This window comes from Condylostylus longicornis, unplaced genomic scaffold, assembly GCF_029603195.1.
Source record: "Condylostylus longicornis isolate FDR11 unplaced genomic scaffold, ASM2960319v2 ptg000047l, whole genome shotgun sequence".
Classification (NCBI taxonomy): domain Eukaryota; kingdom Metazoa; phylum Arthropoda; class Insecta; order Diptera; family Dolichopodidae; genus Condylostylus; species Condylostylus longicornis.
Genome location: NW_026578016.1, coordinates 246,096 through 367,991, shown reverse-complemented (window position 1 = coordinate 367,991; position 121,896 = coordinate 246,096). Strand labels below are relative to the sequence as shown.

Genomic DNA, 121,896 nt, shown 5'->3' with positions numbered 1-121,896 from the left:
ATATACAAATATAAATCAAATTTGTGATAAATTATACTTGGTTTGACTTATCTTATATTCATCCTTCAAATATATATGCATTTACATAAGTATATTGTATATAATTATAACTATATAAGTATTTATTTTTAATTTTTTATATGATAAAATTGTGCAATGACCTATTTAATTTAAAGGTACTTGTTGGTTTATTTATTCTGCTTTTAATTTTAATGTTATGCTTACTCTTTTTTTTTTGTTTTTTGTAAATTCTATAATGCATGATATGCCATACACGCATATATCTCGTATATATACTTAATAGAGAAAACCGAACAAATTTGAAAAGATTATAAAAAAAAATATCCTGTTTTCAATGAGAATATATCCTGAACATTATTTATGTACGCTCAAGTATATAATATATACTTGTATATACGTTATATACTTGCTCATGCATTATTTGTATATGCTCATATGTACATGTTAATATATGTACATATCATATATAAATATACATAGGCTAGTATTAGAGATAAGTACACTTAAAAAACGAGACAGGATGAAAATTTTAGTGTTGACAAATTCTTTCTAACAACTCTAATTCTACAAAATTAAAAAAATACAAAAAAAAATGTAGAAGAAAGGAATAAAGGAAAAAAACAAGTTGTATAGGAAAAATCTTTTTAAAATACGAACATGCATTTAGGCCAATTTTTACGTACATAAATACAATATAATTATATACGTATATATATATGCATATATGAAATATACTTATAATAACAAATGTATATTTTACATTTAATGTATGCATACATTATTTTATACTAAAATTTTTTTTTTAAATTCTACGACCGATGAATTACGAGTAATATATACTTATATAGTTTAACACAGATTTTGACTCTATTTATTAAAGCTCATATAATGAGTATATATATATGCATAAGTATTGTTAATCATATCATACAATATTATATTTGAATACATATATACCTATATGTACATACATAATTTATACTTAAGTATGTTCAATCATATAAAATGCATAAAAAATTCTGTTTTATATTAAAATTTATCAACCTACATTCTATTATTTTAGGATTCTCTATATATAATATGTAGTATACATTAAATATTTAAAGTATGTATATACGTATACGTTAATGCAGCACACATGTTATATTAAAAAATGTAATAGATAAGATATAGATAGAAATATTTTGTTCTCATTAAATGCATAAATACATACATATATAAGTAGGGTATATATATATATATATATAACCTATATATATATATATATATATATACTATATATATATATATATATATATATAGTATATATATATATACTATATATATATATAGGGTATATATATATATATATATATATACCCTATGATATGCAATTTTATGTTTCATTATCCTATTCATATTCTATCCGAAATTGGAATAATTTTTGTATTACCGAAAGGCAAAAGCAAGCAAAAAAAAAATTTCATTCTTTTTGATATTTTTTTCAAAAATTTTTTTGTATGTGCAACAGCCATTTAATATTATATATATGTATTTAGATATATAATATTGAACTTCTTTTAATATTTATTATAAATTTTTAATGTTATTTTTGATAAAAAAATTCTTATTTTTTTTGGCAACAATGAAATCTCTAAAAAATTATAACGAAAAAAAAAAATAAATCTACATAGACTTTTTATAATTTTCATTTTAATGAAAAAAAAATATCAAAGACAATGAGAATTTATTATTATTTTTTCTGTTTCTGTTTTTTACAAGTTTTACTTTAAAAATGAGACTACGTACCTAGTTACATTCCTTGTACTATGGTAAAGTCTTTATATATGAAAGAATTTCCAAAAAAAAAAAGCGTAAGTACTGAAATTTTGAGTAGAATTTTTTTTTGTCTCGAAAATTAATCTAAAAAAATTTCTTTCATATAGCTGATTATATTAGCTGATATACAAATTACAAGCTGAATTAATAACGAAAAAATGGAACAATTTTAAATTGAAAATTTTTAAAAAAATGAGTGAAACCAATGAGTTTTGTTAAGTAGCACATTTTCCTTGAATATGAGAAAATAAATACTTTCCTTATTATTAATATACAAACATTTTATGAATTATAATAAATAACATTATAATGTTATAATAAATAAAATTATTGCATACTTTCGGGGCGCACACTGAAATGTAAGAGAAACGTTAACAGTTTAGCACAATTATAAAGTTAAAGAGATATAATTATGTGCGTTAAAATTTTATATACATATACTCATGCTCTCATATGTTTTATGACAAGACTTTTGCTGGCAAAATAAAATCTTTATTATTCGAAAATCTTACAGTTTATGATTTATTAATTTACAGAAAAATAAGGAGATTGAAATTGAAATTTTGTTGAATGCATTTTGAGAGGAGATAAGTTGTTGTAAAAAAATTTGTTTCCTTATTAATTCCTAAAAACCATTAAAGTCTTAAAATCTTAAATTTCTTACAACTACTCATTACTGTTAATATAAAGCAATCAGCTGTTAAGATACTGATTGAATATAACATATATATTTAAAAGTTAATGTAAGTTAATATAATTCCGGGAAGAATTTCTTTACCACAAGTTAATGTGTTAGGAAATCGACAGCCGATTCAAATACATACTTAATTTCCGATTTTTTTTTATTAGATGCACAATATTGAAAAATTTGACATATGTACATAATAATATAGATTCTATATCTTTCTGTAGGATAATTTTGCAAATAACTAAATACTTAATTAATTAGATATTGGTACTTAGTACTTAAATACTTTGTTGTTTCTTGGTTGTTTACAAATTTATTTGAATATTATTTAAAAAAAATATCATGTTTTACGTCTTCTTACACAATGCAATGGTAATCGAAGGCTATTCGTATTTAAATAAGAAAAAAAGGGAAAATCAATATAGTTACTTATAAATGTTTACCAATAACTGGGTAAGCATTTATAAATCTTCAATGCGTAAGAAATTGTGTTAACTCTAAAATAAATAGGTAATTTGCGTTACGTAACGTCAAAATTTTTTATAACATAATTACGAGTAAGTATATACTGTGTAAACAGAAATCAAGCAAATTGAGGAACTTAATTGTAATTTGTATTAAAGCAAAATTTAAATATTAGTTAGTCACTCGCTTTCTGAACATTCAATTTTCTAAATGTACTAAATAGCGGAATAAGCAAAGCTATACATTTTAGGTATTTGATACTAAAAATAAAAATCTTAAAATAAGTATTTTTTGACATATTCAAGTGCTAGTATATTTTTTGTATGCAACTTTCCTATAATACTAAAGTATATTCCATTTATATTTTTCTATATATACATATATATATATATATATATACTTGTATATTTCCGCCTTTAAGAGTCAACTTAATGTTATGTGTATACATATATTCATATTATAGGTATATGAACAAATGTATGTACTTATTGTACTATGTAATTCTTTGAGACATATCCTGAACACAAACATTTATGCCAGTTTTCTTTACATATTAAGTATATATATATATATACAAATGCATGCTTAGTTAAGTGTTCAATATTTTAGTGAAGTTTTGTGAAAAACAAAAAAACAAATTTTTTACTTATGTTCCTTACACTTATGTGCTCTACATATTTAGAGTTTACTTTAACATTTTCACTTTACAAGGCTTTAAGAGGCTTAAGGTAAATTGAAGGGAATTTTGGTTTTTAAAATGCTTTTAAAAATTTCTTACTTCTTATTTATAGTTTAGGTGCCTTTCTAAAAGTTCTTACTTATAGTTTAGGTGACAAAGTGAGTAAGTATATCTAATAAAAAAACTAACATAAAATTGAATTTATGTAAGAGTAAGTATATATACTTATAAGTACATAAGGTGTGTGCTTCAGTACAGTGAATTTCAATATTATTTATACAAGAAAGTAGATTGTGTTTCGAGGTGGGTAAAAAAAAAGAGTTCGTGCGTGGAGTGATCCCGGACGTATAGGGGTAATTCTGTAAGGTTAAAGAAAAAATCATATTGAACAAAATTGTTTGACAACAGTTTCGAAGCTACATAACGTTAATATCAATATTTTGTGTCAGATTTATCGTGTTTGAGTAATAGCTACTTAAACACGAAATTTTAGATTATAAAACTAAAATTTTTTTTACTCTCCCCGATGCAGTAGGAATGAATCTTCTTGCTGAAATGCAGTAGGAAAGGATGCAGCAAGAGGAAGATTCGCCATACATAATTTTAATGTTACTCATATCGTTTGCCAAGTAAAGTGATAAAATATGCAAACAAATATTTAGATAAGCATCTGTAAAAAAAAACTGTTCTAGGTAAGTAAGTACTAACAAAAAATACAAAAAACTTGAATTTTGAAATAAGAATATACGTATATTAAAAAAACATACATAAATACTTAATCCATAAATTATTATCACTTTACTAGAGAAACGATAAAAAAAATTAAACTGCTTGTAAATAATATTGAAATTCACTGTACTTATAAAAAATGTATACAATTTAATATTTTAACTGATTACACAAGCATCTACATGATAAAATCTATTACTATTACTGTACTATTACAAGTATTAAAATTTTTATAAAATATTATAATTAATTATAAAATTTCAAGTACTTCTACTTAAAATACACATTTAGTATAATATTTACAATAAATACAATGTTTGTAAACCAAGTATACCTACATTCATTCAAGCATTCTTCGAAACAACAAATTATCTTTATTTAACACGACAAATTATCGATTTTTCAAAGGCAAAATACTTTTAATACGGCTAAGTGTTATACATATGAAATATAACAGAATTCATATTTTTAATAATAAAAACAAATAACTTAAATTAAATTAATAATAAAATTTAGTCAGAATATTATAATTCTTTCCTCAAATTAATAATTTAGTATTTTAACTTAATACAAGTACTTAAATTTAACTATATTCAATCAACAATCTCACAAAAAATAAGTAGGCATTTTCATGCTAAAGTACCTTGTACATTGTATAAGATAAGGTAAAATTGTTTACCTATACGCAAGTGTGTATGTTATAATAATAACGTATGTATGTACGTGAGTAAAAATTTCTTTTTTTCTTTTTGTAAATTTTAGCGGTTAGAAATATAATAATGTGTATGTAAATAAGTGAGTAAAAAAAATTATTAAAATCTGCACACCGAAAAAAAACAAGAGAAACACAAGAAATGGAAAAAAAAATAATTTCTGCAAAACCTGATAAAATTCACCTTACTCATTTTAATTTTATTTTTTTTTTCTTATTTTTGTTTTAAAATAAAAATAATATGAAGTTGCTGCAAAATACACTAGTGAATAGTAAAAATAGTTTAAAAAAAAAATTAGTAGAATTGCAAAATTTTAATTCATTAAACAAAAAATTTAAATAGTAAAAGTAAACATAAGGTTTAAAATTTTGTGTACATTCGGAATTATGTACACAATGTTCACATACATACAGAACACACAAAAATGTTCTGTAAGTATCACCTTATACTTATAGGGAAATTACGATTAACTAGATAAAATTTTTTAAAATCAAATTATTTATAAATATTCTATTTACTTAAGTAATTATTTGTTATATTTTAGAATAAACAAATACAATTACTAAGATTTCTTATATGTACTTACTATAAGTACCCATTTATTGAAAATGTGAATGAAATTCGGAAAACTCATTGTAAATAGACCATTTAATAATACCTATAATAATTGTAATTTTATTCGTTCATTTCTTACATACAATCATATACTCGTATTTAGATTCTTATGTATGAAACCTATAGTTCTTAGTTACTATGAAAATAAATGACATTAAACATATATGTACAAGTAAAATAATATTAAGAAGCGGTAGGTACCTATTTGTTTAATATTCAAAATATTTATTTAAAATTTAATTACTTAAATTAAAAATTACAAATTGGGTAGGTATGTACTTAAGTACCTATCTATATTTTTGCTTTAACGATTTTTAATAAAATTTGTATAAGTAAGCACGTTGTCTAATAGGAACCTTGTATTTCATGATACTATTAAAGCTAATTTTAATTAAAACTCATTATTCTGTTAACCCTTTTTTAAATTTTAATCAATTAGTCATAAGTACTTACTTAGTACATGTGCGGTACTAGATATTTACTATATTTTTATAAGTACTTGTACGAATATATTAATTTAATCAAATATTTAATAATATTGAGTAAATTTGTAAATATTACTAATTATATATGTATATAAAATTTCATTCTACACAATATTATATAAACTATACTTATACTGTATATATGTACATAATATATTCGATTTGTTTATTAAAAAGCAAAAAAAAAACCTGCTGTATTTTGTATAGGTATGAATTCATTTATTAAGTAAAATTAACTTGTATAATTGATATTAAATTATTTTTTAATAAACAATTTATTATTTGCTAAAATTTTTATTATTAAAATTCTAAATTTTAACCTCATTGTGGTTAATTTTTAAACAAAACATAATATAAGTATAATAAGTACCTATACTCTTTTATCGAAGTCAACAAATACATTTAAAGTATTTTTGTTTATATGAAATGTAGGTATATAAAATGTATATAATTTTATTATTATACACAATATTCTGTTATAATATAGAATTATGTGGGTACATATTATGATTTACTTATGTATAAATTATATTTTCCAGCTCATATTGAATATTTGTATAGTAAAGAAAAAAAAAAAAAAAAGCACAAATACAAAGGTAAAAAAAATGAAATACAAAAGCAGCAGACTGCCAGGTTGCTATCAAAAAAAAAAAAATTATTTTTTTTTTTGCTTTTTCTTTTTTGGTTATTCTTAATCAATTTTTATAATACTCGTATTCATTCTTTTTTTTGTTCTTTCTTATCTTAATTATTGTACTCAATTTCTAAAAACCTTACTTTATTAAGGTGCATATTTTGTACAAATAAAACAACTTACCTTAATTAAAGCTGTTAAGAATTGATTACGTATAAAATCCAACTTCAAAGATTTCCAATAAAAATTATTTGAGTGTTATCCCAGAATAGAAGGAAAAAAAAAACAAAACAGAATATTCGAAAAAGTAATTTTTGTGTCTCGAATGTTATGAAAACCTTTTTTTATTTTTTTTTTACAGTAAATTTTTTTTTTATTATTAATTTTTTGCTTTATTGCACATTGGTTTTTTTTTTGTGAAAATTTCTTTAGAATCACTTAGCGAAAAATTAAACAAAAATTTTTTTTTTAAATATTTTGGAATAAAACAGAATTTTATTTTTTATTTTTGCTTGTGCAGCAACTTTTCAACTTCTTCTATTTACCTTCTTTTAAAACAACACAAGTAAAAAACTTTATTTTTTTTTCTGGCAACAAAAAACTTTTCTGAAAAATCTATACAAAATTTTTGTTTGTTTTGTTTTTTTAATATTTAAGAATCAAATTCAATTTATTTTTTCAATAAATTTTGATTAATAATTATTTTCTATTTATTTTTCACCTTTAAAAATATTAAAAAAATCTTTATATTTTTTAATAAAATAATTTTACAAGATTTTTTTTTTTTTACTGTTCCCGGTGTTCACTTTTTACGCTTTGTAATAACATACGTGTTATAATGACGGCTTATAAAATTCAACTGCGCTGAAGAGCCGGAGAGAAGATTTTATGAGAAATTTCAAGTTTAGTTGAAAAAAAAAATATTAAGATTTTTTTCTTTTCTGATTTGGGTATTTTCTTTTTGTTGTTTTTACAAAAAAAAAACACAAACACACACATAAATAAAAGTATTGCCATATTAATTAATAAAAATATTTAATTTTCTCTTCATTTTTGTTTGTTAAATATAATTCTCCCGATTAAAAACGTAATCGCAATTATTATTTTTTATGAAAAATAATAAAGAAAACGAAAAAACACGTTGCCTAGTAATATTAGGCCCTTAAATTTATAGTAATAACAATTCAATTACAATAATCAGGAGTTGTTTTTTTTGAAAATGGTATAAGTCCATTTTTTTAAAAAGACTAAGTTAATGGTGATTTTAATGAGCTATAGACAACTTATCTCCACAGTTACAATCACTATTTCAATAGAGTTCTGCTTGAACATAAAACAAACAAAATATTTTATTGTAATCAATATTTTTAAATTGATTCAAATGCAAAACCTTAAATATGTCAATATATGAAAAAATGGACTTATGCCACTTTAAAAAAAAAAACAGCTCAGTTAAAAGTTTGCAAACAATTTACGAAAATATTTTTATTTTATTTAAAAATTGTTTTTTTTTAACAATAAATTTGTGGAGAATAACATTTAATGTGGCAATGCTTTGTTATGACATCCAAAAAAAAAAAATTTTTTTTTGACATTAAATAAATTACCCGAAAGGAAATTATTTCTTATTCACAATTTATTTTTGTTTAAATATGTTTAGAATTCTCAAATTGACAGATGATAATTTTAAATTCGCCTCTTCAATATTTTGCCATATTAATCTCTCATTTTTAATTTATTTATTATTTACATTATTATTATTCAACTTATAAATTATGACAATTTACCTTACTATTGTGAATTTTCTGCAAAATTTTTATTAAATTTTACAGGTCTTTATTTTTTTTACTATATTGTTGAAATATTGTAGAATTTTGTATAGAATGAAGTAATTTGTAATAAAGCAAAGTAAATAGTTAAAATTTGGTGGATTTTTTTTTAATTTTATCAATCTATAACGAAATTACATTATAAATGTAAATAAAAGTAAACAATTATTTATTAGACGTTATTATTATTCTTGTTTTTTTTTTTTTTAACTACAATATTTTAAAAAATGCAAATAATCTCAATTTTTAATTATCTTTATTTTCTTCAATTTCATCCTTGTATTCATTGATTCTATCAGTTGGATTTTGTGTAACTATAAATAAAATTTTTTTATCTGGTGTCATTATGGTTTCATGATATTTAGTTCGGACTCTAACACAAAGTACTTCATCATTTGGATCAATTTGTTGTAAAATATAAAGTGCTTTTTCATATAATGAAAGATAAATACCACTTTCAACATAACCAGTATCAAGATCCATTGTTGTTTTAATGATAATTCCAGCAAAATTCAAAACAATAACATTTTTAATATCTGGTTTTTGTAAAATAGCATCATATGCATTATTAACATACGTTATAGTTCTTTTGTCTTCCTAAAAAATATCAAAAAATAGAAATTTATTTAGAAAATTTTTTTTTTTTACATATGAAGAAGGCAAATTTAAAATTATAATAATTTTTTATACTAAAGGTATACTGCTTCTGATTGATTTTCGTTTAACCATATTTTTCTCTATAGTCTATATAACGTAGTAGATTATGAATAAAATTATAATTGTGATACAAATCTTAATATTTCCAAATTACACAATATATTTTTGATTTTATATGAAATGTTTTTAATTGTTTGGTTTTTTTTTCTTATGACAGAAAGTCAGTCTATTTTCAATGCACTCTATTTGATTTAAAATATTTTTATTTCAAACTTATGGAAAAAATTTCAAAAAATTCACAATTCAAATAAATCGAAAATTCATTTTTGTTAATTATAGTTTAAAAAAAATTTCCATAACCAGAATCAAAACTCTTTCCTAAAATGTTGAGAAATGTTTCGTCGGTTTTCTAGTTCTTGATTTCGAAAACTGTTATATTCCTAACTGCTTCATCCGGCAGTTCAATAGCACTTAATAATCATTCTTTTTATTAAATTTTTTCTAAATTTTTTTTAAAAATTTGAAAATTTTTTTTTTTATTAATAATAACAGCTTATATAACGGTATAATGGTTTAAGAAATATTTTTCTGTTCAAAGATAATTTTAGTAAATTTTTGTTATTATACAAATGTTAAAATTCAATGCTTTAAATTCCAGAATAATTTTGAGTTCTATACGAATGTCTCACAGTAAAAGTTAAAATAATTTTTTTTTTGTTTTTCTATAAATACCACAAAACTTTTTATGAAAACTTTTTAATTATAAGTAGGTACATAAGTATATGTATATATATATACAGTTAATTATAACTGTTATAATTATTAGTTTCAGATATCAATCATTATAAAATTTGCACGTTTCCCATTCCATTTATATTTAGGTATTATGAGCGTAAGTTCGTGTATTAAAATTACAAAAACTTCAAAAGTAATTAACAATTTTGCATATAAATCTTATAGTTTGTATGTATGTATATAAAATGACTTATATAGGTATATATCTATGAGCGATTATAAAAATAATTTTTGAGAATTACAATTAAAAAACTTAAGGATATAAAGGATTTTCAGAATATAACTGTATATAAGGAGAAAATTATGACAAAAGAAGGAAAACTGCAATTAAATGCAAAAACTGTGGAAAATTAAAGAATTTTTTTTATAATTATCAAATAATATTAAACAGAATTTTTTAAATGATTTATAGAATTTTTTCGGAAATTCCATAATAAATAATTTTTTCTGTAAAAGAATGAACTGTTAATTCAATAATTCAGCAATATATGAAATAGAATGAACTGTTAATTAATCACATTAGGGTTTCAGAATCAATAAGGCGAATATTTAAGGATACCAAACTCAAAATCATTTTACTAAAAATTTTATTTACTTGCAAAAATATGCAAATATTAATTGTAATAATTATTTTTAATTAACATGTGTTAATTAAATTTAATATTAATAATTAAAAATCTAGATCAAATTTGTAATATTATAAAAATATTGTTTACCATATGAAATCTTCGAAAACGAGTGTAAAATTTTTTATCAAAATGAGGTAGTTTCTCTTAATTATGAAAAATAGAAAAGATGTACACTTTTTTTTCCACTTTCAGCTAACTGGAATGCTTTAAACAAACTGAAAAATTCAATTTACGCACAATGCGGTTTCATCATGTATAGGCAGTTTTTCTGATTATAATAATAATGTAATAATTACATAGTAACGCATTTAATGATTTTAATATATAGAACATGGATACTGTTATCAAATAATATGATATAAGTACATACCACGTATATGTATAAACGCAGCTGGAAATGTTACATATACATAGCAGTGTAGGTAATTTATTATATTTCAAGTATTTCTTTTATTGTAACTTTTACTCAAAAAATTAATTAATACATAATATGCATGTACATATTATGTATTAATAAATATAGCTGAATGTTTTAGTGCATGATATAGACATTATAAAGTTTTGAAGTTTAATTGACTGTAATTTACATAGGTGCTTGCCCCATATACACTATATAAGCACTGTACAAACTACACCAGAGTTATTTTATCGCATCGGCAAATATAACAGTAATGTTCAAATTTTAAATTTTAACCACGGATAAGAAAAATTTCAATTTAAACCTGTCGCGGCCGATTCCTCTGATTTTCGTTTCTGATTTCTATTAAAACACCATAAAATTGACTCATTAAATTCATTCCTACTTCATAGTGTGTAAAGAGCTACGGCTGATTACGGTTGTGTTGATGTCAAAGCCAGTTATTCTTCTTATGAATTTTATTTCGTGATTTCAACCAAATTTTTTCGTATTATGCCTTGTATATTTCGTATTATGACGTAAGCTTCGTGCTTCAAATCAAATTTGCAGTTATTGTATAAAATATTCAGTTTATTTCAATAAATTTCTAAAATTCAAATAGTACAATGTTCGAAAAATTATTAAATAGAATTTAATTGAATATTCAAAACTGACAATTTTTTACCTATTAGAATTAAGTGCTATTGTGAATATTAATTTGTCATGAAAACAAAAGAAATTGAAACAATTCAATTGAATATTAAATGTATTCAATTTTATTCAATTAGTTTCAATTTTTAATTTTGACATTAACATTTTGTTGCCAAATTTTGACAGTAAATAAGTAGGAAAAAAATGTGAAAGTACGACGAATTAACTTAGTGAACGTTTCTATTGTGAGTTGAGTAACGAGGTGAAAACTAACAAGTCAACTAAATTAAAAAAAAGTATCATAGTATTAAATTTTTTTTTGGTATTTTATTTTTGCTAATCTTAAATATTAAAATTTAAATATGGTAAGATATTTAATTGAGAACAATTAGAATAATTATTATAACTCTATATTTTTAGTCTCAAGAAGTTGAAGAAACTTTAAAAAGAATTCAATCTCACAAAGGTGTGGTAGGAACAATTGTTGTAAATAATGAAGGTAACAAAAAATATTTTCATGATTAAATCATTAATTTCGAATATGTAAATCGAGTAAATATGAACTAGTGTACTATATTTTAAATAGTTATTTGAATATATTCCAAATTTCCTAAATTCAAAATTATTATTACCTAGTACATGTTACCTAAAAATTTCCTTATTGTATTGTTTTTGATTTAATGTTTGTAGCTCAAGTTGTTTAATCGATTCAACAAAAAAATTCTATTGGCCATTTTACAATGGCCATAATCATTTAAAAATTTAGCAAATGCCACCTACTTATTTTAGTTTTTTTAAATGAATAATTTTTTCGCACAACCAGGTCATTAATTTTAGTATACAGGTTTTAATGACCTAATTGTTGTTGAACTTTTTATTACCAACCGAGAAATTCTTTTTAATTATTATGTTTTCAATTAAAGAACAATAATAAAACCAAAATTTTATTTCGTTAAATGTATGCTTTTATTTAATTTTGAATTATAAACTTTTTTATTAAATTGTTTGAACGCTTTTATAAAAAATACTTATGTTTTAATTAATATTCATTGCGTGATATAAAAAAACAAAAATCAACATTTTAATTTGATTATTATAAAAAATATTTATGTTTAGTAAAATTCTGTGATTTTTTATTGACCGTTCTTAAACAACAAGTTTGTATTTACGTATAGATGTTACATTACCAATTGTTAAAGTTGTAATAAGTTCATCTTCCTTGAATTCGCGAACAATTGTTGTTGGTTTACTACCTTTTTGCTCTTGAATGAATTTATTTGGGCCATCAAATGTACAAACACTTTTAACATTACGTCCATCAATAGTTTCTTCATCGAATTCTTCTCCAGGTTTAAATTTCATAACACTTCTACGGAATGTTGAATCGGTTATAAAAGAATATGATCCATCGGCTTCTTCAACTAATTCAACGGTAGCTGATGTATTATTTCCAATTGTACGTAATAACCAACCAATTCCAAGCTCTTTCATATAATCATCAAAGTTTTCGGATGTTTCCAATCTATATTTTTTGCCTTGCCATAAAGCCATTTTTTAGTTATTTTTTGATAGTTTTGTTAATGAAATAGTTATTAACTTGTTAACTGAATTGTCACTATAATTTGACTGATGAAAATTCTAAAATGAATGCACCTTTTTATATGAATTTAGAAATGTATAAATGCAACATAATTATTATTTTATCAGAGTTTGTGGTCTCTGCCGAATTTTAAAATAAAATTTCTTATCTAAAGAAAATATGAAATTATGGAATTTTTTTTTTTTTCAAAATTAACGTGACTTAAAAAAATGCATTTGTTTTTTGTTGCTCTTTCATTGGAAATTATTTTTGAGGTTTTAATAAAATTTTCTATTCATGATAACATTCTAATAATTAAATTAATTGCAACATTTACAATGCATAATTTAGTTAAAAATCATGAATTTTTTGGGTTTAATTGTTCATAAATAAAATATAACGAATTGGGTATTTGTGCGCAAAACAATCTAAATCATAAAATAATGTTTTTTTAGGAGCTTTGGATTTGTGGTTTTTATTGAGACATTTATTTTTAATTTATCAAGCCAAAATTTGAATCAGGTCATTCATTCCAGTCTGCCAAAAAAATTTTAATTAATAAGATAACATTTTCAAAATAAAGAACAAAGTGTCTGCGGTTTAGACGCAACAAGTCCAATGCTTTGTCTTATGTCTCACGAAATTATAAAACACAAAACACAAACTTTTTTAATAGTTATAGTGAAAATTCAGAATATCTTGTAATTTCTAATTGGTCATGAATAATGCTTGAAATATTAATATTCTTTAAAAATATTATGCTTTATAACTTATTAACAATTTATTAATTTATATTGGTATAATTTTTCTTTTAGGCATTCCAGTTAAAAGTACATTAGATAATACAACAACTGTCCAGTATGCTGGTCTTATGAGCCAACTATCAGATAAAGCAAGGAGTGTTGTCAGAGATTTGGATCCATCAAATGATTTAACATTTTTACGTGTTAGATCTAAAAAACATGAAATTATGGTTGCACCAGATAAAGATTTTATATTAATTGTAATTCAAAATCCAACAGATTAGAAAAATTTCATTGTGCACTTAAATTTCAGGAAAAATTTTTCTTAAAACAAAGAAAAGTATATAAAATATAAAATAATAAATTATTTATGAACAGATTATTAGTAAAGTATTGCTTTAAATTGCACGTTTTCACAAAACGTAAACAGGAATGAAATTTTTAAAATTTTATTTACATATTATAAATATAAAACTGTACACAAAAATATTTGCAATAAACGACTAAGTGTTGATATAAACATAATTAATGAAAGGTTTCTAAATCTTTTTTATTCCATTTGATTTGAAAATTTTTTTTTCCTAAATGATTGCACTTTATTTAATCAATTCATATTGCACATATTTAATTTGATTATTTTTATATTATTTCTGCATTTTATAAGTTTTATCAACATTTTGCATCATGACAAGATAAAGTTGCAATTTTGTCTTCTAATACTTCTTTTTCAATTTGTAAACCATTTTCATCAACACAATAGCATTCTCTTTTTTCATCATTGACTTTCCGACATTGCAACTTAATATAGAAAAAAAAATGGTAATATTTCACATGAAATTAGTGAATACCTCATTCTAATATACCTCTTTAAAGTTTCCGTTTGGACAACACTCAGGAATTTCTTTTTTGTTTCTTTTTAATAGATCTTGAGTACGAGCACATTCTATGGAAAAGTAATAATGATGAGGTTTTGATTTTCCTAATTCTTAATATTAAACTTACTACAATTCATAGATTCTGCTTCTTTAGAATTTTTTGGAACCGAATAATTTTCTATAATTCTATTAAATTTATCTACACAAAATTTTGATGTTGAATTTTCATTAAATGAATTAAACCATCCATCTGGTTGGCATTCTTTTACAATCATATCAAATGGTTTAATATTTTTAGATAAAGATGAATGTATTTTATTTAAAAAATCCATTATTATTTCTTCGCAGTCATGATGATATTTCCAATCTGTGTGCCAATTTCGATTATCTTAAATTTAGTTGTTACGTTATGTAGTGTTCAAAGTATGTAAGAAGATTAAAATCATAAATACTTACAACATGGTAAATTTTGATAAGAGATTTCAGTTAAATTATAAATTCTATCATTAATTATTGATCCACTTTCTCTTTCAATACAAGTACAATTTTCGTTTAAACATTGTAAAGGATCATAACTACCGTCACCAAGGCATCTAGCTTTTAAAACAGGATATTTAAATTTAATCATATCGTTAAATTTTTTATTGGCACGTGAACATTCACAATTCATTGAAAATTTTGTTGATTCTGTATAAATTGCTTCTCCAAATATTCTAGTTCCATCTTCATCGACACAAAAACATCTTAAAAGTAGTTTTAATTTTTAAAAAAAATATTTTTCTGATTGTTTTGAATCGGAAAACAGATCTAAATACGTACGTTTGATTAACATTACATTTAATTGGTCCATATTTTCCATCGCCATTGCAAACTGGTTTTTCAACATATTTCAATGGTTTACCTTCTTTGATTGTTTCATTATAACGTTTCCATTCATTGAAACAATCTGTGTTCACTTTTAAAAAAAAGAGCTTAGTTAAATTTAATGTACATATATTTTGTATAAAGTAATCTTTTAAAATACTTAATTTGCAACGATTATCTTCGGACTGACATGACAGCCCTGGACCACACATCATCATTGGCGGTGGGGTTTCTGGAGAACCAATGGTACAAAATTCATTCTCAGCTTAAAAGAAATTATTTTTAAGAATACTTGGAATTTTTTTTATAAAAATTTTCGTTCACAAATTGCAAATTTTAGAAATTTCAAGGCAAAGAAATAATTTAATCAGTTTGTTTTTTAATGATTTACTTAATATTAACTATTTAGATACTAGTTAATATTTTATTCAATTCTAAAGTAGTAATAAGGTTCAATAAAGTTATTAATTGTAAAGTTTTTACCTAAATATTTCATACAAATTTTACAGCATCCACAAGGCCCTTCACCAGCAAAATATTCTCCTTTTAAATCATCGCATGCATCCGACATAATATTGCATGAATGCGTATCTACATATTTCTTTAGATGTTTAAAATTATAATAAATTTAGTTTTAAAATATCGAGTATCATTAATTTTGTTTTGAAAGATATAATCAAAATTCATACTTCACAAAAGTTTGGACTGCATTTAAGATTATGAGTAGAAGATTGCGAAAAAATCGTGACAAAAATGTATAATGAAAATAAAAAATATAATTGTTTCATATTTTTTTTTTAAACAATTAGATCAACATTTAATTAAGAATACAACAACACTAAACACTCAATTATTTCCTTTGCAATTTATAAATTCTAACTTACATTTATTATCTTATCAGATTCGATATAAAATTTTATCGATTTCTTGATAAAATCTTGAATTTTCTTTATCATTTACTGCATGTTTACATATTTATTTTTTAAAATTGCAGTTTATTTTCAATTATTTCTTGTGACGAATGTATATAAATGGTATTGCGGAATTACCGTTTTCAAAATTAGTTCAGAAACCAATTGGCAACGAATTTTATGTTTCGCTAAATAAAATTCAAAGTTATTATAGTTCAAGGACAATCGTAGACATTAATTTACATAAGTATTACACTCAAATCGCATTATCTGTACAATTAAATCGTAACTGCGGTGAGCCTGAGTATACGGTAGTGATATCGAGTGTTAATTTTGAGTTAACTAAATTAATTATACATCATTATCAAATTCAAAAAATGAGACTCCAATGACAATGGTGAACCCCTACAATCATATTTATTGGGTCATAGATTTAAAGTAATTTTAAACAAGAAAACCAAAATTATATAAGTTTCATATTTTTTGTATATAATATTACTTTTTGTATATAAAATACTTTATTATTAACTACTTAAAAGAACAGCTTTGCCAAACTGCAAACACTTTTTAATTTGTTTACTATTTGACAATTAATTGCATTCTATTTCACATTGGTATCATGAAATTCACAATAGATATATAAAGTGTTTTATTCAAATTAAATTTGGAATAGCTTTAAGGCTTCCCAATTGATCGGCTTAGTGGATTTGTTATATATATCAACTAGACTATGCAATGTAATACTTTTCCTTTTTTTTTGTGAAAATTGTTACTGTTTAAAGGTAATAAATAAAATGATGAAATGTACTTGATATATTACATTCTTGAACTAGCTGCTATGAGAAGTGACTTCAAGCATTTTTCAGTATAAAATTAAATTAAAAATTCAAAAATTTGTATAAATTTTTTCTCAGTTAATTGAAACCATATCTTACACTTTCTTAATGTTAAAGAGACCATGAATAATTTTCTTGCTTTGTCAGGATAATTAAATTGAGCCTTATATCTTATTATAAATCCAACAGCTAAAAATTATAAAAAATGAAAATTTTTACAATAAAAAATTGAATTTTTATTAGCTTTCAATATTTTTTTTTCCATATATATATATATATTTTTTTTTGTTTTTTTTTGTTTTTTTTTTTTATACATTATATGCGTTTATTTTTCTTTGTATGTTTTTAATTTCTTTTCTTTTCTTTTTCAATATAGTTATTAATTAATGTTCTTTTGTTTTTATATCATTTATAATTAGTAACACAATATTTTATTGGGTAAGGGCTGAGGGAGGGAGGGAGGGGGGAGAGGAAATATTTTCAATTTTCAGTTTTCTTTTTTAATAATTTCAATTTTATGTTTTCAATATTTTATATTTTTTATATATTTTTTTCTTTTATAATTCTTTTTGAAAATTTCATATTTATTTTTTATTGTATTTTTTTTTGTTTTCTTTTTTTCAATACTTAATTTTATTTTCTTTTTTTTTTTGTATAATATGATTATTTAATTTTATTTGAATTTTTAGAATATTATATTTATTTATTTTATTTTTATTTTTTAATTTCTTTCCCTTATTTTAAATATAACTTTGTTTTTTTTTTTTTTTTGTTTTTTTCTTTAGTTTTCTTTTATGTATATGTATAATATTATTAATATTTATGTTTTATAATTTGTATTAATGTTTGATTAAAGTGTTTTTCTTTTCTTCTTTTTTTAAATATTTATATATGAATATTATAATTGTGTGATTAATTTAATTTTATATTAATTTGTTTTTATATTTATTTAATAATAATATTTTTTTTTTTTCTGTGGTAGAGTTTGACAAAACAAATAATTTATTTTCTTACTTGAAATCATTTTGATTTTTTTATTTAATTTTTAATTTTCATAAATTATTGAAACAGAAATTAAGATTTTGAAAAATTTAAGTTTGTTTTATCTTCTCTAAGGAAGATTTTCTATTATAATAAAGGTTTTCTTAAACCAAATTAAGAAAATCTTCCTTCAAGAAACTTTTCAATTTTTTGGAAAGTAAATTAAATTTAAAATATTTTTTTTTTAATTTACTTTAATCTTTTGTATTTTGAATGCAAATTACATAAAAAAACAATTTTTTGAAAATATTAAAGTTGAAAATTTATTAAAATTCTATGAATTTTTTCAAATTTTTTCTATTAAATTAATTCCAATTGAATGAATTCATTGTTTTTGTATTTGTGTTTTTTTTTTTGTCAAACTCTGATTTGATTTTTAAATTTTCTTTTTAATTTTATTTGCTTTATTCTCTCTTAATAAAGAAGAAAAATTACTTATAATTATTTATTAATTATTTTTTTTTTTTCATTCAATTTCTTTTTTTTGATTATTTAACTTTTTTTTTCTGCTTTAATTATTTTATGAATACCTTTTAAGGTAATTTTTTTTTTTTAATTTTAATTACATATTTTTTTTTTTGTGATTTTCTTTTATATATTTTAATTTTTAGTTTATTAATAATTTTAAATTTTTAGTTTAATTTTTAAATTCATTTTTTTTTTATAATGTTTTTTTTTCTCTTTTTCAAAATTCGAATATTTAATCAACTAGTATTTTATAATAATTATAAACACTAAAATAAAATTATAAGTTTTTTTTATCGATAATTTTCTTTTTTTTTTTTTTTAGATTTTATGATAAAAATAATAACAGAATTTAAAAAAAAAAAAAGCAATAATTAATGCATTACTTAAAATATTGGTAAATTCAAAATAATAAAAATTTATTTTTAAATTTATTACGGCTTATTACAAAATATAAAATTTATAAATTATAAAAATTTTTTTTATAATGTTTCATAAATTTCAAAAATATTTAGATATCAAAGGAATAATATATTGTAATTTTTGATTTTTCAAATATATGCATTACTAGATAATTTAAATTTAATTTTCAAATTCAATGAAATTTATTATTTTTTTTTTTATATTGAATACTAATTTAATAGGAATAAAAATAGGACATAAATAATTGACATAATTAATGGTCATAACTATTTTTATTAATTACAAAGAATAAATATTAATGTTTTATGAAAAATGAAATTTATCAGCTCATTTATTTAATTAAATTATATTTTTATTTGTAAATTCTAATATAATAAGAGTGTTTCCTTTGATATTACAATATTTAACTTATATATAAGCATAATGTGTTTTTTATAATAAAATTATAAAATTGAAATAAATTTTTTTGTTTTTTTTTGTTTTATTGAATTGGTTTTGGTTTTTATTTTGTTTTGCATTTTGAATGCTATTTATTAAATTATTATATAATCTAACAATTACTTAATTTTAAATTTTTTTTTTCAATTAATTTATTTGTTTTATATCATATTTTATATTTTATTTTTGTTTTGTTAATAATTCTAATATACTTTAATAATTTTATATAATATATAATATGAATATATATATATCTATATATATATATATATATATATAAATATATATATATATATATGTATTTCATTTTTCCCTCATTTTTAAAGTTAATTTTAATTTTATTATTGTATAATCAATTTAGTTTTTGTTTAATGTAAGAATTAATGGTATTTTTGTTTTTTCTTTTTTTTATATATTTTAGATTAAATTTTATGAATTTTTGGATTGTTATTCTTTAATTTTTTTTTTTATTAATGTGGATTTGTATAATTTTTTTTTTTTTGTTTTTCATGTATTATATTTTCCTCTCATCACAAAAACAAAATTTATTTTGTGTTATAGTATAGCTATAATATGTTTGTTATTTAAATAATATTTTAAAGGGTTTTAAGGGTTTCATTATTTTTGTATCAAATAAAAAAATACTAACAATTTTTTATTTAAATTTTCTTTTTTTCTTTTTTATTTATAGAATCAATAATGTGTTTGAATTTTCATTATTATTATTTTGTATTTTTTTTCTTTTATTTTCTTTTAAATTTGATTTAATAAATATATTAAAAAATATATTCTTCTTTTTTTTTATTTATTTATTTCTTCAATTTCTTTAAATTTTATCTAAATATTTTTCATTAAAGTGGTTGTTTTTTGGAATATTTAAATAATTTTTTTTCTTATTAAATGTGTGTTTTATTTTTTTTTTGTTTTATGTTTAAATTTTGTAATATAACAAAATTTTTTATTAAATTTAGATTATAACATAAATTTTCAATGAAAATATTTTTGAACATAAGAAATAAAGAAATTTCAATTTAAGAATAATATTAAAAACTAAATGTGTCGAGTTTCGGAATGCATTTTGGTTTTTCTTTTATATTATTGAAATATTTTTTCAATTTTCCTCTAATTTAATTAGTTAATATCACAAAAAAAATTTGAATATATAAAAATTTAATTAAAAAAAAATATATATTAAATTCAAGTATATATAAAATATGTTTTAAGTTCAATTCATAAGGAAGATCTTTTAATATTTATTTTATTTATTTATATTGATCTTTTTATATTTATTTTCGAGTTACATGGATTGGAATTGTAGAAACTATAATTCCAATCCATTTTATATTTAAGATTAAAATAATAATAATATTGTAAACTGAACTGTTTTCTTTTGAATTTTTATGAAATATTTAATATAAATATCATACGATTCGAATTATAAGTTTTTTTTTTTCAAATTTTTCGTTATTAATAAAAATTATTAAAAATATTTAAGAAATAAGAGAACTCAACACTCTTAATTTACATTATGATTTCAGAATTCATAGAACACACATTTTAATGGTTAAAATTTAAAATAAATGTAAAAACTATTTTAAGTAATGGTTACGGAAAATAAACATTTTCAGAATCGGCTTCAGCTAAAACACATCAGCATTCAACATTTCATTGTGTCAACTTTGTATCAAAACACAATTCTGTTGACATTCGGTAAATTTATCCAAAAATCTTGAGTAATTTTGGTTTTTGTTTTGTTTTTTTTTTTTTTGTATGTTTTTAAAGAAACTGTACAGGCATGAAAGGTATTTTTCCAACATGAAGTGATGCATTTGCCGGTCTAAAATAAATTAAATTTTTTAAATATTTTTAATATTAGAGATTTGTAGAATTAACTAAAATTTGGTAAAAAAAAAAATAAGAATAATTCAACTGAACTTACCTTACAAATAATAAATTGGTTGCTGTTGCTGGACCAGTTTGAATTCGATTGTTATTTGCATGTGCTGCAGCTGCTTGAACTTTTGCATTATTTGCTTGCATATTATCTGCTGTTGTTATTGATGTTGAACCAATTGTTGAAGATGATATTGATGATATCGATGATTTATTATTAATATTTATTCCACCATTTATATTTGATGAAAGTGTTCCATTTCCATTGTTACCAACAACATTATTTCCACTGTTATTATTACATCCATTAATATTACCACCAATACCACCACCACCTCCAACTCCTCCATTATTACCATTGCCCATCATACCATTTCCTCCACCAACTACACCTGAAACATTCCCCAATCCATTTCCCATACCATTAACTCCACCATTACCAATATTACCTCCTCCGTTAATACCTCCAACATTTCCATTTCCATTTCCACCTCCAACACCAATACCAACACCAGATATTCCCTTATTCCCATTTATAATACCATTATTTCCTCCAATCCCAATACCCCCATTATTACATAAACCACCATTATTATTAGCAATACCGATATTTCCATTTGCATTTGTATTTATCGAATTGCTGTGTCCAGCTGGCAGTAAATTTCACCTATTAACATGTACACGGTTATGATTTGAGTTTGCTGTTGCACCAGCTAAACCAGATAATTGTCCTGGTCCACCCATATTTGTATTTCCTCCGCCTTGATTCACTAAAATAAAATAAAGAAATCAAAAAAACAAAGAAAAACCAAATAAGAATATAAGAATATGGTTTAGTATTTTCGTTAAAAACTTAATTTAAAAAACCTTAAATTAAAAAAAAAAAACAAACTTTTATAATTATACAGTTTGATGAATTTTTCGTAATGTGATGTGATCAGATTTTAAGAGAATAATATTAATATTGTATTTGTGTAATTATTTAAGAAAAAATAATTTTTAAAAGCACAAAATATCAGAATGGCAGTAATGTTGTGTAAATAATGCAACAGTTAAGTAGTAAGTACTGCCAAGCTATATATGGTTTTGTATTACAGTTTTATCGAATTTTGATAAAACGGCTGTATAGATAGTTGCATGTACAAAAATATGTAAAGTGTGAGAGTTTCTGAGTAATTCCAAAAGAAATTCTAATGCAAATTGTTAAAAATTTTTTAAAATGTATTCGAAAATTTTAAAGTACAAGTCTCTACGCAAATGCAATTCTAACATAAAATTTTACTTATTTAAAAATAAAGTTTTCTCTCTAAAGTAAGAACCTAATGAACCTTAAATTAACGCTAATGTCAATTTGTTTTATTTAGTGTCCTGCTGAATAAAGCAATTTCATATCAGATCTGCATTTGGTATTCAAACATTATACGATTATATGGTATCGGAAATTTTTTAGTTTGCAACTAGAAAATAATTACTAACTTGTTATTTAAAACAAAAATTGGAGTCATGACGTTCTAACAAATCATACACATTTTATAAATTTTTATCTCTTCTTATGTTTATGTTTTGAAATATAACAAATAATTTGATCAATAATAAATAAAAAGAAACTCACAAGATGAAAAGGGAATTTTTTTTTTTTTGAAAATAATTTTTGAAAAATTTCCAAAATTTCAAAAATTTGTCATTAATTATGTAATAAAAAAAAAATTGCAATGTGTGCATATGACACTTTAACACAACAATATCAATGCATCAAAAAATCATTTTAAATTAAATTTTCTTGAAAATTATTGGAAAGAGTCCATATGGAATTAAATTAATGGTGTATACTGAGTCAAAAATAAATCAACTTCATTTCTTATTTATCGCAATTTATTTATAAAGGTAATATTTTTTTTTTTTATTTTTTTTAGAAGACAAAATATTATATATTTTTTAAAATATATGTAGAATATAAAATGAAATAAATTTAATTAATCATTAGAATTATTATATATGTATGTATGTATGCACGAAATAATAAATTATAAAATGTTAATGGCAATATAAAATGAATTAACCTTGATGTTGAAAGAGAAATATTAAAAAATAAGCAAAAATTGTAAATAAATTATTTTTACAGAAGCAACAGTTTGACGAGATCATTTTTATATTTTAATGTATTCAACACCAAGTCAATCAATTTTGTAATATTATGTATGTATGTTATGACATAAAAACGAATTTTCACATTTGAACGTATTAATTTTTCTTTTTTTCTAATTAATATCTGTTTCACAAAAGAATTTTTATTATAAATGCAAGAAAAAAAAAAATTAGAGTATATCTAATTAATTTGTATTTAAAATTAAGTTTATATTTTCATGAACTAAATTGATTTAAATGATGCGTGGACGTAACATTTATAAATTTAATGTTGTAAAAATTTGGAATTTAGAATTTTAAAATTAATTATTAAAAATTGCATTTTATTTTTATTATTCTAAATGTAGAACATAAAAGTGACATCTATGTGTTGATAGTGGAATATTAATTTATTGTTATTCTTTATTATTATCTGGGGGTTTTCGTTTATTCAGATCTAGAATAGTTCTAGTTCGAAAATTCAGGCTACATACACTGAAAATATAGATCGTTCAGAAATTACTGTTTAACGCTGCGTCTTAGAAATTTTATTTCTAATGGAGAACTTTCAGCGCAGCATGCATAAACGAAAACCCCCTCTTACTCGAATTCTATGAATTTCTAGTATTTAAATTGTGATTAACTGATTTGATTGGTAATATAAGAAAATTTTCATAAACACAAAAATACAAATGGCAGTACTGCGAAAATATGACATAATTAAATAATAACTATTCTATAAAAGCAAGGGCCCGTACGATTTAATGGTGTTATTCATAACAATTTCACTATATTTCTGATAAAGATAATTTAGCAAAATTAATAAACAAAACTAGATTAGGAACATTTGTTTTATAAATGTAAATAAAGTGCAGTTTTTACTATATGCATTTATGGCGAGGTCTTAAGAGCTTTTAATTAAATTTAAAATTAGATTTATAGATTTTGTAACAACAGGGTTGAATTGGATTTTAACCCATTATTAGCTGGATATATTGTGACTCCCGATTGACTACAGACAAGTACAGTGTTTAAAGTACCCCACGACACTTATTTTTTCAATAAATTTCATAACCTTGTGAAGGTGAACATTCTTTGTAGCCTTTCTGTTGGAAAACAAAATACTCTAGATGTACAAATATATAATTTTAAATACAACTTTATAAATTTAATTTCAAATTTAGAAATTATTTTAGAAAAATTATAAAACATTGCAAAAACTACAGTAAATTCAATTTGTATTATTAAGAGAAAAACATTGAAAAAATTTGTGTGAATCGATAATTAATTCAATTAAATTTTTTTAAATAAAAATTTTATATTGCAAATTGAAACTATATACATACATAATATTATAAATTGAAATTAAAATTCTAAATTTTTTTATGTAACAAATCCCAGCACGTCCCAATACATTAAAGATTTACAAATATTTTTGTTATTCTCTGAAATTGGATTCAATTCTTTTCATATTTTTTACTACTACAATTTACTGAATTATAAAAAGGAAATTTCAAAATATTTTGAATTATTTAGAATTTTTATTTTTACTTTTCCAGGTTTGTTTATATTATTCACCATTTATTGCTATATTTATTAATTACAAATGACCTTGATCAAAAAGATATTTCAAACTCATAAAAACAAAAAAAAAATATCGTAAAATGGATCAAGTTAATGCCAAAGTTTTCTATGTCAAGTATAGAAAACCATAAATTGAAATGCGCGTCGTCTTACTCTAAATTTTTCTAAATAATTTATGGGAATTTGTAGTAAGAGCTATAATAAAAAAGAATTTTTTTACGATAATATTTTAGCCTATAAAAATTTTAATGTTATTTTAAACAAAATAATAAAAATTTTAAAATAAATATTATTAAAATTATAATGAAATTTTAAAAATTTCAACAAATAATTTAATTGGGATATTATTTTCAAAATATTAGATTATGTAAATTTCGAAAGTTATTAAAAAATATTTTAGATCAAGGCCAAAATCTAAAAAAAAAATAGAAAGAAATTTGAAATTGTTAAACAATAACCATTTATTTTTCAACTTCGAGAATTTCACTTCTAATATGAGAATTTCACATCTAATCATATGGGCTATTTTTTGGAAAAAGGCAAATATCTAGTTTTTTGTCCAATTTGATAGCAATTTTGAAAATAATAAAACTAATTTTAAAAAATCCATTACTGTTTTTCGATTTTATTGATCCAAGCTAAAACAATGAACTTCAAAACAATTTTGAAGCACAAACTTATTTGTTCATGTCAAGCAAATATCTTTTTTTTTATTTTTCTAAAAAATTTTGATCATGTCGTATGAAATCCACGCTTGGACCCAAATCAAAAAGTAAAAATTCTCTTTCGTTATGTTGGGCATGAACAAAAATTAAAATTTTTAATTTCATATTTTAGACTTTTACAATTCTTTTGTAAGATCAAATTGTTACAAGATCAAATTCAGTTTTGAAACGAAGCGTCGATTTCACAAAATTGCAAAATTGCAAATTAATTTTACAAAAATTATTACAATAAACCAATTATGGGACAAGGTTATGTCTTTTAATAACAATAATTAATATTCCAAAATTTTATGGAGAATATTCTATTATATGAAATTTCTTAAAAAATTGAAGCTATTCTGTTCCAATCGAAATTCTCAATTAAATGAAAAATTTTAATAATAAATTTTAATTATTTCTCGCCGTATTTTCAAAGCAATAGCTTCATAAATTGTGAAATATCAAAATATATATTAAAAATAAAAAATTATTTAAAAAATAATAAAATAAATAAAATATAGGGACAATGGATAAAACCTTTTTTTTTTTTTGAAAATTCTACAATAATTTTCTTATCTAACTACAAAAACAAAGTTATCATATTTTTCATAAATTCCACCTGCTGAGTAAATTTCAAAAGAAACAAAAAAATTTCGCCCCAAAATAAAATTGAAAAACAAAAATTGTTGCGTTCTAATTGCCGTACAATAAAAAAAAAAATAGGATGATGTTCTAAATTTTTAATTTTATTTATTTTTTTTTTTTTTTGAAAATTTTTATTTTCATTTTTTCTGCCGTGAAAATTTCTTGACGCAATCCAACAAATTATTATGTTAATAAGTTAGTGTTATTTTGTACTCTCCTGATTGTATAATATTCAAAAAAAAAAAAAAAGAAACCAACAAAAAAGAATTCTTTTTTAACAAGTTGTTCCATTCATTCTAATTTTGAAATTAAATTGTATTTTAAATTTTAAAGAGAAAATTTTTCATTTACTTTTTTTTTTGTTAGTTTTCTAATTTTTCTTATTTAAATTTTCAATTTTTTAAATTTATTGTCTTTCATTCAAATTGCGTATACAATATGATTGTATATACTCGTATATATATATATTTGTATATATATATAGGTATATTTATTAAGCATTTAAGAAAATTATTTGAGGTCTTGCACTATCTAATTTATATTGTGTTATGCTGGGCGCTGTTGTTACGTTATTAAAGAGCGAGTTTTTATGAAAAACGGCAAAATACAAAGAATGAAAAAAAAAAATTTTTTTTTTTATTTTTAGAATTATTTTTTTTTTAAATTAAATTTTCAAATTTATAAAAATTTTCATATGTAGCTCTATTTCAGTTTATATTTTTAAGTAGCTACATATATACTAGCTTTATTTTTTCGAAAATTTCTCAAAAATTTTTCATTTAAATCAAGTCAAATTTTTATGTTTATACAAAATACATATGTACAATTTATTATGAATGTTATGTTGTATTTATAGAAAAGTTAAATTTTGAATTGACACTTAAATAATGATGAGAAATATATATATATATATATTTTTTTGGGTCAAATATTTCAACAAAAATTATTGCATGACACCAAAACTACTAAAAGATTTTTTCTATTCTATTCCAAATTTTCTTTTCTCTTTGCTTTTATATTCATTTCTTTAAAAGAGAAAAGAATTCATATATATAATTTAATTAAAATTTTATTTTTGGTTTTAAATGAATACAAGGTCAAGTTGGGAACGCGATTATTTGCGGTTTAATATGCCATCAAGTAAATTTTATATTTTAAATATTAAATGAAAGAAAATTTTAAAAATAAAATACAAATTTTAATTATTTTTCTTATTTTCTCTTAGTTGCAAAAAAAATTTTTTTTTTTTTTTAAATTAAATAAATTATAAATTCGGGCAATAATGTTTTTATTTTGCTTTCAATTTAATTTAATTAGTTTTTAATATAAATTGTGCGTGGTAGTAAGATTATTGTTAAAAGATTTTGGTCCATAAATTTTTACTCGTTTGCTTGTATTTTTTATATTTAATTTCTTTTTAAATTTAATTGTTTTGTTATAAATAATTTAACATAAATATTGTATAAATGTGCAATAGTTTAAGGAAATTAATAAAATTTGTATATATATATATATGTATATATGTTTTTTGGTCATTTATTAATAAATATTTTTGTTAAAGACAAGAAATTTTGGTGTTAATATTGTTGAAAAACTCTGTTGAGTGAAAACAAATTGTGGATTTTTTTTTTTTTTATTTAGTTATGTAAGAAATTGCATGTTTTGTTCTAAATTTTAATAAAAATTTTTATTTTTTTGTGTTGTATTAAAATATTATATTGCAATATATGTAAATGAGAGCGAGAAAGAATGAGTTATAGAAATAGTTAACAAATTTTAAACAAAGAAAGAAATAATTTTGTAAAAAATTTATAATTGAAAAGTAAATTTTAAAAATTAATTTACTATTTTACTATTATTATTTCCTATTTTTAAATCTAAATAAAAGAAATTATTAATAAAAATTACTACTTAATATGAGTATAACATTAAAATATATGAAATTTCTAAAAAAATTAATATAACAAATATGACCAAAATATTAAAAATTAAAATAAATTTATATTTTTTTAAAAAATGCAAAATATCGGGAATTTTTATTCTAAAATTTAAAGTTTTCCTTTTTCATTTAATGCCCAATTTCAAATTGAAAATGAAATGAGCATTTAAAATAGAAAGTTAAGTGTTATATATAATTAATATAAATAAAAAATAAAATAATGTAAAATTTTAATTATTTAATAATTATTGTTAATTTTATTTTTTTTTAATTTCAATGGCATAAATTTTTTGATGTCATTTGCGAATATTTAAAAAAAAATAAAAAAAAAAATAAATAAAATTAAGACATTAGTTAAAAAGTAGTTTATGTAATAAATACATATAGAATAATTAAAATTTCTAAAGAATTTAGTTTAATATTCATGTGTGTATACAATTAAATAAAAATAAAATAAATATATATATATATATATATATATATAAAAGAATTTATGAGTAATGATTTTTTTAAAATTAGGCTAAATTCTATTTATTATGAGTTGTTAGCCCCTTTTTTTTTTATTTAAATACACACATTAAATTATACTCACAATTAAATAATACTCATATAAAAAATTTATCTGATCACATCACATTTGAATATTTTAAAAAAATAAAAATTCAATTTTAGACGCACAATGCAAATATTTATTTATATATATATGTATAATTATATATTTTACAGGTATATATAATATATATATATAAATATATATATATATATATATATATATGTATACTACTAAGCAATAAATACTTTATTTAATTTAAATATTTTAATTATAGAGCTATCAGAAAAAAAAACTTTTTTTAGTAGGTTAATGAAATAATATTTTTGGTTTATTTTTTATTTATTTTATATATAAAAGCATACAAAATAATTGTTAAAAATTTAGAAGAAAAAAAAAAAGAATATTTGAGTTAAAATATAAAAAAAAAAACAAAATTTTTTAATTAATTTCCTCTTTTTTTCTTCTTTTATTTTAATTTAATTTAATTATTAAAAATTATTATTCAAATTTTATTTTTTAATTATTATTTATTATGTAAATATATAGGTTACATTTTTATTAGATAAAATAGTAAAATTTATTAAATTTATTAAAATTTAATTAAATGAGGAAATAATGGTAACAAAAAAAAAAAAAAAACACAAATTAGAAAAAATTAAAAAAATGTTTTTTTTTAATTTTAAAAATCAATTTTAGAATATATTAAAAATATTATTTTATTTTTTAATTTTTTTTTTGTTTTGCTTTAAATTATTAAAAAAAAATATTTTTTTTTTTTGGATTATAAAATATTTTGGTTATTTTATTTTAAGTGTATGTAAAAAGTTATGTGTATTTATTTGTTTAATAGTTTTATTTTTTTTTTATTATTATATTATAAAAAATAATAGTTATATATATAAATTATTTACCTGGTTTTATAAATATCAAAATTTAATCGCTTTTACCGGAATAGAGTTCATAAAAATAAAATATTTAGAGTGTTTTTTTTTTTTTTTTTGCATTTTTAATTTTTTTTCTTTTTAATTCTTTGTTTTTTTTTTTTTTCTATTTTTACTTTTTCAAGGCACTCCCGTTGAATCGCAAATCTAAAATTAAATAATTGTTATTACCACACTTATTAGACTTTATAGTTTTTTATTTGACATCGAAAAAACAAAAACCACCTCCCTTCCATCTATAATCATCTCAATGTGTTTAGATAACGCTAACATTTTGGGGGGGGGGGGCAAAACACAAAAAAAAAAAGAGAAAATCAACAAATTCTAATAAAATTATTATAAATGTTAATTATTTTTTTTTTTAATAGTTTCTTAATAAAACCGTATTTGATAAGAGAAGTATACATATTTAATTAGACAATTTATGATTTTGTAAGAATTTACGAGTACATTCAATGTAAGATATTAATATTTTTTGTTCTTCAAGAAATTTAGAGGTAAAGTATTAAAATTTTCTGTTCTTTTTTAAGAATTTTCAAAATCTGTTGTCTAAAATTACCGCAAAATTACTAAGAGTTTACTGGTAAATGGAAAAGAAATAAATAGAAAAAGCAGATTTCATGTCCAATCGGAAGTTTTTGTCTTCTATCATTTTCAATACAAAGTACATACATACAATCAATGTTTAATAAACATTAACTATATATTTATTGCAAATAAAATTGTCAAAAAATATATTTTTTATTTTATAATAATTTAATAAATTTGATGACGCTATTACAATTTCTATTCAATATATTGAGATTATAAGGGCTTAACTATGTAATTTAATTTTGGTATTAGCAGTAACAGAAAGGTTTTACCCTTACAAATTGACTGATGCTACTCTATCATTTTTTCCGAATTCCGAATTGTTTCACAAAAATTAAATTAGATATTAAGGCCCCATTAAATAGAATCATGTATTAAGGCCCCAATAAATAGAATTACATAGTAAGGGCCCAAAAAATAAATAATTTTTTACAGTAAAATTTTCAAATTGTGGTAATTTTTGCAGTTAAATTAATTTGAAAATTATTAAAAAAAAAACAATTTGTATACTTAAAATCAATTTTAATTTTTTCTTAGTAAAATTAATAGGGGTGTGAGCCTTTATCATAATTGAATATCTTCTCTATTGATATTTTAGTTTAATCAGATTGATTTTCCCTTAAAATTTCTTAACTAGTTTTGGTTTTAAAAAAAAAAAACCTCTTATTGTATAAGTTGTTGCATAAGTTTTAATTTCATTAAGGAAAATAAAAAGAAATATTAAGAAGTGAAAAGAAGTGTTAAGAAAAGTTTATCTTGTAATAACAACTAAATGTATTAAACTTGGATCGAAAGATACGTTTATAATTATAACTTCTCTTCGAAATACGTTTATGCATTTAAATTAATTTTATAATTAATTAAAATATATTAGAAATTTTATTTTATTAGAAATTTTGTATTTTTATTGCCGGTAAGTAAAAGGTCCTGAAAATTAAAAATTTTTAAATTTTTATTCAAATTATTTTGCGCTTTTCTTTCGTTTTTTTGTTGTTTTGTCATAAGTTTTTCAACTTTATTTAAAAGAAATTTAATTTTTTTTTTGTTTTGTTTTCTCAAATTTATTTTTTCTTTTTTACTTTATATTTTATTTTTCTTTTATATTATTTATATCCTAATTACATTTTCTTTTGCTTGAATATATAATATATTCTTTTCATTTTTATATAATTATATATTATGTATATCTATTAATAGAATTTTAATATTTTTGTAAGAGATATTTACAGTTTTATCTCCATTTTATGCATTTTGTTGTAAGTGTGTGTGTATATTTTAAATTTTAACAATGTGTTTTGTTCATTAATTTTTCAAATTATTTACTTTTTTTTTTCTTTTTTGTTTTAATAATTTTTTTTTATACTCATTGATTACAAATTTGTTTTTTTTTTTCTTATTTTTTTTTATTTTAAATATTATTTTCAGTAATTATATTTTTATTATTTTTAAATATATATTGTGTATATAATGGGTATTTTGTTTTATTTTATGTATTAATTTTTTTTTTTATATAATTTAGATTAGTTTTTCCAATTTCAATTGAATTTATATTAAAATTACATATTATATAATAATTATGTTATTAAAGTAATTTTATAAATAATTTATAATTTATCTCTTTATATAAGTGAGGATATTCTATTTATAATAACGAAAATAAAATTTTTTTATTAAAATGTCTTAATAAAGAATTAAAGAAATAAGAAATAATACAATTTTTTTTTTTTTTTTTAAATTACAAAATGAAATAAATATTATCATTAAAAAATATGATTACTTCAAATTGGTTTTACAATTGGATCGTGTAGATCTGAAATTTAAATAAAAATTCTCATTTACGAGTATATGGGTAATTTGTTTTGTAGCTCTAAAGCCGATCAAATTTATTTTTAAAAAACATTCCTTAAAGGTCAACGTTTTTTATGAATTTTTACAATTGCAAATATTTAGTGCTAATATTTTCGTTTAGATCAAATACTAACAAAAAATATTCAAAAGAATAATTTCTAAGAGACATTAAAATTAAATAGTATTTCACATAGAGATTTGTGATTAATGCAATCATTATATATTTTTTATATATAAAATTGAATACATATATAATATTTCATTTTATATGAATACAAACGAATATCCTTATTAAAAATACCTTATTATAATTTTATAAAAAAAAAAATTTGTCTTATTTTTTATTAAAATTATTTATACATAATTAAATTTTGATTGAAAATTTTGAATTTCTATCACTTAGTTCAATTTGCACAATAACATTGCACATTTTCATACAAATTGAACTAAATAATAAAGATTTTCATAAATTAGAAGAAAAAAAAAAAAAAAAGAAATTCTGAGCTAAAAAATAATATTCAATTTTCTTTCAATTAAAATTTAGTTTAAAAGTCAAGAGAGAAAAATAAATAAGGTTTATAAACCGACTGATTTGTAAAAAAAAAAATTAAAAATAATCAAAGAAAAAAAAAATTTTTTTTTTTTGTTTCAAATATTAAATAATTTTATATAAAGGGTTATATAAGGCCCCATTTACCCAGAAAATAAAAATTATTTAATCATGTAATTTTTAGCTGTTGCAAAAGATCTCAGTATTTTTTTTTTTATTATATTAAATTATAAATTGAATTTCAATTACAATCAATTATTATTAATTCTTTTTTTTTTTGTTTTTTATATTAAGTTTTATTATTTTTTTTTAATTTCTGTAAATATAAATTTTTTAATAAAGTAATTTGCAATAATTTTTTAATTTTTAATAATCATTTTTTTCTTGTTTTTCAATTTAAAATCATATGCAATTTAATTATAACAAAAAATTATAGAGATTTCAGTCGTAATTTAATTTGAAATTTATTTTAAGCAATCGGAACAAAAATATGGAAATTAGAATTTTAATTGTAATTAAAAAATTTGAAGAAGTAAAAGAATAAAGAAAATTATCTTATTATTTGTAGCTTATATTTGAAATTCAAGTTTTGGGAAATGTATTTGCCGAACATTTTAACTGTTATATTAAATAATCGGAAATTTAAGATTTCAGAAATTGTGTTACATAAATTGCATATGATATTAATATTAACATTTTTTTAAATGTTTTATTAATTATTTAATATATTATATAATATTAAATAATTAGTTTTAAATATAATGTGTATAAATAATATTAAACATATTAATATTTTCTTAATTTTGTTTTTGTTTTAAATTGAATTTTACTATAGTACTATTAATTAATTGTTTTTATTTTATTTTATAAATCAATTTTAATTTTGTGATTTTTAAATTTAAATTACTATTATTATTTTTGTTAAGTTTTATTGTATAATCATTTGTTATATAATATTGTTGTGTATGGTTACATATATAATATAATTCTATTTTTTTGTTTTTTTTTGCTAAATTTTTTATATTATTACTTTCTTGTTTTTTTTTTTTAATTTTTAAGAGTTGCCATTAAAATACAAACATTTATTTTCATTATTTTATTTTTATTTTATTTTTTCATCCTTCTCTACAATATTAATGTGTTATTTTCATTGATTTTAAAAATTTTATTCTTGTTTTGTTTTTTTATAATGTTTTGTATTAGTATTTGTATAAGTTTTATAATTTCTTAGAAATCCTTATATTTAAATTGATTAATTTTTTTTTTTATTAATTATTATAAATTTTGTTTTTAGTTAAATTACACAAAACACTTGTTTTTTTATTTTTTATTTTCAAATTTTCTTAATTTTATAATTTCTTTTTCTTTTAATTTTTTTTTTTTTTTTTTGTTAAACTAATAAAAAAAAATAATAAACAAAAGCAAAGAAATCTGTCATTCCTTATAATTAAAAATTAAATTATATTTAAAAAAAAAATGAATTAATTTTTTTTTTTTGTGTTGTTTTAGATTTTATGAACAAATTTGAATTAAAAAAAATAATTATAATAAACATTGTTTCAATTTTGAACTAAAATTATAATTAGAAATATTCATATTAGAAATAAATCATTTGTGAAATTAACCTAAAAATTATTGTAACGTAAATTTTATGATCTTAAAATTGTTTATTAATTGTGTTATAAAATACAAAAAAAAATAAAAAAAAATTCATGATGGCAAGTAGCCAAAAATCAAAAATTTCGCTAATGAAATATTTATTTATTTTTTTAAATATTAAATTTCTATTTATCATCAGAAAAAAAAAACATTCAATTTTATTTATTCTGAATTTTATTTTAAATTAATGCAAAAATATTTAATTATTGTATAAACATTATGTTTTATATAAAAAAAAATTCATTCGAAAATAATATTACAATTAAACTATATAAAATTTGAAAACCGATTAATAAGAAATATTAAATGTAATATTTATTTATTATTTTTATTTAAAATTTTAATAATTACAATAATTTTTAAAATATTTGGTGTTTCAAACCATACTTTTATTGAAATTTTTGTATTAGAAAGATTTTTTGAATAAAACCTTTTTAATAAAATTTTCATTGTTTAATTTTAAAGAATTTTTATTAAATAATCGGAATTTTGATTAGCAAATTATAAATTTAATATTAAAAATAATTAAATAGAAATTATTATTAGTTGCCAAATGTAAATATGTATTAGAAATTAAAAAAAAGTATTTAGGTAAATTAAAAATTTTATTTGTTTTGGCAGTAAATTTTATTATTTTTAATTATCGAATAATGTTTATATGATTGTTACGCATATATATAAATTATTTCAAAAAAAAATATATATATAAATTTCAATGAATGAAAGTAAAAAATAGTATGTAATTTATTTGTTTTTCATCAAATATGAATATTTCTATTAAATATAATATAAAAATGGAATATAAATTAATAATAGTTTTCATAATATTTTCTAATTTTGTATTTAATATTTTCTTATACATTGTTACATTATATATAATATGTATTTATATATATATATATAAATATATTTTTTATGTACATTTACAAAAAAAAAAAAAAGCACATTTATATTTTTAATTTTTTTATATAATTTGTTTTTGTTTTTTTTTTTTAAATATATTCTTATTTCAATTTCATTGATTATATAATATTATTAAAGTTTGTTTTTTTTCTCTAATTTTTATTTTGTTTTCCTTTAATTTGATGAATTTCTCATCTAAATAATTATTAATTTTTATAATTAAATTTTAGCAGTATAATTTTATACTTAAAAATATTTCTTTTTGCTTTCTTTTTGTTTTTTTTTTGTTTCTCTTTTCCCTTCTTTATTCAAAATATTGAAAAATCTTGTGTTGCTTTTATGTTTTCTTGCTTTCTACTTCATCATAATAATAATTTCAGATTTTTTTTTTTTATCTTTTAGTTATTTTCTTTTATTTTATATGTTTTTTGTTTTCTTTTTTCTTAAATTTTCTCACTTTGCGTGTTTAGTTTTTGTTTTTTTCTCTTTTAATTATTTCGTTTTTGGATACGGTGCACTCTTATATCGCGCTTCACGGCTACTATGTGAATGTTTTGATGAAGAACCAACTTCATCTACGTGACGCCTTGACGACGATTGGTAATAATCTGTAGCGGGTACTGAGGTGGTTTTCCAGGATCGTGCGCTTGCTTTTGACGCTCCTGCTTCACGTAACATACAAGTGATATGTGTATATATATATAAAGTTAAAGTTTTTGTTTTAAAATTAAATATTATTTTGGAAAGTTTTTTTTTTTTTTTTTTTTAAATTTATTATTAAGTTTTTTATACGTTGTTTAATATATTTTTAATTGTTGTTTTAGAAATTTAAAATTTTTTAAATTTAATATATATGTGGTTATATAATTAATAAAAATTATTATATTTATGTATTAAATAAAAAGACAATTAAAAATTTATTTTATTAGAAAATTATTAATTAAATTTAAAATTTTTAAATTCTTCTTGGTTTTTTTTTTTTTTTTTATTGTTGATTTGTTGTTATAAATGTAAATTTAATTTTATTATATATATATATATATATATTTTTTAATCAAATGTTAAAAAAGTCAGTAACTGGCTATTTAGGGTCATAAATAAGAACAAATTAAAAAAAAAATTATAGTTGTTTTTTTTTTCTTTTGTTTGTATTTTCAAACTTTTAGATTAGATTAAAAAAGAAATTTTTTTAATATCATTTATTTGGGTTTTCTTTTTAAAAATTTAATGCATATTTTTTTTTTTTGTTGTATAAGAGTTATTAGCTGAGAATTCTGGTGAATAAAGCAAAATTATGAATAATTCTGGTAATAAAAAATTACTTATAATCGTACTAAAAGTAATTTAGATAATTAAAAACAAAATTTTGATATTAGTTCGAACTAATATTGTTTTAATAAATAATTTATATTAATTTATAGTAAATTAATAAATAATTTATTGAAAATTTTGAATAAGTAGATAGCTGATCTTGTAAAGTGACAATAATCTTTAGAATTTTATATAATTTTTATATTCCAAAGCTATGATCACGTTAAAGTTCTAATTCTTTGATCAAAATCAACTTGATTCGATATAATGTAAATAATTAATTATACAACGTATTACAAAGCTTCTATGAACCGAATATTTTTGGATTATATTATAGTCTAATAATTAGTAATCATTTATTTTAAATGTACGTATAATCACGTTTAGTCTGGCCTTCATAAATTATAAAAGTAATTTTGAAATAGAAGATATAAAAATGAAATTACATGTATGAAATAAAAAAAAAAACAATGTTTTTTTTTTTTTTTTATTATGATTAAAATAAAAAATAAACGAACAAATAACCGAAATATAAATTACGATGACTAATACGTAACGTAATGAAGAAAAATTTTCCACATGGACTGAAATAGGATGACTAATTGCAAATTGTATGTGTTTTAGATTTCAATAATTTTTTGTTGGAAAAAGTTTATTTATAAAATCTTTAAAAAAAAATTTAGTATTCTATTTGTGAAACAACAAAAAATATTTGATTTAAATTTTTGTTCCCAACATTTCATAGAATATACGCTGCTTTAGAATACTCTTGCTGTTTTCCCGATATATAAAGTACTAACATGAAGCGTTTTTTTGTTTTGTAGAAATATTCTACAAAATTTAAATGAAAAAAGTTCAAATAAAGCTAAAAAATATTAAATAAATATATTAATATATCAAATTAAAATTAATTATTAATTTTATTCATTATTAACTTTATTTACCAGAATAATTAAAATTTTTATATGTATATGTATATGGGAAAGCATTTTCTTTATGGTGTTAAATTAAATATTTGTTACTATTCATTTAAAAAATTAAAAAGCATAATTAATTAAATATTTTTTAAAATATTGATGTCAGCTATTTTTTAATTTTCTTATTTAATTTCAATCAAGTCTATATTTTAATTTTAATTAAATTCTTTAAACACAACATTCATTGGAAAAACAGAAAAAAAAAAATAAATAAATAAATAATAAATACTCTTTTTGCGCGCACACAAATTTTTATAATTATGTTTGTTAAAGATTTTAAAAATATTCTAAGTTAAATTTAAAATTTAATTGTGTGTGTGGATTATTTCTTCTTCAAAAAAATTTTTAAAATTAAATTAAAATTATATTAAAATTATTAAGAGCACTTGTATTTTTTTCTTTTTAATTTTATTATTTATTTATAAAATTTATAAAATTAATTTCAATATTTTTCAATTTAATAGAAAAAAAAATGCACAAAGAAAATTCAAATAACGGATAGAAAAAAAATTTTGGTTTTTTCTTTTTTTTTTTTTGTTTTATTTTTCATACTCAATTAATTATTTTCTTTTAATTTATATATATGTATGTATTTCTTAATAGTAAAAAAATTTTAATTGAAATTCTTTTTGTTTTAAATTGAAGTTAAATTTAAATTTTTTTAATATATATAAGAACGAACCTACAGCATTTAATTATTAAGTAGGTTAAATAAAAAAATTTTATTAATTTTTTTTTATAAAATGTATGAGGGAGCAAAATAATTTTCTAGTAAGATGGTTAATTAAAACAAAAACCAACAAAAAAAAAAAAATAATTTATGTAAATAAATTTAAAAAAAAAAAAAAAAAATTATAGTAAATAAAAAAATTAACAATTCATACCTGTATAGCTTGGTGATGGCTGATAATATTCCCTGCGATATTCTGGTTCATATTCAGCTGTCTCATATTGTGCACTTCTTGGTGGTGGTGCATGTGCATATGAATAACTATCATATACTGGAGCTTCATAAGCAACTTGTTCTTCATAATGTCGGCTAAAATAAGAATAGTTTTCGTTATAAGAGCCCCTAAAATGCAAATAAAATTTTATAAAAGAAAAAAAAAAAAAAGAAAAATAAAAAGTGAAAAAAAACTTTAAGCGTTAGTGAAAAGCTTTGGTTTGGTTCTTTTTTTTTTTTTTTTTGTTAATTATGATTTTAATCTCGCTTTAATGTTAATTATTATGTTATGTTAAAAGTGGAATGATGCTGCTCATTAATGTTAATTTTAATTTAATTTTTGTTTTAATCATTAAATATTTGATTTCTATAATACATTCCAATTGAAATTTCTCAAAATAATCTTTTTTAATAAAGAATTAGAACACATCCGAAATTCAATTTACATAGTCTGTAATATTAAATGTAATAAATATTATGATCAACAATGGAAAATATTAATTTTATAACAAACAAATTTATTTAGTGTTTAGTAAAAAAAAAAAATGGGAAAAAGAAATATGTATTAATTGAAGAAGAAATAATAAATTTAGTTTTGTTAATTTATTTTATATTTGTAATGTAAAAAGTAAAATAAAATTAAGTTTTTTTTTATTAATTTAAGAAATGTATTTACTGAAACCTTTCCTAACAAAATTTTAAATATATATAGTTTATATATTTGGAAGAAGAATTTTTAGATACACATTATAAAAAACAAAACAAAAAAAAAATAAATTAATTTTGTCTCGTTTTTTGTTTAAATAAAAATTTAAAACTTAAAAATAAATACAAAAATAAAATACCTACATAATATTTTTTTTTATAAATATAAAAATGAAATACATACGTAATTAAATAAATGATTTGACAATGAAAAACAGTGAAAAATTTTTGAATTTTCATTTCACGTTTTGTTTTTTTACTTTACACATTCAATTTACCTGTATGGTTCTTCCATTGCTGTTCTTGCTCTATCCAAAATTGAAAGAACTTTCTGTTTTGGTGGTACAGGTGTTCTACTGACTGTTTGTGGTGCATGTGGTACAGCTGCTGGTGGCCTAAAACAAAATTAATAAAATAAATTTAATAAGCAATGTGTCGGCAATAAATTAAGTTGGTACAAAATTGAAATACATATTTAAAATATAAATAAAATATAAGATATAAAATAAAACTAATATATTATTTATTAAATAAAATTTAAATATTAGATTTATTTATAAAATTTTGGCAATATATAGTTTAAATTTTATCATGAATATTTTAATTGTTTTGCGCATTTGTACCCCCTACTAATTATATAATAAAGGAATTTTAGTATTGTTAAAATGTGGCTTATCTATAAAATCTACTTTTCATAATCAATAAAAAATAAAATGTATTTTTTTTTTAAATAAGTTTAATTACATTAAAATTTATAAAGGAAAGAGAAAATAAACTTTCTAACAAAACACGTGAATAAAAATTGGCTCGAAGCCAGATTACATTAAAATTTTAATAATTTTCTCTACATTTTTTTTTTTTTTTTTTTTGTATTATTACGTACTTATGCATCAAAAAAAGAAAAAACAAAAAGTACCAAAAAAAAAAAAAAAAATCTATAAAATTTGTTGATTATTTTTTCACGCTATTTTGATTAGGTATTCGAATGCGAATACAGTCAACACAAATATGTAATGTTCAGAAACATTTTGTACATATTAAAAATAAATTGGTGAAGGACAGAATAATAATATTAATAAAAATAAATAATTAATTAAATTTTCTTATTTAAGCTACAAGTGGTCATTTTGAATATATTTTTAAATGTTTAATGCCTAACATATGGGATTTGATGATCATGTAAAGATCATTTGTATCAGAATAATAATGCATGAAAATTCAAATATTGAAATGATATATTAAAATTTTGAATATAAAAAATATTCCTGTGTACTTTCATATGTACAATTTAAATTTGCAATGCATGAGATTATACAATTTCATATGAAAGAAATTAATTTTTGGTTGTTTTCAATAACAATAAATCTTGTGGGATCAAAGAAATTTAACAAAAATATTGTTGTAAATATATAATTATAATTAAATTGTAATATAACTAAATTTAAACTTGGCAAATATTTGAAAACTTTAAAGTTTTCAATATTTAACGATTTGTTTCATCGCTTATTATAAAATGAAAATATTTTTCTTTTCCCATTGATATTCAATATGAAATTATAAAATTAGAAATTCATGCAATAATAATTAATTTCTTTTAATATTAAAGTTTTATTTATAGAATCACTTAAATTTGAAAGAAAAACAAAACGCTTTAAGATTAATTTAAATAAAATAATATTATTGCATTTGATTCTATGTAATAAAAATGAAAAACTAATAATTTGAAAAAAAAAAAAAAATTATTAAATATTTTTTCTTTTTTTAATAAATTCCATATTTTTTCTTTTTTGATTTTAAGTGTGTCTTCATGAGGTTAATTAACTTTCAGATTTAATTTTTTAAATACATACATATTTAATAGAATATAATTCTGTTTTTGATATCATACCTATATCCTATGTATGATGGTTTTGGTATAACAGCACTAGTTCTTGGTTTATATATCGTTGGTTTAGCTTCACCTTCAACTGGAGGATTGTCCATTAATTCACGCAATTGTTCTTGTCTGATAATATCATTACTATCAGGTATTAAATATTTTCTTAATTCAGCCATTGCATATGCAATACGTGCATGAGCTTCAGCTGGTGGGGCAATTGTTGATATTTCAACATGTAAATCATCATTTAAATGTGCATATTTTGGATCCAATGAATTACGTAATTCTTCTTCTTTAACACGATCTTTCATTGAATTACGTCCCAAAACAGTCATTTTACATAATGTTTCTTCTTGTAGACGACGTAATGAATTACCTTTTGGACCCAATAATTTGCCAACAAAATTAAACTAAAAATTAAAAAATATTAAATTTTTTTTGTTTTTTTTTTGATGAATGACATTTGATAAATTATAAAATGTTTATTAAATTTAAAAATTTTTGAAAATTATATTTTTTTTTTAATATATTTTATTTTTTTTTTACCTTTGGGTGCTCTCTGACAGGCACAAGAATTTTTTGGGCAACACGTACTGGTTTTTCACGGTAAATATCAACATATTTTGGATCTCTGGTTGGAATGCGACCAGTTGTTTGAACTTTTTCAATTTCTATAAAAAAAAAAAATAATTAATAAATAATTTGAAAAATAAATTAGACGAAAAATTTTAATTAATTATACGAATATATTAATAAATATATATGAGAATCTATGTTTGTATATGTGAAGATAGCCTATATACCCGCGCATTTACACATATAAACCTAGAAAGTTTTCATCAAATTTTGATTTTCTAGTTAACAATGAATATTTTGTGACATACTTTAACTATAACATATTAAAAAAATTTTTAAATACATATTGTTTTTTTTGAATCATGTAATCGATTACCAAAGTTAAAATTGCGTTTACGATCTCTATTTTTATTTTGTTTAATTCTAAAAATATAATATTAATGAGAACAAAAACATAAAAGAAATGAGGAGAAAAACAAAAACAGTATGAAGTATTTATTGCATAATTTGCTACTACATATTTATTTATTTTTTTAATTTTAATTTTAAATTTCATTTAAACAAATCGATTTTAATATATTATACAAGAATAATTACGAATTGTAATTTACACTGTTTAATTAATTGTTTTAAAAATAACAATATAATTGTAAATATATTAAATAAAATCTATACTTATAAGGAGTTCTCACAAAAAACTATTGAACACCTCTTAAATGTTAATAACATGGAATTTTGAAGAACAATCAAAATCAATTTTATATAAAAATGGCAACAATCCATTAAATTTTTCATGATTATCATGAAAAGAATGAAATGAATAGTACAGTCGATTAGAGGCCCCGATTCAGAATTTTGTTAGTTTTAAGTAAACAAGCTTTGGAAATAAATTAAGACCTATTTGATAAATTAAGAGATTAAATTTTAAACGAATACATAAGAACAGATAGAGTGAAATTGCGAGTACAATATTGCGTTTATTTTGTGCTGTTGAAAATAATTAGCTCATCAATATTGAATTCTGCAAAATAATCATAATTAGTACTGTTAATAAAATTTAATAAATTATAAAATAACGAATTTAAATTCTGCATTATGAAAATATTGACAACCCGTCAATTATGATACAAAATTATTTATGTATCATTCAATCATATATACATATAAATATATTTATGAGTGATATAAAATTAGAAAAAAGTACTCAAATTAAGTATAACTGACCTAGTTAATTATTTTTTTTTTTCTTAAAGCTATCATGCTAAAATACTTTAATTTACTTATATCAAAAAGAAATAAGTAAAAAAAAAAATATTAATCTCTTATAGCAGATATAATTTTCAATAGAATAAGAATCACATAAAATGAAGGTTTCAAGAAGACAATTAGTTCAACAACCTTTTATTATTTTTCATACATACATATAAGTAAGAAAGTATTGAAAATGATTTTGTGATGACAACAATAATAAAATATTCAAAAGAAATAGAAACAAGTAGGAAAGCAAAAAAAAAAGAACTCAAAATAAGAGAAAAAAAAGCAAAGATTGGAATTTTAGATGGTCACATTTAAGGTTCAATTAATTTTATTACACTCCATATATATATATGCACTTACTTTTGTAATATATACATATTTAATTATATTTATGTATTATAATTCTATTTAAGAATAATAAAGTATTTAATATAATATAAGTAAATACCCATATACATATTTGTTAATTTAATTTTTTTTTAATACAAATAATGAGTAAGAAGGGGTAGAATATGGGAGTAAAAATTTAAAGGGGATAAATTTTTATTGTGTAGTTCTAATATGAACACTATTGAACAAAAAATATTAGGAGAATATTAGGAAAATTTCATTCAAAATATTCTTTAATTTATTCACATAGTTATATCAGAAAGTGAAAACGTTTGCAGTGTTATTAAGAGTGTTCCCTACGAGTGTGTTACACTCGGTAGTAGGAGAAGAGTGAGGGTGGGCTTTGGTCTCACGGCTTTGTTTGCTCCATAAGGTATTCGAATTCATCAGAAGGGTTGATCTCGAGCAGGTGCTTAGATGCCCTGCTTAGATGAATCTACAAAAGCAGGATTACTATATTAGTGCCTGATAATAAAGTAAGTATACTAATTTTCGTATTCAGGATATTATAAGCTAGAGTTCAATATTGTATTGAGTTTTAATACTTATATATAAACAAGTTTCTATTTACATAGGAGCAAGTTTCTATTCTACAATTTACCTTTCTTCAATTTCTTGGTATTTATGTACACTTTGTAAGTATGTAATTAAAATTAAATTTACTTATTTTAATACTTATAGTTAATAATTAAAATTACAAATAAATTATGAAAATATCAGATTTTGTTCTTCAATAATATTTCAAATTAATTATAGGAAACAAAAATATTTTAATTTTGTTTTTTTTTCTTTTTATAATTCATTTGTTATTTCAATATTTTTATTTGTTTTTTAATGAAGAATAAAAAAATAAGAAAAACAGACCATAACTGATTACCATTATTTATAACTATATTTGTGCCTACATAAATTTATGGGAATATTTTCAAAAAATTTACTCGAAAGAAATGAATTTTAAGTAAAACGGTTTAAGTGGTTTTTCTTCCCCCCAATTTTCATTTGAAATTTTAAGTCAATAAATATGATATATTATTCGTCAATCACAAAAAAAAAAAAATAACAAGAAAAATATGTTTTTGATTTAATAAATTTTCAATATCAATAACATTTTTTTTTTCCCCAATATATTTGAATTTCTATTAGAATTATTTTCATTTAAATTTTATGCATAAATTCATTTAATTAAATTTTATTTCATTTATGAGCCAATTACCTTGAAATATTTGTTTTTAATATTATTTTTTTTTTTCTTTTCTTTAGAATTTTTCAAAGCAATTATTTTTTTTAAGTGGTAGTCAGTTCCATTTTTTCTTCTTGCCATTTTACTATTGCCGAAATTTATTTCTAATGGAAAACAAATTTTATTTATTCTGTCCTACTTTTTATTTTTCTTTTAAAATTTCATTATTTTTTTCAAGAAACTAATTTATAACAACAAAAATAAATTAATATATGTATATATGAACTTCTGTATTTATATATATATATATATAACTATGAAAATAGTTACTAAATAGAAAATTAGAAGAAAACTTTCGCAATTTTTTTATTTTATTTCTTTATGTTTGTTTTTGCGCGACAGTAGAGTCTAAGTTATATTGAATAACAAAGGTAATTGTTTATTTAATTAGGAATTGTCCTGAATTGAATTGTATGTGCAATTAAAAAATATTGTAGGTTATACAAATATAAAATTAAATTTATTTTAATTATTATTTCATAAAAATTCAAGGATCAAAATTTTGGAACATAATAATTTTTATTAAATTTACATATATATTTTATATGTTTATATACAATATATTTTACATGTTTGTTATTTAAATACAATAAAATCAGATTTTATTCTTTATCGAAAAACAAGATTCATTCTAATATATGGCAAAAAAGTCATGAAAATTTTAAGTAATAGTATATAAAACAATTTTTTGTTTTTAAATATATCACATTATTATAAACAAATATGGACACACTTATTTTTTTTTTATTAAATTATTTTACAGTGTTAATTTCAAATATTTTACATTTTGTTGTCTGAAATTCCTAATATTTAACATAATATCTTAAACAAACATTAAGATCTGCCAAGTGTTTTTGCTTTTTTTTTTTATAAGTAATAAGCAATGAATGAAAAGTGTGCTCTCGCGATAAAATGAAATAATAGAAGATAATTAAAGTTAAAAATAAATTAAAGTAAAATAAGTAAATAACTAAAAATAAAAATACAACATAGTAAATTTAAGTATATATAAAAAAAAATTTCATTCATAAAAAAAAAATAAATTCAATTAATTACATCACGTGATTGTAATTAAACATATGTGTACTTATAAAATGACGTCGCAATTTTGGTCGTTTTCCATACAAAAATTTGGGTAAAAAAAAATAAATTTTTGATTTTTTATAAATATTTAATATATGCACTTAATAATTTCTGATTCTAATAAAAAATTCTAATTTTAATAAAAATTTAATTAGAAATATAAATCTTTCCAAAAGTATTTGGTAGAGGCAAGCCTTATAGAAATAATTAAAGCATATAATCTTATGTGTTTTGCTTGCTAACACAATGACATGAACTGGGAGCAAATATTTTACTTAATGTACTACACATATATTTAACACAATACTACATAAGTATATATTTTGTAAACCAAATTTATGCCTAATCAATTAAGTACAATTTTATGAATAATTTATGTAACACTGTTGAGTATGAAGAAAGATTTCCAGATAATTTAAAAATATAAAATTTCCATTTAATTCTTAAATTTTAATATTAAAAGTAAGGATTTTATAGAAAACAAATTATTAAAATAAGTATGAAATAAGGATTCTTAAAAATAAAATATGTATAAGTAAGTGTATTGAATTTACTTATTCTACATTTTTTCTACAGTTTTTTTTTTGTATTCGTGTACTTATTGGAAGAAATTAAATAACAAGTAAGTATGTATTCAGTAACAAAATATTAAAAAAAAAAAATTTGCATATACTCGTATACATAAAATAATAATTCGATTTTCGAAGGTCATTATGTGTATGTGTACAATATAAAAATAAAAAGTACTCTTTATTGTTTGTAACATAGATAAAAATTATTTATATACAAAGTAAAATGTGAATATTAATGCCTTCTTAAAATTTATCTTGATTTTTTTTTAAATAATTTTATAAAAAAATTTATTTTTTTTACGCCCTTACTAAATGAACCTTATTAGTTCATTTTTTTTAGTGGCAAGTGGTCCATAAATGTTATGATTTATTAAAATATAACTGAGAAAAAATATTCAATTGAAATTTTGATAAGCTAGGTATATGTTGAAAATCATTGCATTCTTAAAAAAATTCTAAAAGAAATACTTATGTGAAAGAAATTTTAATCCTTAAATAATATTATATTATTGTTATAACAAACATACAATTATTATCAAAGTAGAATTCCGGTTCAGACTGTTCTTATATATTCCAGTTTTTAATTTACACATACTACTTACAGTTCATAATACTAAATAATTCAATAATGTTCTGAATTGTTTCATTGTATGCTCCTGCTAAATTTTTACTTATTTTTAAACAAATTATATTTTTAATCATTCATGTGTTCAAGAAAATCTCAAAATCAAATAAATTAATAATTTATTTTATTATTCCTATATTATAATATACTCAGTATAACTGCTTCTAAAATGAAATTCGTCTAATTCGAAAAATAAATTATTAAAAGTGAATCGAAACTATTTCTTGTTAGTAAAAGACTAAAAAAAATTTCTTTAGAAACAATAAAATATACGTTAAAAAAAAATAATAACAAAATAAAATCACAGTACCTAAAAGTACTTATGCGAATGAAATCAAATTAATTTTTGTTAAAAAAAAAAAAATTCTTATGATTTCAATTAATAACACTCACACATTAGATATTTTATGTAACAATAAATATTTTTAAAGCTATATATTTGATTTCATTTCATTTATTACAATTAAATTTCGAGGATATTATAAATTTCTTTTTCATTTAATAGTAATATGTTCTCTTATATGAAGATATTTCATATGTAATTGATTTGCATCCAAAAATTGACGAAGAAGTTGTGTGAATTTTTGAAAATCAAATGTGTTCTACTGTTATTATTATTTGTCCCTAACTTAAATATACTTTTCTCCGTTTTTAATCCGTCTAAGAGATTTTGCTTAAACTTATAAAGATAAGAATAAAATTTCCTACAAGCAATTTCACTTTAATCAAAAAAAATTCACTACTACTAATAGAGTTCTAATTATTGAATTGATTATCCTAAAGTTGTATTGAACTTAAATGTATAAGTGTGCTACTTAAATATTTTCACCTAAATTTTCACCTAAAAACTAAAATTAGATACTAAAACAAAAAAAAAAATAAATAATATGTATTTTCTTTTATATTTTATAATAATAATTATACCTCATGATTTTTAACAAATTTATTTTTTCCTTTCATTATTTTCATTTTAAAAATAATAATAATAACAATAATAATAAATAAGTAGAAAATAAAAAATGAAATTGTCAACTTTAATATGTTTTTGTTTTCTTTTTTCATTGTTTTTTCTTCTATTTTATAATAAATAACTAAAAATTTATTTTATAATACATATAAATATATATTTTTATATATATATATTTATATATCTGTACATAATATAGAATATTCATATAATATGTATATATTTAACAGTAATATTAAAATTATGAGTATATCACATAAGTATTACGTATTACCAACTGATTTTGTACAATATGTTGATATTTAAAATAAATAATATAAAATAAAATGAAATAAAATAAAAAATGAAAACAAAAAAAAAATATTTTAGAACCACTCAACCAATTTAACCACCTACACAATTTTAATACTTTATAAGTTATAATGAGGATTTTAATACGTCAAATTTCTGACACAATAACAAAAAATATGTTTGGCCAAACTTTTTTTCTTCTCTTTTTTTTTTTATTTGTTTTAATAGTGTTGCTCGTTATTTTAAGTATATATTATTTTTTTTTCTTGTTAGCTAGGGATTAATATTTATGATATATAGTCCTCTTTGTAGATACCTACAATTTGAATCTATAGAATAGAATATATACCTATGTTAAATACATAATATTAAAATATATTATAATAAGGTTATCTAAATCTAATATGTACATATTTTTTAACATACATTGATGTATAATAGTATAGTATACCTAACAAAAAAAAAAAAACTAAAATATAAATCACCTGTTAGTCATACAATTTTATGTTCTTATGTGTACATTGAAATTTCGTGTTATAAAAAGATAAAATAAAAATTATTTTCAAAATTTAACATGGTCAATTAAAATTATTTAATTAAATTAAAATAAAATTAATAAAAACAACAAGTTATAATAAGTAATTAATGATTTTTTTAATCTTAAAACATTTACTTTAGTTTATTTTCTGTTTTAATTATTCTTTCAAATAATTTATAAAAACATTGAAAGGAAAGAATATTTATTTTAAAAATTAAAACGATTTATATTTTAAATTTTAAAAGTAATTTTTAAAATAAATTCTTTGTATATCATTTTATATACGTACTTATATTTCAAATCAAATTTTTATAAATCAAAATGAATAATGTACATACTTATACAGCAATACACAAATGTAAAAAAGAGAGAAATTAAAATGTAATAATAAATTTCAATATAAATATCTAATTCTTATAATAAAATTTTAAAATTATTTCAGAAATATTAAAATAACAATTAAAAATATTCATAAATGAACTTATATACTAACTATTTGTTTAGATATACTTTTATATCACTATATAAAAGTATATCTAAATAAATATATATAGTGAGTGCACAATAAAAAGTATTGTTGTATGGTATTGTACAAAATTTATGAGTTCATTTAAAATTTTGAACTCAATATTGTGCATTATAATTGTATTTTTGTATTTATTCAAATTTTAAAATAAAATAAAAATGTACATAAATTATTGAAATTTTTTTGTTTAAATATTTTCTATATAAATTGATTTTTATTAATAGAAGAAAATTTGTTTATAAAAAGTAAATAAAAGAATTGTTTTCTTCTAAAACCAGATCAAAATACTTAGTAATTATATTTCAAAAAAAAAAACCAAAAAAAATAAATTTATTTTCTTTTTTCAAGTATTTAAAGCAAATATATACAAATTAAACATAAAAATAACCTATAAAAATTTTAAATATCAAAGAGTTGAAAAGAAAAATTCGATTGATTTCTTTTTATTACCTTATCTTGCAAAAATAAATTAAAATTAAACTTTAAATCAATTTTATATACTTAATTCAATTTTGTTCTTCTTTAATTATTAGTTATTTTTAATTTCTCTCCTCTTGTATTCAGCTACTTAGTTAAACATAAGCTACAATACTTATGTATTTACTTTGTTCTTGCTTTTCTTTACTTGAATAAAAAACAGACTATTCTTCATTTCTTTAGATTTCTGATTTTCCAATATTATGACTACTTAAGTCTAATTATTATGTGTATGTACATATATATGCATATAAATTTATTTTTTTCTGATTGACATCTTCAAGATGATATTCTAAAATTATAAAGAAATATTATTCGAGAAAAAATTATGTTTATGTTTCTAAAAAAAAAAAAACTACGCATACTTATTATTTTTTATTTGTATAAAATTTGATTTTTTGTATATTAATTGACTATTACTTATAGAATATAAAAAATTATTGTTTACAAAATCCAATTAATGTATACTTATATATTTGTGCCTTTTCCTCTAACAGTAGGGAGCAAAATTCTTTATATTAAAATACTAATAAGTAAATATGTATCTGAAAAATGTAACTCAAAAAAAATTATTTTGTAAATATAGGTAAGTTGTGCTGCATGGTAACAATTGAACGTACAATCTGAACGATGAAAGAACTACTTATTGATTTTAACTTTTAAGTTTTTAATTCCAATGTCAGTAGATTTTTAATTTGATTTCGGACTAAAAAACCTAAGTTAAATTTATTCAATCAAAATTTCTCGTTCACTGGCTAAAAATATCCCTTTATACTTATTACTTGTGCTTGTCCATACAAGTAAGAAGCTATTATCGCAAAGATTTGTTCTATTTTACTTAGTTAGTCAAATTTGAATTGTAAATAAGTATACATTTTTATGTATTAACTTCTGAAATGTATTTAAATTATTAATTAAGAAATTGAGACAAAATCTGCAACTTATTCAAGTATGAAAAGTAATTATTTTGAAAGTCATAATTTTTTTAAGTTTTAATTAATGTATTATATACATACATAAGTTAATTTAATTTAGCAAACTTAAATTTGACAAAGATAAAAAAAATTTAAGTTAATTCAATTCCTTTCTAATTTTCTTATATATTATTTATTGAAATAAAATTCAATTTAATTAAACACTGTATAAGTACAATTTTTATATGATAATCACTTAAGAACTATTTTCGCATAATTATTACTTAAATTAAATCGCTGATTATTCGGATTTCAAAATTAAATAATATAATATAGGCACCTACCTACTTAAATTAATCTAATTAAAATTTCAAATTAAGAACAAAACAAAAAAAATTTTTTTTCTTTTTTCTCTCAATAAAATATTTTATAACCAGTCCCTGATATATCGATTATTTTAGCAACAATTATTTATTTATTATGAAAGTGTAAAAATGATAACGTAAAAAACGTAGAAAATTAAAACTTTTCTCAAGGTAAATAAACAACAGGCAAAAAAAAAATCAAGTTAAATAGAAAACTAAATTTTAAAAATCAGATTATAAAATGAAAAACAGCAAAAATATTGATTAGAATTCTAAAAAATAAAACTATTTAAATTTTTATTTCAATACTTAACATATGTAACTAATAAGTATTGATTTTATAAAATAATATAATCGAATATTAAAATGTAGAAGGTTTCGCTTTAAAATGGATTTAAAAGCGAATCTATTAGATAGATAGGTAGGTATGTGTACTTGGATCAGGATATTATAAAAAAATTAAGTAGGTACATTTACACATTTGTTTACCTTTTGTTTTCCTAAAATGTAATTAAAATTTTACATTTGTATATACAAAAGTAAACATTTAAGAGAAAAAAACTTTTCTTTGGGTAAACAAAAGGAAAAAATCAAATTTAAATGATAATCAATAAACAGGTAAAACTAAATATTTAAATACATTTAATTAAGAACAAAAAGAAAAAAAAAATTAAATTTAAAATTTTAAAATATAAAAAGCAAATGTTCAATAAAAATAACTAAAAATTATTTTAAAATAGAAAAATCAAAAAAAAAAAAACTCATTTTTACATTTACAAAAAAGTTCAATGTCACGGTCAAAAAATGCGCTTTTCATCAATATTTATATTTTATTTTAATACAAGAGAAAAACAAGAACGTATACAAAAAAAAAAAAAAACAAACAAGTGTTCTCACTATTCAATTTTTTTTTTTTCATTTTTCTTAAAAATTTAAAACTAAAAGATTTAAAATACTTTTTCATTTGTATATGCTTTTAAATTTTTTTTTGGTACGTCATCGTTATTTCCGGATTTCCTATTTTTGAATCATTCTAATTTACATACATTTCCATTAATTGGAAATGTACAAATGTGCCCCTCCAAAAAAAAAAAAACAAAAATAATTTTCCATTTTTTTTTTGAAAATACATGAGTATGTCTACCCTAAAAACCAACCTACAAAGTTCCTTTTCTTTAGCACTTAACGCATGTGCAATCTTTAATATTAATATTTTTAAAATAAATGTTTTTTTTTTTAAATACATGCCTACTTCTGTAGAATATAAGCATGCATTTTCTTATGTCATTTGATTTTTATACATTCTGTAGTTACAAATAGAACCATGAGGGTAGGTAGCAATCTAGCCTACTCATATTATACGGGACCTCTGAGTAATCGAGCTTAAGAAATAAATTTAGCAATGGTTAATATTTTTAATACTAATCTATTTATTTTATTGAATGACAGACTGCAGATGCATGGAACAAAATTAAATTTTTGTATTGCGACTACAGGAACTTACATTAATAAGGTACTTATGTATATATCCATACGTTAATCACGCTTATAATTATTAATTCAGCAAATTTCATAAATTTTTGAAAATAATATTTGTAAGTAATGTAATTAGCATCCATATCTATTACATTAGGCCCTATTTATACATACATGTACATTATTATATATAAAATTTTTTTTTTCCAAAAAATTATTTATAATTTTATTATACGAATATTTAATTAAATAGGATCCTCAAATAGATTGTGGTGTTAAAATTAAATTATATTATTAACAAGTTTTTTTGCCTTTTCTTTTTTTTTTGTTAAATTATTATTTTTTTTTTTTTTGATAACATAATAAAAATGTGACGCGGCCGCAGTTTTTCACATCATTTTCTTTTGCTATTTTCTTCTTATTTTTTTTTTTTTTTTGTTTGCTTTTATCAAATACCTACGAACTTTGAGACTATTGATTTTTCAATAAAACATGATGATGAAAATATGAAAAATAAGCAAAATAATAATAAGTAGAGACAGAAACAGAAAAAAAAATAATAATAAAAAAGAAAAGAAAAACAATTATATATACAATATGTATGTGTGTGTGTACATATGTAAATATAAACTAATAAAAAATATCTAGATATGTAAATATGTATGTATATATATTTGATTTGAGTATAGATGTGTATACCTACAGGTATCTTACAAGCTTTTCGAAAAGGAAGTAGAATAGAAACTTTTTAATTTTTTTGGGTTTTTTTTTACTTTTATAGTTGTTGTTGTTTTTGGTTAGTTCTTTATCGGATCCCTACATATTATTATTTTTTACTGTTTTTGTAAGTTTGAGTTACAAAAAAAAAAAAAATATATTGAAAAACATGACAAAAAAAAAAACCAAGGGAAAAAACTGAATTCATTCTTTTCTTCTGTTTTTTTTTTGTGTTTTTTTTGTAAGGTTCAGCCATTTTGATTTCTTGTTTTCCTTCTTCTATTCCATTATATTCAAAAATAATAAAATTTTCGTTTTTTATTTTTTTTTTCTAAAATGCTTCTCAAATATAATTTTTTGTTGAATAATTAAATTAAATAATTTTTTTTTTTTGTTCTCTCCAATAACAAGACACTAAAATTAATAAAAATTAACTAAGAATTAAAATTATTAATTATTAGAAAAAAAAAAATCATCTTCCTGCCAAAGAAAAATTATTTTTTTTTTTTTATTTTAAACATGTCGCATTATTCATTAAAGTGGGTAGAGAGGTTGGTATAATCATTTTGGTCATCATTACACACAAACAAACACTATATAATATTAGAGATTTTTTGTAATACGTAGGAAATTAAATTATGTGGGTATTTATTTAAATTTAATATTCTCACCTGCATCCAATAAACGTTCACATATTGGAAATTTTTTATCTAATTTGCTTTTTTCTAATATGCAATCTTTTAGATATTCATTTGCCTTTTCATTAATATGGCTTCCATCTTGTTGATGATCATTGTTTTCTTCTGCACCATTTCCACTTTTACGTTTAAAATCGGTTTCTTCATCATTATTATATGAATAATCGCCATTACCTTCATAGGTATCACTCAATTTTGATTGGCTTTTTTTATTAGGTGCCATTCCTTATGAATTTTTATAAAATTTTCTTTTTTTTTTGCTTTTTTTTGAATATCTCAATTAAAATTTTTTATTTTATTAAAAATCTAATTTTTTTTTTCAATTTTTTATGCTTTCTCTTTCTTTTTTTTTTTATGTAATATCTATGATTTAAATTTTTTTTTTTATTGATTTTATTATCCTCAAAAAATAATATTATAGAAATGAAAAGTTAGCGAAAAAAAAATTTTTTTTCTTTTTTTATATTTTTATATATATATTGTGTATATAAATATATATATATATATTAATTATAATTTTATTTCACCGTATTCACTAATAATTTTGTCCATTTAAGCGTGTTTCTTGTTCTTCTCTTCTATTTTTTTGTTTTTCTTTTCTTTTTTTTTTTTCGAAAACTTCATTAACAAAATGCCGAAGATATACTGACCACAGAAAAGAAAATTTTATTTAAATAATAAAATTGAAGAGCATAAAAAAATACAATAACAAAATATTCAGAGCAAATATAGAAGATGCTATTCTATTTTCTACTTTGAATTTCTTTGCACACGCGTACTTTATTTTTTTTTAAATTATAAAAATATAAAAATGTTGAGAGAAAATTGATATTTTTTTTTTTTAAATGAAAGTTCAGAGAAATTTTTTTACGTATACTTTACTTTCAATTTGCTACGACACGACAGCTACTTTATTTTTTGTTCAATCCAAGCCGTTTAAATAAAATGTCAGAAATGACAGTGTTAATAATGATTGGGTAATTAAATGTCATTCATTAAAAAAAAACAAGGGATGTGTTGAATTGATGTTTTCATTTGTTTCGTTTTTATTGTTAGTACTAAATAAATTTTTTCGGAATGAATGGAATTGAAATAAATGAAAATATTTTTGTTTCTGTTCATTGTAAGGTAACCCAATAGATGTCTCTGAATGAGATTTGCGAAAATTATTAAAATATTAAAATTTTGTTTAGATTTTTTTTTGATAATAATAACGTTATAAATAATAAGTATGTATTCAGTTTTATTCAATTTCAGGTACTACATCGAAATATTTCAATTTAAAATAATGTTTAACGTAATGGTTAATTGATGCTGTAAAACAAAACGACTGACTGTAAAGTATTATGAAAAGTTAGCAACACACACGAACATTGAAACGTCAAAACTCAGTTTAGCAGGGTTTGAATAATGGTTCCAGGATATTAAAATGGAAGAAACCTTCTGATTTACTATAAATTTTTGATTGATCTATATTAAATAGTTATAAAATATTAATTAAATTGACAAAAATAGTTAAAATGTTGGGAAACATTTATGTCTTTCAGCAGCCATCATTAAATTAATTAAGTTAAGATTTACAGAAATAATTAGCTTATGGTTGGTCAATTGGGCTAGTTTTAGCGCTACATATAGATAATAAATCTAAATTAAAAAAAAAATAATGTTTAAGTAGGTAAATAAATATTTATAAATCATGTTTCTGAGTATCGAAAATGTATTACAACATGTTGTACATGTGAAGTGTAGCGCGCCACCTTATGAAATTATTAAACTTAAATATTGAAATTGTTAATGATATACATATTGTTAAGTCAAGTTTGATTAATAATATTGGTTATGAATTTAATTATTTAATAAGTGAATCAGAGAAAAGGCAGTCAAAATTATCTATATTAGATTAAATTTCAAGATGTATAGCATTATAAAGAAAGCCTCGTGGCCGACAGTCCTGCCGATGCGCCTACTTAGCGTGAAAGTTATAGCTTCTTCATTGATGTATTCCTCCATAACTCCGATATAGGACATGAACTATTGTATTTTAAACTTAAATTAATTATAGATTGTGTTATATGTGCGAATTTGCTCATTCATTTTGATAACTTTAACATATTTAAAGAAAATTTATAAAGGACATGAAATTAAAAATTAAGTGTTTCATATTGCATTTTGTGAACAAAAGTATTTTGAAATTAAATTGAATTTTAAGTTTTTAATTTAATTTTTAAATAAACTAGTAACATTTCTTGGTTTTAATTTTAAATTATGCGGAGGTATTTGTAGGATTATAAAACTTGCAATACAATTGTTCTTAAATTGCATGTGCACGAATTATGTAAGTATGTTATTTGTATGAAAAATGATTTTGTTACAATATTACATAACATTATAAAATACTTTTAACTTTAAATTTATAAAATTATTTTTTGCAAATTTGATTTATCAACTTTAGGATATTATTACGAGATACTTAATAAATTTTTAATCTAAAATATTTTCTTTATTACCATCTATTTTAAATCGGTGTCGTCGTGTTCACAATTTTCTCTAAGTCCTATAGGTATGCCGCCTCGAAAGAGTTAATTTAAAATTTGTAATTATTAATTACACTAATAATTCTATTTAAATTTAGTGTTACTATGTTATTTGATCAAATATGTCAAAAAAGTTATGAAACAAAAATAATTTTAAAGCATTTAGGACAGATAATCTGGCGAATTAAATTATTTGTCAGCAAAACCTTACACATTCTTATATTTTTAATGTAAACCGCGTGAATATTACAAATGACAAATGAATAAAATTATACACCTTATATTTTATAGGATCATACGTGGATCATAATAAAACTTTGAATTGGTTTATATGCTCTGTGTGTTCCAAATTTTAGTATTGGATCTGGCATATTAATAAAAACTTTTTTCCTTAAACAAAATTTTTACGGAATAAAAAAAAACCTTTTAAAAGTTTTTCTCATTTCCTGACGACTTTATTTTCTTATGCACACACACACGTATGTATGCAATTGTAATGTAAAATATTTTCCGAAAAAACACAAAAACTTAAAACAGTTATAATTTATTTTTGTTTTTTTTGCGTTTATTGTTTTTTTTTTTTGAAAACTTTATGCCCCCAATTAATATTTAATTTAAAGTCTTGTTTATATTTATAATGTCCTTTTAGAAAATTTGACACATCTTCATTTTACTATAAGAATGTTGTTTTTTAGAGTAAGAACTGGTAAATTTAATATAATTTAAAAAAATAAACTATTTTAAAAATTTCATTTGGAAACATTTCTGTTAACCAATTTATTTTCGAAAATTAATCAGTTTTAAAGCGAAACATTTAACCATTTTATAACTTTTATATGAATTTATTCATGACAATCATTTGGTATATAAGTTTGTACAAAAAAAAAATCTGATGTGGTCAGCACATAACCGACCGCATTGTGTATTGTCTAGTTAAATGAAAGTGTTACAGAATATTATAAAAATGTCTGTTAAATACTTCTTTCCAATTTTTAGGACATTAGTAAGCTTATAGTTAACATACTTAGAAAAATGTAAATTTGGCTCTTAGTAGAGTTTCGCTTTGTGCTACCCGAATTCCCTGAATTGCTCGCCAGTTAGTTTGGGTAACAACCAGAAGTCAAATATCAAATTTCAAGAAATTCCATCAATTTGTTCTGTGGATATGGTGAAAAATGTAAAATCGGCCCGCAAATCAGTTCTCGAGCCCTGATCTTTCCAAAAAAGTTATATGTTCATTGTTTTAATACGAGGAGTTCATATATTTAATTTCAATAAAATCGGTTGATTATTTCTCTTTATATACACAAAAATGTATATTTGGCCCGTAGTAAACGTCTAGTTGCCGATGCCTGATTTCTTCCAAAACATACGAATTTTTGCGGATGGTCGACCTGAGCTTATATATAAAATTTCAAGTAAATCGGTTGAATACTTTCTTCAAAATGTTCCAAAATGTAAAACAGGCCCGCTAAAAAGTGCAGTTCCCGAGGCCTGATATATACCAAAAGTTGATCGATCCGTGCCATGGTGGAAACAAACTTACATATAAAATTTCATCAAAATCGGTTCAGCCGAACTTGAGATACACGCGTGCACACACAGACCGACAGACGGACAGACCGACAGACCGACAGACCGACAGACCGACAGACCGACAGGTTGCTAAAAATAGTTTATTTACACTTCCCTACTATGGAGAAGTACGTTCCCACCGAAAACTTGATATGCAAAATTTGTTGCCATCACATAACCTACCTATTGTTTACACAATACGGTCGGTAAAAATGTCAAATAGGTTATTCAAATTTTTAATAAATTAAATGAATTTTAATTAAATTTTTATTTTCAGTTTAATAAAAAAAGTTGTAATTTTATTTTAAGTATAATTACGAAAAAGATGTTTTGATAAGTTAAATCCTAAGCTAAAGCCTGTGTTCACTAGTGAAAACGCTCAGCAAATTTACCCATATTAACATTACCTTATAACTCTAACAAATCACTTGCATAAAGTAGGTATAGTATAAGACCCAGAATATTGCTCTGATGCATATCAGCACTAATTTCTCTAAGCGTAAGCTCTCGTCTTGTTTAATTCGAAAACATCAAACTTTCTTGGTAAAATTTGTTAAACAGCCGGACTACGCGAAACATTGCCGAACATATTTTTTTCTAAAATGCCTTTTCTGCAATATTTGTTATTCTATGAATTACTTTGAAATTAATTTCTTGTTTTCTATTATTGGCCATATTTAGTCTATTTAATATCAATTTTCCAAAAATGGAAAAATTTTGGGAAACTCTCTTGAGAAAAAATTTTTTGTACAATCAAAAGAATTTTTTTATATGTGTATATAAAAGCATTGATAACTATTCCGAAGACGTAATTACGAATTAGATCGTTGAACTGTCTAACTAATAAAGATGCACTTGTAAGAATTTAGAGAGTCAAGGGTATCGTTAACGATTGTGGATATTACAACAGTTTAATTGTGGAAAAATATATTTAGCTTAAAAATTTTAATTGATTTGTGAAATTTTTTCAAGTTTCATTAATTTTAATTATAATTTTTGTCTTAAAAATGAATGATTATACTATGCCATTCGACATGTTGATGGGACTATATTAAGTTTGAAATTCTTTGAATTCATAATATATTTTTTGCGGAATTACAATTGAAACTTAAAAGACTGTAATTTAGTTGACTTCAATTTCATGAATGAAAAATATACTTAAAAAGTGTAATAATTGTGCAGTTACCTATTTGCCGCACCCCCCCTCCTCCGCCACCCTCGTTTTATTTCTTGTTTTTGTTTTCAAATAATAAATTTATTTCTAAAATTTTCAACATTATAAAAAACATAAATTTTTAATATTCGGCACGAATTAATAAACATTTTATTTTAATTTTTTAAAAATCATTAAAAATTTTTGTTATGGTGTTTGTGAGTGAATTTTTTATTTTTTTTTTAAATAATTTTAAATTATTTACTACTGAATTCAATTATATATTTCGGACTAAATTAATATTTGACCATAAATTTTTTTTTTATCTCTGAGGATTTTAAGTGAAAACAATATTATTTACTTTAGTATTTAAAACAATTAAAAACCATAATATTTGTTTGGTTACCGAAAAGTTTTCTTTTTTATTTTTATTTTATTTTAAAACTTTTTCACATAATTTTATTAGTTTCTATACACACAAACACATAATATACTGCTGGTAACTAAATCTATCTATAAGTGTGCATGTTTTAAAATAAATTTTTTGTATTGTTGAAAATTGGACTGTATAATAATTAAAGAAAAATTACAGATAGAAAATGAATTTTTTTATATGTTGCAGTTATTTAAGGTGAGAAATGGAAATATTTTTTGAAAAACAAAAATAAATTGTCAATAATGGTGGATATGTTCGTCCTCTTTTGCTTATTTACTCTTTAGAAAAATTTTAACTTTGTAGCAAATTTTAATCAAATCCTGTAGTACCTCAATTATATTGTATTTATATTTAGCGATTCAACCAATAGGCATTGTTTATTTGTTTAAGAATAACAAGTCCAGGGCTTAAATTAATTAAACTTAAACTTTATAGTATTTATTTGAAGCTTGACTATCCGGCAGTAAATTAAGTTTCCTTTTTTCGAATATAACTTTGATAATTTGAAAATCACTCAATTAATTTGTACTTTAAATTTGAATCACATACCGATAGCGTGTAAGCGAAATCAATATTCTAGTGATCAAATTCAACGAAATTTATAGTCTTTAATTCAACGGAAACTGTGAAAAAAATTTGAAATTCTAAAAAATTTTTTATTGGTCTAAGTTAAACTTAGGTTTGACGTATAATTAAGGGAGAACAGCGGCTTGCCTTAGGCTGGAAAAACTCATCTGGCATCTATTGTTATTGCCTTTTTTTTACGGTAATTTTATTGAGCACGCTGTGAGTAAGAGATTGGGTGTAACATCAAATATATCAAATACATGAAATTTTGATTGAAACTTTTTGGTCGTAGTCAAAATTTGATGGGTAATGAATAAAATTTCATACTAAATATTTTGGAATTGAAAAATTGATGTGTAAACCAAATGGGCGACTATACAAATATAAATTTTAACTAACAAATTCAAAAGTTTAAAAATTTGTAAATACATATACTATATGCAAGTATATACTTTTTATCCTATAGCAAAAATATGCTTATCCTTTTGTTCGAATAATATGTCGGATAACTTAAGTTTAACCATTATTATTTTGTTATGACTTCTATAACAAAAAGTTACTGTCCTTATAAATGTTCACATAACATAAGATAACGTAATTCGTATATGTATTCTATAACTGTCATGATGTGTGTATATAAAAGAGTATTTCCTTATAATAGAAATTAGCTTAAAAGAGAGAGTAACTTTCAGTCAGTTTTTCATGTTGTATCTAAGAGTATCCTGTTATTTTTTTTATTAAATTCGAAAAGAAAAAGAAAAATATATAAAAAGTTTAACCTACATAAATAAATTAAAAAAAAAAACAAATGGTTTTATTTTGTGAAAGTTTCAAATTTAATTTTAAACGTGATATGTTGTTATAATAAGCCAATTTATATGGGGATGAAAATGAATGTATATGGCCGCTACACTATAGATGACTAACAAAAAGTCTAACCTATATGTAATTTGTATTTGGGTAAATCAATTCACTCAGTGATCTGTCATGATCATTGAAGCGATACATATTATGGCAATATATTGAAATGATCAGTAAACAAAAAAATTTAAATATACACAATAAATGGCAATAAAAATGGATTACTGCGTGGTGCATACCAATGATAGAGGTAGCCTTCAGTTTGAAGAGCATAAATGGAATAATTTTTTTAGAGCTTCAGAAACGATCTCGAAATACGCATAAAAATACGCTATTTTCTATTCGGAGTCAACCATTGCCAGTTAATATATGGCATATATACTGTTAAATTTGTAAATATGGATAGCATTAAAGCTGTTAATATGAACCCCAAAATATAGTCTAATTTTTATAGTGTCCAATTCAATAGAATGCGTAATTTGATTATCTTGAATAAGAATCCTGCGCTAATTAAAGAAATTATTAAGCGCTATTAAAAATATGCAACTCAAGTTTAAGATTTCCAATTAAAAATGTGGTGATTTAACTTTTCTGTACTGTATATCGGGTCATTTTAAATAATCATTAATTGTATGTAAGTATAACACATTATGCTAGTAAATGAATTACATGAAAAGTATATATGTACGTGTATATGATACAATACTTTTTATTTTAAATGAATAGGAGTTTATAGGATACAAGAAGACATGACATAATGCAAGGTATACCGGTAAATACATATACTGTATTTAAAAGAAAATAAAAGGAACTTTTATATTATATAAAAAATGTCATTTGTACTTATTAGAATTATTTAAACTTTATGTATAAAGTTTTTAAATTAATTTATAAAATAAAAGTTAAAAAATTATGTAGCAATGTGTAGTTATAAGCTATACTGTTATATTATAATAGTTTATACGTTACTGTTATATTAAAATAACCTAGACAGATTGTATAATATTATCTTATTTTCCAAAAGTTCTAGAGGAGTTTAATAATATCATATTTATGCATTAAATTTGCACAAAAATACACAATAATATGCAAATTAGGTATATAGGTATAATTCAGTTAATATTCCGAAAATTTTATTCGAGAATCGAAAATTTTAAATTTCATCAATTAAAATTACACATATTATATAAATTGTTGGTGCGGTAAAGTTTACAGAATTTTTACCTATATTTACCCTATACAATATATTCTTTATTATATTATTCACATGCAAGTTATTTATTACTCACATATTATTTTCAAGATAAACAATGATCAATCCGCCATTACTTATTTAGTTTTGAGAGACGGAGTTCATATTTGTATACATATATATGTATACTATTATTGATGTTATGAGGGTAGGCACTTAAACAACAAATTTTAACTTAATTAATTTGGGATAGAATTCTAAAATATCTTTACGTTCTCAATTAAAAAATTTAATAATGTTTAAAAATATATATATACAGTATAACATTCTTATATGCACATTTTTTTGGGGCAAATTTTTTGGTACATATCTAGTATGTTGTGTAATTATCTAATTAAATTTTAATATCAACTTTGTACTATAGGGACAAAGTGTTCAGGTATAGAGATGTTTTATAATGTTGTATACTAGTCTATATTATTTTACTGCATATTACGCAAGATGGCTCACCAAATTTTTAATTTTTTATTGTTTAAGCAGAGCAAAAATTAGTTTGTGTTTAAAAATGTGTGCTGAAAATGGTGATATTCTTCTGAAATAGTGATTTATATTTTTTTTTAAAGTATTAAAAGAAAGTTCCCTTTCATTCGGAATCAAATATTTATTTCTACTACAGCTTCTTATCAAAGCTGATTTTTTTCTCCTTTAAGAAGTAAACCAGGGAGTTTTCTTGTAATACATTAAAAAATTTTTATATTAATTTGTGTTAATTAACAAGAACTATTATATATGAAACAATGACAATATTGCCAAAATTTTTTCGTGGTTATAAAAGTTTTGTGTAATTAAGCGAGTTGTAGTTAAGCATTACGAAGATTATGAAAAATTAAAATTACTAAATGTGTCCTAAATATATTAAGCATATCACAGAGTTTTGTTCCTAATATGCGTGTTTTAATTAAACGTGTTCGACTGTATTTGTTATATATAATGTTTGCTAATGTGTCCAACTGTCAACTAAGTCTATATACATGTATAAACTGTATGAATAGAACATGTCAGTTTAAATCATTTACATTAAATAAAATTAAATTAATTTTTTTTTTTTTGTATAAAACTATATGTATAATACTATCTTGTTATTGTGTATAACTGTTATAATAAAACTTATGGTTTAACATAATATAAAGAGCATACATTAAAAGAGCAGTTGTTATACAATAATTTTAAAATGAAATTTTTTTTCTCTCTCGCATGTAACACAATATTATATAAAATGTATCAAATGATTACCTAATAATTTAAAAATGTATATATATATATATATGTAAAAGGTATGAGCAAGGATAAAATAATGAAAAAGAACAAAAATAAAATTGTGAAATCAACTTATATCTTTGGCACCAATTTACCACTTTTAAACTGTACTAATGGATTGTGCCATCATCATTTTTGTCCTCTTTCGTTTTTTTTCTCTTTTAATTTTTAATACCTTACCTTTCTTACATTTCCTTTGGATGACAAAAAAAAAAAACAATAAAAAAAAAGTCGTACTAATTTTTTTTATTTTTATTTTTCTAATATTTTTTTTTTTTTCTAAAAGGTTGACATTTTTGTGGTATACCGCATATGTGGACCATCACGTAATGGTTTTTAAGTTTCTCACCTGTGTAACAAAAATAATATTATGATATTTTGTGTAATATTGAATATATACACACATACTCACCTAAATCTATATAGGTATATTGTTCAGGTATATTACTCACATAAATATATATATATATATATACAAAAATATTCATTATAAAGTTATTGTTTGTTTAAAAGTATTTGTTCAAACATTTCTTTATTAAAACTTTTTGTAAAAGAATTTTTCATTCAAAAAGAACATTGTATGAAAGTCCTTCGTATTTTTTTGTTATTGTTTTGGGTGTTTTTGTTTTATTTCTTTTCTTATGTGTTAGATTTTATAACGTTATTATTAAGTTGTGTAATTTAATAATATAATAACGAAAACCTAGAAAATTTATTATTATATTTGTGTTAGAAATTGTATAAGGAAATAAGGAAGAAAACAAAAAAAAATATATGTATACATATTTGTATTTGCGTGGGTGTGTGTGTGTGTTAAGGCTACCAGATTACACCAGAATGATTTTGAATTTATATAACGTTGTCAGAAATTCTTTGAATATATAAAACTTGAATCGTTTTTCTTCTGAAATTTAAAATTTTTCGATTTTAAGACCACAAAATTTAGAATTGTAATTGAAAACTTAATGTCTCTTTTACAATTCTATGCTAATAGGAAAATGATAGCTCGGAACGATACGGAGCGAATAAAATGCTAAAAATTAATTATTCATTATTATTTTTCATATTATTCTCGATGACAATATGACAATTTTTTCAATAATGCACAAAAAATGTATATTTTGGGTAAAGCAATTGTGCGTGCACGCGAAACACATTTTAAAGGGAAAAGATGCAACTTCAAAGCAATACTTCGGAATTGTTTTATTTCCTAATTTTGAACATGTTTAAAACATATGACTTTGTAACAGTTTTAAGCCGTTATTATTGTTTACAAAACTAGCCATACAAATGCCATACAAAATATTAAAACTATCAAATTTTGAAGTACTGCTTTGAATCCTGATTATGTTAAAGCTTCTAAGCTCAGTTTAATTTTTAAAATCTGAATTCAAGAGCCTTAGTTACCCATTTGGAATTCAATGAAATCTATAAGTTCATCAATTATTTAAATATATTTCTCCTCAACTTGAAATGAAATTTGAAACACATAAAACGCGCTTGAATTGTGAAAAATTGTAAATGAACTCAGTTATTTCCATACCAAATGATTTTAATTTTCAAAATGAATTCCATTTATAGACTATAGTACTAATAGTTTTTTATTTAATTAAAAAATTAATTAAATTTTTTGATTGAAAATTAACAAAGGCACACGTGGTTTTGCAACTATAATTTTACAATATTTACTTTAATATCAGTAATCAGTTGTCAACTATTTCCTGCCATTACAAATTTATTTATGACCGTTTGGTAACTCTTTAATATTATAATATATAAGAATTCTATATATAAGAATAATTCTTAACTAAATATACAAAAAAAAATGCCTTTTTAAAATATGGCAGGACACAATATGACACAATGATGATGGCATATTCCGTATATATACATATTTTATATCTATGTGTAATATAGTATTGTAAAATTTGTTTCTATAATATTCATAGATGAAGGGAATCAGGAAAAAATAAGAAAAATTCTCTAACAAAAGATGAAAATCATTAATAATAACTTGTCTAGAATTCTGAATGTTTCTGTTTTATAACACTGTCCAACACACGAAGAGAACTGTATAAGGTATAAGAAGATATAAAAAGGACAGAACAAATACATAGAAAAACTAAAATATATTTAAAAAAAAAATGACTAGTAAAATTATGGAAAAAGTTAACATTTTTGCTGGTTGTCTCATGTCTGATGACTTAAATAGATAGCGGTATTATCATTAGATGACTTACATATATACAACGTTTTGAAATATCGTTGTAGGTGTTTAAAAATAATGATTATAAGCCCAAAAAAACTTTATCAACAGAATTAAAGAAAACTTTTCTATTATTAACTTGGATTAAATTAGAAAAAATTATAGTTTTTAGTTCTTCATTTTTTTCATTTGTATATACAATGTACAATGTAAATAAGAAAAGTAGTCTAGTTTAATCTATGATAACGGAATTTTCTTCCTTTATTATAAAAATAGATTTAAAGAATCAACTTAACAAAATATAATCTTTAAATTTCAGGAAATAAAATTATTCATTATTGAAAATTAAATTTTCATTTAATTAAAGTAGAATAATTTCGACATCCAATAATTTTTCAACAATATACGTAATAAAGTAATTTTTTAAAAGGTGTACATATGACGGGCTCAGAAGTAAAATATCCCAAAGAAGTAAGTGACGTCTATGAATAAAAGTAATTTTAATAATGTAGTACGTAGAGATTTCTTGAAAAAAGCAGTATTTTCACTTGTTGAAGGCAAAAATGCTATGAGAAGAATAAGGGAACCATAAGTGTGTTATTATTCCCGAAAAAAAATTTAAAATGGAAAATATGTAATTGCAAAAAAAGATGTCCTTCATTAATTGGTGCTCAATAAGAAGAAAAAGCATGTTTTCTATACTTGTCTAGAAATCGATAATGAAGTTGAGAAAACTATTTTTACTGATTCAGAAATTTTAATTATTTTCTAATTTTTACAAGAAATTTGTTGACATTTTTAATTTTATAAATATTTTACATGAAATGTGGTGTAACTTTGATTTTGATTTTACTAATTTTGATAAAAACCACATGCGGTTTAGACCACATTTTTTGAAAGCTACATCTTCATTAAAATAAACAAAATCAAAAACTCTTGTTCTTTCCTTTTCGAAAAAATCATAACATGAAAGATTTTATAAGAAATTTTAAGAAAATAAAATATTAAATCTCATTTATCTCAGGAAAAAAATTTGTATGGGTTAGGCCGTTTTACTTCTTAATCACTATTATTATGTAAGCATTTAGGAAAGAAAAATTTTCATGTTAATAAAGTTAATTTCTTAGTACCTTAACAATAAATTATAGATGAACGTAATCACTATACGTTTTACGATCTGAAACAAGTATTTAATTTCAATTAAAGAAATCGTAACTTTGTAGTGTGTACAGCAAAATTTCAATAAAATTAACATCCAATTTTCTTGTAATAAAGAAATTTGAGGAGTTGTACAAAAAAAAAAAAAAACAAATTGCATTGTTAATGAAACTGTTTAGTAAAGATTCTTCATTAGAGAGAGAAAAGATTTTCATTGTATTGTTATTTGTTATTAAAGAATTTACTATGAAACTGAATCCCAATGGAATTTGGCTAGTTACTAAAATTATATATCAAATATAATAATTAAAATTTGCTACAAACTTGGCTAGCTTAATATAATTTTTGTTACAGACTAATCCTTATATAACGAACACTCAATACGAATTTCTATTTAAAAAAGTATTTGTTTTGTTTTTGTACTGTTTTCGGTGCAAATAAAGACATTCATTTTATTGCGAATTATTTAAATTATAAATAAAACCTAGAATATTTAATCCTAGAAAAAAAGAAATAAAACCTAGAATAATATCTCATATTATTTGAGATAAAAAATATTGTCAAATAAATAAAAATAGTTTTAAATAAACTTCGTCTAAAATACATTTGAGTCTACTAGACCACTAGAGTAAAAATTTCTAATTACCATAAATTAGAAATTATAACTTTTCACTTAAAAGATTTAATCCAATATTTTTCAAAACAAAAAGGAATTTCTAGTAAAGTACCTAGCATCTGTTCATTGCAAAAGATTTAAATAATTTACATTATTAAATTTCCAAAAAAAAAAAAAAAAAATTGCCTAAAAATATGCAATTTTATTAAAAATTCAATTTGAAAATTTAATTACGAATCTTTTATATTTAAATTAAATTAAATTACTTTGAATCAATTTTTACATTCTAATTTCATATTAATGTTAATTTAAAAAAAAAATCTGTATTACTACTATATATGTATGTATGTACATCATATCAATCTACATCAACCGCAGTCTAAAATTAAAAACGAAACATTTTAATTCACAATTAAACTTTATCACGTTAAAAAAAAAAATTTTTTTTTTTTTTTCAGAAGTCAAAAGTTTTCTGGTGAGAATTAATAAAAAAAAAATTTCAAATTTCTCTCTTTTTTTTCTCTTCCATTACATTTCAACAGCTTATGATTATTATTATGAGTCCTTTGTGTCCTTTTTTTCATTTGGAAAAATAAAAGAAATACAAAGAAAAAAGAATGTATTTGAAAATTGAAATTTAAAAAATATACAAAAAATAAAGTTGGGTCAAACCAATGGTTTGTATTGTAGCACTTTTCCCTTCAACGAGTGAAAATTCTGCTTTTAAATACAGTCTATATATACCTATCACACTATTAAAATTATTTTCATTCATATAAAGCTATTTCAAAAAAGGATTGCATATATTTAGGATGAACGTTTTATGCAGTCTTTGAAATAAAGCAAAAATTAATATAAAGAGGGGTTAACATAATGCTCGATTTTAAGGGTTAATTGTGTGAGTTAAGAAAAATAATTATATTTTTTAATGTCATGGAATTTACCGTTAGTTTTTTGCGTTTATAGAAATTTGAAAAAGCTTGCGGTTTCGGAAATATAAGGTGTCAAAAATTCATATTTTACAAATTTCAAGTGGCCATAACTTGAGAGTGGGTGGAGATGGAACAAAATTTTCTTCAAACGAAATGAAGCATTTATTAGTGTCTAAAAGCCCCTAAAATTTCAAGCTTCTACAGGCTGGGGTCTAGAAGAAAAACGACATCAAAAATTTGGAAAAAAGGACTTTAGATAACGGTAAATTTGAACGGCCATTTTGTTTTTCTAAAGTTTAACTATAGTATACCGCGGTAGGGGAAGCAAGCCACTGCCTTTCTGCGTTTGCAAAATTTCAAAAATGCTTGTGGTTTCATTGCAACAAATAGTTAAAGTAGGCTATTTTTAGTGCTTTGGGGGGTATAACTTCTAAAGGGGGGGAGATAGGTAAAAATTTTGTTCTACGAAAATAAGTTTCTAGTAAATATCTATGTACGTATTAAATTTCAGCTTTCTATCTTTAAGAATGTAGAAGTTTTGTAAACAGACACACGGACAGACGGACGGACGGACGGACGGACAGAGTGAAACTAATAAGCACTTTTTTTTCAAAAAATTTTTGGAAAAGTGCTAAAAAAGAGAAAAATACTAAAAAAAAATTCAAAATTTTTGAATTTTTTTTTTGTATATGCACACAATCACACAAATTTAAATTCATAATATGTCACATATGGAAAGAACAACATTTATACAACATAATGTGTAGGTGGTATTTAAAGGAACCTGAAAGTGAGAATATATACGAGTATGTAAATTTTTATTTTGCCGCCAAAGTATACTCAAACCTTTCTTTCAAATTTTTTTTGGGAACTACAGAAAACAAAGGGAAAAAACAGTTTGAGATTATGTAAATCTTTTTAATATTCTAAGACATTTACTCACACATTATATATGTATATAAAAATGAAAAGGTAAATAACATATTTATACATGCTATATGGTATATGCAGCTATGGCGTATACCAATAGCATATATTATTTATATATATATATATATATATATATATATATATATATACATATAAATTATGAATATTTTTTGTGTATATCAAATTATTCTATTGCTACCTTAGGGACTAAAATTGTATATTTGAAATGTAAATTGGTGTAAAATATTTTTTAACATTTTATTATCAACATAGGATTAAAAAGGTGAAAAATTTTCACCTTTTGACACTCATGTAAATTATTATTTATTATAATACGTATGTATATATGTATATACACAATATATATTTTTGTAAAATAAAAGAATTCAAATTTTTTTCGATTTTAACTTTATTCTTGATTCTTATATGCATGTAATTTCTTTCGAATTTAATACAAAAGCATTAGGCATAAGAATTGGATATCCGGAACTTTTTTTAAAAGTTATCATTATTTTTATCTATTTGAATATGTAACACAAAAACAAAAATATTACGATTCTTTGGTATTCGGTAATAGAAAAATAATATTGTGAGAACTTCAATTTATTAAAAAATATAACATAGTTCAAAGAGTTTTCGGAAATGTTAAGTCTAAAGTATCCTTTAACATTATGATATTTCATAAAGTAATTTTAATCCTTTTAGAGATTATGCAACTAAGTGATCGTTGCATAACCCCTAAATTTCGCATTTTACAATTCAACAACAAAAACAATTGTATTGTTTCTCATATCTAGTTAGCAATTGCGACTAGTTGAAATAGAAAGATTTTACTAGGCGTGGCTAAAAATATAATAAAATTCTAAATTGAATTTAGAATGTCTAATGTCATTCAAATATGAAAAACGTAATAGGTAATTCTTGCCTTAAAGAAACTTTTTGAAATTTATTATTATTGTTATTTTTTTTTTTGTTTAAATCCACCTAAATTCAATTGTGTATGCATCACTTTATAAAGGATTTTGTTTAATAAAAATAACAAAGAAAAAAAAATTTGCTATAACATTATGGAAATCAGCAGGAATACCAACTTGTCAAGAAGAAAGAAAAAAAAAAATTATAAAATATTGTGAAAAAATTAAAAAATAAAATGAAAAGCGATTCCCAAAAACAAATCTGATGAATAAAAATTGAGAGAGAGAGACACAGATGGAGGAGATTGAATAGAAATAATTTGAGATTTTCGCTATCTATATATTCTTTAGTATAAAGTAAAGATATTATGAATGACAATAACTCATATTGATAACATTTTGTATTCAAATCTTAAATGAAATCAAATCATTAAGGTGTGATTAATTGAAAAGGAATTCGTACAAAAATACTTAAAATCTCTGATCAGGACACTTCTAGTTGTTCTGATTAATATTGAAGAATTTATAATTCATTTTAAAGCAATACTTATAGTTAGTGCTTACAGTTTTTCTCTTAGTTTGCAGATTTCTGTCAATTTTTCTCTGATTATTTTTTAGTCATTCTATTTTTCCTTTGGTTGCTTTGATTGAATATTCTATGAATTTTTCCTCTCAGAATTTAATTTTATTATTCGTAATTTAATTTTAATGAATCTGACTGTTTTTAGAGTTTCATTTCTTTTAAACTCTTATGCAAACCATGGTTCTAGTTCATTGAAATTAGTTTCTTGTTTAAAGTACAGCATATTGTGTGTTATAGCAATTGCGATAGAATTGAAAAACACTGATTTAAAATTTAAAAATTGACAGCGGGTGAATTGTTGTTGTTATTTGGTATGTGGTATGTAATTGTTTCGATTATTTTTTTCTTTTCTATTTCTGTTTTTCATTTCACGTTTAACTTTAAAATATCTTAACTTTGAAATTATCATTTTCTTTATTTGATTTCATTATTCTATACTATACTTATACACTTTCTCTTTTACAAAATCATTGCTATATACATGTTATATATTATAAATTCTCTTGAAAATCTATATGATGAAATATAAAATTGAGAAAATTTATTTAAATTGTTAAAATGTGCTGTGCTGTGAGAGAAAATTATTAGTAATATTATATATTAAGGTGTTCTTATTCTATTATGCTACTTATTTTTTTTCTTCTTCAAATGCTTCTATATACACATATGTATGTTAATGTGTGTTGTGTATGTTTAAAATTTACAACTATACACATTACCTATTCAGTCTGAAACATTACATGTTATGATCATCACATATGTGCATAATGTATGTCTAAAAGAAAAAACCAAAAATAAAATCAAAGAAAACAAAAGGATTTAGATTAAATTTATGAGAAACAAAAGGCAAAAAATAATAACAAAATTTAAAAAAAAAATATATATAATCTAAGCTAAAGATGATGTTTTTAAAGTAGAAGAGATTTTCTTATATTCTGGAATAGAACAATTTTTACGATATTTTATTTATGATTTTTCTCTTATACACTCTATGAAGCAACAAAAAAAAAAACATAATTCGCCGATTGTTCATTCTTTTAACTAAGAAATAAAAAAATAAACACACACATTATACATGCATAGGTGTAGAACAATATGTGTGTATATATGTATGTATAATTTCCCCGACTGACATTTTATTTTGATATGACATTTATGAAAAAGAATTACAGTAAAGCGCGGCAGGTGTATAAATTTTTTTCTATATTTCTCATAATTGTATCTCGTGTTAAATATAAAATGTTTGTATGTACATGTACTCATACATGAATATTTTTCATTTTGAAAAGGATGAAAATTTGTTTTATCCTTTTTAAGAAAAAAAAAAAACGCAAAAATTATATTGCAAAATAAAAAAAAAATCTCAGCTGAATTTCAAATGATTGTTTAACAGAGATATTTTCTAAATGATTTCTTTTATTATAACAGACGTATGTTATGTGAATGAAAATGTTTTCATGTTAAAAAAAAAAACAATAACAATAAAACTTTTCTTTTTTTAATTTAAATTTTTGCAGATGAATGAATTTTTATTTTTAACATTTTTAACAATTCTTTTGGTATAGAAAAATATTTCTTTTTTTTTTGATTATTTTAAATTAATTATAAATTATTTTAATATTAAAAATAAAATAATCATATAATAAAGAATTTTAGAAAAATTTTGTTTGGTTTTTGATAATATCTGCTTGGATGTTAATTCCAGTAAAAATAAAGCACATATGCTACAAAAAAATAATTGCATACTTGTAGGAGACAGAGAAATTTTTTTCAATTGAAGTTGAGATCTCAAAATATTTGGGTAATATAGTTAAATTAGATTATGAAATGTTTTTAAAATAAGGATGTTTAGAAAATATAAAAAAATTATACCAAAAACGAAAAGTTAGTCGGAACCATATTGTGGCAATTTCTGCCATTTCTAAACAATTATACTGCCATATGTGATTATACAGAAATAATACGATTATTTATTTAAAAATATTTAAATTAATTGCTTTAAAATTTTAAAATTCAAAATTAAAGGCAAATTTTTTAACGTATTTGAAGTTATGAAAAATAAAAAAAATTAAATTTAGTACAATATTTAAAACCTAAGCATGTAATCTAAACTTCTAGAATTGACATTTTTGATATTACACTTATTATTTTGCTTCTCTATAGTTATATACTTTTTTGCTCGGGTTCTACTTCATATGGGTTAAAATCTGACTAAATCAAGAAAATATGAACCAAAATAAAAGATGTATCCGAATATTTATATCCGAATGAACCAAATTTTTGCCTGTCCATTCCAGCGATAACTTAAAAATTAATAAGTTAACAAGTTTTCACTTCACTATTCAACAAGTTCAACCAGTTTTGAACAAATGGTAATTCAGGTATTTTTTATATAATTTCAATTTTTAATAAGTGATATTTTATGGCAAATCAATTGAGACTACAGTGCTGAGACTTTGCATATAGACAAATATTTTAATACAGCCTTTATTTTGGATAAAACTTTCTGTGATAGTATGAGTTTATGGGGTAACTACAATATGTATAACAAACGCTGTGTAAGAAAAAATATAAAGTTGTATGAATAAGTGTGACAATAATTTTATTTATTTCAATAATTTCTCAAAAGAGCTTTAAGCTCGAATAGAGTATATAATTCAGAAATTTACAAATGTTTTTAGTAAAAATTAGCCTAAATTGATAATATAATAATATCGCAGGAATAAACCATTCAACATTCGAAAAAAGAATATAAAAAAGATAACATAACTACATTATAAGTAATATAAAAAGATTAAAATTAATGTAATAAAAAATTAAACAATTAAATTAAAAATGTAAAAATAAAGATTCAAATTGTAAAAAGTAAAAATTAAAAATTAAAAAACTAAACAGAATTCAACAAAATCAAATACTTAAATATTTAGAAAAAAAAACAAAAGATTAATTGATTTTAAAGGTATTTACAATAAGTGACAATGACATAATTAATATTTTTCTAAGTATTGTTTTTTCAAAACATTTTTCAATACTCCTATTGAAGATGTTTTTAGTGTAGCTGGCAGCCTATTGTAAGATTTGACAGCTGAGTTAATGACTGGCTCAAGTCCATTTAGATTATTTACTGAATGACTGCGCATGTGCATTGCCGTTCTGGTACTATAATTATGAAAATTGCTGTTGTGGACAAGCTGCGTATTGTATTTTATATTTATGTTTAGTATTTTTTGAATATGCATTGTTTGAGCTAGCTCTTTAGAGTCCATTAATTTTAGAAGATTGTGTGTTTTATGAATTAAGTTAGTTGACGTTCTATAGTGGTAACCGAAGAGATTTTTGATGGCTTTATTTTGGATTCGCTGAAGAACCCCTAAATTTTTCAAAAATGTGTTACCCCATACTAAAATTCCATAAGTAATAACACTGTAGAAAAGGCTATGGTAAACAGAAATCTTCAGCCTCTCAGGAACCCTGCTAGATATTTTCCTAAAGACACCAGCAATCCTTCCCGTCTTTTTAACCAAACTTTCGACATGTTGATTATAAGATAACTCGTCATCACTTATAATACCCAGATATTTGAATGAAACAACTCTGTCGATTTGACTATTATTATAAGTAATATTTAAACCAACATTTTTTCCTTTTATTAGCATGTACTTCGATTTTGTTATGTTTATCGTCAATTTGTGGCGTTTCATCCAATCATAAAGTAGCAGCATGTCGTGGTCGGCTTCGGTTTCGATGAGTTTAGTGTTGTTATAATTTATCATACAACTCTTAAAATCGTCCTTTCGTACGAGTGTTTTCGTACAGGCTTTTTAAATGAAATTTTTTTCTAAGAGAATAACTCTGTCCATATAGGGACAATTGTAATTTAATACCAAAACAGTAAAAATCAATACGGAGAACCAATATGGAGAAAAAGGAACAACGTAACGAAACAAAAAAAAGTAACTTGGTACGAAATCACGAAAATTATCAGTCCTGGATATATTAGTCTGCATTCTAGCGAAAATTGGTACTTTACTTATTTAATTTTTACTTTGTTATTATTAAAGTTTTAAGATTTTCATCATTTTTCATATAGTGTGGTGAGAAATTTAATAACAATTTTCTTTTATTCTTTTTAAATTTTTCTTTTTCTTTCTTACACTTACTCTCTAAATAATTTCTCATAATGTGTAGAGGTAAGTATTAGGAAAATATGTGGAAAATTTTTATAAAGGTAAAAATAAAAAAAAAAATTTATTTATTTTCTTTGGTTTCCTATGCACTCGAAAAGAATTTTTAAAGAATTTTTTAAAAGAAAAAGAATGAAATTAAATTCTTTTATAATAAAAATTTCATAATTTTTATACTTAAATATTAAGAGAGAAATTATTTTTGTCAATATATATATAGATTTTCCTCACCTTGCTATTTTTTTATTTAATAAATTTCAGCAATAATTAAAAATCAAGATAATTTTCAATTAAATTTTCCAATTGACGCAAGCATTGTGATGAATTCAACATTGAAAGCACGCGATCATTAATAAATCATGCCAAACTATTTTTAATTTTATAAATAAGATAGATAACATAGAAGCTTCTAATAAAAAGCATCATCTTCAAGTTTCGTGTTCAAAAATAATAATTTGTAATAAATTTCAAGAACAGTTTAAATTGACGGCTGTACTCAAAATTTTAGATTATAAAATTTCATTATACCCGTACGAACGTATGTTCGAATAGTAAACGCCGGAACCCTATTTAAATTGGACATGATCGGAGTACTGGTTCTGGCTGCTGCCATACAACTTTAATAGAAGTTTGGCGATATCTTAGAAAATATTGCAAACACAGTACCGAATTTTGCATAAACTAATATGGTAATATGATAACTTAAAATAATAATCAGCCCCATGGTCATCTATGGGATATTTAGGGTATCAAACTCGTACGGGTATCACAGAGCTGACACGGTCAACTCCATTTTTTCTTAATTTTTACCACGATTTTTAAAAAAGTTTTTTTTATTTAGAAAGGATTATGGAAGATACTTATAGGTAATTTTAAAAAGTAATTTAATTCAAATTATTTCTTGTTTACTTGAATGGCCCTATATTTCTTGTTCTATTCCCTATTTCAATCTGCTATATTACACTGTGCCTTCATATTGTTCACAGCATTTATATAATATTTTTCCATTTTTCGGTATTTAGTTTATTTAGGACACACTATCACTAGTAATCTATTAAGTATATACAAATTTTACAAGTTTAACACAAGAAACAAGTACAAAAATATCTTGCTTTAATCCATGATTTCAAAGAGAATAAATTTATCCAATTAAGAGGCTTATATACGAGTATGCTACACAAGAGTCAAAATTTTTATCTAAATTCAATAAAATGTTTAGGAAACTAGAGATAATTGGATTGGTAATTCAACTGATACGAACTGCATGTGATATGCTTTCATCTCATGACAAATTTTTGAGAGATGATGCGAAAATTAAACAAGAAGAAAATTTATTAATATTTAGAGGAATTAAAGGACTCATAATTTTTACCGTAAGAGAAAAATATCATTAATTATTGAGCAATTTTAGTTTGGAACTGGAAAAATAATTTCAGAATCTTGTATTCGATTTATATTTTCATTAAAGTTACAATTTTATTTTACCAAGAATTTAAAAAATTTCGATAGAAAATTGGAAAGGATAACAAAAATACGGAATAAATTAAAATAATAAATTTAAAATGACATCCTGTTAAACACTATTAAAATATTTGTATATAGTTGAAATCGCTGTAACTGCTGAGCCTTTTATAAGAACATTCAACTTTCATATTGCAATTTTAATTTAAAAAAAAAAAAAACTTGTATGAAAAACCATCTTGTTCTTAAAAACTTTTAAAATCTTATCTTCTTATAAAATTGGATAGGCATGACAATAAAATTATATTAAATTTGGGTAAGCATACTCTTAGTATCTAAGTCACAATGAAAATATGTTACAAATTATGAAAATTAATTTTTAAGGTTTGTTGAATACTTTTCCTACACTATACCATCTTATGACTTTTCCTTAAAAAAATTTAAATTAAAATTAAAATTTTTTTTTTAAATAGGCGCCATAATAATATTATTACTTTAGGATGATTACTTTAGGATCAACTTGAAAATTATTTAAACTTGCTTTTATGAAGATTTTTGGAATATATTCCTATATGTTTTGAGCACTCGACGTATAATTGAATTCAGTTTATGAAAATAAGTGAAATTAATTGTAGTTTCAGTCCATAATTTCAAATGGTCATGGGATTTTTGTTGATAGTTTCTGTCAAATAATTTGCCTCCGAATAATAACGGCCCGAAACTGAATATTTTAGTGTTTATTATAATTGCAGTTTTCATGTAGCGATGCCTTGCCGCATTCAATTAAAAATAAAAAAAATTAAAACTCAAATTGTGAGAGTAATTATTTCCGCTAGGACACCACAAACCTGAACTGTTACATTACACAATTCAGCTTATAAGTCGTGTAGTTTCTGAATTTTTTAAGTAAACCAAAAAGCATATAATTTGCATGTCATATGGAATCCTCAAGACAATGCAATGAATGAAAATTATTTCTAGAAGCGACTTGAAGCTGAATTATGAGTGGATTTTGAAGTTCAGGATATTATTCAATGTAAAGTTTTTTTTTGATGTTAGTGAAAGTTTTCCCTGTAATAAATTCAACGTGAAAGAAAATCTTAACATAAAAAGTAAAAAAAAAAAATGGAGGTTTCTTTTTCTTGTGAATTTTTTTTGTTAGTGAGAATGAAAAAAGTTTTGCACAGTTTTGCACTCTTTCAAAAGAAAATTCAATTTTTTTTTTTTTCAATTTGTAATGTGATGCATATGACGTGATGTGATCTAAGCTGCATAAGGTATAAATTGTGTTCAGCGTTCACGTGCATCTGTTTAGATTTTATTTTATTTCTTTTTTTCGATGTTCTTTATCTACTTTTCTGCTTTTTTTTTTATTATGGTAAATTTTTTCCTTTCTAATGGAAATTTCAATATGCATGCATAGATGAAAATGGTTCTATACTCTTTTACTTAAGTTTCTTCTGCTCTGTTTAATTTAAATTTAATAATAGTTGTTCTACTGTGATGATCGCATGCGAGTATGCGATGATAAATTGCGGTCGATGTCCTTTTTGATATTTAAATTCTACTTTTGGATGGGATGCAATATTTCAAAAGAAATTGAATGCAAAAAATATAGGGATGATATGTTTAAAAAAAAAGGGAAGAGTACACATAAGCGATGATAAATTTTAGTAAAACAATCTTTTTTTTTGTCTGAAAAAAATATAAATGATTTCGCTTATATGAAAGCCTTCTACAGAAGTTTCTGACAGAGGTTTTACTTTCGTTCAAAGACATGAATACATAGTATAACATATATAGTATGTGTGTGCCATATGTACATATGCATATAGTGATTATGTGTACATATGTACGAATATTTCATAATAAATAGAGGAGGAAATTGTTTTGAGATTTAAAAAAGGACACATTTGGTTATTAATAAATTTTATTTTAAATTTAATGAGTTGAACGTTGCAAATTAAATTAATAAACTTCCTGAAATAAATGTAAGTAAAAAAATTGAAGATTTTCTAAATTACTTTCACAGTGTTATTAAAATTAATATTTGTAATAATAAGCAATTATACAAGCTTTGCTTACGGTAGGCTCGAAATCTATCAAAATCAAACCCAATGACGCCAGAAACTGCTTCATGTTTGATTACCTACGATATTATTCATCAACCTTGTGCTCCTCCTAAAAGAGGAAAATACAAATTTGAGTGGTATTGTACTTATTCCTAGAGAGTGAGTCTGAAATTATAGGACGCCATATTATAACATTTTAATTTTTTTAAATAAGAATAATATATCGTTTGCTCAATTGAATTTAAATTCTATGCGAATGGAAAAGCGGAGGAAGATCTAAATAAAAACAAGATGCTTACATTTGCATTAAGCACAAGGTGTGCAAGTATTCTTAGTTAGATTTGCCTGTTCCATTTGCTTAGTTATCTGTAAAAAAATTTTAAAATTGAACGATTTTCTGAAATTCCAAATTTGAGGCCTCATAACTCGAGAAGAAAGGCTCAGAATGCAAAATATCACTAAATATTATTTTTTTGTTTGTACGCATGCAATCATACCTTGCTTCGTAAGTACCATAGAGTTTCGGGCACTCTGTGCAGTTCTCGTAGTTCTGTATAAGTCAGGAATGCTGAAATTGTTAACAATTTACTTCATTCGATCATTATACCCTGCACTTCGTGAAGGGTATATTAACTTTGGTATGGAGTTTGTAACTACTTGAAGGAGTCATCTGCGGTATGGACATATATATATATTCTTGCTCAGCGTAAAATTCTGCGTTGATTTAGACATGTCCGTCCGTCCGTCCGTCCGTCCGTCCGTCCGATCGCACGATAACTCAAAAACGAATAATGCAATCGACACCAAACTTTCACAAGTTGCTTCTTTTGTGCCAAGGACCCTATTGTTATTGGACCAATTCGGACAACGCGTTCGGGTAGCTGCCATACAACTCAAAGAGTTTATTTTAATTATTTCAAAAACTAATAAAGGTACAAACATAAAATTTTGTATACATGTGTCCAATTATATTCTACAAATGCTCTAAAAATTTTAATAAGATAGCTGCACCGGTTCGGGTGGCTGCCATACAACTCCAAAAGCAAATTTTTTATATTCGGCAAAATAATAAAGGCAGATTCATGAAACTTGGCAGTTGTGTGTCCAATTATAGATCAGATATATTTGCGAAGTTTTAGTGGAATTGCTTGGCAGGTTCGGATACCTGCCATACAACTCCAGAAGCTAATTTTAAATATTTGGAAAAATAATAAAGACAGATTCATGAAACTAGGCAGTTGTGTGTTCAGTTACAGGTCAGACATATTCGTGAAGTTTCTATAGAATGGTTTCACAGGCTTCAGTAATTGCTATACAACAATGAAAGGTGCAGGGTATAATTCAATCGGTTCATACCGACTGAAACGTTTTTACTTGTTTTAATTTAATTGAATGTAACAAAGGCTTAACCAAAATGTTTCATTTTTGGTCCAAACTGAAATTCATTGTTCTATAATATTTTTAGACCAATTTTGAAATTTTTTGGGAAAATTTCCTTTTAGTTAATGTAAATTTTGTTTTCACTATAGAACCTATGTGCATTTCAATCAATAAATTTATTTCAGTAAAATTTGTGCATGAAAAACTCGTGTACTGTTTTTTTTCCAAAATTTTAAAGTTAATAAATATCTTTCATTAATTTCTCTAATTTTGAAAAATTTTGAGTCGGCAGGAAGTTAAAGTTGCGTTTATTGAGGAAAATATTTTACAATATTTTTTTGTTTACATAAATTTTCAATTTTTCAAAAGAAATTTTTAATTATTAAAATGCTCCTGTTTTATGCACTCATTATATGATCCCAAAAATTATATATGTGTGTGTGCATATAAAATATAGGTTTTATTAAAATTGAGGAAGTAAATTTAATTTTGTATATTTAATTTTTCATATATGTATGTATTTATTTACATTACAGTAAATATAGATATACGAAAAACTTATACTTTATTCACTTTCAATAATGGAAATTTGAAAATGGAATCGACGACGAAATATTTTTAAAATTAATGTAAATTTAATGGAAATTTTTAAAGAAAAATCTTTGCCTTCGTTTGTATCTTTGAATATTTAAAATTTGTTGATGTTTTTATGTGCATAACATAAAAAATTTTAAAATAAGATATGAGCAGAAATCTTTTTGATGGTGTGTGTAGTTGAAGTTAATTATAGAATAATATGTAAGAAGAGTTCTAGCTTTTAGTTACTTTTACGCCATTTTGGATTTCATTTTTCAAATAATGAACAAAAACTTATGCAAAATCGGAAATGTACTAATGGGAAAATCTCATTGGAGGACATATACTATAGGGAAGTATTAAGTGCGGCCTCCCAATTTTTTTAACTTTAAAACGCGTTTCAGTACCACTTTTGTTACAGTACTTTTAGATTTTTGATCATGAGACCTTTTATTACGTTTTATTATTTATTAAAACCATTCCGTTATTAGAACTAACTCTTTAATAGTTTTGGTGTAAAATTTGTTACGATAATGTGAAAAATTGGGATTTGCTTTTCCTTTACTTTGAATTTCTGTAATTTTCACCTGTCATTTTTTATAAAATAAGAGTTTTTCTCCAATCTTTTTGGAAAAATTTTAGGGTTTTGATTCTCAAAATATTAACGTAGATTTGTAGATTTGTACAACTCTACAAATCTAATATTTGAGAATCAAAATATTAACGTATGTTTAAACAACTATTATTTGAAAACTGTAACTCTTATACTATAGATGTTATCATTATATAGGACGATTAATTAAGAAAAAAGTAGCAAACAACACATTACTCTGACTTCAAGAGCTTCCAAACGGTTATTTGACATTTTGTCAAACAGAAATTCTTCAATTTGATTTTGTTTAATCTTTCAAAATTACCATGAAACGAGGAGCTTTTGCCACTTTCTCCCTCTCGTTTCTTATTTTTAAAACAATATGAAAAGTGAAGCCATCTATTGAATTAAGTATATAAACTGTATAATTCTCTCAACTTCTCTGATTGTTTTAATAGCAAGTGCTACATGTGGTGTTCTACAGGTGTTATAATACGAGTATGCCCTCAAGTGGAACGCTAAATTTAGGAATTTTCCGAATAGTTTTGATTTATTTTCGGAATAAATTTATATTTGCTAAAATCTTAAATATTAAGTAGAAAAATTTTAATTTAATGCAAAATAAATTTAAAATTAAGCGAAGAGTTCTTTGATATTTTAAAAATTTCTGTTGTATTTTGATCATATTTAACTTTAACACTTAAATTGTATAAGTCTAAAATTTTGGTGATAAAAATTTCAATTTCTAAATTTGAAAAATTAATAAAGTTTTTAAATTTTCCACTTTCAAATGTGCAAAATTTTAAAATGAAGTTTGCAATTTAATCTGATCGTTTTGCTTTTCACTTTAACAATTTTTAAAATTTTATATACGAAAATTTTAACACTAGTTATTTGTGACAAGCTTTAATAAATTAAATGGGAGAAAAAAAAATTACTTTTTAATTTTATAATTTCTAAAAAGTTATGCCAGCTTTAAAATTTCTTGTTTTTGTAAACAAAAAAAAAAATTTTCATTTAAAAAAAAGGCGAATAATTTTTTTTTTGTTTTACGCTTTTTGGTTACGGTTCGTGGGTGACTTAGCCGCAATTTTCCCAAAAAAAAAAACAAAAAAAAAGAAAAGCAATTTTTTAAACAATTTATTCTTTTCACATCTAATTTTGTTGTTTAGAGTTTTTTTTTGTAGATTTGAACGATATATGCAAAACGCGATATTTTTCTATGCATTTACTAGTACCTTGTATGTATACTGTTGAAGGTTGGTGTTTCGTTTGTATAAAATTAACTTTAAAAAAAAATAATTTTCCCATTTGCATTTAGGGGTAGAAATTTAATTTTTCTCATTTATTTTTTGAAACTATACGTTATTCTTTTTAACAGTAATGTTGAAAATTATTTAGGCAAAGGCTAATTAAATTTAATAGAATAAAATTGTAGAAGAATATTGTTGTGGAAACCATTTTAATTGTGGAAATAAAATGAGATTCTTAAAAATATTTTTTAATAAAAACCAGTTATTCGAAGCTATACACATGAAGATTTTGTGATATTCTCACATGTGGCCATATTTCAAAAACAAAAAAAAAATGGTAGAAAAATTAATCATGTTATTGTAAAAGTATAGCTAGAGACATTGACCGGTTTCTGAGAAACTCGAACTGGTTATAGAGGAGAGAACAGTGAGTGGTCCGACGGTATCATCATAGCCGTCCTAAATGGCCTAAGTGTATTCTTCATTTGGCAACGTCAACCTAACCTAACCTAACCTAAAGGAAAAATGATATATCCAATTAAAAAAACGCGAATTTTGAATTGAAAGTGACTGAAAAGGCGACATATGTACATATAATCACACTGTTAAGTACTTTACACAAGGTGATCTCTTTATTTTAAAAAATTTTGATAATTAATTATAATACGAATACCTTATTTAAGTAACAGGGATGTTGTAAAGTTCATATTGTTAAATAAAAAGTGAAAAGAGTTTTTTCAACAAAATTTCTCAATTTCCAGTTCCTTGCCTCTATTTTTTATGTTACATAATAACATAGTAACTGTTTTGAATAAATTAACAATAGATATGTTGTACAATGTTTGCAAACATATGCATACATACGTATGAATGTAAATTTTTTTGAAGTAAGTATAACAGTTAAATTATACCTAACAAATTATAACAAATTCATTCAACGTTTCGAAAAAATTCTTTAAATTTAATTTAAGAATAATATTATGTTAATGTAAAAGCGAATGTGTTTGTATATAATAAGTGCAAAAAAATTCATATGAATTCATTTAACGCTCTTCAGAATTTTGTTTACGTGTATAATAACAAAAATATACTTACTTGCGTGCAATAAGGATTGTATGTTCTATGGTGTGCTTTTAGTTTACGTCAGAAGAGTTTTGATTATATAATTAAATTAGTATATAATTAAAAGTGTATTAAAGTGTAAAGATTCTTGTAACATTTTCATTGTTTTTCATATTGGAATTTCATTACTTAAAAAATTTCTAGTTTTTCTAGGATGAAGGTTAAAGGTTTATATGTAAGGTTTTGTTGAAAAATTATCAATGGAATTATTTTTTTCAAAGAGTTGATGAATTGTGAAAATTCAATTTTTCTGAAATAGAATCAGAAATTTTAATAAAATTAATTATATGATTTTTTATAAAAAACTCCTAACAATGTAGACACTCACATATATGACCAAAACTAAGAAGAAGTTCAGCATTTTTTTGTTATCTATCATTTTCAATTTGCATGAGGTCACTTGTTATTTAGATTAGAATTTATTGTTTATTGATAATATTTTAAAATCTAAAGATTTGTAAGAGTTGTAACAAGAGTTAAAATTTCTAGAAAATACAAGTAAAAGATTTAACATTTAATTTTAATTTTACTATTGTAATGATCCCTGTAATTGCATATAATATTATTGTTTGCTTATTTTGTACTACAAAACTGTAATTAATTTAATCTTTTGCTGCTTTTTAAATTTAATAAGGCATATGTTGAGCTTTAATATTTACGTCGAGCTTTAATATCTACTCGCTAATAGCATAGGTATCAAAAATTTTCGTCCAATTTGTCTGTGTTTAAAGACTGCAAGTTGTAATATGTTTTGTACCGCATTGCGGAGAACTTTAGTTCGATTTAGCTGGCCATTTTTCTTTATTTTATTTTTATATAAAATATTTAACATATTAATTAAATGTATGAAAATATTCTGTCATCCAAATACAAAATCGTTGATTAGCAAAAGCAATTTTTAATGAAGACTCGTATTGAAAGTGGTTTAGACTAAATTGCATATTGAAATAAAAATGTTTAAGGCTTAAAATCTGACGACAGCAAGCCCTAACATTGTAGGGAGGCTTTTGTAAAAACCTAAGGTAACATATTACATAACAATTTCAAGATTTAAGTGTAAAAAATTTGTTGCGCGTCTTTAAGATGCAATAAAATAGTCTGTAGTCAAAAGCTCAAATTGTTTCTGAACGACTAAAATTAAAAAAAAATCATGAATTTGTTATACAATATATTGATTTGTATATATTTATTTTAGCTAATAAAATACTAAGCTTATAGCTAAGACCATTACATAAATTATTTATTATATTCAAATTATTTCTATAAAAATACGAAGATTCAAGTAATATATTGGATATTCTAAGGAATTTATTAATCACTTTCATAAAGAATTTCAAATAAGAAAAATCTATTTCTGATTTTACAAATATTCAAGGATGTTCATATAAAATTTTCATTCTTCTTTTTAAAAATCACGTTTTGTATACATTTTATTACAATTTCCAAAAGAAATATTTTTAATTCTTGCCTCAAATCCTCAAATGGTATAATATAAAATAATTACATAATTTTAAATATTAAATGAGATTTCAATAATTTTCTTTAATTCTAAAATTTTATATTATAAAAAAATATAACAAAAATTTTGTATGCCTTACTTGGTTTATATAGAGTGATTCAGTAACAAGTTAGAAGCCATATACAATCGGGTAAATAAGTAAAATATTAAATTAAAAAGATATACTGTCAAATCGAAACAGTTTCGGATATACAGGAATTTTAAGAAAATTTGGTGAAATTTTAACATAATTAAGTATTTTTAATTATGTAGCTTTAAAATGGTTCCGATTTGACACTATATTCTGAACAATAATTTTACTTATTTTCAACTGGAAGGCTCCTAACTTGTTACTGAATCACCCTGCTTTGCATATACTTATACAAAATTTATTAAATTGAAAAATGAATTCATTCTCATTTTGGTTTTTGGATTTTTATTTGTTTTTCTATAAAGGATAAAAATGCAATTTCTCTGATTAATTCCTTTGCGGTCAAATTTCATGCAATTTGGTTTCTTTAATTTTTTTTCTTTTCTTTTCTTTTCTTCTTTTTTTTTATTAATTTAAAATGTTTTAGAGGCAAAAATTAATTTACTTTTTTTTTCTACTCTTTTCTTCTATAATTTTAAAAATTACTTTTTTTTACATTTTTTTCTTTTGTTTCCTCCCATTTCTATTATCCTTATTATCTTTAGTAGTTTTTCGAAACAAAATGAAAAATTTTTACAACCAACAAATTTTAACCAGAGAGAAAAAAAAAGAAACTTTATTTATAGTAGAAGGGATAAGGGATAAAGAAATGGTATATGGGGGGTAGGGTGGTTTTAAATTCTATAGTATATATTTTTGGGCGAAATGAATCAAAAACAAAAATGGAGGATAAAAATGAGAAAATCATTAAAAAAAAATATAATAAAAATAAAAATGAGAAAAAAAGTAATAATTTTTCAAAGTTATGCTAAGTGGGACTTTAAATTAAATAAAAAAGTAATAATTTTTCTATTTTTTCATAAAAAAAATTATTTTTTTTTTTCTCGTTGATTTTCTTATAACATCCTAGAATCTGGGAGTTCAATTTTTTGTAATATAAAAGAAGAAAGAAAGTTTTGTGATTTTACATTTTTTATTTTTTTATTTTTTTCATTGAAGGTTTTCATTATATAAAATGAAAAGTGTTACTAAAGTATTCTTATAATTTTTTTTAATAAATAATTTTTGCTTTAATAAAGTGTTAATAGCGAATTGAATTTTTCATTAGAAATAAATTTATTTTAATTAAAAATATTATTATATAATTTCGTTTTAGTTTTTTTTTTCTTCTTCTTCTTCTTTTAAATAAATTTAATAATTATTAGAGGGCGTGAATTGAATTAATTCTTATTGAATAATTTTAACAATCAAGGCAAAATTATAAAGTCAAGTAAATAAAAGTTAAATTAAAATTATTAATAGCTTTTACAGTAAACATACAGGCAGAATGAAAAGGGCAGAATGGGAAAAATGATGGTGAATTAAAAAAATTTAATATTAGGGTGTTAATCAAATTTGTAATTTGGTATGTATTGAATGGTTTTGCTTTAATTTTTATAATTAGTTCTTTTCAGAATAAAAGTAATTTTTTAATATTGAAATATTTGTTATACATTTTGTAATTATTGTTATATTTTCCTATACTTCTACAAAAAAAAAAAGATCAAAGTAATAATATGGTGGCCATGGAAATTTTAAAGCAGCCCAAGACACGAATAAAATAGTTATGAAGAAAATTAAGTAATTTACTAAAATTAAAATTTTTTTTTTTGTTTTTAATTAGGATCTTAATTTAGTACAGAAAATCTAAGATTTATTATTTTAAATGGCATAGAACTTTGAGGTATTCATTAAAATTGAAATTTAATAACAATAAGTAAAAATTTTTTTTATACAAATTATGTGTAAAAAATGACCACTTTTATCATGTGGGTGGTGCACCATGAGGTTTGAGGGAAAAAAAAATTTGCATTAAGAAAATTTGCATTAGAACATTTTCTATAGCCTTTTTGTCCTTAAAAACTCTTCGTAATTTTATTATGATTATTGCGATAACAAAAGCTTCAAAAATATTTTCAGCCCCATTATATTTTTGAAAGGTATTTGGGGTATATTTTCAGGTGCGGGACTTAATTTATTTTTGTTTAACTCTTAAGTGGAACTTAATTTTTTTGTTTTGGAACTTAACCTATATGTTTACGGGAACGTTTGAAATATATTATAAATTGAATAATAATGGATGTAATACCTTTGGAAATTCTTAAAGGATTTAAGGACAAAATTCAAATTTTACATTTTTATTTTAAATCATTTATGGAATTCTTTCGGTAATTGAATAATTTGGTATGTGCAATACTTAATTATTAATGAATTATTTGGATCATAATTTTTTTAATAGCAATTATTTAAAATAACACGTTTATTTAATTAAGAATTTTCTTCCTATACGCTGTTATATTCCAATTTATTAAAAAAATTATTTTCTCTTAATACTTATTCAAAAAAAAAAAAAATTGTCTTTAAATTTAAATTGTTTAATCGCAGATTTTCTTCTCAAAATACAATGTCTACCCGCCTAATTTAATGCGAGGTCAAATTCAATTTTTCTTAATTAGTATTATTTATCTTTTATGCTAAAATAAAGGAATGATTTATTAATTTAATTCTTTTATTATATAACAAAAAAAATGGGTAATAATATTAAAAAAAATGCTTTATATAGTTTAAAAATGACATTCAGACAAAATATGAGTGCCTACAACAAAAAAAAAATGGAAAAAAAGAAAGACAGAAGAATCAACTGCAGGTCAAGTGGAAAAAATTTTAGACGCTACAAAGTAAAAACAATGCTATGACTGATAAAACACCATCTGTACATTAAATTTTATAATAATTTAAGTGAGTTATAAAGTTAAAATTTAAAAAATAAAACAAGAAAACAAAAAAAGAAAGGGATTGAAAAGGACAATACAAAAGGATTAATGAAATATTTGGTCTTTGTTTTATTTTTTTTGTTTTTCTTTTTCGTATAAATTATGAGAAGTAAAAAAATAAAGGCTGATAATAGTCATCCAGAGCTCTTAAAAGATTATTTCTCTGTTAAATATAGAAGAGGAGCAAAAAAAAAACAAAGCACAGAGAGAATGAGAAAAATAACGAAAAATAAATATAAAATTTATAAGGATATAATGGACATTGTGATTTAAATTTTTTTTTTTATTTTAAGGATATTGTAATGCATTTCTGTACTACATCTTACTTTATGTCATATTTAATAGCGTAAGTCAAAAATAAATTGTTGGTCCAGTTCATAAATTACATGAAATTTTTTGCAAGAAATTTTACTATATAAAATGTATGCATGTATTGAATTATTCAAGTATAAAATGTGATTTAAAAAATTCAATATATTTGGAGGAGGGTTTTTCTTCTGTTGATAGCGAACATTGAATCGCGTATATATTGCGTCAGAGTTGATTTTGTATTGTATTCGATTATTTATTACAGAAATTGCATTGTATTCGATTATTTTCTAAAAAATGTTTACAAAAATACTAAAAATTGTTTTCATATTAGTCCAGTGAAAAAATGTTGCAAGAGACAATGAAAATATTTAATATGAATCCCCTGCATCCAGAAATGTATAGATTGGTATTAGGAAAATTCTGTTTTTTGAAATCAGTTTTCTTTGTTAATTTACTCATTGGGATATAAAATCACAATAGAAACTTATAAGTTTAGATTTATAGATAGTGAGTTTTTAAAAATTAATTTCTTCCTGAAACATGAGTTTTTAAAAATTGGGCTTATATGTAAAATTTTTGAACATCACATTTAATATAAATTTTTATTTATAATTTTTATTACAAATTTTTATAGTATACTGACGCAGCATATGGCTCTTAATTTGAATGGCTACAGGACCTCATTGTTAATACGCAGTTAATATGGTTTTTAATATTATAGGAAAAGTAAATAAATAAATTTGCTTGAATGTATGCAATTAAAAAATTTTTCAATAGATAAAAATCTTTAGTAATTTGCTATTAAAAATTTGATTAAATAAAGTTGAAAAGGTACCCATATTGAGTGCCCATATTGAGTGTAAAAATTTTTTGATTGTTGAAGTTAGACATTAAGATTTTTTTCCTATAAATAGGGAATTCTCTCGTTTTTTATAGAATTTCGATTTACTTTGTTCGATGTTATTTTAGAAATCGAATTTCAATTCTTAATAAATTTTTCTATTTTGTCAATTGCTGTGTTTTTGTGTGTGATATAACAAAATTTAATAAATTCTTTATTTTTCATTAAAACTTTTGGCAGCATTATTTGTAAATGAAGATCTTGCGCTTACTACTTCAATGACAATCTCACATTTGTGACAAAACTAATTCTAATAGTTTTCCCTTGCAGCAATAGGCAATATACTGCCGTTTTACATGTTTATTGAGTGTACAATTCACATAATATGATTTGTCATAAATAAAACAAATTTTTCGAAAGATAATTAATAAAATGTCATGCACTAATTTTATTATTGTACGTAATTCTAATTAAAAATTTTTTATTAAAAATCATTTATTATTAATTGTCCTTGCTGTTATTACAAGTCAAGCAGCAAATTTAAATAACATTTTTCTTAATTAATTTTTAAAACCTTAAAAAACAACAATTTTTTTAAACAAAAATCAATCAAAAATAATAATTAAAAATAAGAAGGAATCTTTGTAATATTAAAAAATTTCATATAAGGAAAAACCGCAGTGCTTAAATTTGATATCACGCTTAACATTTCTAATGAATATTTTCTTCTTTTAAAAATTTTCTTCTTGTTGAATTAGGTATTCGCTAAAGGAGTACATAAGATTATAAGAGACTTTCAAAAGGGTAAATTTAACGATTTTATACTTAATTTTTAATTAGTACGGTATAATTACAGCATGTTGCACTTGAAAATATTTTCTTGAATAAAATTTAAATGTTGCAACCTTCTTTCGTTTGAGTAGGTTAATTACACACATAATCAATCCCTATATTCGATGTAATATCATGATTAATTTTTTGAAATTGTCAGTTCTTAGCTTATAATACGGTCTATATTATTCTAGTGACAATTCAATTCTAACGGGCTATAATATTCTAGTGAGTAGTCTAGTTATTTCAAGGAATATTAAATCATTGTTAATATTAGTTTATATTTAGTTTAGGTATTGTGATACAGTATCTTGTGCATGTTCATGCTTTACAAAATTGTCTTAATTTAAAAATTATAAAAGAATCTACAATTACAGGTGATAAGACACCAAATTTTGTTTTTGGTTTTTGATCCCAGTTGTCTCAAAATTCTTTGATTCATCAATTGATTATCTGAAATCTTATTTGACAACATTCAAAATAAATTTGACAAAATTCAAAAACTGACAATGCGACCTTATATATGATTATTTTTATAAAAAAGAAAATGAATTTTTATTATAACACTTGGTTTTCATAATATTTTAATATAATTTAAATTGATTTTTAATCATAATTTTTATCTTGAGAAAAATTCTGTGGATGTGACGCAAAACTTATTAAATTGAAGTACAATTGAAATATATAATTAGGGTTATAAAATTTGACATTTCTCTTGAGCCGGAGTAGAGTTTAATTGATTAAAAACGGTCTAATCAAAAAATTCTTTTATTACCATATAAATTTGCATAAATTTAGGAGAAATTCTTAAGTGATCAAAAAAATTTAATTGTAATTTATTGTAATTAAAAGTTAATTAAGCTAAAGCTAAATTTAATAAAGTTTTATTTTCGGGTTATAGAACGTTTACTGTATAACAGTTTTGCTTTTATAAAATTTACCTTACTTATACTATCGAAAAAAGTGAACCGATGATTTGCAAATGGAAGAGTTGAAGAGGTGGAAGGAAATTTTGTTCTAGTAAAAGTTATTATTTATGAATAATTTAGTAGGAACGTATATAAATTTATAAGTTTCTTTTGGTTTCGGAAAAGTAACTTGTCAAAAACTTGTATTTTACGGATTTTGCAGAGCTATAGTATATTAGTGAGAGGAACACGGCAAAATTTTGTTCCTAAGTTTTTAAAAATAATAGTTTTAATAAATGAAAATCTAGATTCCTAGATATGTATGGTTCCTTGAATAAATGAATATCCTTTTGAAATTTTCTAAATCAAGAGCAGTGAAATCAAACTTCAGTGGTTTTTCTTATAACCGCTGAACTAAAGGAAAATTATTTAATTTTTTTTTTAAATAAAATAAATGTGAAATACTTGTACATTTGGGTTTCTGAAATTCTTAAAAAATCAAGAAGCTCATTTTTTAGTAAACATAATGTATACGTAAACGTATGTGCATTTAAGTAATGGTTTAAATGAAAAAGAAATTATTGGTGGAAGATATTAAAACCAAGGAGGAAAAAATAATGAAAAACCAAAAGATAAAAAACAAGTAAAAACGGAAACATAAGAAGTATAAAAAAGGAATCAAGTAAAAAAAAGAAGAAAAAATAAAAAAAAAATAACACTCCTTTTATACTAAACTGTAAAAGTTTATCATGTTAAGCAAAAATCTTTACAAAAGAGAGCATTCAAGCTTCGCACTTTTCCTTTTTCTTTCATTCAATTTTAATTTTTTCTTTGTGCTTTTTGTTTTTTTTTTCTGTGTTAAACTTGAAGCTTATGTCAATAAAAAATTGAATAAATTTTTAACGCTTTTGTGGTTATTTATGCAAGCAAAACACAATCATCGCAACATCATTATTACACATGTGAAATAAATATTTTAGACCTACATACATAAGACTCACAAATGATGATGATGATGACAGTAGGGATGATGACAATATGATGACATTACAATATTGTTGTGATGATAGTGATGAAAACATTAATAATAAAGAAAAGAGAAGAAAAAAAAAAACAAAACGAAAAAATGTAAACGTCTTTTTCGTTAACGTTTAGGTTAAACAAGGCAAGTAGATTTAAATTTATTTTTTTTGTTTTTGCCGACCGAATTGCATAAAATAAGGGAGGTTATGTGTTGGCACCAAATTTTGGATGTCGAGTTGTCGATGGGAACGCAGTTTTCCGTATAGAAAGGAAGGTGTAGATAAATTATTTTTTAGAGAGTGTTTGTCGGTTCGTCTGCCTTTCTGTCTGTCTATCTGCCTGTTTGTCTGTCGATCTATGCGTGTGTGCGTATGTATATAAATGAAAAGATTTAGATGAAATTTTATACGTACGTTTATTTTGGATATGTCATAGATTGATCAAGTTTTCGGATTTGACCGTTTTTAAGTACCAATTTTAGATTTTTACGAATATCAAGAGAAATAATTAATCAATTTCATTGATATTTCATATTTAAATTCAGTTGGTTAAAACAATAACCTATAAAAATTTTCTGGAAAGAACAGAGCTCGGAAATCGAACCAGGTGTCGATTTTATACTTTTTACCATATCTACGTAACAGATTAATTTCTTGAAATTTAATATTTGCGGGTTCTGATTGTTACCGTAACTATATGGTAAATTCGAAAGGCATAAAGCGAAACTTTACTAAGAACCAAATTTGCATTTTTTCTTCTTCATATTCTTCTGTAATGATTTCGCTTATCTAGACAATACACATTGCGGTCGGTTATATGCTGATCACATCAGAATTTTTTTTCTTTTCTGCTCCTTTGTATGTATAAATGTTTGTTCGTTCACTTTCTCTTTCTTTTTATTGTGGTGAAAGGAAAGGGATTAATTTTTAATTATTTACCTATATATTTTTATATGTGTGTGTTTGCATGTATTCATTAATGTGTCAACACAAACAAAAAAAACAGAAAACACAAAAAAATTTTAAGAACTCTTGTACGTTGTTTTTTTTAATAAATAATTCATTTATTCATTCATATGGAATTGAGTGAATGAATGAATGAATGAGTGAGTGAGTGAACGAAATAAAATGAATGAATATATAGGATAAGTTATTATGGTTTTTTGTACTCTCTTAGATATTTTAATCGTTCTTTTAAATAAATTTAAAATCAAGATGAAATAAAATGGAAGTTATTAAAATACAACAAAAAACCTGAAAAATATAAGAGGAAAAAATCCAGGTAAACTGAATTAAAACTAAAATTAAGTTAAAGTAAAAGTTTCCTTTTTTTACTTGAAGGCATTCTAAAAAACTAATTTAAATTAAATTTCTTTATTTTTTTTCATTTTTTTGTGTTTTAGTTGTAAAAAAAGTTTTTTTTTTCTCAAAATTTAATTGGGACTTTTTTGTAATAAATAAAATGAAAACATGTAAGGAAAAATTGGAATTTATTTTGATATTTTTTTTTTATTTTTTGATTGAAATAAGAAATTTGATTTTGAAATTAGTTCAATTTAAATTTCATTTAAACTAACATATTTTAATTGGTCTTTAAAAAAATTCTCCTTATAATTTTAATAAGTACAAAAGTGTGAGTGTATTTCAAATTGGATAAGATTGTTATATAGGGTGATTTAGGTAATAAAAGTAAAGAACATTTTAGAAGTTTTAAAAAATTCCATGAGAAAGTTTTCAAAAAAAAAATGAATTTTCCTAAATTTTTAATGCTTGCGTATTTCGGAAAAAACATGTTAAATCAAAAAATGCTCTATAATAGGTCTTTCAAAAATTGTTTGTTTGAAGTTCCTATCTTTTTCAGAACAGAAGTTATAATCCAAAAAACTTGGGTAAGTAAAAATTTCGTAAAAATTCTTTAAAATCCCTGGAATTCAGAAACCCTTGAGATTTGGCGACCGGCCACTCTGGAATAAAAGTTTTACCCATTTTTAATCTTCTAACGAATGATATATGTGATTGTACAACTTTCTGAATCACCCTGTATGTTTAGTGTAATACTAAAAAAAATGTTTTTGAAATATGCGTTAAGTCATAAGTCATAAAAATTCTTTTCGAAAATCTATACCTTCTTTTTTATTACAAAAATTTACAACAGGTAACTCATAACTGGTGTTAAAGCTGTGATTTCTTGGAGTTTTTTTAAGAAAGTTTTTGGAAAACTATTATTTTTGAGGTTGCAGGAGCTCCGAGGCACCCCTAGGAGAGTTAAGGAAACTCTCATTGGAAAAATTCTGCCCGAAGATGATGAAGCAAAAGCAGCATGTGTAAAGATTTTGCAAAAATGTCAATTATCTAAAAAAATAGCTCTTTTTTTGTTGATGTCACACAATTCTCTCTAACTTGATATACATAATTGTCGTTTGTCAGGTATACGGTCTTTATAATATGAGTTCGAAAGAAATGTGCTTCTTTTTGAAAATCATTGAATTGATCAAAATTTGTTTAATCTATCTAGTATTTAATTAAGCAAACAAATATTTTGATTCCATGTATGTAAAACGTTTGCTTTAAAAGCAATAAATAACAGAAACCTTTATAGAAAATCTGAAAATAACTTTTCATGTTTTGCAATGATGGAATGATAATATGTCATAAAATAATAATAATTATGTTTCCGCCGTACATTACTCCATATTAATTTTATAATTTATAGGTCATGAAATATCTTCTTGTGGGTAAGTTATAAAATCATCAATATTTTTATATTAATTGCCAATATATTGAGGTTTATAATAATTTTCTTAAAAATTTCTACACATTGAATAATAATTATAATATTTTATTTGTACTATAATATAAAAACCTTTAATAGCAATTGGTACTGCTAATCCAATGTGTGTAATAACTCTCATAGATTTAATTACTTTTAATTTAATTCAATACATTGCCCTTTAAGGGCAAAAACAAAATTTTTTTAATTTTAAATTGTAAATTTTACATTGTATTTCGTATAAACTAAAAATTACCAAGAAAAATCATTTTCATGGTTATTTAAGTTTAAATTTACAATTAAGAATAAAATATTTTGATTACAAAAATTTAAATGCTAACGCAATCAATGAATATTTTTCTTCTTAAAAACCACAACTATACTACAATTTTTCCGAATTTATACAACAAAAAGGAGAAAAAAAACCAATATAATGAAAAACCGAAAAAGAAAATTCAAAATAATTTAATCATTCCGAAATATTAAAGTAAAATGAATTTTAAGTTTTCAAAATCCAAAAAAAAAAAAAAAAAATGATATCAGCTGCGTTTGTATAGCAACCAATTATGACTTCGTAATAAACAAGAAAAAGTAAAACCGATTTGAATTTAAAGTGGAAATTAACAAAACATTTATAAGCATAAAATAAATGCATAAAATTTAGCAATTCAAAAAGGAGCACAATTACCCTATATACATACATACATATGTATACAGAACTGTTCGCCATTCAATCGTAATGAATTTTTCATTTTTCTAAAAGAAAAGCAAAAAGTTGTAGGTAACTTTTGAAAATAATCGAAAAAAAAAATTCAATAAAAATCAAGTAAAATGGCGATTTATAAATGGCGATTTTTTTTTTAAATAAAAAAAAAAATATTAAAAACAGAAAACAAAAAAAAAAACAAACCATTAAGAGTTTAGTATTTTTTTTTTTGTGCTAACGCCACATTTTTACTGAGCTCTCTGAATACTCTGAATAGATTTTGTAACAAAAATTCAAATTCGTGAACGTATAAAAGAAAAGTAAAATTTGCATCGCAGTTATTTAATGGAATTTTAAAGTTTTTTTTTAATTTTAGAAACGAGAAAAATCTGAAAATTTTTTGGTAAAATTTTCGTTATACCTTTGGAAATTCTTTTCTCGTTTTCTATAGGTAATTCTAATCCAGAGTAACCAATAATTTTTTTATAGAAACTCAATATGCAAGTACTCAGCTATTGACGTGCAAGATTTGATGCTATCATATGATAACGCTATTTGATATAGCGTTCCGTACAATGGTGCACTGACATGCACACTTGAGTAGATTTTTTTCTGGAAGAAGAAAATTATTTCACACTTAAACTCTGTTGCCATAGGTCTGTATTACATACTTTTAAAGGCAATATTTTTTTTTTCGGTTGTCTTTATAGAAAGTAGTTTATAGCTTTTATTGTGTTAGGTATTACGGTACTTTTAGCCACGCGTTAGAAAGGTGTTAAATATCAAAATACAGAGAGTCTTACTTGGGGTTTTTAATTTTGTTAATAAGAGAATTAAGCGTTTTTTTATTGTACTTTTGTGAAATTGTATAAATTTTGTAAAAATAACATTTAGATAGTAAAAATTTCTTAGAGTTTGTAAAATTTCTTACACTATATTGGTTCGTAATTAATTCATTAGTCATTCAGTAAGTCATTATCACTATTCATTTTGTTACCGCTCTGTATTTCATTAAGATGCAATATACAAACTAATCATTTATAATTTGATCTAGAGACTTATTTTATGTTTCATTAAAGAAAATTATTAGAGCCCACACAAATAGTTGCTCAAAAATTTAAAACACTTAAATCACTTTTATTCTTAATAGTGTAAATTAATTATCTAATGTGTTTGACTATTGTCAACTCCATTATTCCAATAATGTGTTTGACTCATAAATTAATTGTCTGTTTTTATCCGTGCAAATTTTTCAAGAAAATGCAATGTTCATTTTATTAAAAATTTTTTCTAAAAATGTAGGTCCTTTAGTTACCAATTACAGTTTATTGTATATATGTGTAGAATACATTCAAATCTATGAAGTTTTATAAGAATTTCGTTAATTTTTTTTTTTTGTTCACTTTTAAAATATCTTTAATAATTTTTGCTTAGTTCAGATGTATTCCTGCATTTATACTTTTGTACATATTATATTGAAAAGTTGGTTTAATTTATACGATGTTGAAGGTTATTAGCATCTATTTACTTGGAACCATAAACTTTCAACGTCGTTATAAATTTAGTTTATGCTTTTTTTCGGGGGTTTATTTCATTTAAACATGTTAAAGTATTCTGATTTTAAATAACCAACAGCTAAAAACAAATACAGTGCTCTTTACTCTTGTTTTCAATTCCATTAATCAAATTTAAAGTAGCCTAAAAGCATAAATGAAAGGATGCATATACTAGTAGTATAGTTAGAATAGTATAAAAGTATCCAATAGTTTTTAATATACAAAAAAAAAACTTAATTTTATTTCTTTTATGGTTCAACGCGTTTAGTTTTGGGCATTTAGATTTTTTCTACCAAAAACAAAAAAAAAATTGAAATTATTTAAATTTTTTCTCTACATTTTTGTTTTTTTTTTTTTAGTTTTCCCTCTTTAACTTTGTTTTTCATTCACATTCAAGTCTTATATACCTTAAATATCGTAAAATTTCCATAAAAATGTTTTTAAAACATAACAAAATTTTACTCGTAATTTTCCACTAAAACTGTATTCAAAATATTTTTAAATAAAGTATAAGAAAAAATATTTTGGAATATGAAAAAAAAAAAAAACTAGAAAATATTTTACATTCTTTAAAATCCTCTAGGATTTCCGATTTCTTATATAACGAATGTATAAATAACCGCCATATTTTATAGAATGAGCTGACAATATATTTGTATATTTGTATATGTTCTATATATTTTCTATATATTTGGAAATTTTGAAAGAGCAAATCGTGGTTGAAAAATATTTTCGGTGGGATGATAATAAAATGGAAAATTAAAGATAAGAAAATGTATGACGTTTAGAATTGTTACCGCATTCGCTAAGGATTAATTCAGAATCGAGAATGTATAGTTAGTTGAATAGAGTACTGTTTCCAGCGTAAATCGTGAATTAATTTTTAATATGATTGTACCTATTCGCGCCCAGTAGAATAGAATATGAATTATGAATGCTGTACGCAGGCTAGCCATTGCATGTTTTAAATATATTCTACCAAAAAAATAAGCCCGTCCAAGTTGTTTTCCCATAAAATCGAGATATTCCAATTGTATATGAATTTGCCGAATAATTGAAAACAATATTCTATTTATTTCTGATGATTCTAAGGTGGTAATTTTTAATTTGAAATGAGAAAAACGACCCAAAAAAAAAAATTACCAAATTATTGGGAGTAGCAATAGTATTAATAAAAACCGATAACTTGACTTTATAAACTACATGTTAAATTTTTAAATAAAGTTTTCTGAGGCCTTAAATTTTAATTCAGTATTATACAAATAGGCAGTATTATACAAATAAATTGATGCTAGCTTTCAACAATTTTCTAAGCTAAATACAGTAAACCTTCATGGATACTTTTCAAAAGGTTTAATTCGTATGGGTATAACAGATTTTTGCCGCTAAATTTTACGTAGGGTATTAGGTCAACCAATATATTGTCATTATAAAAGTGAAATTAAATTTATAGGCAGTAGCAGTATAATAAATTTGATTCTCTCTCTCTCTTTCTATTCATCCTTATTGTACAGATATAACGTTACGATATTATAATGTATATATATAACATACTTATAGATTGCTATAGAGTTATAAGAGAATTTTGTAAAAAAAAAGAAGAGATGAGCATTAAAAATATTTTTCTAACTTTGTATTGTGAACAATGGCATAAGCGAACGATAACGTAAACTAAAGTTAAATTGCTGTTATATGCGGTTCAATACCTGTACAATAAATTTTATCACCATAAACGGGGGTGCCCGTTTGTTACTTTTCTTAAATCCTTTTTATTAAATATATTTTTTATTTTATTTTCATATACATATTTAGTTTTTCACAATTACTTTTGGTTTTGTACAATTTAGTTTAGAGGACAAAACCATAATATTATTGCAAATAAGTTACCGTACATATATTGACTACAATATCGTAATGTAGTAAAGTATGCTGCTTTAATTTTGATTTTGTTTATTTTTATTCTATGGATAGAATTCGTTTGTGTTTATTTTATGTAGAGAATAATAAATTAACAGAATGAATTTTTCGGGTTTTCTTATTTAATATACCAACTATTTATTATTTACTCTTTAAAGAAATTTAGTTAAAACAGAATTGGTAGACCTAAGATCGTATTAGCAAAATTTTGAATAAAAATTTTCTAAAATTGTATTCACAATAGATAATCCAAGTTAAACTGATAAATGAAGTCTAATTTTACAGAATTATATAGACCAAATAGTTGGTGAATTTTCCTAAAATGGTACGGTAAACTAAAACTATAATGAAAAAAAGTACACATGAAATCAAAAACATGTTTTAAAGAAATTAATCAATTTAATATAGCAAATTTACTGCAAATTTATTAAATATGTTAACAATTATTTTATAACATTGGTTGTGTATAATATTGTGTTACAATCTTTTAAAAAGCTGCGCATTTGAAAACAATTGAAAATAGAGAATTATTATTTTGGTTTGTTGCCAATAAATTGTTAAGAGGTTTTTCCAGAATTTACTTCATTTTTTTTGTTGTTATTCGCACATACTTTACCTTTTAAAATTTTGTATTCATTTTTACTTTTTTATACTTTTTGAATTTAAAATGCTATTCTATAATTATTATATTAAAAGTATAAGAACAGAAAAACAAAAACGGAACGAATGGAAACTTGTGTTTTTTTAAGACTTTAAGTAAAATTTGAACGCATTATTTGGTAAAAGTTTGTTTTTGAGGTTTTCTTTTGTGCTCAATAAAATCTTTTTACAAGGCTCGTAGTATTCACAATTCCAATATTTTTAAAGAGAAATAACAAAGTCAATAGTGTTCCAAGAATATTGGTTTTGGTTAAGATATTGAATTTTGTTTTTGCATTCGTTGAAATATAAATTATGTATATATCAGACGAATTGCTTAGGCCAAGCATCAAATTAATATTGCATAAGAGAGTCAAAACAATCATCATTTCGCCGCACAAAATTCAGCTATAAGCCTAGCAAAATCGTTAAAATTTGAAGATGGAGAAAAAATTTCGTAGAAAGTTAGTAAGGGTAGAATTTATTAGTGTGAGAAATACAAAAATTTTTGAACTAAGTTTTACGGAAAAACAAAATATTAGCAAAAATAAAAAAAATTTACAGTTCTACTGTTGTTCTAATCCACAATTAACGAAAACTTAAATTTCTAGAAAATACAGACCTCGGAGTACTCTTTAGTGAGCTTTTAATTTTGTGAGATTATTTAAAAAATTTTGCCAACTGAAGTAGAATAATTGAACTTTAGTAAGAAAATTAGGTATCCATTCTATATATGATTAATCATAATATGAGTAATAGTAAAGTGAGGGAAACTATAATGATATTGTGAGTTTTTTGGGAGTAATTTATTTTCAGGCATGGGACAATATTTAAAAGTAATATAATTATAAAAAAGAACATTTTAGCCTAAAAAATGTGAGACGCGTCAGAATGAAAAGTGCAAAATTAAATGTAACTGCTCAACTGCTCAACTCAAAGTGTAAATGAAGACGTTTTATACGTTTGTTTGCCAATGTGCCAACGTATACTGAAATTGATACGCGGGCATAGCTGTCAATTGTTCAAAAAAAAAATTGTTTTGTCCTTTCTCCTACATAAATATCAAGAATAAATTTCGAACAAGGGGAAATAAAACAAAAATTGGAGCGAAAGAATTTCGTAAGACTTGTAAGTTTTTAGATTGTGACGTACAGTAGGTCTAATTTTTAAAATTCCGATAGGTCATATTTAAATATGCAAGTTCAAGGTTTCCTTTCAGATAGGAAATGTACTTTGTGCAACTTCCTTTAGGTTGAGCACTAAGTGTACAAAATCGAATTGGCGTATTGTTATCGCTTGTTAAATATATAAATAGGTTATCCCTCTAGGGTTAATATAAATCTATAAATAAAGAGTTAATCAACTGTATTTGCTCTTCGTTTTGTTCCAATTCCAAGCCTTTCGATTTTTCTAATAATTTTATATTTATCTTTCTAAAATTCACAGTGAAAGTGAGTTTGTAATATTACATTCTCCTCTCCATACTCACTATTCCGTCAAAATTTTCTCTTTCTTTATTTGACTTGCTTTTTTTTTTCTTTCCTTCATATTTTTCCATTTTATTTTTATGATCTGCAAATCTATTTTTGTATTTTCACTGCATCAAATAAAGAAATCATAAAAAAAATATTTATGTTTTATTACAATTATTTAGCTACATATATACAGTTATGTTCACACAGACACATTTTATTCTCATAACATTTATATTTACATTTGCAGTTAAAATTTTCTTTTATTATTGTTTACTGCGTAAAATTTGAATATTTCAAAAAAAAAAAAAAATACACACAAATAAAAGGGATACAAAATAGAGTACATGAAATTCTCATACACAAGCAGAAAGAAAGTCTTGGGAAAACAGATTTCGTATAAAATTCTAAATGTTAGTTAAAAAAAATAAAAGTGTTATAACACTGCTGCAAAATAAAGAAGAAAAAAATAAAATAAAGCGAAATTCACTTGTTAAAATAAATTTATTAATACTATTTGAGAAATTTAAATATAAACGAGAAAAAATAGAGTTGACTTTGTCAACTCTGTGTTACCTGTACGAATTTGTTATCATATGTGCGAGTAAATATGCCATAACTGACTATGGAACAGACCATGACTTTAAGTTGCCGTATTACCATATTAATTTATGCAAAATTTCAGTACTGTGTTTTTCAAAATACTGTGTGTGGCAAACTACTATTCAAGTTGTATGGCAGCTACCAGAAAGAGCCAAGCAATTTTAACGAATTTTATCAAACATATCGGCCCTACTAATATATTCACTTGTGTGAAATTGCAACATTACAGCTTTTGTAGTTTCTGAGATATAATCAAATAAATTTTGAAGTTGTATGGTTCCAAACGAGTCATGTTCAATTTAAATAGGGTTCTGGCTCTTACTAGTCACTTGAGTCTTGCATATCTCAGAGCATTGTTTCTTAGCGTTACAAACGGTAAGGCAAATATAATATACCCTTCGAACATACGTTTGTACGGGTATAAAAAGAAGAAAATGTTATAAATGTAGCGTAATACCTCCAAATATGTGAGTTTCATAAAAAATATTGGAATTATATACAAAATTGTTACAAGACTGTTACATAGGGTAAATAATGTCCTCAGCACAACAGTGTCTCACTTCAAAACTGCAAAATTCGACAGCTACAAAAAATATAGCTTCTATGTTAGTAAATCGAATTGCACACAATAAAAACCGCAAAACTGCAACTTCAAAATTAGTTAATCTTCTATTTTAGAAGTTGCTGCGTGCCATACAATTTTATTGTGTTTTATAACACAATAAAATTTTTAAAGTGCGGCCTTATTGAGTTTAGGGTAGAAATATTGTTTTCAATTATTCAGAAAATTCATATACTATTGTAACATATCAAGATTTTGCGCTAAGATTTTACAACTTACTTTTTGGTATAATTGTAGGATAACTATCATACTTACCTAACTGCACTGCTTTTACATAATTTAAAGGAATAGCTCCCTGCGGTTTCTGCTTAGAGGAAATGTGCTATATCCGTACATATGTAGTGTACATATGTGCGTCTCTTCGCAAAATTTTTAACAAATTATAGAAGAGAAAACTGTAATTCTTTCTTTTTCTTTTGATTTCTTCTAGAGAACATATCAAGGCATTATTTATCTAACAAAATTATTTAATAGTTTACCTATCTTATTGTTAATTTGTTTAAACAACAATGAGGTAGGTAAACTACTGAATAAATTTTAATGCAACTTTTGAGATTCCTTAATTTCCCATAACTGCTCGTTAAATATCATCTTCGTTTTCATTAATTTGATTCTATTTTTAAAATAGGTTAAAGTATTAATTGAGCAGTTACTTACGTGAATGTACTTTGTTACCCTTTTCAAAGACATCATACAAGTATAATTATCTTTTTAAGATAAAATGCTTGCACATCTCTATAAATGATTACTTCTTTTGTTAATAAAATGCTGAATTTAGTTTTAAAAAACAAAGAAAATCGCACTTAATGACTACTTCGATTTTGAAATCTCATTTTTCTTTTGATGATTTTTTAACTTATTTTGATTTATCTAGAAGATCATCACAAAAAGATTGCCAAATCAAAATCCTTTGTAGTAAAACTTATTGTTTTTTCCACATTTTGTTTCGCTTCTATATGAAAGTTCAGCAACATTATTATAATATAGAACTAACTATTATTTTTCTATACTTATATTAAGAACGTGTTGTCTAGTATAAAAATTTTACTTTCAGTTAACAAAGCAACAGGCTATTTTGTCATTCTCTTATGTACATATAAATGTAACCATATAAAATAAGACCAATAAATAAGATATGAGTCAAAAAAGAAAGTTAAATTTGTACAAAATCAAAAATGAGAACTACATTATTATTCGGGATAGTTTCTCGCAGTTTGTTGAAATAAAAAATTTTTTAAAATTTTAAAACATATGTATAAGAAAATTCAATAGGATAGAAACTTTTCACTGAATTTTTGAAAGTCCTCATATATACTATTATACTATGTATATGTACTATTCCATGTCTTTACATAAGAGTATTAAAAAATTGTATTTAATATAGTGTAACAAGAGCAAGAAAACATTACTCTAGAGAAAATATACTGTTGACAGGATTATTTTGTTACTTTTCTTGTGGATTTTTTTGAAATAAAGACGAAAACATAAATAATACAATAGATCCTTTTCTCTATTTCTGTATGTATTGTATGAATATAAAAAATCTAGAAGACTATTTAGATTCACCATTAGATTTAAATATGATATCTTAAAGAAGTACAAGTTGCATAAAATCGGTTCTTTTCTTTTATATTCTATCGATAGCGCAATAGAATATTAAAAATTCAATGTAGAATTTTGAAATATACGAGAATGGAATGAGAAGAAATAATACAGGGTCTCTTGTATGAAATTAAATTGTGTCCTTATTTTTGAATGACTAACAATTTAATAGATAAACGGGTTCTGGTAAATGAAAAAAAAATTAAGGATAAAATTACATGTGACCAGGGCCCTACCGCTTTTAGTTTTACTTTTTAAAAATTTTATAAATGTTTTGACCCTTGGTATAACAGAAATCCTGAAAATTTTTTGATTGATTGCTTAAAGAAAAATTAAAAGTATTTGGTGCTAGAGTTGGTGGATTATTGCTCTTGATTTCGTTCGATTCTGATATTTGTTAATAACGTATAAGCCTGGAACACATTAGTTTTGCAGTTCATTTCCTTAACTGTGATCTATTTTATGTGTGAGTGTATAATTTATATGAGAGGAATCTCTAAATAACAAGTCAATAATTCTATATTTCGAAATATGGGCAACATTGTCTATTGATAACATTTTTAGAGAATATTCCAAAATATTGTGAGAAAGAACTTAACCTGCACAAAATGTATTTTAAATAATGTCAAACTTAATACAAGATTTAAAATTCATGTGGAAATCTTTATGTTACTTATGAATAATCTTTTGATCCTTTAAGCTCACCATCTGTATCTCTCAATCATTTAGCTATTTAATATTAAAAATTTGTAAATTCAAAAAATATTTTTAAAGTAAAAATCTGAACAAAGTATATATAGAATAATTGAAAATAATTTCATTTAATATTTATGAAACCCCGTTCTATTTAAAATTTTCTTACAAAAGAAAATGCAATCCGATTGAAGATAATATTATCATGAAATTTTCTGTATTATAAAGGATAAATAATGTTGCTTAAAAAAAAAAAAATCAAGAATTCTATATGGTTGCAATTCTTTTAAATTTTGTTTTTTTTTTTCCTAGTTACATAACATTTTTGTCTTTTTTTTTTTGGAGTAGTATTAGTATTACACTTATTTGTAAGTGATCTGTGACTGTATATCAATATAATAAATTCTGAATTGAATTGTGTGCATGATAGTTATGCAGTAGAATGAATCTGAATTAAATTATATATGTACATTGTACAGTATATGTGCTGTAGAGCGGGTGATATTTTTTTCCAAATTTGGACATTTGAAACGAGAGAATAATAAAATTTTTTCGTTATTTTTTTTTTTGCAACGTAAGCATGACAAAAATATCCTTATATGTGTAGATGTTAAAGAAAATGTTGTACATTGAAATTTTTTAAAGAAAATCGTATTTAAGAATGAATTTGTCCAATGAAACGTGGTAACAATAAAATAAAATTGCTCTATATGTGGTGAGAATGTCTTGTAATTTTGAAAAATTTTAATGTTTTGAACTGAATTGCAAGAGTGAATTAAAAATTAAAAGATTTCATTGAGCTCAAATTAAAATTAGAAAACTCTCAGTTGTAAAGGAAATTGAAAAGAAATTAGAAATTTCAATATTTTATTTTGGCGAATATCTGGCCATTATTTTAATTTTTTAATAATCGTAATGAACTTCATTTTGAAATACGATGAAACTCATAAATTGGTAGAAAATTTTCGAAGTGTTAATCGTTTCATATTTTGAAAGATTATAATTAAGATAAGTTTTTATTTTGTTCTCTCATAATTACGGGATTATGGCTTATATAGTTCTATTGAAATGGTTAGTGACAATTAAGTATTTTAATAATAAATGGGAGACAAATATTTATGCACTTTCATTATTATAAATATGAGTAGAAATTATAAAATTTTAAATATAATCAGTCGATTTGAATAAGTCTAAAAATTTTTTACAAAAATTAATTTTTGAATTTTTGAAAATGAATTACTTAAGATTATACATTTTGACTAGTATTCTGTAGCCAAGAGAATGCGGTTACTTACTGACTGCCACCAATTTATGGGATAAAATGACTACGATAAATTTCTAATTGCCGCTTACACACAATTCAGCTAATAAGTGGAAATTACTGAATTAGATCATAAATACGATATCATTAGATTTTTAATGTCGCCAGGACTAATTTTTAATATTATTGGAATATTCTTTGGATAATTTTACTACGGCTATCTTATGAGCGATTAAAATAACATCAATTTAGTAGAAAATAATGTCACAATGTTATATAACAAAAAAATGCATGCACAGATTGTATAAAATTGAAAAAGAACAATGAAATCGATTCGTATAGCAAAAATTTTTTTTTTCTTTTTGGACAATTTGTTGCTTTTCTCTTTCGATTCAAATGTTATATGTGATTTGAATAAAAGAAATGTAAACCTTTAATCAATTGTAATATAAATTTTTTCTAACAACAATACGATATTATTTTTCGAAAAGAGATAAATAACCAACAAATTCTTTTACGGTCATTGGCATTGTTTCAGTTTAGATTAAAATGTATAATGTTTTTTCTTTCAGTTCAATTCAGTTTGATTTTATACAATAAACAGGAAGTGGAGGAAGAATATTAAATATCTAAAATATATTTTGAATTTGGTAACTCTTAATATTAAGGTATAAAATACGATACTTCTCTATTAAGTCGAAATATCAATAATTATTTAGGTATTAGTTGATAAAATTTTTACGAAAGATTCCATCTAAGCACCGAAATAAAAGCACTAGACGTGAATTGCTGTTAATGTTCTAATCTGTTTGATCTATTATGCTGAGTGGGGCTATTTAATTGCATAGATCTGCTCTGTCATAATTTTTTGAAAGTGTTGATTTTGGAAAGTGATACTCTGAATTAGTTAGCGTTCGTCATCAATTTCTGTTTGAAATTAACAATATTTTAAATTTTTAAAACATTTACTTTTAATATTCATTAACAACCATGATAACTTCAGGCACCACTAGCCGTCTTAATTTAAATAATTATTTCATTGATTCGACAAAACTGATGAAAAATTTTTTGAATTTTTATTCAAATATTGCATTAAAAACGATGAGTCAACATTTATACAACCAATTTTATAACATACATACATCGAAAACATATCCATATAGACATTAGAAGAAAGGGCTAAAGTAAATCTATAAATTTTAAAAATAAAAAAAAAAATGTTTGGAAATAAAAGTCTGTTTGAATTCTTATGTGGTTAAAATTAAATTTCATTTAATAAATCTTAGATCAGCAACACTATAAGCATATAATATAAAAGGTGTACGTACTTATATGCACATAGAATATTTAAGAGAATATTCGAATACCTACGTATTATATGTTTGAATATGACCGAATTTGCCCATATCTACAAATAAATCTAACTAGCTATATATATCGTCGGCTGAGAAATAAAACAGTGTATAAAAAAAGGTATAGTTTTGAGTAAATCGCGTTTGAAGTTTTTTGCAAAATGAAAATGAAGTTTCGAATCTAAAATCTTCCGGTTGTCATCTTTGACTATCCTGAAAAGTTATGTTAAACATTTTTGGGGGAATAAATAGTTTATTTGCATAAATTTGATTAAATAAATTTTTGTAGATCTTAGAAAATTAGAGGTTTGAAATTTCTTGGTACTTCTTACGCTATTTTATTTTTGGTAGAAATTGTATGAAGAAAGTTATACACTGTTTCATTTTAATTTTTTTGTATGGTATACACCATTTCATTTTTATTTATACGATATTATATTTTGTAAAAAATTAATATAATTTGAGAAACAAAATTAACATTACATACTTTAACTCAACGTATGAAAATATAAACAGGTACTTTTATCGATATTAATGTAACATGAAAAGTCGTAAACAAAAATAAGTAATATTAACATAAAAGATAATTCAAATGTACATTATTTCTACTTGAAATTTTGAAACTTAGTTTTAAAAATTAATTATAGCTCTTCAATCTCGTCTTTTGAATAGCTTGGTTCGTTTAATTTAGATAAATTATTTTTAGATTAGGCTTTTTCTACCAAGTTTTGATAAAATGCTACTGAATGTTTCTAACTAAGATTGATTGATCATGTTTTCATATTGCGCACATGAAACGAGTAATTAAATTTTGTATTAAAGATTCTTTTATAAGTATGCTAGCCAACTTTTATGTGTATTTTATAATGCTTAAGTTAATGTGTTGGCAGTTGCAAACTCCGTTGTAACGTTCTTTTGCTTTGAATTCTTTCTTTTTTAATTTTTTTTATTGCTTTTTTACATTTTCACTTGGATTAGTACTTTATAAAATTTTTTCGAGTAGTGTTTCCGGTGATGTAGATGTAATGGTTTCATTATCAAACGTTTAGTCTATAAAACATTCTGTAAGTTTTTCTGGTTCCGCTTCACCCGTTTCACATGCTGAACTCTTGCTAGGTTCATAATTGTCATCAGAACCAGAAGAAAAGTCTGTAATAGAATTTTCTGGTGACTTCTCGAAAAATGTTACCACTTCTTCATCATTAAGATTTTTATTCCTTTTCTTTTTACGTAACACAACAAAATTATTTTAATTGTTGTGATTATAAAATTTTGTCTTAAATTATTAATTATTTGCTTCACTTATTATAAAAGTTATAACTTTAAGTTCTGTACTGATCAACAAAATCCAACAGAATACTTATTTGTTAAAAATATTTGTCTTATACATGAAGATGCATATAGAATTAAACACAATTAAACAAGTACAATGTACATATGTACGTTTGTTTTGTACGCTGTTTTATTGCATTGTTTGCCAGGGAAGACGATTCAAAATTCAAAATTAAAGTAGTGTATAAGACAATATGAAACAGTGTATCAAATTCTTACACCGTTTTACTTCTCAGTTTATTGCAAAGATTTTTTTTATTAAAATTTAAAAAGCGTGTAAAAGTAACATACACTTTTTTATTTGGTATTGAAATTAAAAACTGAATGATAAATTTTCTACCAAAATAGTGTAAGAATTCATTACGTTATTTTAAATTTTGTAAAAAATTACAGTTTGGCAATAAAACAAAGTAAACGCATTTTACGCTATTTTGTTATTAATAAGTTTCTAAAAATGCTTTATACAATATTTTCGTTTTTATTTAAAAAGTATGTTAGAATGAAAAGATAGAGAAATATAAAGTAACTCAACTTATAGAATCGACTATGGAGAATCCAATGGTGATAAAATCGGATAACGACGTATAAATGTTATACGCTGTTTTCTTTCTCAGCCGACGATATATGTATATGATATGGACCCTGACAGTTTTTCAATTTCAGGTAATACATATAAGGTCGTGTCAGTGATTTGTTTTTTTTTTTTTTTGAGAAAATGGCAGAAAAAAACCAAAAAAATACATGTAAGAAAAAATTTTATTTGCAAAAAAAATTTTTTTTAAGGAAATCAAAAAAATCTAAAAAGGATAACCTAAATTTTAAGATAAAATTTTCTCTCTCTATATAGGCATATGCAGGGTGTTCCATATTGTATAGACCGTCATGAGTAGACAAAACTTTTGTATGAAGACAATACTCACAGCTTAACAGGTTCGAGGTTACAGGGTTTCAAAGTGAATTTCGACTATTTTTTTTTACTTTTTCAAAAGATTACTGAAATCAAAACTGAATTACAGAGCCGTATCAATTGGAGGCGTCGTATGATATTCTCCGGGCTATTAATTTTTGCAAATGCAAAAGAAACTCGGTTTGTAAGTTGAAAATTTGCACAACAGAAGAGAGACATCATTTTGAACAATTGTACATTTTTCTGAGTCATTGATGAAAAAAAATTGGTATAAAATAATATTTCCAGTACACTAATTTTCTCAATAGCATCTTAACCAGAACAGGTAGGAAGATGTCCCATATACCAACTTAAAGGTCAGTAGACAAGGTTGCCAACTGTGCTAAAATCGGAGAAAGATTAAATGTTTCGTCACCAAGAAAATTGACGTTTTTTAAAAATGAAAAGTTAAAATTTAAAATTTTTCGAATTTCAAAGTCATGTGATTTCGAAATATAAATCAACTATAACTAATGTAGATATTCATGAGAAAGCCTTTATTCTGATATTTCTTAATCACATTTATTAGTGCGCCTGTCTTATACATACACGGAGTTGTACGACTTAAGATCTGAAAAGTAAAAAACTAAATCAGTCGAAATTCACTTCAAGCCGCCGTCACTCTGAACCTAATTAGCTATTAGTTGGCCTATACAATTGTATAATAGTAATGCATTTTCATACAAGACATCCTGTATACATGTACGTATTGAATAAAATTGAAATTGAAATTGAAATTTAAGAAAATCCTTTTATTAATGTTCCGAAAACAAGGAATAAAAAAAAAACACGAAATATTTTTTTTTAAATTTTTTATAAAATCTTAAAATTTAACAGAAGGTCCTTTTTCTTGTAATAGGTATAGAAAATTTAAGGTGATAAAGAGAAATTCAATTGACGCAATTGTAATTTTTAAGTTATAAGATTTTAATAATCAATAAGTTGGGGTTTCTAAAAAAAAAAAGGAAAAAAAAAACAATTTATTTAATTATAAAAAAAAATATTTTATTGGTTTTGGTTTGGATAAAATGTTTTTCTTTTATTAAAATGTTTTAAATTTTAAAAAAATTCTTTCATATTGTTTTAAAATTTGTTCATTGATTTCAGAATTGTAAAAATTTTGAAAATTTGAAATGAAATTTTATAAAAGAAATGAAAAATTATTGTAGTACGCCAAGTGAGAAATATATTTTTGAAAGGCAAAGAAAAGGCTAGATCACGTCGAAATAGAAATTAGTATAAAAGGAGAACAATCACGAAATTGCTGTCCTGTAAATAAATTTGAACCATGTCTTTTCTTTTCTAATGAAGTTTATAACAAATGAGCCGCGGATATATCAGGAATTTGTCAGTCATATGCTCGTTATACTTACCCTTTACAATGTATGCCCTATATGTAAATTACATGTAGATACTGCTTTCTCTTCAATTATTCAATCATCATTAGAACTCTCAATTCTGGGAAATATTTTTGAATTACATAACCCATTTTGTTATACATATTCTTGTATAAGAGTTGTAGTGTATATTTATTTAAGAGATACATTTTTATATTTTCAAATAAAATGGAGTGTCTATTCTATTTCTGTGATGTGTCAATATTATACATAATTTATGCATATTTAAAAATCATGTAGTATATTAATGAAAAAAAATATTGGAATATGGATCGCTTTAAAATTGCAGCAAGATAAAGGAGTATGGAAATAAAATTAAAAGATATTGCTTATTTAAAAATATAAGAGTATATATGCATTCATTCCTCAAATGAAAGAAATGTCCCAAATGGTTCTCCCTAAACCGATGGTATAGACTATTATTATTGCAGCTCTTGATATTTTATTGAAACTTCGTTTAATAATTTTCAACCCTCAAAATTTCTGTCACTTTGAATTTATAAAATTTTCAGTTACTGCGTAATCACTAATTTTATGATGGCTACATTTTAATATTGCAATAAGGTTTTACTTAACGCCTAATTGAATTTTTATACAATCACGTAAATCGAGAAATCAAATTATTTCTGAATTAAATTATGTGTGGCTGTAAAATGCCGCCCTTTCACTTCTTGTTCTATAAACACTTATTTTTTCCATTTTTTCTTTTGTTTTTTTTTTGTAACACCTAATTTGATCTGAAATTTTTGTATATAATTACGTTAAATTCTTTTGTCAAAATAATATTAGATTACGAACCCTTTTCCTTTTTCATTCATATTTAATTAATAAGTTAATTTAATTACCATAGCATTGATTTAATTATTTTTGGCATCAAGTCAACTATATAAGAGTATTCTAGCATAAATTTCATCCCTTCGTTTTATTTTTGTTGTTTTTATCTTGGTTTCTTCTATTTCTATAATATTGTTAAAAATTAGTATTTTTTTTTTTTGCATAGTGTTGTCTCTCTTTCCTCAATAACATATTTTATACATAAATATTTTATTAAAATATGGAATCCTTAAATTAATTTCTATTTAATAACTTTACCATTTGCTCAAAAAAAAAATTCTATCTTTCCATTTTGATTTTTGCCTTCCCAAAAACCATAATTTTTTTTTACATCCATTTTTACTTAAAATATCCTTTTTATTCTGTGTGTTTTTTTTTTATTTTTTTGATGTCCTTTTATATGGGTAAAATATTATTCCTTATGGAAGAGAATTTAATTACTATGAACAATAAAATATAAATATGTATGTTGCCCAAATGGTTATAGTTATATAGAATTTTTAACATTACCTCAAATTAAATCAACTGTTCGGTTATATAGTTTTATGCAAAAGTATGAGACCAAAAATTACGTGTGAGTCGAATAATTTCCAAGTAATTAACTTCAATCAAATTTTAATTTATAATGTAGTTATAGATATAGAATTGTGTTGAAAGCCATTTACGTTTAAGTATTGAAATTTTTGTATGTTTGTGAAAAATTATGTTATGTACGTGAATTTGTAATAGACCTTTTTCTGGCTCACTTACTAACCATTATTTTTGACATTTGATTTCCGTTTTTTTTTTTTTTTGTAATAATCATAATTGGGATAGTATAGTAGTTATATTTAATAATTAACAATATTATTTTACATTAAAAAAATATATAGCTATAATCTGTTTAAGTATATATATAGAAATCAAAAACTAATTACATAATTTGTGGACACAATATTGTGTACAGTGACCAGAAGGTTATCAATTAACAGCCTTTAATTTATTAGAGCGAAAAAATAATAAGATTTATTTTGAAATTTTTAATTATTTTTAATATTTTAAATATTGTATTAAGCTTAATGTAGACTTATCGTCTGCGTTGTTGTGCTTGAACAATAAGTTTTAAGTTTTGAATAAAACAAATTGATATTTAACAAAATGTAGGTTGTATCAATATTTCGAAATCTCACATATATATTAATAATACTGGAAAGAAATGACCAGTTTGAGATTAAAATTTGTATTCCAACAATTCCTCAATTGCGATTCCATTTGTATGTATACTTATGTACTATTGCCATTATCATTCGGGATGATTGGAAATTAATTTTATTCATGGAAACTATTAAACTTGTTTATAATATTGGGTTTAGTGGATATTCTAGAGCTGCTGTAAGTAAAAAACTTGACTCATTTTTGCTATAAGTAAAAAAACTTAGGCTTTAGCGGAATTTTGAGCTTCGTGAGTATAGTCTTTATTCACAAAATATTCAATAATATTTCATACATAAATTTTGTATTTTAATATAATTGTGAATTGGTTTTTCATTGCAGTAATAGCTATATAATGCATTTATGTTAATCTTACAATAAAGTATGCATGTATATTGAACAGTTTATGTCACAAAATTATTGTAGTATTTCAATTCTGAGTATAAATTTTATTTGAACTTTTAAGCCCAATTTATGTAACATAAAGAATATATTTTGACCACAATATGTCTAACATGAAAATTTTAGTATGAATGAATACCACTATCAATATTTCATAAAAGAACACGTCTTCTTATGTGTATGAACAATTTCATTCCCTTTTTAAATTTATTATTGTTGAAATAATTCAGTCACTTTGTAACACTTATATAGTGTATAATAAACTGAATGATTTTTAAGCTGCTGGTTGTATAAGAAAGTACATTTTCTTTAATACCCTTTAAATGTTATTAAAGAAAAAATAATACAAGAGTAAAAGTATGTAAGTATGGAAACAGGACACAGAACAGAAAATTTTAAAAAGAAAAAAAAAGGAGTTGAAAACATTTTAAAAAATATTGGAGACCTTTTTTTTTTTCTCTTCTTCGCTTGTACTCATACTACTATTTTGACCAATTTTTCTCTCATCGCGTTCTATAAGTAATATAGTTTAAAATTTGAATTTATGTTCTCTCTTATTTTTCTTATATTATTCACACATTCATACATATTTTACGTTTATATAAGAAAAAAAGAATCCTTAAATCATTGGTATTATTGTAAGTTCTTTTTACGGACCATTAATAAATGTAAATTATTATTGATGTACGATTTTCTGATAGGAAAATTCATCATTTTCTTCACGCTTTTTGAAATCATAACATACATACTGTATATTCACAGTTTCATATATAGAACTGTGATCGTATGTGAAGTAAAAAAAGAGAAAAGTGGTTATATTTGAACTGCAAGAAATTTTTGTTTTAAAAGAAAAACTTTAGGTCCTCTTGTATTTTTTTTCAAGAAAATTTTATTTAAACAAAAAGAAGAACGAAAAGAGTTAGAAAAATGAATGAGAAAAAAAAAATTAAATTGACCGTATAGTAATTTTTTCAGATATAATGATATTGATTATGATGATTATTAATGATGATTATTAGATTGTAGTCGAAAATTTTTGTGTTCCTTTAAAATTATAAACGAAAAAAAAAAAATAATATGAAAATAATAGAAAAATAATATTAAATTAAGGACTCTATGTGTGTGTGTTCATATAAAATATTACCCATTTGGATAGTATAGCTGCATATTTGTATATATGCGTGTATGTAATAAAATTGAAGACAAATGAGAAAAAAAAGGGTCCAATCTCAAATTTATTGGGATATTGGTAATCATTTTGTTTTAAAGGTTATATTTTTTCTTCTTCGTTTTTTCTTTCGCTTTTAACTTGAATAATTTTACATGAAATTTGTTTTTATTTAATTTTTAGCATTTTTCCAACAATATTTGAAACAAAGTGCTCATCAGTTTGTGTATTTGTCTCTCGCATTGTATGTCCGTGTGTCTATTTAGAGTACTTCGCCCCATTTTAAAATAGATAGCCGAAATTTTATATTCAAGTAAATTTTTGCAGAGAGACTAGAAGAAGATTTTTACCTCTTAAAGTACTCCAATACCTCGTCTTAAGATATGTCCAATACCTCGGCGGTTTGAAAGGCTACGGCTCTCTAAAATCAAATTCCTAAAAATACCATTTTTTTTAGAATTTGTTGTAAAAAACACATTGTATTGAACATTTGTATTAATCATAAAAATTTCGGAAATTCTGCAATCTCGTTCCAAGTTGTCGTCAGCGAAAATAATAATTTGAATATTCGGCCAGCATTATTTTCAACACTGCAAGCTTTTCCAAATTTTTGTAAAAACAAAATGCCAATAATGAATCTCTTGCCATAAATAACCTCATTTATTGATCTTAAAACACACATATTTTGAGTGTATATTAATCGGTATAATGCGATTATTGTTCTTAACAAATAAATTAAATATAATTTGTGGTCAGTTTTTTTTTTTTATAAATTTAACTTTTAAAATTTTTTATATATATTTCTTAAATCAGAAGTATAATAACGAAAAAATTCGTAATCAGAGTTTAGTTGTGATTAGAGTCGAGTTTACTATACGTGAAGATTAATGAAATTAATAGAAAATTAATAGAATTTTTGGAATGGGTCAAAATGTGTTACCAAATTTTTATTCATCTGACTCTATTACCGACCATATTGTATACAATAACATATAATAATCTACCTTATGTTGTGGCACAAAATTACGTAACTAAATTAAGCGTCAGCAACTTGAATTTTACTATGGGCCAAAATTACATTTTTGAGTGTATAAAGAGAAATATTTACCAATTTCATTGAAATTTAATATTTATTACTGAAATTAATTGGTAAACTTTTCATGGTATTCTCATGGTACAAAGCAAAACTCTACTAAGACCTTAAATTTAAATTTTACGAGGAATTTTAGCTTAAAATTTACTTGTGTTTTTAAAATTGTAAAGAAGTCTTTAAAACGCATTTTCATAATTTTCTAAAGCACTTTTATTAAACTAGATAATATATACATTGCGGTCAGTTATGTGCTGATTACATCAGATTTTTTAAGTTCATTTCTTAATTTTTTTTTTTAATTTTATCTCAATACTTAAAAGTTTGCGATATTTTAAGAGTAATTTCAAACTGATACCATAAATTTTCAATTTTACAATATTAAAGTACAATTTTCGTTTTAATTTTAAAAACTTAAGAATTTCAAAGTTTTGAAAACTGCTATTAAATTTTATTATTTATTATTTCCTCCTTTATGTATAAAATTTCCAAAATTCACAATAAAATAATAAGAGTATTAAATTTCAAAAAATTACCAAATAAATTGTTAACAAAATATTTTCACTAATTTCTAATATTGTATTTTAAATATTAATAGAAAAACGCCTAGAAGTATGTATAACAAATGTATATGTTTATAAAATATTTTTAATGTAAACATAATTTTGCTTTTTGTTTCCTTTTTTTTTTCTTTTCACTTTATTTTTTAAATCTCTTCAAAAAGGAACCCCTATAGGGTATTTTTGTTTTTTCTTCAGTAGAAATTCCTCTTTTTTTTTTACAAAGATATTATTAGAAAAAAAAATTATTGTAGGGAGAGGGTAATAAAATCTTGAATATTTAATCATTAAATTAATTAATTTAATTTCATTAACGAGACTTAATAAATACATTAATCTGTATTGTATAAGAAGTGATTATATAATATAGTGGAGAAAAAAAAAACATCTTTATAATGATAATTAAATTGAAATTAACATAATTTGAAGTGCTTTAATTTTTAAATTTATTCTCATTAAAAATGGAAATTTCTGCTTTTTTTTTGAATCCTTCGTTAAAGAGTAATCAAAATAATTGCTAAGCATTTTTAATTTAAGAAACTTTATAAGTTGTAAGGTAATTTTCTTTTTTTTGTTTTTTTTTTATGATTACAAATAAATCAATAAATAATTAATGTTTGTAACGATAAATATCTAAGAAATTTTATACAAGGGGATATTAAAGTGAAGAATTGGTGGTATATTTTTCAAAAGGGGCAGTAAATTGGATGGAGTGGTAAATTGAAATTTCTTAGCATAATAGTGGGGAAAAAATTCAACTCCTTGCTTTTCGTTTTATTATCGTTTGTGATTTGCTGATTAAAATTTAAATTGCTTCTCTTTTGAAATTTCATAAAATTATTTCGGCTATTATATTTCGGCAATGTGTTGTATTTTAAAAATCTTTGAAATATATGAAATTGTAACACTAAGTTTTTCGTTACGTGACGTAAAATATATTCGATATTTTTATTAATCAAAATAAATACAACACTGTCTCCCTTCTACTATAATATTAATTTTGAAAATTTATTCAATTAATACTTCCCACTTCCTCCCCCTTTCCTTGTCATACTAATTTCGAAAATTTTGAGTGAAATTTCTAAATTAATCTTATAAAATAATAATTGAAGGAGGCCCACCACATTATACGTAACAGGAATAATTGTTTACTAAAATTCTAACCCTATGTACAGTGAGTTTTTATAAAACACCTGTACAACAGGTACAGGTGTTAAAAACCATAATTTTTTTTTTGAAAAAATACAAGATCCAGATCTCGTTTGAGACGGGGTATATGATGTGTGAGCTTAATTCGCGTAAAAAATAAATATGGTATTATATAAAAATTCACATTAATTTTCTTATGAGCTTCGATATTTTATAGAAACACAATGGTATTTCCTGTATAACATTTCACATTTTTAGTATAGAATAAAAGAGAAAGAAAATATAGGTTGGTTATCAAATTTATTATTACAATGCTCATTTCATAAAATACACAGTTTGAACATTGTGAATCTTTTAAAATTACTCTCTAGATAAAATTCTGTTCGTATATTAAATTCACTTTTATATTTCATTCCATTTTGTATAAAATTTTATACAGGTATAACAATATAATTTTAAAGGGGTTTTACACAAAAACACATTTTATTATAGTTGTACTATTTTGCTTTTGAATCAAATGGATATTTAATGTATCCAGATACGAATATGTGTGTGTGTGTGTGTAAGTGTGCGAATATTACATAATAATGTACGAATTTTCATCTATAAATAAAATTCGGTTACTTGTTATACAATATGCGAAAAGTATATGAAAAAAGAAAAAGTAAAGGTTTATAACAAAGGTAATAACGGTATCTTTGGTTTTATTTCTTTTTAAATCCAATTTTAATAGCGGTCTACGGTTGTAAACACCATTGTAATTTCATTTTATTCACTGTTTTTTTTTTGTCTTCTAAATTTTTGTTTTTTTCTTTTGTGCGCCGTATATAACCTTCGAATAACATGAATGTTTTCTTATTCTGCTTTTTCTTAAATCGTATTTGCTTAGACATATTTTTAATTCATTTTGGATTTTTTATAGCCTCTTATTGTTATGTGTTTAGATTACTATAAGGTAAGTAAAACAGATATTAGATATCAATAATAATTTGTGCTTGGAGTGCTTTACGAATTTATTGGTTTAAATTAAAAATGCACTACTTTGGATGACCACACACGAATTTTCCCATTAAATTGATTTGTTTTTTATCTTTACGATTGAAAATTTGTTTTGATGTGAGATTTAAAGAAAAAGATTGACAAAGACCAAAGATAATATTTTTGTTTTACAATTTAAATCTTTGGCATAATTATTTATTTAAAAATTTTGGTAAGGTAAAAGTTATGATTTTTGATAATATTTACCATTCAAAACCACTCTAACCACACTAATTTTCATATTTTGTTCAAATACTTAAGAAATAATTTGTCAATTTAATCTTTAATAATTTGTTATTTAATCTTTAGTTACTTTAATGCTACTAAGAAAAGAATCAAAGTTTGGAGTACTGGAGAAACATTTCATTATATCGAAAAAAAAAAATTATAATTTCGAGAGACTATGGCTAAATATTCTCTAAAATAATGTAAAAACTATTTTAGATTAGAATTCTTTCGAATGTATTTGTCAGGATATGGCAGAATCGGGAGAGGATATCTACCTGGTCTAGAAAAAGATGACAGTATTATAAATTATTTGGGAAGAAGATTGAGTGTGTTGTACATGAATGTGATTGTTCCGTTCATCGTTCGTTCTATAAAATCGATTGTTCTACAAAATGAGCTTCTGAGGAGCTTTAATATTTCTTCAAATTTTTAACATGGTTTTTCTCAAGTGAGTGCTATGATTTTATGCCACACATTTAGGAGAAAAAAACAATAAATCATAAAAGGTTGAGGTGCATCGTTACCCCTTAGTACAATCTACAATCACATAAACAAAATTCATGTAAGTTATGAATTCTTTAAGCCCGCTGATTACTTTTTTACTAAATTACTAATATTTACTCATATTATTATATATTCGCCCATTAAATATTTTCTTACCCTATCACTATGATTTCATTTATTCTATTAATTTCACGTTGTAACTCTTAGATTTTTCATGTTTTTCAAAGAAAACCCATAGATATCTAAGGTAATTTCCGCGTTTTCTTTTTCTTTTTTTTTTTTTCAAAAAAAAATTACTGAAAGCAAAATAGAATTTGTAGGTCTCAAAAATGAAAATTAAGATAACACTCAATAACAAACAGAAGCAAAACAAGAGGATAACGAAAGAAAAAAAACAAAAACTCATCAGAAAAAGAGAAAAAGGAAGAACTAGATTTTTAACAACAATAGTAAACAACAAGAGTAAAATTCGTTTTCATTTAAATGGTTTTTTAAGCTAGAAAAGATTCTACCTGGTGAAATTCTAAATTTTTATATTCATTTTCTTTGAACTCTTAACAATTTTAGTTTTTTTTCTCTTTTTTATTTTTCTCTAACATTTTGAACCCAATAGGGAACCATAAAATTTCCATTAAATCAGCAGATTTTTTTTTTGTTTGTTTTTTCTTTTTCGTATGTAGAAAATAGGTTTTTCATTTTCCTCGCAAATATTCCACTTTCACTGTGTCCATAAGATTACAAGTTTTAGATTATGTAAGCAGTTAATCCTCTTATTTGTGATATCAAGATGAAATTTAAATTAAACTAGCATTCATTCGTGCTAGTTTAAATAAATTCTGGTCAAATAAATTAACGGAACTCTTTTCACCATCTTGAATCCAGGATATTGAAATTCAAGATAAAATAGTAGCGAATATTTCAATGTATTTGATTATTCCGAAATTTTTAGTATAACATTTGCAAGCTTTGTTTCTATTTGACACTTTGTAATAAAATTCATGGCCCTTGTTTTTCCCTGCTTTAAAGATACACAATTTTTATTTGTCTAGGAGTCTGTTTATATGAAATATCTATGTATATAAAAAATATTGAATGGTTTTGTTGCAATTATTTCTTTAATCTCAATGAAAATTTGGTAAAACGTCAGGAGCCAGAGAGAATCAAAGAAATCTATGGTACCTATGATTATTTAATGAAATTGATTCGAAATTTCAGTATTTTTTTCAATATTTTTTGAAGATTAGTTCCAAAATAATTTTTTTTTAAGGTTCTTTAGATTAGTGTGATTAACTGATTTCTAAAATCGAATCGAATTCTATCCCAAAGTTAACAATTCCAACGATAAACATAGTTTCCTATTATACTATTGTATGTAGCTGACGTGTATTTGTTTTTTGTCGAGCCTACCAACATGGAGAAAAAAAAAAGGTAGCTATAAGGATAATTTCCATTTTTAACTATTTTGCTTATTCGCTTGTGTTATACTTCTTTATCTAATTCTTAAATAAGAGGGGTAGAAATTTTGTTTTTACCTTTTTTTTTTTATGTAAGCCTAGACCATTGAGATCAATTTGAAATTTTATTTTTGCCATTTGTTTTTTTTTTATTCTTGGATTTTTCTATACTATTTTTTCTTTTTCATAAAAAATTGCAAAAAAAGAGGAAGGTGGAATTGATATTGTTAAAATTATTGAGGAAATTTTTTTTTTTTGCAAAAAATAAGTATAGAAAGGTCGAGTAACTGAGTGGAAAAACAAATTGGAAATTTTTTTTTAAAGTAAAAGAAAATAAAAAAGAAAATTTGCTTTTACGATAATTTTTCTTTTGTATAAAAATGTTAAATGTAAAAAGAGAGTGAGGAGACGACTAGAGAAATTTGAAAGAGCACAAAAAATAAAAAAGAATTTATTTTATTAATTTTCAACGTCAATGATTTGTTGTTAGTCGTTTTTTTGTGTTTTTTGTACTTTAACATAAGGAAAATAGGATAGATGATGTTTTGTTAATCATTGGTGTAGTTAAAAATAATTTGGAGATTTGAAAATTTTTTGAATAAAATTATTTATATTGAAATCAAGTATTAGATTTTTAATTTATCGGTAACGCAGTAAAATTTTATTCAATAAGAAGGTAAAGTAGTTGTCATTAACACTCGCTCTAATAAGAATATTTTTAATAAAATTTTGAAAACTTTCTTTAATTTCCTTAAATTTTCATTGCAGGAATATTAATTTACTTCTAAGTAAGAAAATAATATTGCTAAAAGAATAAAATATTGTCATTTCATAATAAATTTGGCTAGAAAAATAAATTTTTTAAAAGCTAATTATAAATCAAGTACAACAATAGTACAACATTAAGTGTTATAACAATATTCTGTAACTATGCAGTTAATTCAACTAATTCACTATTCACTAATATCGGGAGCTATAT

General features: G+C 22.6%; 6 protein-coding genes across 10 annotated transcripts; 1 reads left to right on the top strand and 5 right to left on the bottom strand.

The window, feature by feature from the left end:
- Nucleotides 1-8,928: 8,928 nt before the first annotated feature.
- On the bottom strand, nucleotides 8,929-9,405 carry LOC129610714 (dynein light chain roadblock-type 2-like; the record flags this gene model as incomplete). The annotated part of the gene is made up of 2 exons (XM_055523373.1): nucleotides 9,367-9,405; nucleotides 8,929-9,273 (listed from the first exon to the last, which is right to left on the bottom strand). Coding segments are annotated over exons 1-2 (384 nt in total), but the record flags the coding sequence as incomplete, so codon positions are not given.
- Nucleotides 9,406-12,012: 2,607 nt separating this feature from the next.
- LOC129610705 (dynein light chain roadblock-type 2) lies at nucleotides 12,013-14,628 on the top strand. Its single transcript, XM_055523365.1, has 3 exons — nucleotides 12,013-12,170; nucleotides 12,226-12,304; nucleotides 14,200-14,628. The coding sequence occupies exons 1-3, from the start codon at nucleotides 12,168-12,170 to the stop codon at nucleotides 14,409-14,411; spliced, it is 294 nt and encodes a 97-aa protein (XP_055379340.1). The 5' UTR covers nucleotides 12,013-12,167; the 3' UTR covers nucleotides 14,412-14,628.
- Nucleotides 12,891-13,487, bottom strand: LOC129610704 (probable fatty acid-binding protein). Its single transcript, XM_055523364.1, has one exon. The coding sequence runs from the start codon at nucleotides 13,354-13,356 to the stop codon at nucleotides 12,952-12,954; it is 405 nt and encodes a 134-aa protein (XP_055379339.1). The 5' UTR covers nucleotides 13,357-13,487; the 3' UTR covers nucleotides 12,891-12,951.
- A 1-nt stretch (nucleotide 14,629) lies between the features above and the next one.
- Nucleotides 14,630-16,688, bottom strand: LOC129610703 (uncharacterized). The gene is made up of 8 exons (XM_055523362.1): nucleotides 16,556-16,688; nucleotides 16,350-16,467; nucleotides 16,027-16,131; nucleotides 15,822-15,957; nucleotides 15,459-15,745; nucleotides 15,130-15,390; nucleotides 14,991-15,070; nucleotides 14,630-14,925 (listed from the first exon to the last, which is right to left on the bottom strand). The coding sequence occupies exons 1-8, from the start codon at nucleotides 16,652-16,654 to the stop codon at nucleotides 14,797-14,799; spliced, it is 1,215 nt and encodes a 404-aa protein (XP_055379337.1). The 5' UTR covers nucleotides 16,655-16,688; the 3' UTR covers nucleotides 14,630-14,796.
- A 5,068-nt stretch (nucleotides 16,689-21,756) lies between these two features.
- On the bottom strand, nucleotides 21,757-22,445 carry LOC129610713 (uncharacterized). The gene is made up of 3 exons (XM_055523372.1): nucleotides 22,440-22,445; nucleotides 21,920-22,395; nucleotides 21,757-21,817 (listed from the first exon to the last, which is right to left on the bottom strand). The coding sequence occupies exons 1-3, from the start codon at nucleotides 22,443-22,445 to the stop codon at nucleotides 21,757-21,759; spliced, it is 543 nt and encodes a 180-aa protein (XP_055379347.1).
- Nucleotides 22,297-55,360, bottom strand: LOC129610701 (KH domain-containing, RNA-binding, signal transduction-associated protein 3). 5 transcript variants are annotated; one of them, XM_055523360.1, is made up of 6 exons: nucleotides 54,415-55,360; nucleotides 42,276-42,400; nucleotides 41,739-42,139; nucleotides 40,129-40,245; nucleotides 39,087-39,274; nucleotides 22,297-22,643 (listed from the first exon to the last, which is right to left on the bottom strand). In XM_055523360.1, the coding sequence occupies exons 1-6, from the start codon at nucleotides 54,662-54,664 to the stop codon at nucleotides 22,537-22,539; spliced, it is 1,188 nt and encodes a 395-aa protein (XP_055379335.1). In that variant the 5' UTR covers nucleotides 54,665-55,360; the 3' UTR covers nucleotides 22,297-22,536. The 5 variants fall into 5 exon arrangements, with proteins under 5 accessions (XP_055379335.1, XP_055379332.1, XP_055379333.1 ...); XM_055523357.1 differs by lacking the exon at nucleotides 22,297-22,643 and adding an exon at nucleotides 35,932-36,579; XM_055523358.1 differs by lacking the exon at nucleotides 22,297-22,643 and adding an exon at nucleotides 35,936-36,576.
- Between the last annotated feature and the right edge of the window lie 66,536 nt (nucleotides 55,361-121,896).

Excerpts from the sequence above, each read along its gene's own strand:
- LOC129610704 (XM_055523364.1), bottom strand. The coding sequence starts at position 13,356 with ATGGCTTTATGGCAAGGCAAAAAATATAGATTGGAAACATCCGAAAAC.
- LOC129610703 (XM_055523362.1), bottom strand. The coding sequence starts at position 16,654 with ATGAAACAATTATATTTTTTATTTTCATTATACATTTTTGTCACGATT. Across the intron at positions 15,746-15,821 it reads AAATGTAATGTTAATCAAAC|ATGTTTTTGTGTCGATGAAG; the intron begins GTACGTATTTAG and ends ACTACTTTTAAG. Across the intron at positions 15,391-15,458 it reads TTATCAAAATTTACCATGTT|ATAATCGAAATTGGCACACA; the intron begins GTAAGTATTTAT and ends ACTAAATTTAAG.
- LOC129610701 (XM_055523357.1), bottom strand. The coding sequence starts at position 54,664 with ATGGCACCTAATAAAAAAAGCCAATCAAAATTGAGTGATACCTATGAA. Across the intron at positions 42,401-54,414 it reads TGAACGTTTATTGGATGCAG|AAATTGAAAAAGTTCAAACA; the intron begins GTGAGAATATTA and ends TTTTTTTTATAG. Across the intron at positions 40,246-41,738 it reads CCATCATACATAGGATATAG|GCCACCAGCAGCTGTACCAC; the intron begins GTATGATATCAA and ends ATTTTGTTTTAG.
- LOC129610713 (XM_055523372.1), bottom strand. Across the intron at positions 21,818-21,919 it reads ACCAATTTATTATTTGTAAG|ACCGGCAAATGCATCACTTC; the intron begins GTAAGTTCAGTT and ends AATTTATTTTAG.
- LOC129610705 (XM_055523365.1), top strand. Across the intron at positions 12,305-14,199 it reads AATTGTTGTAAATAATGAAG|GCATTCCAGTTAAAAGTACA; the intron begins GTAACAAAAAAT and ends TTTTTCTTTTAG.